This window comes from Gossypium hirsutum, chromosome A12 (assembly GCF_007990345.1).
Source record: "Gossypium hirsutum isolate 1008001.06 chromosome A12, Gossypium_hirsutum_v2.1, whole genome shotgun sequence".
NCBI lineage: Eukaryota > Viridiplantae > Streptophyta > Magnoliopsida > Malvales > Malvaceae > Gossypium > Gossypium hirsutum.
Window position 1 is genome coordinate 82,792,002 of NC_053435.1, and position 144,179 is coordinate 82,936,180.

The window sequence follows — 144,179 nt, forward strand, 5'->3', positions numbered from 1 at the left end:
TTTTCCTTCAACCAATCATAAGCATGTTAAATGGTTTTATTTAGTTCATCCATGGCATCCTCAAAATCCCTTATAGTGCTTGCGCTAGTAGCTTTCCAAAGTAAATCTTTTAATTCTTTTGTTCGAAAACCTACCCTCTTGAAATTGGCATGTAGGTGTCAAACATAGTGCCTTGTTTATGTATTAGGAAACATCATACATATTGCTTCTAAAAGTCTCTGCAGTTAGAACAAATACAATTTAATTCTTTGACAAACCCTAAACCCTAAATAGAAACAATTTAATTTACCTTTTGTTTGTCATACATGAAATATATCTTGTATGAGCTCACAATTTTCAAGTCTCTTGATAGCAACTACAAGAATCAAAGCCACGATGCTTGGTTTTCACTTTCAACAGCAGCATATGCAAGAGGTGCAAGCAAGTAACCACCATAACACCCTTTCAATAAATATCCATCTAAACCTACTATCCTCCTACAACCAGCCCTATAACTATCTTTGCATACGTACAGACAGACATACATCCTTTGAAACAACATGTTATCCAGATAACAGATTGTTGTTGTTCCCTTATTTTGGGTCTTAACCTTCAACAAATACTCATAAATCTTCTCATATTGAGTCTTATGAGTTCTCACAATTAATTCTAATGCCCTAAGTTTAGCCCTCCTACATTTGTTTAGTGAGACTATGCAACTTAAATCTCTTTTGACATCTTATTGTAACAATTTCAGAGAATAATCAAGATCAGCAATGAATTTTTCTTTATAATGTTCACCTATCCAAGCTTAGGTTACATTCTTATTTTTATAGACTTTAGAATAAGTATGGTTAGGGTTTGAACTCCTAATTTGCCAATTCTGGTCAGTAGGGTTATTAGGGTTTAGTCTAGAGGCCCATATGAACTAAGAACATTTTTTACTGCAAACTGCCTTTACCTTTTTAGATAATTTTTGGGAAACTTAATAAAATAACAATTCAACCTACCATATTGCTTGGCAGCTTCTTTTAGGTCATATTTAGACTTAAATAACATTCCAACCTTAAGTCTAGGATCACTCATGTCATTCTCTAGGTTGAACTTAGCCCAATTTTGGTCATCTGAGTCAGATTCATGTGCACTATCTAACCTCCCAGAATCATCACTATCACAGTTCACCTACTTCTATACCATCCATGTTTAAACCATCTAAATTAACTCATATCCTATTAGACACATCATTTTCAGATGCATCATGTAACATATCGAATTTCAGGGTTAAAAATTTTGAGTTTTGTGATTAGAGTCAGTGCGTAGCTCGACCAAGTATGCGTGTTTCTGCATTTTGAATTGGCTTGGTGGTGGGTTGTAACACCCCTAGCCCGAGTCTGATCACCGGTTTAGGCTATGAGGTATTACCGAGCTAAACATTTAATTTCATTCACATAATCTATCAACTAAAACAGAAATCGAGCTGAATACATATTGATCTTTGAGTTATACATATATATATGCCATTTTCACATGACCAAAATATTTACAGTTACAAAACATATTTTGTCAACAACCTAACCTATACATGCCATATCGAGACCAAAATATAACTGTACCAAAAAGATCAATAATATGATGAACTGCTGACGATCCCCGGGTCAGTGGCCAAAATCAACAATCTATAAAACAGAGAAATAAGAAACAGAGTAAGCTTTTGAGGCTTAGTAAGTTTTAAGCATTTCATACAATTAAAGCTTGTCATTTAAATCGAACATTGAGTATCACAAAACTCATATTCTAATTGTAATTCACTTGGCCGAATATACACAAGTACACTAGTTATAAAACCTATTTGCCGAATATGTATATATGAATACACAAGAAATCTCCAGCACATATTTCATACAATTAAAGTTTTAGTCACATACTTTCATATAATGACCTACATTGACCGAATAGGTCATTGTCTTATCCTCAAATACCGAATTCATCCACACACACACACACATATATATATATCGTTCTTTGATACTAATAATTCACTTTGAAATCAATTCACATATGAGTACATAATACGTACCTTAACATGTAAAATATATATATTACTTACTCAACGATGGTTACCACGGACATTCAATGTCGTGATCTTACTTATCTTACTGGCATCGGTCCTGTCCAGATATATTTCCAGCATATAGCCTGCGGACCTCATGTCCGGATATATTTCCAGCATATAGCTTGCGAACCTCATGTCCGGGTATATTCCCAGCATATAGCCTGCGGACCTCATGTCCGGATATATTCCCAATATCATGCATACTTAATCATACTTCAACACATCTCGTTCGACCTATCACTTTAGTAGTCATTTACTACATTCGGATATAAGCTCAATATGCACATCATCATTCACATTTCGGCTCAAGAGTTATACTTAATATCACCCATTCATTTCATCATTCAAGCTTAAGCCCAAAATGACCATTATATTATGAATCGTATACATGCACTATTTATTATACAACTACATTCAAGTACAACCCAAACTCGCAATTCACTAAATATATTCTTATAACGCATCATCAATTACATACTAAAGGAAACTACTAAAAAATTACCTCGGATATACTTGAACGGTTGTGAAATGGCTACTCGGTTACTTTCTCTTTTCCCTTATCCGAAATTGCCCCCTATGCTCTTGAGCTTTAATTCAACAAATTTTAAACTAGTCATTATTCGACTATTCAAGTATTACTTTTAGAATATAATACATATATATTCGACTTTCACACATTCAGATTATAGTAAGCTTATAAGAAATCAATAAGCAATTCATTAGCAAATTTTTATCAATGCTTACAATATAATCACAATTCCACTATAAGCTGACTTCCTGAGCAACAGTCACTAAATTATTTATAACTGGAGATAAGAAACTCCAAATCAATTGCCGTAAATTTTTCCCAAAAATAGACTCATTTATATTTTATCCATAAAATTTTCATAATTTTTAATTTAGCCAATCAATACCAGATTTTTCCTAAAGTTTCCCTTGTTTCACTATTTGACTAATCTGACCACTCTTCACTACGAAATAAATTTCTCATTGTAAAGAATTCAAAATATGTTCTCGTTTATTTCATTTGAAACTATACCCATTAAGGATTCTAAGCATATAAATTTTATCATATTACTATTTTTATACATTTTATAATTATTTTATAAAAACAGAACAGGGGATCAAAAAGTCATTTTGACTATGTCCCACATTACTGCAAATATCTCATTATCAGAAATTCTTTTACTTTTACAGTTTCTTTTATAAGAAACTAGACTCATCAAGATTTAATTACATAATTTATTCAGCTTCTAACTCAACTCCCACAATTTATGGTGATTTTCCAAAGTCACCTTACTGCTGCTGTCCCAAACAGATTATTACCAATTCACTCTTTCACACATTCTTTGCATAAATATTATTTAAACATGTATATCACCAATCAATTTCATCATATATATCTATAATTTCACTTAAGCATAATATCAATACAACACATTGTGCTCAAATCATTATTCATGTTCAAATTCGGCTAACACACCTATAAACACTAGCAACTAAATATTAACATTTGCATTTCACCATAATAGCCAATTTTAACTTAATTAATTTAACTTATAATAGTTCATAACACATTTAAAGCACATACATTACTAAATTTTATCCAAGTCCACAATCGGCCATAGTACACCCAACATATTAGCCGATTTCCTACTTAGCATCTAATGCACATATATGCTTACTTTGTTTAGCTCAACCTCACCTATCTAACATTATTCATCAAAAGAACATGAAACAACAACCATTTCCTTCATTTCAATCAAGAACAAATGCTCACAACACAACCAAAAACCAAAATATATTTCATGGGTTAAGGTAGATTCAAGAAAGGAACTCATAAACATCAAAATAGAAGCAAACTACCATGAATTTACCTTAGATTTTTCTTCCCAAGTGATCGAACATTCATGAGCTTCCCTTCCTCAATTTGTTTTCTTACATTCGGCTATGAATAACAAAGATGGACAAGCTTTGTTCTTTTCACCATTTTGTTATTTTACTATTTTTTTTAATATAATGTCATTACCTATTAAAATGCTTAAATAAAATATAAATTATCTACCAACCATCACTATGGCCGGCCACTAAACTAAAATTGGTCAATTTGACATACAAGTCCCCCATGTCACAATTCATGCATTATTTGGCACTTTAAAATTTACTTATGACATTTTCAAGTTTTATCACATGGGTCTTATCTTATAAATTTCACATACAAATGACAAAATTAAAGCATGAAACTTTCACACATGTATGTACACACACAATAAGCATAGAATATAACGGTTAATTATTTTTATGACTCGATTTTGTGGTCCCGAAACCACTTCCCGACTAGTGTCAAAAGAGGGCTGTCACATGGGTTGTGTGTTAGTTTAGCCTGTGGTCTCGGGTTCAAGTTCACAGGTGTGTTTTAAGGGAATTATTTTTTATTTAGCTTTGTTTTGTTTTTAATATTTATTTTTATTTATTTTATTTATTTTATTTTATTTCTATTTTTGGAAACGGGAAGTTTTCACATAGTGCTTTTATAAAGTTTCTCTGCACGTTCTTCTTTCTCTTCGTTCTCCCTCTCCTCTCACGAATTTGTTTTGCCTTGTTGCGGTTTTGTCGTCTTTAATCGTTTTGGGTTTTAGAGGGAGATACAATTGAGTATCAAGTAGAGGGCATTGTGGTTCACTAATCGTTTAGGGTTTTGTCGCGAATTAAGGTGTGGGTTTGAACCTCTTTAAATTTATTTGCAAATTGTTGATTCAATTCTGTGAAATTTGGTAATTTCGTGTAGGTGTTTGGAAACCTTTCCTTTTCGTTATCGAATTTTTGACTTGTTTCTGTGAATTTTGACTATGTATGTGCTTTTTAAAATCGACCAATTGAAAGGTCGATTATCGTGGAATGGCTTGAAATTATGTGTGTTTTTATATATTTTTGAGTTATCGTGTAATAGCTCAAATTTCAACGATGTCGAAAATAGTAGTTTGAGACCACCAAATCTAAAAAATGAACTCGTAGATTATATTATTTAATATTTATGAGTCAAATGTAGCTTTTAAAAGATTTTTGAAATAGTAAATTGCGTTTTATAAAGATTTATTTGGTCAAGAAATTAAGAAAAAATTATCGAGATCTCGGTGTTATAAACCGAGCCATAAATATTTTTATAAATATTTACGGAGTGTCAATAAGGTAGTATTAAAATTTCGTTAGAAAATTTTGACGTTTGGGTGATTAATTAAATAAAAAGGACTAAATTGAAAAAGGTGTAAAAGTTGCTAGAAGGATTAAATTGATGAAAATTGATTTTAGGACCTAATTATGAAAGAGTTTGGAATTAAGGTCTAGTGCTAAAGTTCTAATTTTCAGGGGTTATGAAGTAGTTTAAAATGATAGAATAAATTATTAATTGAGAAAAATAAGCTCAATTGAGGGGTTAATTGAGCAAGGACTGAATTGTATGAACTGTGAAATTTGGGGTAAAATGGAAATCAACATTTTTCATTAAAATTGTTTTGGACAGCAGCAGTAATCTAAATTTGAAAAATCACCAAAAATTTTAGAAATCAAATGAGAGGATGAATAAAATATGAAATTAAAACTTATTGAGTTTAGTTTCTTATAGAAGAAACAATACAAACAATGGAATTGTAAATCATGAGATATAATAAATTTTGTGGGGCAAGGTCAGAATGATTTCGGGCTCCCCTGTTCTGACTTTGGAAAATTATCAAAAATTGAAAAAAAATTAGGGGCTTAAATTTATATGTTTAGAATCCTGAATGAGTCTATTTTCAAGAGAAACAAACGGGAACATTATTCGAATCTCGTACGAAGAGATAATTAATTTTTAGTGAAGAAGGGTCGGAACTATGAGATAGCAGAGCAGGGGTGACTTTAAAGAATAAATTGTACTTATTAGCTAAACCAAAAATTCTGAAAATTTTATGGTAAGAAGATATATGTAAGTCTAGTTTCAGGGAAAATTAGCGGATCTTAATTTGGAGCTCCATAGCTCAAGTTAAAAACAATTTAATGACTATGACATGGATAGACAACTTTGGAATATAAATATAAATATAAATAAATAGTGAAATTATAGATAATGTTACTAACAAGAGTGTTATATACATTAAAGATTTGGAATGGAGAGGAGGAGGAGAAAAATATGTGAGTGACTTATGCATAAATTGATCACATGCTCGATTATATTTGGTAAATGTTAAACTTTGTTAAAATGAAAAATGTTATAAATTCATGTTTGAATTAAATGTTGTATATGTTAAAAAATAATTTGAATATTTGATATTGCCTAATAAATGAATATCCGATATTGCTTAGTAAATGTTAAGCCCAATATAATATATATATGATAAGTGGAACATGTGTGAAAGAATGTGGTAAGTATTTTCATGGTTATTATTGAGTTCATTCACATGAATCTGTCATTCAAATGAATATGTATTTATCTGAAACACAAGAAAATGATGGTTATATATTTGATTTATGGAGACATGAGACTATGATATATGAACATGGAATATATTTTATTAATGTGTTCGTTCATAATTATAGAATTGTGCAACTCAAGTGTACTATTTGTATAAAGATAGTATTTCAAATGATTTGATGAGTAAAGCTCCAATGTGAGATAGTCTGAAATCAAGACAAATTGTTATGAAAGCGTATTTAAAATACATAGATATGATTGTTATAAGTTATGTGAATAAATGATGTGTAAAAGTATATGCATATGAGAAATTTAATGAAAGTTGAGCCCATACATGTTTCTTGATATTTATATGAATTATATGACTAACAATGTGATAAGAATAGGTATTAGGGCTCATGATCAATTCGAATAATTATGCTTTGCATAATTATGTTGAATATAGAGAAGCGATAAGTTAATTACCATGTTATACGAATTTATTAAATATTACATGTTTGCTTTGTTTTACTTTATTTTACTTTTTCCCCTAATTCATAATGATTCGATAAGCTCCGATAATGCTTCGTACCCTATTTTGATGACGGATACGGGTAAGGGGTGTTACATATCGAAGGTAGGGGATCGTTTCAGCATCAAAGGCATGTTTTGCAGCCTGTTCCAGTGTGGTTTCGTGACCACACAGGTGGCCATACAAGCGTGTACCCCACATGGGTGGTTCACATGATCATGTGCTTTTGGGAATTAGATTTCCAGGCAAATTTTGGTGTCATACGGCTGTGTGGCTAATTTTGGGGATTTACGGATTTCTTTGTTGTTTTTCACACAGGCGTGTGTTCTGGATACATGACCGTGTCCCATGGACACACTGGCGTGTGAGACTTTTACACGGCCATGTTCCCACGTCACATGGGCGTGTGCCCTAGTCACACGGTCGTATGCCTCCTTTCACACGGGCGTATGTCCCTCCGCATGGGCGTGTTGACTCTCACACGGCCTAGGCAGTTCCACACGGCCGTGTGGCTCTGTTACGCAGATTTTTGTTTTGTAGCATAACTTGATCCGTGCATTTTCTTGTTTCGTCCAACGTTTGTTGGTGCCTCCATATGAGTGTTAGGGACTCCGATACGGCTTAGGGTCATGTGATTATTTGTAAACATAGTGTTAAACTTTCATTTTGATCAAGCGCATTTGTAATGTGTTTTGTGAAATGAAACCTCGTCTGATGATAAGACTTGACGAAATTTGGTATTGAGCCTATATATGTGTAAGAGCATTTCTGACTCGGTTCTCTATTTCTATATGTCTAATTCCAAATTGTCTGCATTTTGCAATCACATGGAATTCGATATTTGAACGACTATATATAAGCTTTGGTGTCTGTGTGACTGCCTGTAAGTCGTGCTCTTTGAATCTAAAAGTTTGTCTGCATACATACATTAGCATAAATTTGGGTTTGGTTGCGAAGAGAAGAAAGTCTGATCTGTTCTAATTTGGCAGTTTTTACTGCAACTCATCTGTACAGCTGTTTACCGCACTTTACTACACATATGTCAGCTTTGCTGCATATTATCATTTGAGTGGCCTAGTCTACATACGTGGTATGCAGGGTTGGATGGGCCTTTCGAGGTCCTATGTGGTGTGCATAATTGTTTGAGCTTGATTAGCTCATGTGTGGTGTGAATAGGAATTGGAGGGGTGTTTGGCAGGATGAGTGGGTTTCATATTTATGCATTTTGTTTGTCTGTCTGATTGCGAGATTAACTGTATATAGATTGATGTGTTTCAATACTGATACATTTGATTGTTTGTGATAACTATTCGTATATCGGGTTTCTATTGAGATATTATTGATTGTGACACTTGACTATCGTGTTTCTGTCGTTTTCAAACTCACACTGAGCTTTTGTAGCTCACCCTTGAATTTTCCCCTTTTCAGGTACTCTCGATATCTGTAGCTAGACTTGGCATGTCGGAGGTCTCAGAGGGACATATTTCTAAACGGGCTTATAAAGTATTTTCTTTCGTTCCGAGTTTTAAATAAATGGTTTTGAAAATTGTGGTACAAATTGTGTTACATGCACTTAAGTGTTATTTAGACTGGATATTTTGTAATTTTGGGACTTTATTTTCTGTGTATTTTTATGTAACTTAATTACTGTTTTATATTCCATTTTGTTAAACTAGAAATGTTTCAAAACACTTCGGTGACTAATGTAACCTCTAGGATTCAGTCTAAACTTCTAGGCCGGGTTTTGGGGCGTTACACATCACTACTAGACATTTCTTCTTCATTCTCATTAAAATTGTCATCAATTAAATTTGCGAAACAAATTACTCATCAATAAAGGCAACAGCATAGGCAAACACTTTAACCATTTTTGTCAGACAATAACCAATACAAAATAATTTAATATAAACACAATCATTTCTGTCATGCACATAGCAGACAATAATCAATACAAAAAATAATTTAGTACAAGCACAACCATTTCTGTCATGCACATGGCAGACAATAACCAAACATTTTAACCCTACACCTAGGTAATGACAGACAATAACCAGTACAATATAGAAGGTAAACAACAAATTTGATATTGCCACATACAATATAGCAGCTCAGATACAAACAATGGTAGATACAAACAATAAATAGCAGTTTGATAATTGCATTCATACAATGGTAGATACAAACAATAAACATCAGTTTGATACAAACAATAAACATCATGCACATGGTATACCATACACATTATATGTCATTCACTTTAACCAAACCCTAATCTGTCATGCACATTAATAACAAATAAAACCAAAAACTAAATAACCCTAAATTGAAATCAAAATCAAAATCAAAATCAAAATCAAAATTAGCATCGAAATCAAAATTGAAGTCGAAATAATCCTAAATTGAAATAACCCTAAATCCAAAAAATAAAAAAAATTACCCGTTAAAGTGGATGTAACAACATTGGTAGCTCTTCTATTGACCATTGTCGCTGAGAATCAAAAACATTGAATGGTTTTTGGTTTCTTCTTCTTTTCTCCCTAAACGAAAAAGACCAATCATTTTCTAACCCTATGCCCTATTAATCGATTATTGAATCTGAGAAAATAAAATAAAAATAAAATAAAATAAAGAACACACAGATTTTATGTGGAAACCCTTTCGAGAAAAAACCACGGGTAAAGGAGAAGAAAATTCACTATGTCGAATTTGAATAATTACAAGAGGAATAGACTATGTCTATTTATAGGCTTGTAAAGCCATATTCTAGTAAGATTGAAATACCTTATTCTAATCAATATAAAATAGATGGAGTTTAATCAGGTTTAAAAAACCTTATTCTAAAATAAAATAAAAGAAGTGTAGTTCTATATGAATTTTACTTTTATTTTATTTTACCACTGTATTTTATTTAAATAATGATTCGGGTCATTTAATTCTAACAATCTCCACCTTGACATTAATTCTCAATGAACAAGTTCTTCATTGCGAACTCTTAACGAACAAGTTCTTCACCTCTTCCATAAAACCCCTTAAGGGTTTAACTTCAACAATAAACACCAATCAAGTCTAAGCAATGCTCAAACTTGGTTATAGGAAGTGACTTAGTCATTATATCTGCAGAATTTTTATAAGTACTAATTTTGCTCACAACAATATCACCACGAGTAATAATATCACGAACAAAATGATACCGAACATCAATGAGTTTTGTTCTCTCATTAAACATTTGATATTTTGTAAGGAAGATTGCACTCTGACTGTCACAAGATACTGTACTGATTTGAATGTCTTTATTGAGTTCACTAAAGAGTCCCTTCAACCAAATAGCTTCTTTACAAGCCTTAGTAATCGCCATGTACTCAGCTTTAGTGGTAGACAAAGCGACTGTAGTTTGCAAAGTGGCTTTCCAACTGATTGCACAACCTCCAACTGTAAAGACATAACCTGTGAGAGATCTTCTTCTATCAAGGTCTCCTGCAAAATCAGCATCAACATACCCAATGACTCCATCTCTAGTTCTTCCAAACTGTAAGCAGACATCAGTAGTACCTCGTAAGTGTCTTAAAATCCACTGAACTACTTTCCAGTGATCTTTACCGGGATTCGCCATGTATCTGCTAACTGCACTGACTGCATATGATAAATTTGGACGTGAACAAACCACAGCATACATGAGAGATCCCACTGCACTAGAGTATGGAACATGTGACATGTACTCAATCTCATCATCTGATTGTGGAGACAAAGCCGATGAAAGTCTGAAATTAACTGCTAAAGGAGTACTAACAGGCTTAGCACTCTGCATATTGAACCTGCAAAGAACTTTCTCAATTTACCCCTTCTGACTTAGGTACAATTTACTTGCTTTTCTATCTTTGAGAATCCCCATACCAAGTATCTTCTTTGCTGGTCCCAAATATTTATCTCAAATTCTTCACTTAGTTGGACTTTGACATTTCTTATCTCTCATTTATCTTTTGCTGCTGTCAACATGTCATCAACATAAAGAAGTAGATACACGAAAGAACTATAACTGTTTTTCTTAAAGTAAACATGTAATACCCCCTACCCGTATTCATTGCCGGAATAGGGTATGAGGTATTACCGGAGTTTACGAATTTATTTTTTATTTTTTAACTCAATATAACCCCTTTATAGATATCTAATCTTCCCTGAAATTTTAAACCAGAAACAATCTACATCAACCAATCCAATTCAACATATTTTCAAGATAAATTCATGCATATTTATAAAATAACGTCATCACATACCCAAAACCAAGATTTGTTAGCTATACCAATGACAAACTCTACATTCATTTCACAGAATCATTTACTTTATTAGCTTATACATGCCATTGATTTCCAAAATAAAGTTTCTTTATATACCGAAGTCCTGAGGTTGATAGTGTGATGTGTCTCCGACTAAATTCGACCTCCGAGCTCTTAACACTACAAAACATGGAAAAAGGAAATGGGGTAAGCACTTTGTGCTTAGTAAGCTCATGTAACAAGAATTATACTTACCTAATATTTTCAATACAATATAATAAACATTCATATATCCATTCAATGCATTATTACCCTAATATGCACAAACTCAACATTCAAGTTAGTACAATAATTTCCATGTATCAATAATATATACTATGATTGATGAGCTCATCAATACCATGATTTCCATTTCCTTGTTATTTTTCCATATTTATCTCGTTGAATTTCTTGGAATTTTCGATGGATTTTCAGAGATACACTTTTAGTGTACATTTCCGGCTCCGTCAATTCATATTCATGTGCGCACATATCCATTTCAAAGAGCACACTCCCGTGAACCTCAACCTTGAAGCGGGATTACCAGTCCAGGCTAAATCCCCTACAATATAAACTCATAGGGTATTGTCGGGATTACCAGTCCAGGCTAAATCCCCTGTAACGACAATTACTCTAATGAGCTTGGATTTGAATTAACAGTCCAGGCTAAATTCAGACCCTAATTCGGATTACCCGTCCGGGCTAAATCCATTTTATACATATTCTTCGGGAGGGCTATATCAGGATAGGATCACCCGTCCGGGCTTGATCCTTTTTACCGTCAATTCCTTTTCAGAGATCCATCGAATTTTCCTTTCATTCAACTGGGATTTCTTCCCATTTTATCAAATATATCAATGTTTTATTAATTTTCATATAATGAACATTCAAATCATATTCACATCAATAACATACAATCTCAAGCATTTAAGAATATAATTCAAGTTATACGAACTTACCTTGATACTTGTTTGTAAACAATAAAAATCTACTAATCCCGAACTTTTTCCTTTCCTCGATCTAGCTTCGTATTTGAATCTTCTGGATCTAAATAAATAAATTTAATTATCAATTTAATACATTTGATGTTCATATGCAACATTCTCTATAATTCAACTATTATTTATAGTTTATTCAAAGCTGTCTACTTGAGTCATAGTCACTAAATTATTTTTATCTTGAGATACAGAACTCCAAATTAGGATCCAATAATTTTTCCTAGGACTAGACTCACATATCTTCTTACCATAAAATTTTTAGAATTTTTGGTTTAGCCAATCAGTACAGTTTATTCTTTAAAGTCACCCCTATTCTGCTGTCGACAGTTCTGACCCTTCTTCACTAAAAATTAGTTATCTCTTCATACAGAATTCAAATGATGTTCTTGTTCATTTCTCTTAAAAATAGACTCATTAAGGATTCTATACATATAAATTTAAGCCAATAATTATTTTTATTCATTTTTTTATGATCTTTCAAAGTCAGAACAGGGGAACCCGAATTCATTTTGACCTTGTTTCACAAATTTCATTATATCTAAAAATTTACAAATCTATTACTTACACTATTTCTTCTATGAGAAACTAGACTCAATAAGCTTTAATTACATATTTTTTTCATCTTCTAATTCGATTTATACAATTTATGGTGATTTTTGAAAGTTAGTCTACTACTGTTGTCCAAACTGTTTTTGTGCAAGCTGTTTATTACCATTTTTCCCCTAAGCTTTTAATAAATGATAATTTCATCCCTACTCAATTAGCCTCTCAATTGAGCTGACTTTTCTCAATTAACACTTTATTCTATCACCTTAAACTTGTTTACAACCTTTAGGAATCAGAATTTCAGCAATAGACTTTAATTCTAAACATTTTCATAATTAGGTCCTAAAAATCAATTTCTATTGAAATTACCTAATAAAATCATCTCATAAACAAATTAAAGCTTTAATTTCATTCTATTTCATCATAATCTTACATCACTCAACCATTTTGACTTTCAATTTCATCCATGAAATCAAAAACTAATGAATTTAATAGTAGGACCTAGTTGTAAAAGTCTTAGAAACACAAAAATTACAAGACAAAGGCAAGGATTAACTCACTTGGTGAAAAAATTATTAAATACCAGTTTATAGAACCCTACTATGGTGTTTTTAGATACTGGAATTGAAGAGAAATGAAGAGAAATCTAGATATTTCCTATTTAGTCCTAGCTTTATTTAGTTAATTTTGCAATATTTCAATTTTACCCTTAATTTATTAATTTTTCTGCTAATTTCATACCCTTGCCGTCCAGCCCAAATAATTTTTGGGTCTAATTTCCTTTTAAATCCTTTCTCATTAGACTCTTAAGCTATTTAATCATTCTAGCAACTTTTACACCTATTACAATTTAATCCTTTTCATTTAATTGACTACCCAAACATTAAAATTTCCTAACAAAATTTTAATACCACACTAATAACATTTCTTAAATATTTATAAAATTATTTTCGACTCGTTTTTACAAGATAGAGGTCTCAATATCTTGTTTTTACCCAATTTCTTCAATAATTTCTTTTTCTAACTAACCACTAAATCGGTAAAATTTTTCTATCAATATTTTCATATGATTTTCCTATCATATCAATTTTCAAGCAAAAATATTGAAATAAATTTATCTTTAAATCGGATTTATGGTTACGAAACCACTGTTCCGATAACTTTGAATTTAGGCCATTATAAAACACAATTGTCAAAACTGTTTCTTTTGAAATCATCAGAAGTCATAAAGGAATCAAACCTCTTGTACCATTGTCTTGGTGACTGTTTCAAACCGTAAAGGGACTTTTTCAACAAGCAAACATAGTCCTCTTTTTCTAATAGTGTAAAACCCTCTGGTTGTTGCATGTAAATGTCGTCCTCAAGTTCTCCATGCAAAAATGCAGTTTTTACATCTAACTGCTCAAGCTCCAAATTATGCATGGCCACAATACCAAGCATAGCTCAAATCGAACAATGTTTCATAACTGGGGAGAACACATCTGTGAAGTCCACTCCTAGAATTTGACTGTAACCCTTTGTAACAAGCCTTGCTTTATATCTGGGTTCTTCAACTCCTGGAGTCCCTTCTTTCTTTTTAAACACTCATTTACAACGAACAACCTTTTTACCTTTAGGAAGTTTTACAAGATCTCATGTTCTGTTTTTGTAAAGTGATTCCATCTCCTCTTGCATAGCAAATATCCACTTTTTTGAGTCTTCACAGCTAATTGCCTCAGAATAATTAGATGGCTCTCAGTTTGCATCTATATCTTCAGCCACATTTAAAGTATAAGAAACTAGATTAGCCTCAGCATACTTCTTTGAAAGTTTAATTTCTCTTCTAGTTTTATTTTTGGCAATAGAGTATTATGGTGTAGAAGCAACTCTATTCTCAATTTTTGTACTGGCTTGAGGAGTCGACTCTGTATTAATCTGATGCTCCACCTGCTTTTGATTTTCATTATTGGAAGAGTCTTTAAGAGATAAGTTAGGTAGCATAACAGTTTCATCAAAAATGACATCTCTACTAATCACAACTTTTCTATTTTCAGGACTCCATAACTTATACTCTTTTACACCGGCTTTATAACTAAGAAAAACACATTTAATGGATCTCGGTTCCAATTTTCCATTATCAACATGAGCATACACAGGACACCTAAAGATCTTTAAGTCAGAATAATTAGCAGGATTATCAGACCATACCTCTTGTGGAGTCTTTTTCTCAATGGCAACGGATGGAGATCGATTGAACAAAAAACATGCAGTAGAGGCTGCTTCTGCCCAAAACGAATTTGGTAAGTTGGTATTTGACAACATACATCGAACCTTCTCCATGATCGTTCTGTTCATTCGTTCTACAACGCCGTTTTGCTGTGAAGTATGATGAACTGTCAAGTGTCTCATGATCCATTCTAACTTGCACAGTCTATTAAACTCATCAAATCAGAACTCTAAGCCATTGTCTGTGCGGAGGTATTTATTTGTTTTCCTGTCTGTTTTTCAATCATAATTTTTCGAGACTTAAATGCAAAAAACACATAGCTTTTCTTCTTCAGGAAGAACGCCCAAACTTTTTTGAAAAAATCATCAATAAAAGTTAGCATATAATTAACTTCACCTCTCGAAGGCACTTTGGATAAGTTAGCATATAATTAACTTCACCTCTCGAAGGCACTTTGGATGGCCCCCACAGATCAGAATGAACATACTCCAACGTTCTCTTCGTGTTATGGATTCCTCTGGTGAATCGAACTCTCTTTTGTTTCTCAAAAACACAGTGCTCGCGGAACTTCAATTTGCAAATTCTTTGCCCATCAAGAAGTCCTCTTTTGCTCAATTCTGCCATGCCATTCTTACTCATATGCCCTAGGCGCATATGCCAAAGTTTAGTAATATCATCATCTGACAAGGAAGAGGAAGCGGCAACTGTATCACCAGTAACAGTAGAACCCTGCAAAACTTATAACTTGGTAGTCTTTCTCTGTCCTTTCATCACAACAAGGGAACCTTTGGAAATCTTTAAAACTCTATTTTCAGCTGTGTATTTGTACCCTTTTGAATCAAGAGTACTCAATGAAATTAAATTTCTCTTCAATTCAGGAACATGTCATACGTCACTAAGTGTTCTGACAACTCCATCAAACATCTTAACTTTAATTGTTCCAACACCTGCGATTTTACATAAAGCATTATTTCCCATCAAAACAACACCTTCAGACACTGTTTCGTAAATTGTAAACCAATCCCAATTGGGAGTCATGTGGAAGGTGCAGCCTGAATCAAGTATCCACTCCTCGCTCACTTTAGAATTGTTTATAGAAGCGACTAGAAGTTTACCATCGCTGTAGTCTTCTACAACATCAGCTTCACCAGAATTTTCTGGTTGTTTTCCCTTTTGATTCGCAGCCTCCCTTTTAATCTTGTTCTGTAGCTTATAGCACTCAGATTTAATGTGCCCTTTCTTCTTGCAGAAGTTACAAGTTTTACCTCTGTTTGAAGACTTCGATCTACCCTTAGATTTACCGCGAGGATTCCATTCCTGTGTCCTTCCACGATCATCATCAGTATTTCGATCTTGTCTCCCACGAACAATGAGACCCTCTCCTTGAGAGTCGAGTTTAACTGCAAGATGCTTCATCTTATCATACGAGGTCAAAGAATTATAAACCTCATCAACTGTGAAAGACTCGCGGCTATATAAAATCGTGTCTCTAAAGTTTGAATAAGACGGGGGCAACGAACAAAGTAGAATCAACCCTAGATCTTCCTTATCACACTGAACCTCCATGGCTTCCAAGTTTGAGAGAATTTCTTTAAACACTATTAAGTGTTCGTGTACAGACGCACCTTCCTCTAAACAATGAGCATAAAGACACTGCTTCATATGCAACTTGCTTGTTAGAGTTTTCGACATACATATTTGTTCCAGACTCTTCCATAATGTAGTGGCGGTCTTTTCATTCATCACACCTTGCAAAATTTCGTTGGACAAATGCAGATGTAATTGTGTTAATGCCTTTCGATCCTTACACTTCTTCTCTTCATCTGTTAATGTCGAAGGCATCTTACCTATCCCTAGCAAGGCATCCTCTAGATCATCTGCGCAAGAACTGCTTGCATCTTAATCTGCCATAATGCAAATCTGGTGTTACGATCTAATAGCGGAATTTCATACTTCAAAGACGCTATTTACCGTGATCGAGATGAACTACCCAGAAGCTCTAATACCAATTTGAGAAAATAAAATAAAATAAAGAACACACAGATTTTATGTGGAAACCTTTTCGGAAAAAAATCACGGGCAGAAAAGAAGAAAATTCACTATGTTGAATTCGGATAATTACAAGAGGAATAGACTATGTCTATTTATAGGCTTGTAAAGCCGTATTCTAGTAAGATTGAAACACCTTATTCTAATCAATATAAAATAGATGGAGTTTAATAAGGTTTAAAAAACCTTATTCTAAAATAAAATAAAAGAAGTGTAGTTCTATATTAATTTTACTTTTATTTTATTTAAATAAGAATTCAGGTCATTTAATTCTAACAGAATCGATTTCTAACCCTAAACCAACCTTCTTAATCGATTCCCAAATCAGTTTCAAACCCAAACCAACCCAAATCACAACCAAACTTTTCCCAAATCGATTTTCTTTTTTTTCCCAAATCCCTTTAATCAGAATCTATTTCTAATTTTTTACCCTAAACCAACATAACCCTTCAATTTTTCCCTAAACCTACCCCAAACGAAGACTCATCAGCTGCTTCACCAACGTGGCAAGTTAACTTGCCACATCAGCGGTCCTATTAACACACTAACAGAAACTGTTAATCAGTGACGATTTTGTCATTTTTTATAACGTTACTAATTGTTTTGTCACTTTTCAAAAGTCGAATGACTGAAATGAAATCTAGGTGACTGTTAATATAACTTACCCTTTTATTTTTATCCCAATTGAATAGAATGACATCCAATTTCAAAGAACTTTCATGCACCATTTGTAATATTGAGGTTTAATATAATTTTGGGCAAAGAAATTTTTATTTGTTTAATATAATTTTGCTTTAGTAATTTAATTATTTCATTTCAATGTGTTGAATAGAGGAAAGGGGTGAAGAACCAGTATCTCACTTTCTTTTGGAGTTTTACTTTTATTTATTTATTTTTTAATCAATGAAACATTGTTTATAAAAAGACTTATGTTGTCATTATCGTTTCATTACAAGGTCTTTAACAGTTTCTTTTTAGCTATATTCGAGGCTATGGTCTTGTCATATTTGTCATTATTAAGGTAAATGTTAATGTAAAGATTGTAAGGATTACTTCTGTTGTAAAATATTGTACATTTTTCAGGTTTTGTTCTCATACGTGTGATATTTGTTCCAATATGGTATATGTATTTAATAAAAGTTATATTAAACTTTTACTGTTTAATTCAAGTTTTAGAATTGTTTTAATAGAAATTCATAATAGCTAATAATATTAGCAATTATCTTTCATCACATTAACTCTAAAACTTAATTTAAATCATATTGTATTTAACAAATTAAATAAATTTACAATTAACACTAAATTTATTTCATTAATGTAATCATGAAAAATTCAAACATAATAATATTAGCAATTAACTTTCATCAAATCAACTCTAAAACTTGAATTAAACACTAAAAATTTAATATTTTTGGATACTTAAATCAGGATCGAAGCAGGAATTTTTTTAGGGGGTTGAGATTAAATTATATATTTTTATAATAGCTAAAATGCAAATTCACTATTTTATTGACTTATATTTTTACGACTTCCAAATGGCTAAATTGAAAGTCTAACATTTTTGGGTCAAACTATAATTTTATCATATATTTACTTAAGATTTTAAAAATTTTGGAAGCCTAAGAAGCAATTTCCCATGTTAGGGGTCAAGACCTGCCACCCCTTCTTTCATCCCTAATTAAAATATATAACTTTTTTTAATATAAATATAAAATTAAAAAAATATTACTTTAAAAAAAATTATCAAACTTCAATATCCCAAAAAACCTCTAATAAAATAACATCGTATTTGATAAGATCATGGACAAGGTTGTTGCCAATTTGTGCTTTTGTTGGATCGGCAGCCAGAGGCCCAGAGCCTGTCATAATTGGTCCATTCAGTTTGTTTTGAAGCAGATTTTTTATGGCCTTTATTTGGCCCAACCCTTACAATTTTTTTAACAAAGATCTCATAGTATCTAATAATTATATTGGACTCTGACTAAGGCTTCGTTGGGAGCGGCGGTGCGGTACGGTACGTTTAACTTACTTTTTGTCTCATATTATAGTATTGCTACAGTATCTAATCTCACCACCACTGTTTTTACATTAACCGCAAGTAAACGCACCATCCATCCAAACTCACCCTAAACTGAGGAGGAAAGGTAAAGCTCTAGCAGTATTTTTTTATTCATAAGATTCAGATACGAGGTCTTAATATTAAATTTCTTATCACTCCATGAATAAATACTTTTAGATTTAAGGTTGCCTACAAGTTCTAAGATTTAAAGGTTAAATTCTGTTTTGGTCGTGGAGACTTAATTTTTGTTCTTTAATTTGGTCTCTCTAATTTTATACTATTATTAGTTAATTTCAAATAATTTATACGGATAAAATTTTTATTAAAACATTTATATGGATTTTTTATTAAAAACACTCTTAATAAAAATTTAAAAAAAAATAAACTACCCCATAATTACTCTAAAATAAAAACTGTATTATTTTGATAACTTTTAAAAAAAGTTCTCAATTCAATATGATTGCTACCATTGTTTCTCTCGCCTGATCTTCTCATGCCATCAAAACCGTCGCCCGAAAATGCATTAACGAGCTGGATTACCCGCCGGTGAAAAAATCTGTTTCCAATCAACCTTTATATCTAATAAATCAAGTTCTCCATTAGACACACAAACTTCAAATATATATTATTAAAATCAACAACGATATACTCATAATTTATTATATCATTTTAAATTTTAATTATATATATTTTGATATAATATTTAGAACAACTTATAACTCTTCCTTATTTATAAATAAGAATATAATTTTTTTAAGAAAACAGAAAAGCAGAAAATGGGCAATCTTTGATTTACTTTCCATAAGCAGATTTTACAGAAATGTTATGCTATTATTCAGAAATCCATCAGTGAAAATATTTGTTTTTGATGTATTATAAGATTTCACTCTCACACCACACTCATAGAAATCTATCTCCAGATCAAACGACAAAGCTTGGTTTTGATTGGAAAAGCAAGCAAGCCCATTTTAGCAAGCAACATTAAAAGAGGAGGGAACTTAGCTTTAGCCTCCCAAATCAAATTGTAAAGAGGCAAAGAATAACGAAACATTATAAGCAAGCTAGTAATGTTGTACCTGAGCAATGGCGACGATGAACTGACGGAACCAAGGGGCATACGCAGATTGTTTCTTGAGCCTAGGAGACACCGGTGGTAATCGGGATCGTTGATCAATTTTCAAGCGAGGGTTTTGATGGCGAGGAATAAGAAAATGAGTAAGAGAAACAATGGCGGCAGTGATATGAGGAAGAAGATGGTAGAGAGTATAATATTTTTTTTCGTTTCTTTATTTTAGTGAATGGTGGTAGTCAACGGAAGAGATAGAAAGAAGAAATGATTGAATCAGATGGATTAAAATTTTGAAGCTAAGTTGGTAAGTTTGAATCGGATCAGAAATTATTTTAGAGAGTAACAAAAAACATGGTGCACGGATTGAATTAAAAAACTAATTGATTTGGATTTTATATTTTTTTATAATTTTATTTTATTTTCTTTAAAATTTTTAATATTTATTTGTTTCGAAAATAAACTGATCGAAACAAAAATCTATAGTATGACAATTTCACCTATAATCTAATTCCAAAAACATTGATAATATCGCCATGAAAATTTAATTACTTCCATCATTATTTTTAAATTAAACCTTTGGTTGTTTTATTATACTTAAAATTAAAATTTAATTAATTAATTTTATAATATTAATTAATTTTAAACAATTAACATCAATAATTATTTTACTTCAAATGATGATGTGGTGTTTTTCTTTTAGGATAAATTACATGGTAGATCATTTTAAAATGGTGTTATTTTTATTTTAATCACTTTAAAATATTTTTTTTAATTTAGTCACTTTAATTAAATTAATTATTCGAATTAGTCATTGTGATTAAAATTTTCGTTAATCCTTTAACAAATTGTTGACATAACAATTTTTTTTTTATTTTTAACTAAAGTTAAACATCTTTCTATAATTATTCTAAAATGTTTTTTTTTTTGTTTTTTTGTTAAATATTAAAAAAAGAAGAAGGTAGAAGTATGTTTGTTCTTAATCTAAACTGGTTTTCACCTTTCATTAAGAAAAAGACGAATATGTTGAAAAGCTATAATTATAATAATGATTTCATTTTTGACTTTCCTTAAATGGTTTCAAACTGATTTCATGATTTTTGCATTTCCCAAGTCTCACTATTTTGTGTTCTTTTTGGAGGAAATTACTGAAAATACCCTCTCTCTTTTTTTTTTAATTATTGGATTAAACTGTTTTTATTTTTTGAAAATTTACGAGATTAAGTTAAAATAACGATAACACCTCTAGCTGAAAACATTTTCCTTCTTATCTATTTTTTTAGGGTTAGAATTTTTTTAAACTAGGATTAGGATTATGGTTAGGATTTTGCGGATTTAGGTTTTAGCATTGTGTAGGTGTTTAAATTTTTTTATATTTTTTAAGTTTTTTCTTATATATTCTTTAGTTTTTTACAATTTTTTTGAGATGTAAAGTTAATAATTACTTAATTCGATATTTACAAGCATCGTATTTACACCATCGTATATTTAAATTGTAAAATTCAATTCGATTCATAATCAAAACTCGAACTACTCCATTTGAGTAAATCTTAATTTGTAATTTTTTTCGATTTTTTTGAATGCAACCAAGTTTTGATCATTTTTTTATGGGAGGTTGAGGTCAATCAAATTTTTCAATGCATTATTTTCGAACTTTCAATGCATTTTTTTACTGGAGGTTGAGGTCAACCAGATTTCTTTAATATATATATAGAGAGAGATATCTAATGAGTGACTGGGAAAAAGCGAAGAGTTGAAAGTGCTAGAGGGAAAATGTTCCACGTAGGACACGTTTTCAATGCACTGTCAGAAAAAAGAAAGCATTGATTTAATAATACTATAGAAATGACAATGATTTATTAATTTTTAACCACAATCTATTTGTTGACTTTTTCATCCATACTCAATTTTTTGTAATTTGCAAACACGCGTTTTTATTATACATATTTGCTTCATTTTTCCCGTACATACTTGATTTAATAATATGAAATGACAACGACAACCAATTTTGATGCAAAAATGATATTTGTAACACCCCTCGCCCGTATCCCTCACCGGAACAGGGTTCAAGGTGTTACCCGACTTAAACTCAGCCAATCACACAAAAACCGTGCTGAAAAATTTCAATCAATTTAAAACTTTTCTTTTCACATGCAATCTATCCCATATATGAGCTTACGAGGTCCAAAACATTAAAACCCTATACATGCCATAGACTCGAAATATTAGGATTTACTTACACTGATAACGTGAGCTCGATAGTATGATAATATCTCCGGCGAACTCCAACCCGAGCAGGTAACTGAAGTCAACAATCTATAAAACAGAGAAATGTAACAACGGAGTAAGCTTTCATAAGCTTAGTAAGTCTTAAGCAATGCAAACAAATAACCGCAATTATACTTCGATTATTTAATTTCTTAAGAGGCCAAATTCTAGGGATATTGTCATCTGGCCGAATATACACAAGCACATAATGCACGTTCAGCATTCTTATCACACTTAATCTGAATTCATATAACATATTTAAATCAAATACCCTCACATACTTTCACACTCTGACCAGGTGTATCATGATCATAGGTATAGTTTTAACATTTATTCACGTACGTATCACATTACTCACTTATGATTCACTTCAAATCAAACTCACATCTGAGTACATACTGCGTACTTGGCCCACTTTACGTATTAAATGTATTCATTTGACAATCTAGCACGAGGTACCTTAGTCATAGGCTTTTCTCAAATCACCGGCATTTCGCCTACTAGGTTCGAGGCCCAATATCATTTCACCGGCTTTATAGCCTGCTAGGCTCGAAAGCCCGAATAGTATCTTACCGACATTATAGTCTGCTAAGCTCAAAGGCCCGAATAATCAAATCAACAAGTTCTATATAACATATTCATATCAATTGAGTACTAACTTCATTCGAACGTATATAATTATACATCTCAAACAATTTTCTTTCATCTCATTTTCACACTTAACATTTGATAGCTTATGCATAACATTTCACTCACATTCATTTCAAACTTATCATTCGATTATAAAAGCACATTGCATATTTACCAACATGTTATACTTGCCATTAGGCCATATAAGCATGATACAATACACTATCATTTCATCTTTAACATTCGGTTAAACCCTTATCTTACAAGGAACACCGAATTCACATAACATATCATTTCACCGGCATTACGCCTGGTAGGCACGAAGGCCCGAATGCACATCACCGGCACGAAGCCTACTAGGCACGAAGGCCCGAATACACATCACCGGCACGAAGCCTGCTAGGCACGAAGGCCCGAATACACATCACCGGCACGAAGCCTGCTAGGCACGAAGGCCCGAATACACATCACCAGCACGAAGCCTGCTAGGCACGAAGGCCCGAATATAATACCAGCACTAGGCCTGCGGGATTTATCCCTGATATAATACCAGCACGAAGCCTGCGGGATTTAACCCAGATATTTACCAGCACGAAGCCTGCGGGTCTTTAAGCCCGGATACACATCAAATATCATGCATATTTAATCATATATTAACACATCTCATTCAACATATCACATTGCCATTTCACCGTTCAAACTTAACCCATAGTGACCATTCGACTATAAGTCATATGCATAAATTATTTATCGCGCAACTTAGTTCAAGTAGAACCAAAAGGTCACGATTCATCTAATATATACATATTGCTCACTGATTTGCACACAACCTTTCAAATTAGCAATTATAAGATGGTTCCGCACATAGCCCATCCTTATCGATAATTTACGATGGTTTTACCCTTACTCACATATATGTCATAGGCATTTTTACCTATGCTTCTCAATTCACATTCATGATTCAGTTCCAATCGATTTAACATGTAATACCCCCTAACCCTAAACCGTTACCGGAACGAGGTTATGAGGCATTACCGGACATATCAGACAACTTACTAATAATTTACAATTATTAAAAATTTTCATAGTATAATATAATAATTGAGTTCCTATCTTGAACTCTCGAAGTTCAAACACGTATTAAAAGTAGAACGGGAATTGTTCGAGTATTCTAATTTTATTTATTTATTTTTTTTATAAAAATTTCGGCAGCATTTCTGCTTATTTTTACTTAACCCTCCTGCAAATTCAAACCAAAACAACCAACACCAATATTTCACAATCATATAACTAATATTTATATCATTAACAAAATTTTAACTTAATTACTGTCATAGCATCATTCAAAATTGGTTAAAAACTTCATTCATTTAACAACTTAATGTTCATGTATCAAAATATCATGTACTTTTCTTTCCATTTCATTTAACCATCTAAATTTTATAATTCATCCTTCACTACCCAAAGTAATATACATATTCAAGTGACTAAACAACACCTATGTACATGCCACCTTTACCCAAAAGAAAAATATACATCACCAAGTTTGTGTTGGAGTCGGGATTGTTCTGGATGCTGAGTCGGGACACTTGACTTCTACTAACCTGCGCACGGAAACAACCGTACGCTGAGTATGGATATACTCAGTGGTATTACTATAAATCAAGACTATTTAATATTAATAAATTACAAACATCAACCATAAATTTTATAATTATTTAAACTAATTTTATATATAATTATTTTACTTCATAAAATCTTAAATTCATAATTCATTTTTCTCATACTAACTCAATTCATAATTTAACTCATACATTCTTTCTCGTACTTTTCAATAGTGCTAAAACAAATAATCTCATTTTCAAAATTTCATTTCAATTATTTACCCTATTAACAAAGCTCGGACTATGACAGATACACGGATTTCCACCCAAACACACCAGAATATCCAACCCAAACACACCAGAATATCCAACCCAAACACACCCAGAATATTGTAAATCCTCCATAATACACCGGTATAATATATCCTCCCAACACACTAATAAAGCATTAAATGCCTATTCGGATAAACCGAAGTATATAATAACAGAAACATCTTCTCAGCCGAACTACAATCTCTTCATCACATCACAAATCCAATGGCATGCCATTTGTATCGAATCTAGTCCGGCGACTTAATAGGGTATTATTTTACTTTTTCTAATTTCAATTTCACATACTTACCTCAAGTCTTATTTACCATACATAACAATTAAAATTTCAGCAATCAATAATAATTAAAATTCGAATTATAGTAATACACACCGTAATTCTCCCGTTTTAGTCCTTGATGACTTTCTCCTTTCCTTTCGATGCTGATGCTTCAGGTTCTTTGTTGGCTACGAAAATAATAATTTATAATCATCAATACAACATGATTCAATTTAATTCATGAGCCTAAACATGCAAATTTAACCATTTTAATGTATATATATAATTTCACCATTAAGCTGTCTACTTGAGTCATTGTTACTAAATTATTTATATATTGAGCTACGAAACTCCAAATTAATATCTGTAAATTTTCCTTAAAACTAGACTCATATATCTTCTAACCATAAAATTTCCAGAATTTTTGGTCTAGCCATTTAGTACAGTTTATTCGTTAAATACTCCCCTGTTATTTCATTTGACAGTTCTGACCTCTCTCTACTAAAAATAAATTATCTCATTGTACAGAACTCGAATAAGGTTCTTGTTTATTTATTTTGAAACTAGATTCATTAAGGAGTTTACATATATAAATTACACTCCATAATAATTTTTGTACAATTTTTAATGATTTTCCAAAGTTAAAACAGGGCATCTCAAAATCACCCCGAACCAGTATTACAAAATTTCAGATATCTCTTGATTCATCAATTAATTGCTTAGACTGTTTCTACTATAAGAAACTAGACTCAATAAGCTTTAATTCCATATTTTTTTCATCTTCTAGTTCAATTTATAAAATTTTTAGTGAATTTTCAAAGTCAAACCATTGCTACTTCCCAAAACTGTTTTGATGTAAAATGTTAATAACCAAATTTATAACACCAATTCACACCTTATTCCTATTCAAATTTCATTTAAACTCAAATTTAACTATTAAATTTTCAACATATTTTCTTAATTCCGAATTTTCCTCAATTTAGTCCCTAAAACACAAAACTTATAGCTTACTTTGCAATTCAATCCTTATATCTATTCTAACTTGAATTTCATTCAATTAAACCCCTATTTCATCATTTTATTCAACATGAACTTTGTTTAAAAACCTAAGAACTTCCAAACTAACAACTTAATTTCATCAAAAACTTGTTTTAAGACTTCTAAAATATAAAAATTATGAGAAAAGGACTTGATTGAGCTTACCAATTAACTCCAAGCTTCATAAACCCTATTTCCCCTTTTCTTTCTTTTTTCTCCCCTGTTTCTTCTCTGTTTTCGTTTTCATTTCCTTTTCTTTTAACTTATTTGTTTCTTTTATATATATAATAATATAATATAATATACTTAATTATTAAATAAATATATATTTTTTAATCAATAAAATCTTTGATATTTTCCACGTTAAACCGCCTCAGCTATAGGAAATGGTTTAATTTCCTCTTAAGTCCTTCTAATTTTTCTTTAATCTATAATTAAACTTTTACCCTTATTCAATTTAATCCTTTTTACTAATTACTCTAAATTAAGCTAAATTTACTTAATTAAAACCTAATTAAACACACTACTAGACTCATAAATATTTTTAATAATTATTTTCAAACTTATTTCACTAAGACGGAGGCCCGATAACACACTTTTCTGGTGCCCACGGATTTTGGGTCGTTACATAACATGCCTAAGTACATATCGCATACCTGAATAATTTACTTTACGGAACGAATCCACATATCGTATCAGCCCATAGTCTTATAGCACCACACTTTTAATGGTTTACCTCATCGAAGTTCACATTTAATCGCTTTAGTGCCAAGCCATATTCGGCTACCACAAATGACTAATAATAATAATTTTATACACATCATGGTTTCCTTTAAGTATTTAATAATCACAAATCGTGATATCTCCACCAACACATATACGGCATAGTTTATTCATTGTAACACTCATTTAGTGCATCAAATTTCCAAATCCAATTCAACTTAAGCATAATAGTCATAATCGGCTTATAGCCTTAAATCATTACATATTCGGCACATTAACTAAATAAAATTTACATTCCCTTTACCATATTAATTTAACTCTTGGGCATATTAAAAGGAATCAAGTTTAAACACTTAAGAACTTACCTCGAATGTTGCCGAACGATTACAACGGTTATTCGATTACTTTCTCTTTTCTCTTATCCGAATTTGCCCTTCTATGCTCTTGAGCTTAAAATTTAAAGATTTTAAGCTAGTCATTATTCGACTATTCAAGCCTCACTTTCAAAATATAATATATATATTCAACTTTCACACCTATTGATCATAGTAAGCTTATAAGAAATCAATAAGCAGCTCATTAACAAATTTTTGTCAATGTTTACCACATAATCATAATTTCACTGCAAGCTGTCTTCCTTAGCAACAGTCACTAAATCATTTATAACTGGAGCTACGAAACTCCAAATCAAGTTCCGTTAATTTTTTATGAAAATAGACCCATATATATTTTACCCATAAAATTTTTAGGATTTTTAGTTTGGCCAATCAATACCAGATTTTTCTTAAAGTTTCCCTTATTTCACTGCTTGACTAATCTGACCACTCTTCACTACGAATTAAATTTCTCATTGTACAGAATTCAAAATATGTTCTCGTTTATTTCATTTGAAACTAGACTCATTAAGGAGTCTAAGCATATAAACTTCATCTTATAACCATTTTTTTTACAATTTATAATGATTTTATAAAAACAGAACAGTGGATCTAGAAGTCATTCTGACCTTGTCCCACATCACTTCAAATATCTCATCATCGACAATTCTTTTGCTTACACGGTTTCTTTTATAACAAACTAGAATCATTAAGCTTTAATTACATTATTTATTCAGCTTCTAACTCATCTCCCACAATTTATGGTGATTTTCCAAAACCACGTTACTGCTGCTGTCCCAAGCAGATTTATTACCAATTCACTCTTTCACACATACCTTGCATGCATGTTATTTAAACATGCATATCACAAATCAATAATCACATACCTATAACTTCACTTAAGCATAATCTTCCTTTCATCATTTTAAAGCACAACATTACTCAATATTATCCAAGTTCACATTCGGCCATAATACACACAACATGTTAGCCGATTTTCCCCCCTTAGCATCTAAGGCACATGCATGCTCATTTGCTTGGCTCAACTTCATCTATTCTCCATTTTTTATCAAAAGAACATGTAACAACAACCATTTCTCTCATTTCCATTCATGACCGAATGCTCACAACACAACCAAAAATTAAAAATATGCTTCATGGGTTAAGGTAGAAACAAGAAAAACCCATGAACATCAAAATAGAAGCAAAGCACCATGAACTCACCTTGGATTTTCTTCCCCAAGTGACTGAACATTCAAGAGCTCTTTTCCTCTCCTTTCTCTTCTATTTTCGGCTACCATGAACAAGGATGGACAAACTTTTCCCTTCCATTATTTTGTTATTTTTAGTCTTTATTTTATGACATGAAATGACACATATCAATTAGTACCATAACTTCATGTCTTAAATTATTATTATCTAATGCACATGTTGCTTCCCACTAACATCATGGTCGGCCACTACACATAAAATGGGGAGTTTGATATGCAAATCCTCCCATTTTACACTACAAATTATTTGCCCACTACAATTTGGCCTATAGCATTTTCAGAAATTTTCACATAGGACCTATTTCATAATTTTACTCTCAAATGACAAAATCAAAGCATGAAATTTTCACACATGCACTTTCACATATAATAAACACAGAGTATAAGATTTAATTATTTCTGTGACTCGGTTTTGTGATCCCGAAACCACTTTCCGACTAGGGCCAAATTAGGGCTGTCACAACTCTCCCCCCTTTAGGAATTTTCGTCCCCGAAAATCTCACCAGAAGAAATAGTTTCCACTCTAAAAATGTTTTCGCCAAATTCTTGGAATCGCAATTTTCCATTCTTCACATGTATCTCTTTTTACCAAAAATCCAGAACTTTGGTCTACACCAACAGATCACATCATAGATACTTTAGTCACTTCATCAAATAAAACCTTGCACATGCAAACCCCATCTTGCCGATCTTTCCTCGTCAGATGATAAATCATAATCCAATAAGATTTCTCTCTTAGAAAATAATAACATTTTTTATTCAATTTGGATAGAAATTCTATCTCACAATCATTTCTATAATACCACTAATTTCTTTTATTCCATATACTTGTATAATCTATTACAGCTCAGATAAACAAACATTTCACAATCGGAGTTCATATAAAGATCCTTTACATAACCTTTAACCCATTTGTATACTTATTCCATATCAGAACAATAATAACATCAACAGAAATCTTATATGTTCAGATATCCAAAATCAAATAACTGTTACTCTGAACTCATTTTGAACTATCACATCTCATATACTTTTATAAGATGGAATACCATTTAATAGAAACAGAAGAATAACATCGTATGAATTTATCCTCAAATTTATTCCGATCATACTACAATGAAATCTTATAATAATAACACTGATAAGGGATGGGGTCGTTAAGCCTCGAAAGGAACCTTCATATTTGTATACATAGATAACTTTATCACTCATCACAATATTACGCACATTGATTCAAACATTTCAAATTTCCAATTCGTTACAGATACAATTTCACATATCTCAGTAATACACGCAACTTTATTTCAAGTGAATATTAGCAAAACATAAGTGAATTTATCACAATTCACACTTTCATTTCTCTTACTCAAATTACCAATAATGTCTTATCAAGTTTCCACATTTAGTATTGATCACTTGTCAATATTTATCACATCGAAAAACGTCTTACGGTTTTGAGTACATCGCTTACTTGATGCCATAGTCCAACTATGGTCTTATACTAGCTCTGCTCTGCCCGTGCTGATGCCTATTCCTGATAGGTCTTACACTAGCACTCACTGGGCTGTGCCGATGCCTATCCCAGATAGGTCTTAAGCTTAGCACAAGTCGAGCCGATGCCACGTCCCCTGACGGGTCTTACACTAGCTCATCTGTCTCATGTATTGCCATGATCCAACCATGGTCTTTTCCGTCAATTTATTAGTGAACGATCGTACTCATTTCCTGCGTTCCACCCAATTTGATCTTTCATTACCATTTACTTTATACAATCTTATACATATCTTTACACTGATGCACACATATCATAAACTTCTTTTCATACCTTTCAATTCTGTCATAGCACAAATATATTACAATCAGTTCAATAGCATTTCGGATCAATTAATAATAGCTCGGTTGGAACACATCATTACCTGAGCAAAACAATTTATAAGAGCCGGGATATTTCACACTATCACACTTTACTTACGGCATGTATAACTAGACTCTTATACTTGCTATGTTAATCTAAGAACCGACTAAACCATAGCTCTGATACCACTAAATGTAACACCCCTCACCCGTATCCCTCACCGGAATAGGGTTCGAGGTGTTACCCGACTTAAACTCAGTCAATCACACAAAAACTATGCTGAAAAATTTCAATCAATTTAAAACTTTTCTTTCCACATGCAATCTATCCCATATATGAGCTTACGAGGTCCAAAACATTAAAACCCTATACATGCCATAGACTCGAAATACTAGGATTTACTTACACCGATAACGTGAGCTCGACAGTGTGATAATATCTCCGGCAAACTCCAACCCGAGCAGGTAACTGAAGTCAACAATCTATAAAACAGAGAAATGTAACAACGGAGTAAGCTTTCATAAGCTTAGTAAGTCTTAAGCAATGCAAACAAATAAACGCAATTATACTTCGATTATTTAATTTCTTAAGAGGCCAAATTCTAGGGATATTGCTATCTGGCCGAATATACACAAGCACATAATGCACGTTCAGCATTCTTATCACACTTAATCTGAATTCATATAACATATTTAAATCAAATACCCTCACATACTTTCACACTCTGACCAGGTGTATCATGATCATAGGTATAGTTTTAACATTTATTCACGTACGTATCACATTACTCACTTATGATTCACTTCAAATCAAACTCACATCTGAGTACATACTGCGTACCTGGCCCACTTTACGTATTAAATGTATTCATTTGACAATCTAGCACGAGGTACCTTAGTCATAGGCTTTTCTCAAATCACCGGCATTTCGCCTACTAGGCTCGAGGCCCGATATCATTTCACCGGCTTTATAGCCTGCTAGGCTCGAAAGCCCGAATAGTATCTTACCGACATTATAGTCTGCTAAGCTCAAAGGCCCGAATAATCAAATCAACAAGTTCTATATAACATATTCATATCAATTGAGTACTAACATCATTCGAACGTATATAATTATACATCTCAAACACTTTTCTTTCATCTCATTTTCACACTTAACATTTGATAGCTTATGCATAACATTTCACTCACATTCATTTCAAACTTATCATTCGACTATAAAAGCACATTGCATATTTACCAACATGTTATACTTACCGTTAGGCCATATAAGCATGATACAATACACTATCATTTCATCTTTAACATTCGACTAAACCCTTATCTTACAAGGAACACCGAATTCACATAACATATCATTTCACGGGCATTACGCCTGTTAGGCACGAAGGCCCGAATACACATCACCGGCACGAAGCCTGCTAGGCACGAAGGCCCGAATACACATCACCGGCACGAAGCCTGCTAGGCACGAAGGCCCGAATACACATCACCGGCACAAAGCCTGCTAGGCACGAAGGCCCGAATATAATACCAGCACTAGGCCTGCGGGATTAATCCCTGATATAATACCAGCACGAAGCCTGCGGGATTTAACCCGGATATTTTACCAGCACGAAGCTTGCGGGTCTTTAAGCCCGGATACACATCAAATATTATGCATATTTAATCATATATTAACACATCTCATTCAAAATATCACATTTCCATTTCACCATTCAAACTTAACCCATAGTGACCATTCGACTATAAGTCATATGCATAAATTATTTATCGCGCAACTTAGTTTAAGTAGAACCAAAAGGTCACAATTCATCTAATATATACATATTGCTCGCTGATTCGCACACAACCTTTCAAATTAGCAATTATAAGATGGTTCCGTACATAGCCCATCCTTATCGATAATTTACGATGGTTTTACCCCTACTCACATATATGTCATAGGCATTTTTACCTATGCTTCTCAATTCACATTCATGATTCAATTCCAATCGATTTAACATACCTAAGTACATATCGCATACCTGAATAATTTACTTTACGGAACGAATCCACATATCGTATTAGCCCATAGTCTTATAGCACCACACTTTTAATGGTTTACCTCATCGAAGTTCACATTTAATCACTTTAGTGCCAAGCCATATTCGGCTACCACAAAGGACTAATAATAATAATTTTATACACATCATGGTTTCCTTTAAGTATTTAATAATCACAAATCGTGATATCTCCACCAGCACATATATGGCATAGTTTATTCATTGTAACACTCATTTGGTGCATCAAATTTCCAAATCTAATTCAACTTAAGCATAATAGCCATAATCGGCTTATAACCTTAAATCATGCACATTAACTAAATAAAATTTACATTCCCTTTACCATATTAATTTAACTCTTGGGCATATAAAAAGGAATCAAGCTTAAACACTTAAGAACTTACCTCGAATGTTGCCGAACGATTACAACGGCTATTCGATTACTTTCTCTTTTCTCTTATCCGAATTTGCCCCTCTATGCTCTTGAGCTTAAAATTTAAAGATTTTAAACTAGTCATTATTCGACTATTCAAGCATCACTTTCAAAATATAATATATATATATTCAACTTTCACACTTACTGATCATAGTAAGCTTATAAGAAATCAATAAGCAACTCATTAACAAATTTTTGTCAATGTTTACCACATAATCATAATTTCACTGCAAGCTGTCTTCCTGAGCAACAGGCACTAAATCATTTATAACTGGAGATACGAAACTCCAAATCAAGTGCCGTTAATTTTCTCTGAAAATAGACCCATATATCTTTTACTCATAAAATTTTCAAGATTTTTGGTTTGGCCAATCAATACCAGATTTTTCTTAAAGTTTCCCTTATTTCACTGCTTGACTAATCTGACCACTCTTCACTACGAATCAAATTTCTCATTGTACAAAATTCAAAATATGTTCTCGTTTATTTCATTTGAAACTAGACTCATTAAGGAGTCTAAGCATATAAAATTCATCTTATAACCATTTTTGTACAATTTCTAATGATTTTATAAATACATAACAGAGGATCTAGAAGTCATTCTGACCCTGTCCCACATCACTTCAAATATCTCATCATCGGAAATTTTTTTGCTTACACAGTTTCTTTTATAAGAAACTAGACTCATTAATATTTAATTACATAATTTATTCAGCTTCTAACTCATCTCCCACAATTTATGGTGATTTTCCAAAATTACGTTACTGCTGCTGTCCCAAGCAGATTTATTACCAATTCACTCTTTCACACATACCTTGCATGCATGTTATTTAAACATGCATAACACAAATCAATCATCACATACCTATAACTTTACTTAAGCATAATTTTCCTTTCATCGTTTTAAATCACAACATTACTCAATATTATCCAAGTTCACATTCGGCCATAAGACACACAACATGTTAGCCGATTTTCCCCCCTTAGCATCTAAGGCACATGCATGCTCATTTGCTTGGCTCAACTTCATCTATTCTCCATTTTTTATCAAAAGAACATGAAACAACAACCATTTCTCTCATTTCCATTCATGACCGAATGCTCACAACACAACCAAAAATCAAAAATATGCTTCATGGGTTAAGTTAGAAACAAGAAAAACCCATGAACATCAAAATAGAAGCAAAGCACCATGAACTCACCTTGGATTTTCTTCCCCAAGTGACTGAACATTCAAGAGCTCTTTTCCTCTCCTTTCTCTTCTATTTTCGGCTACCATGAACAAGGATGGACAAACTTTTCCCTTCCATCATTTTGTTATTTTTAGTCTTTATTTTATGACATAAAATGACACATATCAATTAGTACCATAACTTCATGTCTTAAATTATTATTATCTAATGCACATGTTGCTTCCCACCAACATCATGGATGGCCACTACACATAAAATGGGGAGTTTGACATGCAAATCCTCCCATTTTACACTACAAATTATTTGCCCACTACAATTTGGCCTATAGCATTTTCAGAAAATTTCACATAAGTCCTATTTCATAATTTTACTCTCAAATGACAAAATCAAAGCATGAAATTTTCACACATGCACTTTCACATATAATAAACACAGAGTATAACATTTAATTATTTCTGTGACTCGGTTTTGTGTTCCCGAAACCACTTTCTGACTTGGGCCAAATTAAGGCTGTCACAATATTTGTTTAAAACATTTCATATCCAATATCGATACACTCTTATCGATTATAACTTAGTGTAAACAATTAAAATTTACATAAGAAATACAAATAAAAAATCATTCATATCCTCGATTAGAATGTGTACCACATCTAGGTGGTCATCAATTGCAAGTTGGATTTCTTCTTGGTTCAAGTTATATACCGACCTCCTCGCTTTCATCGTTACATCTACACTTGGGTACTGGTTGTGGTTGTGGTCTCAGCCTCTCATCTTCGTTTTCGTCTGTAATTTATTGCTATCAGTTGCTCCTCGGTTGTCACCGTGTATCCTTCATTAGAGGAACAGGTGGTTGTGAAGATATCCATCTTGGTAGAACAATGATCCCATAGGTGTTTGCGAAACCATTGGTGTTGGCGTATAACTATATTGTGTCTCATACACCAATGGCAGAATAATGGACTTCTGCCAGTGCCCTAGACATAGACGACCTACACGTCCTCGTTTAAAACATCGATGACATCGGCATGTAATATGCCAAGGATGGAGGTCCAAAAATAAAACCTAGCATCGATGTAGAAACAAATATATGTTGTGCAAGATGTGGTGCTTGTGTAAAAATGATGAGGTTAGTGAAAGCACCAAAATAAGTCGAGCCATACTGACAGGATGGTGGTGCAACCATCGGTGTCAGTTCTGTCATTGGTGTAAACGATGGACCCACCTCGGTAGTTGCTTCAGACCTTGGATGTCTAGGCGTCCGTCGTGGCCTCGTATACAGTTGCCTACCTCTCTCCTCTTCCGCTAGTGGATATGGTTTGCTATGGTGTCTAAACCATGGCATGTAATTCGTATTGTAGGCTAACTCCAGAGTGATAATGACCTTGCAAGTAGGTAAAAACTCTTACCTATTATTCCAAAGGTTGATATATTCCACGTGGAAAGTACGCCAATACTCATCTGTTCTCCCCCGTAAGTCAATATGGTGTAGATCTTTGATGTCTTAGGGTGCTGACAGAATCATTTGCCTAAACCCGAACTATTACAACACTCTATCCGACTCGTGCATCTCCACCATAGCGTAACTATCAATGGCACCTTCACTTACTAGATGTTGGGATTCACCAAGAATTCAGATAGGATACATTCTTGAATTCCCAAATCGGAGTATGGCGTCCATTTAAACTATATTAAAATAATACAACTTTTAGTTATATATATACTATTAATTTTTAAATCCACTACGTTAATATTATATCATTCAAATTTAAAAAATACATACTTTTTCTTCCGATCATTAATCTAACAAAAATCGTATATGTTGAAGCTCCTTTGGTAGTCCCACATAACTCGGCCCATGGTTCCACCTATTGAAATAATATGTTAGCACAATAATTTAAAATTTAAATAATTTTATTATGATAAATATATTATCTAATGAAATTTACCTCGTTACGAGTGGGAATGTATAAGGGTAGTCCGCTTGAGGACGTAAAAATGACAGTCGGTACCACGCCCATAGTTACAATAATAGCATGCAACCATCGATTTTAATTTTCTATGGTTCCGTCCCCCAACACATCTCCTGGTACAACATTGCCAACACGGATGACCCCTAACTGAGTTCGCCTGCTTCTCTAAAGTCCACATGTTTTAGCAGCCACCTTAAATGGATAATATTTTGTGACTTATCGAGCATGAAGAAACGTCTGATGATCATAAGGATGTACGTCCGAGCGTGTTATTCTCTTTGGACTTTACTCGAATATGCATTGAGCCCACCAAAATTTCTTTTCAATCAATACATATATATCCGGGCTCCATAAATTGTTTGTGAAACCTTTCTCAAAAGTTGCTCGCATATATCTCTCCAATCGGCAACAACAACTGACCCGGTTACTACCAACCCATCCACCGGTAACTGAGCTGTAACTGCACGGCCTTGAGAGTGATAGTACACTCGCTACATGGAAGATGGAACGTGTGTCTTGGGTCTCCACCTTTCCACCAACGTGTTTTTACAAATGTGGGTTCCAATTTACACCCCTACCCATACGGGCCACGTGCAAAAATCTCACATCTCTCAAGTATGGTTCAATTAAGACGATGGAGGAGTGAGTAGATTACGAATGTATGTTTCCAAAATCTGTTCTTCAGACTACATATAAAAAAATACAAAATATTAAATTTCAGTATAACAATAAAATATTTAAATTAAATTAGATTAAATATAAAAAAAGACTTACCGTTTGCAATTAATCGATCAAAATATGCTTCCCATCCAAACTCATTAGAGATTTTGTTATTACTAATTTCGAAAAACATGAAATGAACTATAATAGAAAAAATAATTTAAAAAAATCTTAATACAATTTTAATAATAATAAAAAAGAGTTGAGAGGGAAATGAAAATTAAGAGGGGATTGAGAAAATTTTGAGAGATAGTTGAGATTGAATTGAAAAAATAAAAGAATTGTATGGGTTTATATAGAAAGAAATATAGCCCTTAGGGTAGGTTAGTCGTTGGGTTTCAATGGCTATTTAAGTAGTGGCTGGGTGGAGTAGCTATTGGGAGGGGTGACTGTTGGGTAAAACACTTTTAGTGGAAAGCGTTTTAGTTATTTTGGCTCTGTAATTTTTTGAAAGAATAACTTAATCCAATTATTTTTTAAAAAAAATTGGTATTTTTCATAAATTCACTCATATGCTTGGCCCTTTTCTCATGGATATTGAGTTAAATTACAAAATCATTTTGATTTTTTATCAGTTAAATTACATAATCATTTTGATTTTTTATCTCATTTTATGTATGAAACGTAAACTACAAATAAAGAAACAAACAAATAAATCTATTGATCTGGGGTCAAACTTAATGGTAAGCAATGAGCTGTAATTGTATTAATTATTAGTAATTAATAGAATCACAAATGATTAGCGTAAAGTCTCTGCTTTTCCTTCTTCTCATTTCAAACTAAGCGTCTGATTAATGACTTCTTATCTAAAATGGTAATTTTAAATTTTTGGATTAGTTTAAATTTATGTAATTTATGCTTAAATGAAGTATAACCCCTCATTTTTTAAAATAAAAGATGTTAAGTGTGTTGAAGCTAATTTTTTATAATATCAACTGAATCGGAGGCGAAGCAAGAGGTTGGGAGGGACGAAGTGAATTTTTTTTTATTTAAGTCTTTTATCATTTATAAAATTCTAATTTGATAATGATAAAATTGTATTTTGATCCTAAAATTAATAAAAAATTGATTTAATCTTATAAAAATATAGACTATTAAAATCGTAAAAATACATTTTTATCATCGTAAAAATACATTTTTATCATCATAAAAATATACAATTTAATTCTAACCTTCCAAATTATTTTTAACTTTACCCCTTAAAAGTTAAGTGATAAATATTATTGTAAATAGTAACTTCTAAATAAAAACTTTTTTTCCCTTATAAAAAGGGCATGGGTGGTGCCTGATATGCAAAGTTTTCTCTTTTTTCAGCAAATTCACATTGAAAACATTTGATTTATTGGGGGCATGGGTTTTGCGTATTTAAGGCATAGCATTGATTGCTCTTTATATAAAGGGCTAACCATGTAGCATTCATCCATAGAATAAGAAAAATGGGAAACTGGTTTGGGAGATCAAAGTTGAAGGTGACGCCATTGGAAGACGATATCGGGATGCCGACGAAGAGCAAAGAAGACGGCGGTGAGAGTAGTCGGAAGAGCTTGGATGCAACGACGAGCCTTGTGAGGATCAAGGTGCGTATGACTAAAGCAAAACTCGATGAACTTAAGGCACATGCAAGTATGAGCGAAGGGGATTCGAGACTTGGTCGTTTGATCGTTAAGGAATGCTTGGAAGGTAGATTGTGCCCTCGTGTTGTTGTTGGACAACCGCATTTGTTGGTGAATTCAAGATCTAGGCTTTTGAGTATGAGTATTATAGATGAAGAAAGGATCTAAAATGAGAGTGGTAAGTGAAAATGAGAAGAAAATTGGGTATGTTTTCATGTTTTATCTTATCAAACAAATTGTAAATAGGTTAAAATATGTCATCAATCCCTATATTCTTTATAAATTTAGAATTTAGTTCCTGTATTTTTATTTTTAAGAATTTAGTATTTTTACTTTTTATATTTTAAAATTCAGATCCAATTATTAATATATAATGGTATAACGAACCTAAATTTAACAAAATAATTTTAATAATGTAACTATGAACTAACCTAAATTTAATATAATAATTTTAACATGATAACAATTGGACCTGAAATTTGAAATTTGAAAAGTAGAAATATTGAATTCCTAAAAATAAAAGTATACTGATTAAATTTTAATGTTACAAAAAATACATGGACTTGTGTCCATTTTAACCTTAAAAATATGATGTATATTAGATTGAGTGGCTACTTTTATGCAGCTACTAAGACAAAAAAAAAAGATGCTCACTTAAGCTACAATGGCTAGTTGGACCCTGTCTTAGCTGAAAATTATCAAGGATTAAGTTTTAAGTGTGCTTAAATATACTAAAATTTTGAAGCTAGGTTGGTAATTAATAATAATAATTAAGGTTATTTGAATCAGATTGAATTGAACTGGTCAATCGAATTAAAAATCATTTCAAAAAATAATAACAAAGCAGTTGATTCATGAATAGTATAGATTAAACTAAAAAGTTGTTGAATTAGATTTTATATTTTTTAAATATTTTTTTTATTTTTAATAATTTATTTATTTTGAACAAACAAACCAATCAAATTAAAAATTAATGATCTAACTATTGCAACCACCAATCTAATTCTAAAAGCATTGGTAATAACACTGCTACGCGAAGAAATTATTTACTTCCATCATTATTTTTTAAATCAAATCATGGTTTTGATTCTTTTATTATACTTAAAATTACAACATAATCATTCTACTTTAATTTGATATATAAATTTTCACTTTTATAATATTATTAATTAATTTTCAAAAATTAACCTCAATTGTTATTTTACTTTAAAAGATAATGGGGTATATTTTTTAAAAAATCACTTCTAACCCAAAAAAAATCACTTCAGAGTTGAAATAAATACTTCAGAGTCTTGTCTTGGACATCGGAGTGGATAAATAGAGACATAAATGTGACTGACTAGAATGACAGTACATCAGACTGGACACAAGAAGAATAGAACTTGAATTTGTTTATAAAATTATTCACTTGTGATGTTCAAAGTGTGACATACCTTAATCCTGAGTGAATGACAAACTATATATACATGACTCATATACTTCAATATAAGTAAAATATTTAGTTCAAATATATAAGGAATCTAAAGTTGAGGCGTCGAGTATAAAACTTCTACAGTATGTAGCAGTGGAAATCATTACTTGAGGTATGATAAATGATATCCTCACATTAGCATTATATGGTAAATGAAAAGTAAACGTGATTACGGGTCGTTCGTCTTTGTGATAAGTGATTTGGTTACTATTTACTAGTAATTGATTTTTCATGAAAGAAGATATAATAATTACCATGAGATAAAATATGAACATATTGGGAGAATGAATTTATCCCAAAGAGATTAACACTACGTTTGGTTCACTATAATAGAATAGAGTTATAATCAGTAATTCAGCTATAATCAGTAATTCAATGTTTGGTTGAATGGAATGAAATATAACTATAATAATATTATTGTGTTTGGTTGAATGAAATAGATATTGTAATAGCATAAGGAAAAAAGCTAAAATGACCAAAGTACCCTTAATAGAAATTTTTTTAAGTAGATGATTATTGTTATTGTTATTAAATTTTAATAGGATTATTATTAAATATAATTTAATAATAAATAATAAATAATTTTATCATATTTTAATATAATAATTATTATATATAATAATTATTATATATAATAATATATAATTTAATAAAATTCTTAATATAATTATTATTAAAATATGAATTAATAAAAAATAATAATATATAATATTAGAAAAATAATATATTGCTCACTTTATTATTTTTAAACTGCAATGTATATTTAATGTGTTAGAATATCATTAACGAAAAAAATAATTTAATTATCCTCTAAACTAAAAAAAAAGCGATTAGAAGTAATAAATAGCTTGAAAATTATATTTTACATCCAAACATAATGTTCATACATTAACAAAAAGTTACATGATGTCATTAGCTTATATGTCATACTCTATATGTTAACTTTTATAGCATCAAAAAGTTACAATAGCCTGTGGCATTCTATCATGTCATTATACCATCCAAATTTTACATATACAAAAAGTTATAAAAATATTACCAACACAACCATGATTTTTAATGGGTAGAAAAAAAATCTTTTCACCCGTTCCAATCGCATAGAAGGACATAAACTTAAGAAAACGAGCATTTGCATTGGATAGTCTGGAATTATACTCAACGCAAGAAAACGCTTATCCTCAATTAACCCTTCTACTTCACCTAAAGCCATATAAAATTATTGGGCACTTTCTTGAATAAGCATTTCTAGCTTCTCTTGAATTAACACTTTGGAGGCAATGCTCCTACTTAATTCAAGGCCAACAGTCCGTATGTTTTCTCCTAATAACGTGGCAGCATTAATAAATGAAGTAGAAGAAATTTATTCACTTGCATCAGAAATCTTTTCTTTTTTCCTTCTTTGAAAATGTGGAATCATCTTGGTTTGGCTTCAACGATTGCAATTGTATAGCCGAGACGTCCATCTCATCCAAGGAAATATCAACTTCGCATCCATGGTAAGTGCTTCCTTTTTCAGGATTCTTTGTAGTAGCTACATCCTCAGCATCGATTTCTTCAACAATATCAGCAGCTGTTTGAGCATCTTTCCCAGTGGCTCGATTTTTTTGTATATGAAAGTAAGTTGGTCATAATAAGGGAAACTACGATGTCTAAATCGACCGGCTTCTTTATGACTCTATAAAAAAGAAGGAATCTACATTAGATATAAGTTTGGTCAAAACAAGATAATAAATATAGAAAATAATTCGTACACTTATATATGAGTTCTACACAGCATCTTCAGCAACAACCATTTGTCTATGCTCGTCCTAACATAAGCCTCTATTGTCTTTTCCTCTTAGCATGTCATAAACTATTGCTCAGTCCTTTTTCAATATCCTAATCCTCTATTCAAGATTAGGTTTAGCCTTTACCATAGCATGAAGTAAAAATTTTTCTAGCATTCTTTCCAACTCATTTAAATAACCGGCCTTGAATCCTGTATCTGTATTAAAAGTTCCAACATTGTGCAAGTCAACCATACAGGCAACCAACACAGCATCTTCTTCTAGAGCCCATTTCCTTTTGGTTCCTCGAGAATTTTCAAAAGAAGTTGTAGTTGATTGTGAAAAGTCTGACATAACCATCTTAAGAAAAAAATACAAAATAAAATTAGGTTCGATATTATGAATCAGAAGGTAGACACTTTATAAAATTATAACACATGATGAATCAGAACAAAATAAATTAAAGTTCTAATTCAACAAGTCTAGTATAATACAAACAATACCAAAGTTTCATAAACTAGATACATGAAATAGCATCAACAAATTAACCTTCTACTATGTTATATGCCAATTACCACATTTCTTATCCATTCTATTATTGCATATAAAAATGGGTATATTGGAATATACCGTTTATATTACTATATATATTCACATTTCACATGCACAACCATTAATATAAATGCAAGAAATAGGAGAACAAAGGAAGTTACGAGAGGATTTGCTGCCAAACTTTGGAATAAGGTCAAGCAAAGGCTGCTTAGGAGTAATAATATGTAGAGCAAAGAGTTGAAAGTTGCATAATCAATAATTGGAGTTAAATATCTCATCATGAAACTCAATTAATTCATGTTTTACATGATAACGCAGATCTCAAGTTTGAATCCTTGTATATGTAATATATTATCTTAGACTATGATCTCTTTTGTGAGTGTGTGTATGTATATAACTCATATTATGCAAGCAATATAGTTGAAATATGTAATACCCCTAACCTCTATCCTTCATCGAATTAGGGTTATGAAAAGTTACTATACAATCAGAACATTTAACATACATTTCATATGTGAACATACACACATTATAATCCATACATTTACATACATATCATCCCTAATCGAGCCTTTGTGGCCCTAAAAATACCATAGAAACAATTCAGGACCAATTTGAAAATAATTTCTTCAGAGAATTTTCTCTGTACAACTTTCTCTTGAATTCAAGTGTGTGTAAATAATGACCAAATACTCTCTTTATATATGGAGAGTTTAGAGAGTTCAACTATGATTAAACTTAATCATTTTAATATTAGATTAAATTAAATATTAAATCTTATTAAATTAATAGAATATTTATTTACAAGATAAACATTAAATTTAATTTAATATTAAGATAATCACTTCAATATTAAATTAATAAAATATTATTAAGATAAGTATTAAATTTAATTTAATATTAAATCTATTAAAATAATATTATTTTGGGAATAATTCATCTAAAATTAAATTTTCTAGTAGAGTTCCAGTAGATGTGTAATTCTTCCATTGCTCAACCACCGAAGAATCACTATCACTGACCATTTTTTGGTCACCGAAATGTCATTGTCGCAGCCGCCGGCACCCGAGCAGGTTCTGTTGTTGCTGCTTAAAAATACCTTCCAACCATGTTTACTTAATGGGCTTGCATCCATGGGCCAAGTCTACCTCACAATGAATTATTAAATGTTTAAGCTCTTAAAATCACTTCCTTAAAGGTTTGTTCTTACAAACTCTTGAACCAATACATTCAATCAATTGGGCTCTAATTTGTTTAGACTTGGAACAAGCAATTAGACCTTGAGGAAAACAAAGCCCATCATGTTCATGTGCCTAAAACGGGATATTGATACTCGCACCAAACATAATGATAAACAATTTAATCTAATTTTTTAATTTTAACATCTTACATATTTCATTTGTTATTATTAATTAGTTTCAAATCATATGTTTCATTAGTTATTATTATATATATATATATTTTAACACACATTTATATTCTAAATTTGTGGTTTCAACACGCATATGCATGTGATAGGATTTCTAATGTATATAATGTAATAGTTTGAGGAATATATATATTAGGTTACGAATTAATAAATGGTTTTTCTTTCAAGGAGCACTTATCTTTTTAAATAAATTATAAAATTGATTGGGTGTATCATCTACCACACATTTCAATTGTCATGGCAAAATAAAACGGATTCTGTGAAATTTTGTTTACATTGCACATAAGATAATTGATTTTTAAGGGAAAAAATAGAATATTCATAACTGATTCTTGGTTAATGTAATATTAATATTTTAATGACTTAACTAGAATAAAATTTTCTTGTATTTTATAATATTGATGCTAAAAGGGAATATACAAATTTACCCATTAAAGGTTGCTGCATTTTTTTTTGGTGAAAAGGATAAACAATACAATAATTAAATTACACTACCAATAATAAACAGGTTTTCTACAAACAACTGCGAACCCTCATCCCTGTTAAAATTCAATTTAGTGATACTATCAGCTTTTATATTCTCTTCTCGAGGGGTATGTATCATTTCCCATTGTACCATTGTCGACAATATCTGCTGAATACGCTTGATAAGTGCTAAATTAGATGATCTTGAGAAAGCTACCTGAATGGCCTGAATAACCTCCACACTATTCATCGAATCGACACTTTGTCCCGATTCCTGTTATGTAATATCGTCAAGCCGTCTAGAATCCCCTAGAGTTTAGTATTGAATATAAAACAAAGTCCTAACCTCCTATTAAACCCAATGATCCATTGACCATGATGATTCCTCAGCACTCCCCTCTCAACGGCCTCCATTGAATCCACCTTGATTGTGCCATCAGAGTATAATTGGATCCAATTATCAGTAAAAGAGGATTATTCTTGTGAAGTTGTCCTCATCCTAGTATCTACCTTATATGTATAATTACATTGCCGAGCCCAACTATAGGAATATCTAATTATTCATCAGCACTCCACGATGATCCTTGAAAGATGAAAAGGTTTCTATTCTTCCAAATGCACCAAATAATTAACCCAAAGAAACATGGTCAGTCAATATCCCTAAAGGTGAAATTGTGTCGATTGCCCAAATTAAAAGAGAACTACTCCTACGTATCTCCGGAAAAGAAATAGTCCTACTTGTCGACTGGAATAATCTGTGACCAAACTCCTTTAGCTGCTGAATAATCTCTAATGGCATGGAAAACATCCTTCGAAGTATGTTTGTATAACAAACACCACTTATTCTCCCCAATTCCATGCCTCACCCGCTCCACCTATGTGAGTAATCTTTGCTTGACAAGCCAAATAAACATTTGTACCCTTTGTGAACCCGGATATTTCCGTGCTAAGTTTCAACATTCCTTTTTTTAATTCCACGAATCCTACCTAAGCATCATATAAGCAAACTCTGAGAACCCGGATCGTATTCTAGCCCAAGAAACTCTATCCTAACCGGTAGAAGGATGTAGAGGAGGAATACTTACAATACATTTAATAATATCATTCGAAAGCCAAAATATAAGAAGATCCAAATTCCACTCACCTTCTTCTACAACCATGTCTTTAATTCAATAATCCATATAAAAAATAATCCTCTCAACTCTTTGCTCTACATATTATTACTCCTAAGCAAATTTTGCTTGACCTTATTCCAAAGTTTGGCAGCAAATCCTCTGGTAACTTCCTTTGTTCTCCTATTTCTTGCATTTATATTATGGTTGCACATGTTAGTGTGAATATATATATAGCAATATAAATGGTTTATTCCAATATACCCATTTTTATATGCAATAATGGAATGGATAAGAAATGTGGTAATCGGCATACAACATAGTAGAAGGTTAATTTGTTGATGTTATTTCATGTATCTAGTTTATGAAACTTTGGTATTGTTTGTATTGTTTTTATGTATTGTACTGGACTTGTTGAATTAGAACTTTAATTTATTTTGTTCTGATTCATCATGTGTTATAATTTTATAAAGTGTCTACCTTTAGATTCATAATATCGAACCTAATTTTAATTTGCATTTTTTTAAGATAGTTATGTCAGACTTTTCACAATCAACTACAACTTCTTCTGAAAATTCTCGAGGAACCAAAAGGAAATGGGTTCTAGAAGAAGATGCTGTGTTGGTTGCCTGTATGGTTGACTTGCACAATGTTGGAACTTTTAACTAAGATACAGGATTCAATGCCGGCTATTTAAATGAGTTGGAAAGAATGCTAGAAAAAGTTTTACCTCATGCTATGTTGAAGGCTAAACCTAATCTTGAATAGAGGATTAGAATATTGAAAAAGGATTGGGCAATAGTTTATAACATGTTAAGAGGAAAAGACAATAACGGCTTATGTTAGGACGAGCATAGACAAATGGTTATTGTTGAAGATGCTGTGTGGAACTCATATATAAGTGTAAGAATTATTTCCTGTCTTTATTATCTTGTTTTGACCAAACTTATATCTAATGTGGATTCCTTCTTTTTTATAGAGTCATAAAGAAGCCGGTCAATTTAGACATCGTAGTTTCCCTTATTATAACCAACTTACTTCCTTATACACAAAAAATCGAGCCACTAGGAAAGATGCTCGAAGAAATAGATGCTAAAGATGTAGCTACTACAATGAATCCTGAAGAAGGAAACACTTACCATAGATGTGAAGTTGATGTTTCCTTGGATGAGATGGATGTCTCGGCTACACAATTACAATCGTTGAAGCCAAGCCAAGATGATTCCACATTTTCAAAGAAGGAAAAAAGAAAAGATTTCTGATGTAAGTGAACAAATTTTATAAATAATTTTAAGTAGCAAGTGTTTAAAATATCATTCAAAACAGTCTAGTGAATATGTCATACAAATCATCTCATAAACCTTGATTCACTTGATGAAATATATACTTTGAAAGTTTGTAAAATTTCTCATAAAATGGCATTTTGGCAAAAACAATAATTAATTACAAAGGTCGTTTGCAAAGCAGTTCTACACGTCATCCTTCCAAACATCATGCATGATACAGAAATAAGCAAGTGGATCCCTATCAATAGTAACTTTGGCTTAGTCCCCTCTAACATAATTTTTTCCTTCTATCAACACACCTGAGAGTGAAAAGATAATGGAGTAAATTCATACGAACTGTAACAGCCAAAATTTTCAGTGGTGTCGGAAACAGTGATTCGAGATCACTAAATTCGACGAGTAAGTTTAGAAATTTTAACAAATAATAATTATAGGCCAAGCGCGAACTTAAAAGAATTATTTTTAATTAGTGAATTTTGCGATTTTAAAAGAATTAATCAGGTAAATTTGGTTGAAAACGAGGTATCGAGACCTCGGATTTATAAACCGAGCCATAAATATTTTTATAAATATTTATGGAGTGTTATTAAGTTAGTACTAAAGTTTCGTTAGAAAATTTTAACGTTTGGTTAGTCAATTAATTAAAAAGGACTAAATTGAAAATAGTGCAAAATTTATTAAATTGTGATTAAATAGTTTAAGTGATTAAAAAGGAGGGATTTAAAAGGCAATTGGACCCAAATTGTATGGGTTGGACGGTTGGGCAAGAAAATCAGCAAAAAAAGACAAGGAGAAACAAGGGCAAAATGGGAAATTTTGCAAACTAAACATATAAAACAAGACAAATTTGAAAAATCTAGAGATATCATCATTTTTCTTCAGCAAAAACGCCATGGGAGGTCTGAAAGCTGCTGGTTTTTCATACTTTGACATATGTGAGTTCAATTCTTACCCTTTTCTTTGAGATTTTTATGTTTTTGTGACTTTTACAATTAGGTCCAAATGTTTAATTCATTAGTTTTTGATTTTATGAACAAAATTAAAATCTATCATTGATAAGTGTTAGCTGTTTATGATGAAATAAAATGAATTTGAAGCTTTGATTTTGTTGTTTGATGATTTTATCAAGTAATTTCAATAGAAATTGATTTTAGGACCTAATTGTGAAAAAGTTGTGAATTAAGGTTTAGTGTTAAAATTCTGATTTTCAAAGATTGTGTAATAGTTTAGAATGATGGAATAAAATGTTAATTGAGAAAAATTAGCTTAATAGATGGGCTAATTGAGCAAGGACTGAATTGTATGACCTTTGAAATTTAGAGGAAAAATGGTAATAAACATCTTGAACTAAAACAATATTGGACAGCAGAAGTAGACTAACTTTGAAATATAACCATAAATTGTATAAATCGAATTAGAAGACGAATAAAATATGAAATTAAAGCCTATTGAGTCTAGTTTTTCATAGAAGAAACAGTGTAAGCAATGGATTTGTAAATTATGAGATATAATGAATTTTGTGAGACAATGTTAGAATGAATTCGGGTTCCCCTATTTTGACTTTGGAAAATCACCAAAAATTGGATAAAATTAATTAGAGTCTCAAATTTATATGCTTAGAATCCTTAATAAGTCTATTTTCAATAGAAATCAATGGGAACATTATCCGAGTTTTGTACTGTGATATAATTAATTTTTAGTGAAGAGAGGTCAGAACTGTTGGATAGTGAAACAGGGGAAACTTAAATGAATAAACTGTACTAATTGGATAAACCAAAAATTCTTAAAATTTTATGGTGGAATGATATGTGAGTCTAGTTTTAGGAAAAATTTACGGATCTTAATTTTGATCTCTGTAGCTCGAATTATAAATAATTGAGTGACAATGACTCGTGTGAACAGATTGATGTGAGCATTAATAAGTAAATTGTGAAATCATACTTACAAGAATGCTATATACATTAAGGATGTGGAATGGAGAGGAGGAGGAGGAAAAATATATATGAATATTTAGTTAGCATGGCTAATTTGCATGTTTTAAGCTCATGGACTAAATTGAATAAAAGTAAAACTTTAAGGGGCAATTTTGTAAAAATGTCAAAAATGACTAAATTGAAGGGAATAAATTGTTTTATTATCTAAATTAATAAATTGAATGAAATTATCAATTTAAGATTGGGTGAAATTTGGGAAAATGGTAAATTACCAATATGCCCCTAAATCTTGGTATTTCTGCAATTTAGTCAGGTAGGTTCGGATACCCTGAATGAGCATGTAAATATGAAAATTTAAGTATTGTATCGTATTTTATATGATATTTTGAATTGAATATATGAAAAGGATGTTACATGAAACATGAAAATGAATACTAAATAATATAAATTAATTAAAATTATTCTGAAAATTTCGGTAATGCCTCGTATCTTATCCCGGTCTCAGGTACGGGTATGGGGTATTACACGAACTTAGAAAGTTCCATAAATAAAGAAAACATAATCAATATACAGAGGTACCACTGGAAGATAAGCATTAATACTTATGATGTTACTCAACCTTTCATAGAGGTTCAGTCGTACTATTCACAATATGCCCAATATATTGGAAAATCGTGTTTGAAAACGCAATAGAAAATAAATTTAGGGAAAAACTAGAGTTTTAATTTTTTTTTCCAAAATAAGAACTTGATTGTGATATCTAAAGTAATAAACACTTAATCAAAATTGAACATTTTTTATTCGTCTAGAATGAACGCTTCTACTGAATAGTCTTTTCTGCTATCTTCAAGCTCACTTCTGCTGAGCGTAGGCTCGCTTCGAATCAAAAACAATTTCTCAAAAATTACCATTGGGGTAATTTCACAATTTTTCTTGGGCCAAGTTATAAATAAGAAAAGTATCTTTAGAAATTTTCTAAAATAATTTCTTCAGAGAATTTAGAAATTTTCTAAAATAATTTCTTCAGAGAATTTTCTCTGTACAACTTTCTCTTGAATTCAAGTGTGTGTAAATAATGACCAAATACTCTCTTTATATAGGGAGAGTTTAGAGAGTTCAACTATGATTAAACTTAATCATTTTAATATTAGATTAAATTTAATATTAAATCTTATTAAATTAATAGAATATTTATTTACAAGATAAACATTAAATTTAATTTAATATTAAGATAATCACTTCAATATTAAATTAATAAAATATTATTAAGATAAGTATTAAATTTAATTTAATATTAAATCTATTAAAATAATATTATTTTGGGAATAATTCATCTAAAATTAAATTTTCTAGTAGAGTTCCAGTAGATGTGTAATTCTTCCATTGCTCAACCACCGAAGAATCACTATCACTGACCATTTTTTGGTCACCGAAATGTCATTGTCGCAGCCGCCGGCACCCGAGCAGGTTCTGTTGTTGTTGCTTAAAAATACCTTCCAACCATGTTTACCTAATGGGCTTGCATCCATGGGCCAAGTCTACCTCACAATGAATTATTAAATGTTTAAGCTCTTAAAATCACTTCCTTAAAGGTTTGTTCTTACAAACTCTTGAACCAATACATTCAATCAATTGGGCTCTAATTTGTTTAGACTTGGAACAAGCAATTAGACCTTGAGGAAAACAAAGCCCATCATGTTCATGTGCCTAAAACGGGATATTGATACTCGCACCAAACATAATGATAAACAATTTAATCTAATTTTTTAATTTTAACATCTTACATATTTCATTTGTTATTATTAATTAGTTTCAAATCATATGTTTCATTAGTTATTATATATATATATATATTTTAACACACATTTATATTCTAAATTTGTGGTTTCAACACGCATATGCATGTGATAGGATTTCTAATATATATAATGTAATAGTTTGAGGAATATATATATTAGGTTACGAATTAATAAATGGTTTTTCTTTCAAGGAGCACTTATCTTTTTAAATAAATTATAAAATTGATTGGGTGTATCATCTACCACACATTTCAATTGTCATGGCAAAATAAAACGGATTCTGTGAAATTTTGTTTACATTGCACATAAGATAATTGATTTTTAAGGGAAAAAATAGAATATTCATAACTGATTCTTGGTTAATATAATATTAATATTTTAATGACTTAACTAGAATAAAATTTTCTTGTATTTTATAATATTGATGCTAAAAGGGAATATACAAATTTAACCATTAAAGGTTGCTGCATTTTTTTTTGGTGAAAAGGATAAACAATACAGTAATTAAATTACACTACCAATAATAAACAGGTTTTCTACAAACAACTGCGAACCCTCATCCCTGTTAAAATTCAATTTAGTGATACTATCAGCTTTTATATTCTCTTCTTGAGGGGTATGTATCATTTCCCATTGTACCATTGTCGACAATATCTGCTGAATACGCTTGATAAGTGCTAAATTAGATGATCTTGAGAAAGCTACCTGAATGGCCTGAATAACCTCCACACTATTCATCGAATCGACACTTTGTCCCGATTCCTGTTATGTAATATCGTCAAGCCGTCTAGAATCCCCTAGAGTTTAGTATTGAATATAAAACAAAGTCCTAACCTCCTATTAAACCCAATGATCCATTGACCATGATGATTCCTCAGCACTCCCCTCTCAACGGCCTCCATTGAATCCACCTTGATTGTGCCATCAGAGTATAATTGGATCCAATTATCAGTAGAAGAGGATTATTCTTGTGAAGTTGTCCTCATCCTAGTATCTACCTTATATGTATAATTACATTGCCGAGCCCAACTATAGGAATATCTAATTATTCATCAACACTCCACGATGATCCTTGAAAGATGAAAAGGTTTCTATTCTTCCAAATGCACCAAATAATTAACCCAAAGAAACATGGTCAGTCAATATCCCTAAAGGTGAAATTGTGTCGATTGCCCAAATTAAAAGAGAACTACTCCTACGTATCTCCGGAAAAGAAATAGTCCTACTTGTCGACTGGAATAATCTGTGACCAAACTCCTTTAGCTGCTGAATAATCTCTAATGGCATGGAAAACATCCTTCGAAGTATGTTTGTATAACAAACACCACTTATTCTCCCCAATTCCATGCCTCACCCGCTCCACCTATGTGAGTAATCTTTGCTTGACAAGCCAAATAAACATTTGTACCCTTTGTGAACCCGGATATTTCCGTGCTAAGTTTCAACATTCCTTTTTTTAATTCCACGAATCCTACCTAAGCATCATATAAGCAAACTCTGAGAACCCGGATCGTATTCTAGCCCAAGAAACTCTATCCTAATCGGTAGAAGGATGTAGAGGAGGAATACTTACAATACATTTAATAATATCATCCGAAAGCCAAAATATAAGAAGATCCAAATTCCACTCACCTTCTTCTACAACCATGTCTTTAATTCAATAATCCATATAAAAAATAATGTGACCAAGGATATGATTAACGAGAGAGACAAGTTCTAGAATCCAGTTATCCTTCCAACAGTGGAAAGAGTTTCAATCACCCACAAACCAAACAAAATAATTCGTCTTTGGATTCTTGATCTATAATATAAAATATTTTCACTCATTAGCATTTATTTCATTTCTATTTCACTTCACAATTTATGCTCTTCAAATTTTGAAATTACACTTTTACCCTAAAATTCATAATTTTTACAATTTAGTCCTTGCTCAATTCACCCATCAATTGAACTAATTTTCTCAATTAACACTTTATTTTATCATTATAAACTATTTTCAAAACCCTTGATATTCTGAATTTCAACACCAACCTCTAATTCACAACTATTTTACAATTAGATCCTAAATACCATTTTCTATCAAAATTACTTAATAAAACCACTTTAATATGAAATTAGAACTTCAATTTCATAATAATTCATCATAAAATTCCCTTAATAAGCCAGGGTAACTTCCAATTTCACCCACCAAATAAAAAACTAATGAATTCTATAAGTGGACCTAATTGTTAAAGTCATAAAAACATAAAAATTATCAAGAAAAAACAAGAATTAAACTCACATGATGTAAAAATATGAAAAAACAGCTTTCTCCAGACCTTATATGGCGTTTTTTTCTGAGTAAATATGAAGAGATCTCTAGATTTTTCAATTTTGTCCTTATTTTATATGTTAAAATTGTATAACTTCCAGTTTTGCCCTTATTTCCCTTATTTTTCTGCTGATTTTCTTGCCCTTGCCATCCAGCCTATTCACTTTCAGGCTTAATTTCCCTTTAAATCCTCTTTCTTTTAAAACTTGAGCTATTTAATCCTTCTAGCAAATTTTGCATTTGTTACAATTTAGTTCTTTTTATTTAATTGACTACTCAAACGTTAAAATTTCTCAACCAAACTTTAATACTAACTTAATGACACTCCACAAATATTTATAAAAATATTTATGGCTCGGTTTTTAAATTTTAGGTCTTGATACCTCATTTTTGACCCATTTGACCTAATAAATTCTTTTAATTCACCAAATTCACCAATTCACAAATTCTTCTAAATTCTTACTTGACTCATAAAGATTAAATTACTATCTTGTTCAATCTTACTTGTTGAATTTAGTGATCTCAAATCACCATTTCTGACACAATTGAAAATTAGGCCGTTACACATTGGACATTACGGAATCCAAGTATATTACACAAATAACTTTCAGCCTCTTTGTCTGCCCCTTTAGAGAAGAAAACATTAGTTTTGTGCGCATTAATGTGATGCCCTGAGTAAGCGCAAAATTTGTCTAGTAATGCCTTAATCAAGCTAGCCTGTTAATTATCAGCATGACAAAAAATAACCAAAAAGTTGCTACATTTTAACTATAAATTAAGCCATTATTTTCTTATATGTACAAAAAGAAAAAAGGTTTTTTCTTTTTTTTTTTGTATTCATTATGGATCACTAATATGAATTGATTGATAAGCCTTGTTTAGAGCATTGATTAGAATTTTTATCTAAATCTTAAATGAGAAGATTCTTATTGTCAAAATAATAAGACATTTTAGTCGATAATGTTTAGACGAAGTCAGCACAGGTTTTGATTAAGCAATGGACAACATACTCATAATTTTCTCTCATCTCTTCATGTTCCTTAATAACCTAGAAATGAAGAAAAAAGAGAAAAACTTAAGCTAGGGTGATTACTATTTTAAACGCAATTTTGGATAGTTTGGAAAGAGGATTTTTCTTGTTTATCAATGAAAAAAATGGGACCAACAAGTGCTGTGGTAATAAAGCACATTGTACTTTTAAGGGGAAAATGAGGTTCAAACCTCGAGAGCAATATTATTAGGTGGGGTAGCCACAAATCCTGAACATAAATCATAAAATAGACATGAAAAATACTAAAAAAATATTAACTGTAATTATTTTCGCTAAGAGAAATAAAAAAAACAAGATGAGAATTTAAAAAAATTATGCTAGAAAGTTTTGGTCCACCAAACATTAACCCTAAGACATGTATTTATTTGTTGGGCACTAATTGCTGTAGCTATAGAGGAATGGAGACATAAAATAGAAAGAGACATTTACAATGGGAGAAAGAAAATGTTTGCATATTCAACTCTTAACTTTTATACATTTTATTAATTTGGTTTTGATTTAACAAACTTAAATCGAAATTACCCATTTTGTTATTTGGTCCGTAAATTTAACAGATTTAACTTGCAACATTTACATATTCCGTAAACATTTACATAAAATATACAAATATCGAAAGCTATATTTATTATTTAACCACTCAAAATTATGTACAATTGATGAAAAACATTAACGACTTGATTAATTGTACTTATTTTTTCACTTTTGAAATTTATAGAGACTAAATTGCTTCAATTTTTTTGAGACGGACCAATATGCTCAACATCAAAATTGAGAGAGACTAGAGAGAAATTTTTACCTTATTTTTATAAAAACGGGCCACTTAGTTCAGTGGGCCTCAGAAATCTCAGGAGCCCCCAAATTAACACCTTTTTCCCTTTAAAACCCCAATTCTGAAACCCTAGCACGAAAAAATACCAGCTTTGAAAGCGGCGCTGCACAGCTTCCCCAAGAACCCATCATTCTCAGATTTTTTCTCAGGTAATAATTCTATTCATTATCATATCTTTTTCTTGTTACTTTTTTCGTGTGATCGTTTCCTTTAAGAATTTCCCAAGAAATTTCTTTTTCTTATATACTCTCAATTTTATTATAGAATATTTATATCGCCTTGTGTTTCAATTGTGTTTTTGTATAGTGTTTAATAGTGAAACGATGTCCACTGTTGGAGAAGCTGCTTGCTCTTACGCTGCTCTTATTCTTTATGATGATGGCATCCCCATCACCGTATCCTTTATGCAATTTAGGGTTTTATGATTTATAATTTGATATTTTTGTCGTTCCTCTGATACGATTATTGAATAAAAGGCGAAAAATTAATTACTGATGTTAAAAGAATGAGAGATTCCTGCCGATGAGGCATTGGTATAGTTGGAAAAAGCGGAGGCCTTGGGTTCTGAGTACCTAAATTTGAGACTATCATGTTTAATAATATCGTGGGGTCTTTGAGTCCCTGTTGATACGTGGGTCTTAGTCTGATATAGTCAGCATTGATCTCAATTGTTCCTTAATCCTTTGTATTGTAATAATTTATTTTACTTTGTGGTTGATTTGACATGTATTTGTATTTTTATACTTTACTTTGTGGTTGTTTTGACATGTATTTGTATTTTTATACTTTAATTTTATCGTACTTGTAACCTTAGAAAAAGAATGAGAGATTTGTCATATGGGTTACTTTTCCTTAACTATGGTTTATAGGCTGAGAAGATTTCTACACTAATTAAAGCTGCAAATGTCTCTGTTGAATCCTACTGGCCAAGCTTGTTTGCTAAGCTTTTTGAGAAGTGCAACATTGAGGATCTCATAACCAATGTTGGAGCTGCTGGTGGTGGTGCCCCAGTAGCTGCAGCTGCACCTGTTGCTGCTGGCGGAGGAGCTGGTGCTGCTGCACCACCTCCTGCTGAGGAAAAGAAGAAGGAAGAACCGGAGGAAGAGAGTGATGACGATATGGGATTCAGTTTGTTCGATTAGGTGTGTTTTGGTCAATTACTAGTTATATAACATTAAGGTAGTGACTCTTTTAGAGTTGTATTGCTATTGGTATTTGCATGTTAATTAGAAATATTACGTTTTTGTTGAATGAAGTTGACACTAAGTAGCTCTTTCTTTTGTGATCTGTTTTTCTGAATCTTCCTACATATAGTAAGTATTATAGATTCTGGACCAATCTTTTTCCCTTCTTTCCTTGTGTAATTCCATTGCTATGCATGCTTCGGTTCCAAATACTTCTCTGTATGTAGTTCAGTATGCTTGGGGACATAATATCATGATTATAGATTGTTGTATCTTCTACGTTAGTGTCATTGCTCATTGGTTCTCAGCTCTATTTTAATTTATGCTGAAAGTTGTTTATGTGTTGCTTTGTCTATATTTCCTTTATGCAAAAACTGTATTGGTCTGTGGATCATTTATCCGTAGCCTTTGTTCCAAAAAACATTAACTGAATCTCCTGTCGTATGAGGTTTTCAAAACTAGATTGATGGCTGAGCCGATTAGGTCACCAGACTGAATAATTGGACTAAATAAATCATGAAGTTCCATACTTTTTCGTCCTGTCCTAACCAGTTTTGGCATTAACTGATTAAATTTTTATCTCAAACTTTCAACCATCACTGAGCAGAATGATGAACTACCCTCCTTCATGAAATTTGATCTGAATCGATGGCGCAGACAATTTTGATTCACAAGTTATGAATTTGCGGTTACAGGAATCGAGTTTTATTTTTATTTAATTTATAATCAATTTTATTTTTTACAATGTAAAAATATTTTTCAAAAGATTTATATTAGGGTTGTTCAATTTTTTTTTATTTATTTGAAGAAAACTTCGAAAGTTTATCAAAATATTCACAAGTCATAAAATAGGGCCTATTTTATTAACTTTTAAAAACCCAAAATTAAAAAATGGTATGAAAATTTTGAAAATTAAATTACACTGAATTGAATTATTATGAATAGTACAAATAATTCAGGTCTAGCCGGTGACATTTACTTGGTACCCAAAGTAAAGATCTACTTGTACTTTTTTTTTTGGTTCAGAAAGGGATAAAGACATCCCTAGTGATATGTCACAGCAACAGCATCAGCATCAGCTTGCAGCAAAACAGACAAAATATGAAAGATGCGTGACCACCCTTCTATCCCGTTGTATCATCGACGGTAGTCATGCCATTGCATCAGCTATCTGATTCGTAGATCGCAACACATAACTGATCCTTACCTCCCATTGACGATCAAGCAATGCAACTCACCCCACTGCCACGCAGTAGCCCCACTGCCTGTAGAGAGTTCAATTCAAGTTCAATCCGTCGGCACCCTTCTTCCCAATCTATCAGCAAACCTTCAAATGCCTCCCATAGTTAAGACACCAAAACTGGGCAGACTCCTACATCCTTAGTATAACCCCAAAGGCAGCGACCGTGATGATTACGAGCAACGCCAACTACCACAGCTATTCTAGACAATGTATCAACCGAAGCATCCATATTCACCTTAACCCACTCCTATGTCGGTTTGCCCCCCGTTCCAATGATGTAAGGAAGTACGACCTAAACCAAGCTGCTGCTGTAAAGCATTGGTCTGTTGAATATTCAACAAGAGATGACTACTCCACTTAATAATTCCTTCCGGCGCAACGTGATTCTCCTTGAAAATACGGCTATTCCATGTTTACCATAAGCCTCCAACAAATTATACTAAATTGACTCTCCCAATCAGCTTGAACCTTAGGAAAACATGAGAGCTCGACATATTCATCTTTAGCCATCTCTCAGAATTTAACTCAGAGAAGTCAGTGAGCTTACCCGAGAGCACTAAATCTGTCCAAACAACAATTGCCAAACAACACTTCCAGAGCACATGGTCAATGGCTTCTACAGGGCACCCGCAACTGTTACATCCCATCTGGACTGTAAAGCGATGCCGTGCTCTTTCTACATTAGTGAGAAGCCTTTTATTCAACACCAGCCACATGAAGGATCGAACTTGTTGCGGGCACTGAAGCTTCCACACACGTTTCCACCCATCATCAGCAATGGAAATCGTAAGCGCAATCACCTTACATGATGAACGTATATTGAAAATCCTCTTGGAACCCCATCTCCAACCCAAGGAATCCTCAACATCAGCCGCAACCACTCTTGAGATCCCACGTTGAGACAATAGCTGATTAAATCTCTCCCAAGCTCAAGTTCCATACCGCTCGTCATGGATAAGACGGATGTAAAGCCAGCCAGGGCCACCTCCCTTGACCGAACATCATCAATGAGAGGATAGCCATTCGGAAGCCACCTATCAAACTAAAAATCCACCGTTTTGCCTTGCCCAAATTCCAACACAACCCTTGTTTAACTTCGTCCCATACCCGACTAATGCCCCTCCACAGAGGTGAGCATCCACTTTTAGCAATAGAGATCCGAACCATACCAATCCATTTATACCTGTCTCGTAACACCCACACAAATGATCCAGATATTGAAAAAAAAAAAATCAGATAACCAAGTTTCATTAGGAAAGAATTATTAAAATCCACCATCCGACGGATACCAAGACCACCCTTAACCACATCACGGCAAACATTATCCCATTAAACACCTCTCCCATCTTCTGTGGTACCGCAAATAAAAATTCGAATGAGTCGCTCCATCTCCATACACACTTATTGGAACCACCATGGTCTGCATCGCATAAGTGGGAATAGAAGCCCGCACCCCTTTCGCAAGAGAAAGCGACTTTGCTCTAACCAGCAAGTTTATTGCATTCGTTGCAGTATACATATCCTTGGTAACTCCCAAGTACCTACCAAGGTACTCCACTCTACAGAAGCCCAAACCGCTACTAATCTCTACCTAAACTAGCCTCGGGAAGTTTTTTGAAAAGAAGACTTGAGTCTTTTGCCGGTTCCTCTTACAAAAATCATTTAAGCATCCTGTTAATCACTGCCATCTGATTCTCATCAACCTTAGGAAATAGCACCACATCATCCACAAAGAAGAGATGACGGACCTCTCAGACTTATAAAATATTTTTAATCCATATATTTTTTTAAAGAATTCAGTCCTTCTATTTGTCATATTTCAAATTTAGGTCCAATTGGTTAAAATTATTTTATTAAATTCACGCTTATTATGATATATATATTTTTTACTTATATAACTAATAAGTGAATATTTTTTATTTCAAAATCTCATACTAATAATTAGGCTTAAATTTTAAAATCTAAAAAGTAGAAAGACTAACTTTCAAATAAAAGAAGAGTACAGGGACTGATGATAAGTTTTAACCATTGTATTAGATTGAAACTTTGAGGACTTAATTGTAACATTTTGAAATTGAAGGATCAATTTAAAATATAAGGATAATCTTAAGACTTTTGGTGGAATTAACCCCAGTTATTTTCAAAGCTTGAAAACAACAAGGAGTCTAAGATCTCCGAAAAGAAGCTGGGATCCTTCACTGCCTGAAATTCTTGGTAACAATGAACTTGTTCACGTTCACTACTGGAGATTATATAATAAAGCTGAATTTTAAAGTGTCAACGACATAGCTTTTACCCAAAATGGAAGCTGATCTCGACACGTTACTTGACTCACACTTCTCCGATTCCGACGACGATTCCAACTCAACCGTTCCTCACCGTACCATCGATGAAATCCTCAACGATTCCGATGCATCCACGTCATCTTCTTCGCCTTCATCCCCTCTCTCTTCTTATCAACGTTCCGATAACCGCCTTGCCCGGTCGAATACCGTTCCGCAAGAATTCGTGGAATTGCTAGAGGAAAGAGATGCTCTTTCAGAAGGACCGGCGGAATCGTCGAAGACTAGTCCGTTCAAGCGGATTGGTGATCCGGTTTGGAGGGTTTCGTCATCATCTTCTTCGAAACAGCTTCCGACGCTGTTTGGTGGAGTGAAATCCAATGCGAAACCAGGGGCTGCGCTCGCGGCTGCGGCTGCGGCGTCTAGGTCGGTTCCGACTCCACATGCGGCTGCTATCAAGTCGAGGAGGGCGGTAAGTGGTGGGGTTCTTCAGAGGGTTGTAGGTAGTGATGATCAGGATGTTAGCTCAGTGAATGGGGAATCGATTGGGGTTAGCTCGAAATCAAGCGTTTCAGGTGAAAAATTAGAAATTGATGATTATACTAGTGATAATAAAATGGGCGATTTTCAATCTGCTGATACCCATCAAAATAGTGAGGCTAGTGAGAGTAAAGATAAGGAAAGTGAAGCTGAGAGAGTAATTGAACGAATTGACGGCTCTTCTAAGCTTGATTTTGATGACAGCTTGAATAAAGAAGTTACAGTTTTGGGTTCGGGTGAAGTTTTAGATAATGAAATTGACCCTGTTTCTGTGTCTGAGAATTCTCTGGTTCTTGATGCCAATGATTCATATGAAAAGAGTGTTTTGTCTTTGCCTAGCGTTGATCAGGAGAGAAATATAAGTAAGGACTTGGAGAGGGTGGGTTTGGAAAGAGAGAACGTAGCAAGTGATATGCCCAGTTACGAAGATGGTGAGGAAAATGCTAGTGGTGGTGATGATAAAAGTTCAATGAGTGATATTTCAGAGCTTGTAGAGGAGAGATTGGAGCAACTAGAGAGTGAGATGATGAGTAAAAGGGTGGAAAGCAATGCACGTGCTACAATGAAGCCGCTTGAACTGGCTGAGGAGCTTGAGAAGAAACAGGCTTCTACTGGTTTGCATTGGGAGGAGGGTGCAGCTGCTCAACCCATGAGGCTTGAAGGTGTTCGGAGGGGTTCAACCACGTTGGGATACTTTGATGTTGATGCTAGCAATATAATCACTCGGACTCTTTCATCACAGGCATTCAGGCGTGATCATGGCTCCCCTCAAGTTTTGGCAGTTCATCTGAACTTCATTGCCGTAGGAATGACTAAAGGAGTCATCATCTTAGTCCCCAGTAAATATACCACTCATCATGCTGACAGCATGGATCCTAAGGTGCTTTGATTGCCCTATCTCTTTAATTTTTTATCTTTGGTTGCATTTCTGCAGAATTATTTGCCTTTTCAAAGTTGTTTAATTCTGCTCTTCTGGTAAAGACAAATTTAAGGGTAGGACAATATTCTTCTGAAAACACATTCTAATTCAAAACTATAAAATTTAGTATCACATTCAGGTTTGATGGATTGAAATTAGGAAGATGGGATCCTATAAGATATTGTGAGTGCAATAGTGCATTATGACTAAAAAGACATGATCCAGCCGCATAACAAGATTTAAAAAAGCATATGCTTGGAATCAGAGGCTTGTTAAGTTCCTTGACATATTTTACATATCTATTTTTTTATTTGCTTGCATTCACGTGGTGAACCATAGACTGCAATTATCCGTGTTGTATTCTCCAGCAATTGAGGATTGTATGATGAACTTTGAAGCTTCAATATGCATACTTTTTTCAAACTTTCTTGAATTTGAATTTCCATCTGTTATTTATTTTTGTAAGTTAACTTTGCTGTTTATGATGTCACATGTATTCTAGATGGTGATACTTGGTTTGCAAGGGGATCGGTCCCTTGCCCCTGTAACATCCATGTGCTTCAATCAGCCAGGAGACCTTCTCTTAGCTGGCTATGGTGATGGCCATGTCACAGTTTGGGATGTTCAGAGGGCATCAGCAACAAAAGTTATTGCTGGAGAACATAATGCACCAGTGATACATACATTATTTCTGGGGCAGGATTCTCAAGTTACTCGCCAGTTTAAAGCTGTTACAGGTGATAGTAAAGGCTTGGTGCTGTTACATGCTTTCTCAGTTGTTCCCTTGCTTAATAGGTTCTCAATCAAAACACAGGTAAAGGGCAAATAAGTCTGTTTGCATCGAGGATCTACTTTTTCTAAACTTATATTCAGTTGCCAACAATGTTATACTTGTCACATTGATGATGTTCTAATATTGATTGAAATAGTGTCTTCTTGATGGACAAAAAACGGGCACCGTATTGTCAGCTTCCCCACTTCTTTTTGATGGTTCATATGGGAGCACTTCAGTGACCTCTCAAGGGAATGCTACTTCTACTAGCAGTATTGGTAGCAAGATGGGAGGCGTAGTTGGGGGAGATGCAGGTTGGAAACTCTTCGCTGAAGGCTCTTCTATGGCTGAAGAAGGTGTGGTCATATTTGTCACCTATCAAACTGCTCTGGTGGTATGAAGTCCAGATGATTGCCCAAATTCCATGTATCTTTTGTGTTGAGGATTAAATTTGCATTCTTCTAGGAAGTTCACATTCAACCATTACTGAGGCCGCCATTTTTTTTTGCCTATAGGTAAGGCTTACTCCAACATTAGAAGTCTATGCGCAACTTTCTAGGCTGGATGGTGTGCGGGAGGGTTCCATGCCATACACTGCATGGACATGTATGGCGCAGCCTTGTGGATCTTCATCAGGTATAGAGTGATTAAGGTTGTTAAGTTTAAGATTAACAGCTTTCTGAGAGATGACTATGCTGCAGAAAATTCACCGACGGAAACTGGAGAGAGAACTTCACTTCTTGCACTTGCATGGGATCGGAAAGTTCAGGTTGCAAAATTGGTTAAATCAGACCTAAAAGTATATGGGAAATGGTCTCTTGACAGTTCAGCCATTGGTTTGGCTTGGTTGGATGATCAGGTATAGTTGTTTTGTTTGCTTAATCACATAGGCATTTTATCTTCTTCGGGATTTTATTTTGCATCTAATTTTGCCTTCATAAAACAATTTGCTAATGGAGGGTTTCATGCCTATGCAGATGATGGTGGTTCTTACAATGACAGGAAAACTCAACTTGTTTGCTAGGGATGGAACCCTGATTCACCAAACAAGTTTTGCTGTAGATGGCTTGGGAGGAGATGATCTCATTACATATCATACTCACTTTATTAATATCTTTGGAAACCCTGAAAAAGCTTATCATAATTGTGTATCTGTAAGAGGAGCATCTGTATATATACTAGGACCTATGCATCTTACTGTCTGCCGTCTCCTTCCATGGAAGGAACGAATTCAGGTTCTACGGAAAGCCGGTGACTGGATGGGAGCTTTGAACATGGCAATGACACTTTATGATGGTCAAGCCCATGGTGTTATTGACCTTCCTAGAAACCTGGATGCGGTGCAGGAGACCATAATGCCCTATCTTGTAGAGTTGCTTTTGTCGTATGTGGATGAAGTGTTTTCCTATATTTCTGTGGCATTAGGTAACCAAATTGGTAAGGCAGAGCAGCCAGATGACTGGGAAAGTAGAAATGGTTCTGTGCACTCAGAAATAAAAGAGCAATTCACCCGTGTTGGTGGTGTTGCTGTTGAATTTTGTGTCCATATCAGGAGGACTGACATTCTTTTTGATGAAATTTTCTCCAAATTCGTGGCTATTCAGCAAAGAGGTATTACACACAGCTCATTCATGCGTGCAATAATTACTTCAAATTTTGTATTCTCTGATCAATATCAAAATGGAGATCCATATTGCCAAGTCAGACAATTAATGATGTAGAATCACTATCTTTCTAGTGTAATTGTTATAATTGAAGCTGAGGAAAAGATGTCATGGCTGATATCTGATAAACTTGGCCCTGTTTTTGGTGTTCATTGCACATCCAATAGAGATAAGTTGGAGTGAATTCTTTTCCGTTACAATTATTGGAACTACTTTTTAAATAACATAAATACGAATAGCATTTCATAATTCCTTATTAATTGAAAATCCTGAACCCAAACCTAACAACAAATTTACTTGCATCTTTTTAGGGCAGAATTTCACTGAAAAGTCATTTAAGAGTTTTAATGGCATAGGCTGAAAACTTGGGAAGATATTGAAGAGAATGATGCTTGGCTGGTTTCAATTATTGCAGATATTATTATTTTCTGTCTTGATAGAATTTCTGAACAATTTGCTTTTTTATGTTCTAGATACATTTTTAGAGCTTCTGGAGCCATACATATTGAAGGACATGCTTGGATGTTTGCCTCCTGAGGTACCATTTGATGTTAAATATGTGTTATACTTGTCACCTTATTATACATTGTAATTATACTTTCACTTTATTGGAAAGATAATGCAAGTGCTGGTAGAACATTACAGCAGCAAAGGATGGTTGCAGCGAGTTGAACAGTGTGTTCTCCACATGGATATTTCGTCCTTGGACTTCAATCAGGTTATTATATGTATTCTACAATTCCTTTTTGGTTGCTTTCTTCTTGTGGTTGTTTTCTTATCTCAAAATTTTCATTATTTTTCCTTGTTTCTCTTGTAGGTTGTCATTTTATGTCGGGAGCATGGTTTATATGGTGCTCTGGTATATCTTTTCAACAAAGGATTAGATGATTTCAGGGCGCCTTTAGAGGAGTTGTTAGTAGTTTTACGAAATAGTCAAGGGGAAATTGCTTCTGGCCTTGGGTAAGTTAGACAGGCATGTGGGTTAAGAGGGTGCATGATTTTTTTACCCGTTTTCACTTGATTGGATTCAAGATGATACTTGCTTAGTTGCATGATGTCTATTTTCTCTGGAGAGATACAAGCTATGTAACTTAGGTACCTTTTGCTCTTTACACCTTGGATGTTGGACCATTCTTAAGTCTTACCCAGGTAAATAACCTGTCCACGTGACCTGTCCAACCCCCGAAGCATTAAGGTGCCTCTACCTTACTCAGCTTATTTTAGCAAAGGTTGAACTAAAAAAAAGGAGTTAGTGCAATGGTACATTAATTACCAGAAACTAACACTTGGGAGTACCTGTTTTAATTACTCTCTTAAGATTTCTGTTTAGTAACATGTGGAGGTGAAATGGTATGAAAGTAGTAGTGCTGACCTTGAGGTTTAGTCAGATATACTGCTGTGGCTTGCTTGTTCAATTACCTAAATAAAACAGAAGCAACGAGATATATTGGAGCAACTTCTGGCACTCTATGTCACTTTACAAGTTTATAAAATATTCTCTCTATGTTGTTTGAAAGTGAGACACTTGTACAAATTTTAGGGAAAACATATTGCATTGTTTAATGGCAATATTTCTGTTCACTTTATTTAGATTAATGGTAATTTTATAATATTGTGGCATTTTAAATTCATTATAATTTAAATTTTTATTTCTTTTGGTCTTCATATTATTAGCTTTCTATCATTACTTAAAGTAGTTCATCTTATCAGGTACAGGATGCTTGTTTACTTGAAGTACTGCTTTACAGGTCTTGCTTTTCCACCAGGTAGGAGTATTGTTTTATCTAATTAGTGAAAAGAGGCATTCTGTTAATTCAATTTCTCTTTTGACAATTAAAAACTAGTAAATAGAAACTTTCTTCCCTGGCTATATGAGGATCTAGAATTGGGTTGATCTATAAGATATCAATTGACCTGTACTTAATGTGGAATTTATTAGTCTAATTGCTGCTTCCTTCATTGGCATACATTTGAAATGCTGTTGAATGCATTAACTTATTGAAAATGGCATCTTATATTAACTTTTTATGTTACGTTTTGCATTTCTGAACTATTACACACTTGTATGTGACATATCCTTTTATGATTTCATGTTTAGTCGTCAGTTAGAAATGGTTAAGGCTGATTATTTGCACAAAGTTATTCTAAGAAACATATACACCATTGATTCTGTCAGTTATCATTGAAATATCACAATTTGCTATCCTTAGGCCAGGGGACTCTTCCACCATCACGCTTGTTGTCTCTTAGGACTGAACTTCTGCAGTTTTTGTTAGAGGTTTCTGATCGTCAGGATAAAAAATCAGCTTCAACTTCGGCTTTTGAAGGGGCATACCTTAACCTGTATTATCTCTTAGAGTTGGATACTGAGGCCACTTTAGATGTTCTCAAATGTGCTTTCATAGAAGAGATATCCCCTGAACCGGACTCCTCTTTTTCTGAATCTGGAGATGCAAATGAGGAAGCTAAAAAGGAGAAAGATTTGATGGCTGAATCTGAAACAATGTTGGTTCAGAAAACCATTGGTGCTCTGGTTCATGTTCTTGGTAAGAATACCCTTCAAACAGACGGGGTTGCAAGCTATGATGACTCTGAATTTATCGAAGCATGGCCTACAAAAAAGGACATGGGATATCTGTTTGAGTTTATCGCATGCTATGTTGCATGTGGAAGAGCTAAAATCCCAAAAACTGTTCTAAATCAGATTTTGGAATACTTGACTTCAGTAAATGACAGTTCACAAAGTGTTTCTACCATGAGTACTGAAAGGTCCAAAAGAAGAGAGAAGCAATTACTGGCACTTTTGGAGGTAGTGCCAGAAACTGATTGGGACCAATCCTATGTGTTACAGTTATGTGAGAATGCATGCTTTTATCAGGTATCTTTATGGTGTTTTGTCTTGAGTTTTCACTGTGAGCATAATGCAAGGGTTTAGATTTCTCTCTCTGTGGCTTCCTTAAGCTTGTCTTGTTATGTTTAGGTTTGCGCCTTAATTCATACCATCAGACATCAGTATCTTGCTGCTCTCGACAGCTATATGAAAGATGTGGAAGAGCCAATTCATGCCTTCGCATTTATCAACAACATGTTATTGCGGTTGAGCAATGGAGATTATACTATTTTCAGATCAGCAGTCATCTCTCGAATTCCAGAGCTGGTTAATTTAAGCAGGTTATACTGGTTATGAATTCCAAAATTGTCACCTTTTTTTTTTTTTTTGTTTTCATCTTTAAAAGATTGTTTCTGCTGTTGTAGAAATTATTCTTCCCTTCTTGAACTTGGGCTTTTATGATCTTTTGCAGAGAGTTGACATTCTTCTTAATTGTTGACCATTTTAAAGACGAAAGTTCTCATATTCTATCTGAACTTAACTCTCATCCAAAAAGCCTTTTCCTTTACTTAAAGACGGTCATTGAGGTTCACTTATCAGGCACCTTCAACTTCTCTTGTTTAAGAGAAGAAGAGAGTGTAGATGTCTTGAGTGAAAAAAGGGGGAAAGAATCAGAAAAGGTCCTTAAAGCCTTCTTGAAAAATTTGTCTAATTTTCCCAAGTATCTGCGACATAATCCTCTTCATGTAACTGATGATATGATTGAGCTTTATCTGGAGGTAAGTGCCTATTTACTGCAATACTTATTTAATAGCATACAACTGCCTGACTCTCCTTGGTGTCCAATAGAACTGCATAGCTTTAAGTCACTTGTATGGCATTTGTTATTTGTTCTACCATTTATCTTTCATTTCGTATTAGCTGTCTTCCTTAAGTTTTCAGGTTCAGGGTTTATAATAATCAGAAAGGAAATTGCTTACTGAAGTAAAATTTTTGTTCTTATAATATAGGTTGGCCACTTTTCCTGATCCTGCCTCCTGTTTTTCCTTTTACAGTTATTATGTCAGTTTGAACGGGATTCAGTTCTCAAGTTCTTGGAAACTTTTGATAGCTATCGAGTTGAACACTGTCTCCGCCTGTGCCAGGAACATGGAATTATAGATGCAGCTGCATTTTTATTAGAAAGGGTTGGTGATGTTGGTAGTGCTCTTTTGCTTACACTTTCTAGCCTTAATGATAAATTTACAGAGCTTGATACTGCCATCGGAAATGCGGTCTCTAAGGTATCTTTGAGTAGATCTGGTAGCATGGAGTATTTCAACTCTATTTTGAAAATGAAGGAGGTTTGTACCATATATCTTTAAGATCCTTTTTCTTAATGATGGAATACCTTGATGTCATTTCTGATCTTTATTGAACAGGTGAATGACATACGCAATTTATTGCAAGCCTGTATTGAATTATGCCAACGGAATACCCCTCGTTTGAATCCAGAAGAGTCTGAGATGCTTTGGTTTAGATTACTTGACTCGTAAGTCCAACGTACTCATAGATTTGCTTTTCTTCAAAATTTAGACCTCATACTTTTATGTTTTTCAATGTTCTGCTAAGTTTTGATAAATGAGGTGTGTAAAACTATGGGCTGCTTTAGATAACTAAAAATCTATGATTTATTTTTGTATCTTCCTTATTTGAATTTGAAACTCATTAATTTTGGCACAAGACATGATACCATAATTGTTTCAGTTAAAAGTTGAATGAAGATACCATTGTGTGTGATATGATGAGTACATCTGTGTTGAAATCCTCCAAATGATTAAAGAGTACATCTATAATGAAATACCTTCAAATGATTAAAGAGTACATATATGCTTATCATCCTCTGAATTTCAATGCAGATTTTGTGAACCTTTGATGGGTTCGTACTGCAATGATATGGTATCTGAGAAGGAAAATCATGCGGGACTGGTTGGGTCATTGGGCTCTCAAGAAGAAGAAGAATGCATAATCAAGTGGAGGATACCGAAATCTCACAAAGGTGGTCATATATTGAGGAAATTGTTCTCTCAATTCATCAAAGAGATTGTTGAGGGAATGATAGGATATGTTCGTCTTCCAACTATTATGTCAAAACTCCTATCTGATAATGTCGGCCAGGAATTTGGAGATTTTAAGCTTACCATATTGGGAATGCTTGGAACTTATGGCTTTGAAAGAAGAATTCTGGTATGTTCGTTCGTTTTGGATATAAAGATTAGTTTATATACTTGTAAACGTTATTCTCCTGATGTTTCCAGTTTTTTGTTAGAACTAACTCGAGAACCTTTACCCACATTGCAAACCTCAATACCTTGAGTTTTGTCCCACAGCTGATGCTATAAATCTATAATTCGGCTTTTCTAAAAGAAAAAACTATGATTCTGTAGGCATGTTGTATGTACTACACCACTATACATCACTAGGCAACAAAAATGCAATAAGGCTTTATTTCTGAAAACTGTGCTCTACCCTTCTCTTTTAAGTTACATTTGGTTTCAACTCGGGGTACTCCTCTTTCAGTTATACTTTGCCATGAATCATTTTAATATTAAAATCTTGGGTGAATCTTAGTTGTTGCTTTTTTCCTTTTTCTGTTAAATTTCAGGATACTGCAAAATCTTTGATCGAGGATGACACATTTTACACAATGAGCTTACTGAAGAAGGGAGCTTCTCATGGATATGCACCTCGAAGTTTACTATGTTGTATATGCAACAGCCTTCTTACCAAGACCACTTCTAGCTTTCGTGTTCGGGTTTTTAGTTGTGGTCACGCAACTCATATTCAATGTGAGCTTCTGGAAAACGAGTCATCAACTAGAGGCTTGTCATCTGGATGCCCTGTTTGTTTGCCCAAGAAAAACACTCACAAATCTAGAAGTAAAACCGCTCTTACAGAGAATGGTTTAGTTAGTTCGTTGCCCTCAAGATCCCAACCAGCACAAGGATCAACATTACACCCTCACGAAAACGACGCACTAGATAACTCTTACGGCCTTCAACAAATATCACGGGTAAATCTATATCTCTGCCTATCATATCTGATTACTACTTCACTCAAGCACTTACATATAACTCAATTTGGGGTTTTTTCAGTTTGAAATTTTAAGTAACCTTCAAAAAGACCAGAGATTAGCCCAGATAGAAAATTTACCACAGTTGAGGCTTGCACCGCCGGCGATTTATCACGAAAAAGTGAAGAAAGGAAGTGGAGTATTAGCAGCAGGGGAAAGCAGCAGTCAAGTAGGTGGAATCCAAAAACCAAACAAAAACAAGCAACTCAAGGATCTAAAACTAAAGGGATCATCTCTCAGATTCCCACTAAAATCTAGTATTTTTGGTGAGTTCAGTTCAGTTAAAATACTTTTCTGGTTGCTCTCTATTTCACTATCGAGCAAATTGGAGCAATTTAATCCCTCTTGAGAGAGGCCAGAAAGGTCTTTTTCACCGATACCATCCATCTTGTTTTTTAACCTTGGGAGAATTTGTTTTGCAGGCAAGGAGAAAACAAGCAAACCATAGGAGAGGATTGGCACGGTAAAGTATACTGTAGATGAGCACACACAAAAAAAGAGTTAATTTAAGATGCATGATGATTTTGAGGATTTGATTTTGCTAAATCCGTGTTGGAATAAAATTTTCATAGAAATATTCATCATGGGATCCTCTTGGCTATCAATTTTCATAGGAAATATTGGTCACAACATCCTTGGCTCTTTGGCTGCCAATAACTTCTTATTCCTTAATAGAAAATGAATTCAGTTTGCAGCGTCAAAACATAACCATATTTGAACATCAATTTAATTTGTGGAAAGGAATTTGTCTAATTCAAATTAGAATTAGTTAGACCCTAGAATTAATTCTATTTGAATTTGAATCTAACTCAAATTAAAATTGGTTGGAACTTAATTTTAACTTGAAACAATTGAAAAACAATTTGGACTAACGATGAAGTATCCCACACTTGATTCGATCCAATCGTCGTATTCCAAATGTCAGATAATAGCAATTATAGATTTAATTCAACATTCAAAAGAAGAATCATATCAACAAATTAAGTTTAATCATGTATTTAACAAAATAAATGAATTTTAAGAGCTAAATATATTATTATTTTAAATTCGGGTTCTAGTTAACTTACAAAAGTTCTCGTGAATTGTTAGTAACAAATGAGGGATCAAAATGAAAAAAAGACCTAGAACGGAATTGGGTCGTGACATTGGAGAATGTATGTCATGACACTAAGGATATCTAACTTCTAGTGTCGCAGCTTTATTAAGAAATATCGTGATTTTAAAAATAATAGTTTGATGTCACAGCTTCAATAGGGGAATGTCGCGACTTTGAGGACAGTGATTTGATATCATGACTTCAACCAGAGAATATTATGAGTTTGAGGAAAATTACTTAAAAATGGCTTATTTCTTACAAAATTACTAAACACCAATCCCATTTGGTTAAAACAAAATTACTAAACACCAATCCCATTTGGTTAAAAATGATCCCAAACAACACCTTGATTAAGACAATAACTTATGAGACTCAAAGATCATATTTAAAACATCATACATGCCTATTTCAATACATAGACCCTAATCACTTACATACTTGATAAATACTAAACTTTCCCACCATCTAGTTAATTTGACAAGTAAGAAACTAATCATCCAATTAACTTATTACCACATTTCAACTTCATAACATTTCAAATAAACCTATGCACAATAGGATCATAGGGCTTACAATAGCAAAAGGATTTAATCAATAATATATAACAAACAACTACTAGACAGTTTCTAGATCCATCATAACAAGATTAAACTTAAACCTTACATACATGAGTTTGATCAGTACTTACAAAAGACCCACAACATTTGGTAACAAAATAAGAATACTTTTGTTACCTTATGGATAGTGTGGCATCCGCTCAAAGCAGGCTTTGAGGTTCCATAAGCTGGGAATCTACGCGTAAAGAAATAATGGTAAATAAGTACTCAATGCTTAGTCAGTTCAAATAGAGTTCACGATACTTACCTTGATCCTAGGTGAACATATTAAATACCAAGTGAACTAAGCACAATCTAATTAAATAAAACACATAACATTACAAGATAAGGTAAGCATAGGTAAACATATAAATAATCAAGTGTCAAAAATCATAATCACAATCAAAAGCATCGAAGAACCATATCATTTCTTACGTGATCATATAATTCTCAACTCCTTCCAATGAACAATTCTTCTATACCATAATAATTATATTTTCAAAAGTTCATGACATATCAATTTCATTTTTCATTCCTTAATTTCATTTTCAATTTAACGTTTAGCCTATTACAACCTTAGTAAAAATAGACTCAGACACGGGGTGAATTACACCACACCAAGATAACTCAAAAGAGCATGAACTACACTACACCAAAGCATCTGAGTGCAAAGCCCGTAGGCAACAAATATATATACATATGAAAACGCATTCACCATCACACCAAGGTCTCCGTAGACGCAAGGCATATCCGATGATCTACAACAAATGCTGAATTCTACAATGATATAACATAGTCTCTGTATTGCCATCAAAACCCATAAAGAAATGTGCATACGACCATATTGACATGCCAATTGTATTCTAGTCGTTCTATCAAGTTTACGTGAGTGTTTACCATTTACGAACCTATACAAGTTTTGACAATTATGTGAATCATTCCATAATGCATAGATTACAAGCCGTAGCTTAATACAAAATACACATCTCTCATGTAACTCAATGATAACTTGAATAACTTTTAACAATTGAAAAATCTAACTTATGGATCAACTTTACTATGCTAAATAGATTAAAAATACTTAAAAATTTTAGAAGGAAAGTTTACCTTGACCAAATTTGACCGATTATAGAGGATGGACTTAAACCTTCTTTTCTTCTCTACTATGAGAAAGATGATAAAAATGCTATCATCTCACCACTTTCACATTTATTTTTTAAGATAGTGCAAAATGATGGCTTTTATTAATTCAAAACATTAGCCATAATTAAATATGGGCAAATTCCCCTTTTGATCCTTGGTTTAATCGTATCCTAAAGACTTGATGAAATTCTCAATTCCTCACTTACAACTTAGGCCTTGTATTATACTAGATATTTTGCTTAATTAATCACTAACAAAATTAAAACTTTTCTAAGTAACTCAACTTAGATATCAAAATTAAATTTTTTGATATTACTGAAAAATAAGTCGTTACAAATTATTTGACTTTAAAATGGTTGGACTTCTAAATAATTTGGAATCAAAATTTTAACTTGAAAGAATTCAAACATAAAGTTAATCAAAAATTGAAAGAATATATGTAATTGATTAAAATTAAAATTTAAAATTCGAATGATTCTATATGTCTACTTAAAAAGGGACGCAATTGGAAACATAGTAGACCAAATAAAAACCTAATTTTTACCAAGCCCAAATTTTCCCTAATTCTTCAATTTACATAGCAAACCAAATGGTTAACAGCCAAAACCTCCCTAAAACATAAGCAACAAAAATCTATTATTGAATTTTTTGGGATTTGTATTTATAATTGTTTTTAAGAAAAATGTGTTTACAATTAACGTATGTCGTTAAGTCTGGTTTGGTTGGCTTTCCACTTCATCAACTAAATACCAAAATCCTTCCAACGCTCTCTGCGACCATTCCCACGCCCTTTCCCCTTGTTTTCTCCGCCCCCATTGTTTCTTTCCTCTCTTTTATATTCTCCTCCCCACTTTCTCTTCCTTCTTCACCTCCCATTTTCTCTCCTTTTCCTTCTTCCCTCCCCATTAGGAAGAAAATGGCTACAGCTTTCTCACCTTCCAAGTTCGCTGCCCAACCATTCCCTCTCAACACCACTTCTCAAAACAACCCTCTTACAATCCCCACTATCGCCTCACCCTTCCTCGGATCCACCCGCAAACTCATCCGCCTCTGTTCTTCTTCCAATTTGAATCTCCGCCGTCGATCTGGTACCGTCGTCGCCGTCTCCGATGTCGTCAAGGAAAACAAATCCAAGTCTACCCCCAATCTGGTAACAGCCCCATTTTTACTTTCTTTATGTTCATCTGTTTCATGCCAAATCTGTGGGTTTATTTATTTATTTTATGTTTAAATTTCTTTTCTTTTTGTAAAATTTTAGTTAATTACAAAAGAGGAAGGGTTGGAATTATACGAAGATATGGTATTAGGAAGAGCGTTTGAAGATATGTGTGCTCAGATGTATTACAGAGGCAAAATGTTTGGTTTCGTTCATCTTTACAATGGCCAAGAAGCTGTTTCAACTGGTTTCATTAAGCTCTTAAAGCAGCAAGATTCCGTCGTCAGTACTTACCGTGATCACGTGCACGCCTTAAGCAAAGGCGTCTCTGCACGTGCTGTCATGAGTGAGCTCTTCGGTAAGACCACCGGCTGCTGCCGTGGCCAAGGTGGATCGATGCATATGTTCTCGAGGGAGCACAATGTGCTCGGGGGGTTTGCATTTATTGGTGAAGGGATCCCTGTTGCCACCGGTGCGGCTTTTACCTCTAAGTATAAGAGGGAGGTTTTGAAAGAAGTGGATTGCGATCACGTCACTTTGGCCTTTTTTGGGGATGGGACTTGTAACAACGGACAGTTCTTTGAGTGTTTGAATATGGCAGCGTTGTGGAAATTGCCCATCGTGTTTGTTGTTGAGAACAATTTGTGGGCTATTGGGATGTCTCATTTGAGGGCTACTTCTGATCCTCAGATTTATAAGAAAGGACCAGCGTTCGGGATGCCGGGTGTTCATGTGGATGGGATGGATGTATTGAAAGTGAGGGAAGTGGCTAAGGAAGCAATTGGCAGAGCTAGGAGAGGAGAAGGTCCAACATTGGTGGAATGTGAGACATATAGGTTTAGAGGACATTCATTGGCTGACCCTGATGAGCTGCGTGACCCTGGTAAGCCTTTCATCATCTTTGCTTATTTGTTATTGCTAGGGCTATTGTTACATTGTTAAAACAAGAACAAGTTGCATCCATGTGTGTTGTGCTAGTCCTAAAATAGTCTTAAAGTTGAACTGATTAACTCTGTATGTTCCATGGAAATATGTTTGTTATATTATGCTTGAAATTAAAGTGTGGGGACTGAAAGATAAAATGATTCAATTTCTTGGTTCTTGTTTGGCAGCTGAGAAAGCTCACTATGCTGCTAGAGATCCCATCACAGCACTGAAAAAATACCTCACTGAGAACAATCTGACCAGTGAAGCAGACTTGAAGGCTATAGATAAAAAGATAGATGAGGTGGTAGAGGAAGCCGTTGAGTTTGCAGACGAAAGCCCTGTTCCTCCTCGAAGCCAGCTGCTTGAAAATGTATTTGCGGATCCAAAAGGTTTTGGAATCGGACCTGATGGCCGATATAGATGTGAGGACCCAAAGTTCACTGAAGGCACTGCTCAGGTCTAAGCTTTCAAAATAGGAGGTTGATCAAAACTATTTATGTCAACTTATTTATTATTTCATGGTCACATATGTTTAGTTTGTGGTAACAGTCACGCGTTCACTTGATTTTAGTGTTTATTGTGTACCAAGTATTGTGTTCTTTAGGTTGCCTATCCATATGAAATTTTGGGTTCATGACATACTTTCCATTTGTTATTTTGGATAAATTGCTTTGAATGGCAAACCCCAAAGCTTGGTAGGCTCTATTTCCTGCCATGCTCATAGTTTGATGGTCTTCATATTTTTCATCATATTTTTCTTGTATACATTTTGCAAGTTGGGACCATTTTCAATTGCAACACCTGAATGAATTAGGCCCAATTTTCAATTGCAAATAGGAAATGATTTTACAAATAAAATTGCTCGAAGAAACGTTTTGCAACTGCCACCAACCACCTTGATACCCGGCAAAAAGGCCGGTGGACCATGGAAACACATCTCCAAGACTGTAATAAAGTGAACCTTTATTGAATCAAACAGCTTGCAGCCATTGAAGCTTTTCTTTATGATGGCTTTTATGTGAATCCAAATATCAGAAAGCAGATGGCATCTCTGCATCAGCAGCATCCCTTTAAAGGGTGGCGAGGCAGACACCCAATCATCCAATTTACCTGCAATCACCACACTATACCAATATCAAGCCACCAGAAGCAATAAAATGTCTTTATAATTGGTGAAAGTACATGTCAAGTCTCTCTATTATAGGATTTGGATCCAATTAGTCCTCTATTATTAAATGTATTAATCTAATCCCTTGAATAATTAAAAGAATAAAATAAAGTTAAAGTGCAACAAAGTTAACATTTAATATTTAAAAAAAATCAACCACTACTAATACAAGGATTAAATGACATTTTTTATATGGTGTTTGCTAATTCTGTCGAAATTTGGTCTTATTTGATTCTTTTTAATAATACAAGAATTAATTTGATTGATTTAATAGTAGAGGAACTAATTTGATATGATATAAAGAGAACTGCCAGGTACATTCACCCTTTTTAATTGCTATATCCAGTGTTTTTGAATTGCTTCAACAAGTTTGCTCAAAATTCTAACCAAAGATAAAACTAGGTGCTTATGTTCCCGTCCTTTGAAACAAATCATCGTAACAAGAGCTCAATCTTACTTAAACCTTGTGCTAAGAAAATACTGAAAAACAGGCAGACACATACCTGGATTAACACCATTCAACAATCCTGGACACCAGGGAACATATATAGCCAATTAAATCTGCATTATCTGTAGTAAAATACAACGTCACTTTGATCTATTTCTTATTTTCCTAATCAAGTAATCCTCCAATCCAATGCCTGCCTCTACTATTCTTGTGTCTCTTTTAATTTCTATCTTCATAACCTCTTCTAAAATCTCCTCCATTTTCTCTGTTTCATAATCTTCACAGATTGTAGGAACTATCGTTCCCCAAGTATCCGTATGCGGTACTTCCCGGTACTCAAGCATTTCCCCTAGTACTTCAGTAGCTGCATCAATCTTACCAACACTGCAAAACCCTTTGATTAAAGCATGAGAAACCGAAAAATGTGGCGAAAATCCTTTTGACAACATTTCCTCCATATACTTTTTAGCCTCATCAAACATCCCTTGATCACATAACCCTCCAACCAAAGTCCTATAAGAAACCAAATTAGGCAAACACCCATTTGAAGGCATATCCTCAAGAACCTTAACAGCATCCATAGCTCTTCCTTCTCTACAAAAACCAAATATAACAGTATTATAATGCAGAATATCAGGGTTACACCCTTTAACTTTCATTCTACAAAGAAGCTTATAAGCTTCTCTAAGCTTCTTCTTCCTACACAAACTATTCAACAAAGTAGTATAACTCAATGAATCTGGTACGAATCCTTTATTCAACATATCTTCTAACAAATCTACAGCTCTATTCACTTGACTCTTCCTGCATAGCCCTTGCATTAATATCCTAAAAGACTCGACATCAGGCATAACGTCTCTCTCAAACATTTTGTTGAACAGTTTGTACGCAATACTCAAATCCCCATTCAAACAAAACGCACCCATCAAAATGTTGTAAGATTTGGTATTGGGGAAAACACCGTATTTATGGGCAGTCTTGAAAAGGTCGAAAGCAGGCATGATCAAGTTACGATGAGAAACAAGCAGCTCGAGGATACGATTTAAGTGTCTGGGTAAAGGCTTAACGTTGAATTCAAGCATTTTGTAGAACACACTGAGAGCTTTCTCGGGTAAATCAGCTTCGGCGTAGATTTTGATGAGGTAAGAAAAGAGAGTCGGGGTTACCCGATACTGATCGGATTTGAGACGAACGAGAAGGTCGTCGACAACAGAGAAGTGTTTGGAACGGCCGAGTTTGAGAATGAGGACGAGGAAAGAGTAAGAGTGACGAAAACCAGGTTGGGTGGTGGCTACATCGAAGATTTCTTTAGCGAGGAGAGGGTCGGACTGGGCGGATATCAGTTTCAGGACTCGCGTAGGGGAAGCTATTGGCGATGGCGACGGTTGCCGTTGATTGGGCGGTGGATTCGGAGATGAGGAGTAGAACAAGAGGAATGAAGGGTTTATGGGGGAGGTGAGTGAACAAGGAACAGTTGTTACAGTTTTGGAGAAACGTAAGAAACATTGAAGCATTGTTTCGTTGTTTGGTTTTTGTTAGCGAGACCATTGATACCAGCTCAATACATATACTTGACATAAGAAAACGAAAAATAAAAAGGTTTATCTATGATTCCTGTATCTCTCTACTCTTATTATATTTGAAATTCAATTTTAAATTTTTATTCAATCCTCTAATCAAGGTTTATTTTTCCGGATTAATATTAAAAAAATTAATTATTGAAATAATATGAATTTTTTTACTTAAATAATATGAACTGTGCATAGAAACCCCAAACCAATATGATGGTTAACAATTTAAAGTAGTAACAGTTGCACTAATTGCATCAGAAACAGATATGGGGAATCCTTGGAACCCCAAATTCGACAATCGACATGTTGATTTGGGGTTCACATGGCTAGCAATCCGGTGCAGATGTAGCAAAGAATATCTGTTGCCTAAGAAGGCCAAATCGATAGTCGACATGCCAATTTGGCCTTTTGAGACAGTAAAGATTCTTTACTCCCTTTACTCCCCTACCGTCCAACATGACTAAAGGTCAAGAGTCCCGGACCTATCACAAGCAGAGATGTTTAAAAACCCCAATTCTTTGGGAAGTAAATGCTTGTTAAGCTTTGAAGTGAAAAAAAGTTGTTAGTTAAAAAAAGAAAAAAAAGTCTATTTGTTAAGAGAGTTAAAAAAAAACCATTTGTTAATAGAATTAGCAAATTTGTTTAAAGATAGTTTTGCTTAGAGGAGGAGGATTAATATTTTGAGGTGCTGAAAACCAACCAATAATATTTGGTAATAATAGAATTTTAATTATGCATGTTAAGCAATTTTCTTTGTGTCTCATTAAAAGAAATATTCGGGTATTTATACATATTTTCACTGTTTATGATTTGACTCCATTACTCATGACTCCATTGCTCATGAATTAACCTCACTATTCATAAGACTGGCACTCTAAGCAGGCCTCGGGCATGTTGGACATGTGTATCGTTCTAAGTCGCATGCTAGAGTCTGCAGTCCCCTCCATGCGAACTCCTTGGGTGTATGCGAGCTGGGACCGTGAACTCCTTTCGACTCTTGCAAGCTAATACCGCGAGTTCCCTTCAACTCCCGTGAGTCGATATCGCAAGTTCCCCTAACTGTCCTCTCGCTGCATGTCTCCTGTTCATCCATTTGGTAGGGTCTGGTCGGGTCACGGGTCGGCGACCCGAAGCTTATCTAGGTCTCGGGTCGATGACTATTACTATATGACAATCTAGTCCCCCTAGTGGGCCTAAAGAGGGTTATAAAGTGACGCTCCTTAGGGCCATCACTTCGTGTTTATTACAGCCTATAGAATATGCAATGTCTATTGTAACCTTATGTCAGCTTCGCCACGTATAGGGACAAATTGTGCTCGCGTGTATCTAACTGTTGGTGTCCCTCGTTTATTTGAACCGTCAGAACATAAACGGAAGAGACTTCTTTAAAAGGGGTTTTTTTGAAACCTTAAAACTCACGCTCTTAAATTTTTTTGTAATCGGAATCAGTCGAAGCTTTTTTCAAGGTAAATCTCAGTTACTTCTCGTTTTAGGTTTTAAATTTCCTCTATTCTTTTCTTTTTCTTTTTGCGCCGAAAACATATCAAGAATGAGAGGAACTCATAGTCAATTAGTTCCGCGTTGCCCACCACGGGAGTGCTTCCAAAACCCTTGTCAAAGCCAACTTTTTCCCCTGCACTACAAAATACGAAGATATGCATCGGGCCTTACGCGCGTTAGGAATCGAGATTCCCAAATTTGCCTACAAATTCCCTATTCTTGAGGGTTTGCATAGGTCAGTGACACCAGCGATGGCAGTTTTTTGTTCCCCCTCCACGCATTGGAAGCTGGGTTTCACTTGCCTTTGAACCTGTTCTTTTGTCATCTCATTGATGATTACCAGATTGTCCCTGGTCAACTCTGTGGATTTTCGTGGTGGATCGCGGTTGCCTACTTTATTGACTATTGTCGTTGTAATAAAGTAGCACAGTTCGCAGTTTTCCAGAGTTTGTATCTATTAAAGGCCCAGAACCGAGCGAATTTAGTGGGTTTTCATTACTTCTCTCATCGTGGAAAAGCTCCAACCATAATTGCGAACCAATGTCCCAAACTTCGGTTGAACTGGGGGAAGTATATCGTTTGAAATGCAAGCTCGCAGATGGGCTTGGCTTTCTTACTAAATGGTCTGCGTCAAGTAGGGATGTGTGCTCCTTCCAGTGAACTATTAGGACAGTGGAGGTGAGGCCCAGTTGAGAAGGCTCCACGTTGGCAGTTCCTGGGTTATTGAAGATGTCATAACTGTGAGAAACGTTTTCTTATATTGTTTAGAAGGTCATAGCCCCAATGGATATAAATGAGGTGGCAGTAGAGAAGTTGCTGAGGCATTAGGTGTGGTATCTAAGGGCTGATCATGGCCACACGTGCTCTATGGCGACGACAACCATTTGGGCCAAATTTATAAAGAAATATATTCAAATTTCATATTCAACAGATTCATAATGATTAATTAACTTTCACTTTCGAACTTCAATTATTTCTAATTAATTAAATAATAATTTAAAAATCTTAAGTTAATTCTCAAGTCATTTCTATATTTAGTGAGAAAACACATTCATTTGTGAATGCAACCCGTTTCTCTAACTTCATCATTTTCATTCATTTCTATTCATTTGGTTTTACATGCAATTCAATTTTGGTTTCAATAAACTACTGGAATGACTGATTAAACATATATAATTAGGATTCAAATAATTTATAATTAAGTTTCAATTTTTTACCTATTAATTATGAACTTATTTAGTCACAAAGTCATTCCACTATAGAATCATGATAGAACTCTCCTTAATTACATATCATTATGAAACTTACTTAATAAGTGCTCGTCTAATGACCTTGTCATAATTGTGTTACCCTTATAGGATATCCTTAAACTCTTTTAAAAACTTGGTTTTCCCAATATGATCCTATTTTATCTCATGGTAACCATTACATCTTTTTTCATGAAAAGTCAGTTACCATCAAATAATAATCAAGTTATTTGTCATAAAGACAAACGAATCGTGACCACATTTATTTTTCATCTATTATGTAATGTCGATGAGGGGATATCATTTACCTATTAATTGGGCTATGAATTTCACTGTTGTAAATTATGCTGCATATTGTAAAAGTTGTATACCCACAGCACCAATTTTCAGTTTCTTATTTATTTGAACTCGGGCTTTTACTTACATCACAGTATACAAGTCACGCATACATAGTCCATCATCCACTCAAGATTAAGATATACCACACTATGAACATTACAAGTGAATAAATTCATAAATAGATTTAGGATCTATTTTACTTGGGTTCTGTCTAATGTACTATCAATCCAGTCAGTCACATCTATGTCTCTATCTTTTGGGAGTCATCCACTCTGATGCTTGAGACAAAGCATCATCCAATTGGACTTGATAGACGGTATATTAGTCTTTCAATCAGTTTTCTTATTTTCGATTAAACTAAGGACATGTTTAAATTTATCTATTAATACAAGTTGTCTTTCTATATTATGATCCAACCACATAATATCGCTTAATATTAGTTAAACGTTAGATAACTAGTGAGTCAATATGCTCTCATTTGCTTTGCGTGCAAAAAAATTGAGGATAATATACAAAGGGTATTAATGTAATTAATGAATATTTTATTAAATTATTTTTGTTTAAAAAATATAAATATACAAAAAAATACTATACTTAATGCACTAGATCCAACATATAAAGGACAAAATGATATTTATTGGGACGGGTGACGATTGGTGTTAATTACGCACCCATCCCTAAATCGTTAGTTGCTATGACGATTTGGCATTCCCATGCGCCGCCAACAACCCCAAATCATTATGTCGACTGTCGATAGGGATTTTGAAGTGCCCTAATTGTTTATGACACAATTAGTGCAACTTTTTTAACCCCACCAAATCGATAATAACGCCATCAAAATAATATTATTAGATTAAAATGTATAACTTTTTAAAATAAAAATATCATCGCTTCTATATGCCTTTAAATTGATTTGGTATATTAATGCAATTTTAATTAAGGTTGAGTAAGAAAAATTAAAAACTTGAAAATCGACCCAAAATGAAGTATTTGGATAGTTTAGGGAATGCAAGTTTAAAAATCACGAATACCCGAAACCGAATTGAATTCTATTTTTTATTTAATAAATAATTAGTTTTAAATTTTTATAATATAAAAAATTTTCTTTTTTGATCAAATAGAGATACCCATATTACTAGAAAGAATTGAAATTTGTAATACATTAATAGTAACCTATTTTTCTTTTTCACCAATAATGGTTTAAAAAGAAAAAACCCTCAGTAGCCATCTTCTTCTTTCTTTTTTTTTTGATGGGTAGTCGCAAAAAATTATCCTCTCTTCAAATTGAGGGTCCTAATTCCCAACATTAAAACGAAATTAATGACTTGAAACACTGACAAGAAACCCTTCTCTAACACCTCTAACCCCTATCCGTCGCTGGAACAGGATTACTGAGTATTACAGGAGTTTATAGACCAAATATTCAGGCATCTCATATCATATAACATTCATGTCGGAAACCAATCAAAATCAATTATATTATCCCTTATACGAGTCCTCAAGGCTTAAAATACACATTAGAAATAAGTCGAGACTAAATCAGGTACTCAAATAATTTTTCAGAAAACATCAAAATTTTTCAAAGGTGCAAGGGACACACGCCCGTGTGGCCAGGCCGTGTGCCTCACATGGTCAAGAGACACACTCGTTTCTCAAGTCGTGTGAGCATTCAAAATAGGGGCACACAGTCATGTCCAAACTTGTGAGCTCTCTGACTTGGGTTACACGGCCAAGCAACACGCCTGTCTGCTAGGCCGTGTGAGCATTCTATTTTGTGAAAATTAAAGATACAGAGGACACACGACTATGTCACCTGGCCGTGTGTCATACACGGCTGAGACACACGTCCATGTGGACAAAAATAGGTCATTTTCCTAGACATATTTCTCACCCAATTTTGTCATCAACCTAAATCAACATTTTGGACATCAACAAGCCATAACAAGGCATTCAAATCAAGCCAAAATCAATACTTAAACATGTAATACTATCACATACCAATAATATGTCCTTAGGCTCTTTAAATGACAATATAACTCATATCAATCAAATAATCAATTTCACCTGCATGACCAAATACATATATGCATAATTTACCAAATATACCCATTCAACCCAACCATCAATATACCTATAAGATTTTCATCATTCAACCATTTCAAACACACATCAAACATGATAAGGCCATTTACATACACATCAAAATTTATCCATCACAAGCCATTTCCAACAAAACATTTATATGCCATCATTGGCCAAATTAACCTATACATGTCATTATAACCAAAACTAATTTACTAATTATACCGAAATGGCTAATGGATAATGTGAAGCTGCTCCGACCAGCTTCCAACCAAAATTAGCTTCTGAATTACTATAAAACATGGAAAATAACACAGAGTAAGCATTTAAGCTTAGTAAGTTCGTATAACAAGGAAATTAACTTACCATTTAATCACATTTAAGGTAAGCATGCTAATATAACCAAACCAATTTGGCCAAAAGCCTAAACACATATCCTCAATATGTTAGCCATGTAACACTTATTCTCAATATGTATCATCCATCTCATATTTCAATATATCATGTAATATCATTTCCATGTAATTCATGTATATACCCGTAATTGTTCATTTTGAGCTCATATTATTTCATATCAGAACTTTACCTGTTGAACCATTTAAAATATCGTTGGATACATGGGTAGTACACATGAAGTGTACAAATATATAATTTGTCAATTCATGTACTTGTATGCTTATACAAGCATGAAAACGGGAAACTCCTTCGAGCCATATAATGGGAAGCTCATGTGAGCTAAGTAACGGGAAGCTCATACAAGTTGTATATCGAGAAGCTCTTGCAAGCCAATTATCAGAAAGCTCAAGAGAGCTATGGTGTGTCTGCAACACATGCAGGATCACAACCATATCGGGAACCCTAATGACATGTCACTTGTATCCTTCGAATTTCTAACGTTCAAACGAGACTCGATAATTATCGAATATGTGATCATAATTACACATGGAAAATTGTACAAATTACACACAACAACATTCAATTTTAAAACATATAAATATACAATTTAGTTACACGAACTTACCCCGATAAGTTTTCGTAGATATGAAGGCTACTAGTTCGATAATTTTTCTTTGCCTTGATCTAACTTCGTATTAGGTCTATCTGGATCTATACGAATGAATTTAACTCAATTTAATTTAATTCATATTCAATTTAATCGAACACACATATTTGGAAATATTACTATTTTCCCCCTATACTTTTAATTAATTATAATTTAGTCCCTAGACTCGAAAAATGATATTCATACAATTTAATCCTTACTCAAGCCTAGTCGATTTTCATACTTATCAATAGCAGCCCATGTATTTCACAAAATTTAGAATTTTTCGTAAATTTTTCATCTTTTCAATTTAGTCCCTAATTGATAATTTTATCAAAATTTTCTTTACAAAAGTTGTTTATCTAACAGCAATCTTTCATTTTCAATCATAAAATTTCAAAATTCAACTATACTCGTCTATGGCAAAACCCTAATACTTTAACGGTTTTGTAAATTAATCCCCGAGATAGCTATATTGAGCTATTACAATCTCGAAAATATAAAAATAATGAAAAACGGGATAAGAATACTTACCCAAATGAGCAAAATAAGCTTGCTAAAACTCAAGCTTCCATGACTAGGGTTTCTATGTTTTTTTGATGAAAGATGATGAAAATAGATTTTTTTCTTTTATTTAATATTACTTTAAATTTTTAATTTTCAAAGTTAACCTTAATATTTTCTTCAATTTCCAATGATGAATAATCATACTTATCCACTAACTCCTCTAAATCGTTTATTTGCTATATAAAGGACCTCTAATTTTAAATCCCATAGCTATTTGATACTTTTAACTACTAGAATTCAATTTTCACTCTTTATGGAATTTAGTCCTTTTAATCAAGCTAGACATGTAAATGATAAAATTTCTTAACGAAATTTTCATACGATATTTATATCATACTATAGACCATAAAATAATATTAATATAAATTTCCTTCCAACCTCGGATTTGTGGTCCCGAAACCACTGTTCTGATTTCACTAAAAACAGGTTGTTACAACTCTCCCCCTAAAGGAATTTTCGTCCTCGAAAATCTTACCAGTAAAAAGGATTGGATATTGCTTTCCTATAGTTTCTTCAAGTTCCCAGGTAGCTTCTTCTATTCTATTTCATTGCCAGAGGACTTTCACTAAAGCTACCTTTTTATTTCTCAATTCTTTCACCTTACGTGCCAAAATTCTGATCGGTTACTCACTGTATGTCATGTCAGGCTGAATTTCAACATCCGTCGGAGAAATAACATGTGAAGGTCAGATCGGTATCTTCATAACATAGACACATGGAAGACATTGTGAATTCTTTCAAGTTTTGATGATAAAGCTAATCGGTACGCAACAGGTCTGATTCTCTCAGTAATCTTATACAATCTGATAAATCGCAGACTCAGTTTTCCTTTATGACCGAACCAGAGAATTTTCTTCCACGGTGAAACATTCAAAAATACTTTGTCGCCAACTTGAAACTTTATTTCTTTACGTTTAAGATCTATATAAGATTTCTGAAAATCAGAAGCTGCTTTCAAGCTATCTCGAATCACTTTCACTTTTTCCTCAGTCTCACGAATCAAATCAACTCTGTGTATCTTTTTCTCACTGAGCTCAGTCCAATATAATGGACTTTGGCATTTGCGACCATACAAAACCTCATATGGTTCCATTTTTATGCTTGACTGAAAACTATTATTATATGCAAATTCGACTAATGGTTAACTCTAAAACATAACACCGAAACATATCTTCAAGAATTTGAATTACACGCTCTGATTGACCATCATTCTGAGCGTAAAATGCAGTGCTAAAATGCAACTGTGTACCTAGAGCTTCCTGTAATTTTTCCAGAATCGTGATGTAAATCGCGGATCTCTATCTAAAATAATGGAGATCGGCACTCCATGTAGTCTGACAATTTCTGAAACATATAATTCTGCTAATCTGTCCAGAGAGAAATCTATACGTATTGGAATAAAATGTGTAGACTTTGTCAAACGATCGACGATAACCCAAATGACATCTTTCTTTTTCGGAGGTAACCTTGATACAAAATCCATTGTAACTCTATCCCATTTCCACTCCAGTCCTGAAGGTACCTGATGGTTAGCTTTAACTTATTGACATATCAAACATCTAGATACAAAATCTAAAATATCACGTTTCATTCCTGGCTACCAATTTATCTGTTTCAAATTATTGTACATTTTATTACTTCTCGGATGAACAGACATACTACCCCTATGAGCTTCGTGTAAAATTTTCCGTACAAGCTCTAGGTTCTTCGGAACACAAACTCTGTCTCTGAATAACAAACAATCATCAGATCCTACCTGAAATTCTGAATTAGAAGTCGAATCACGCTGTACTCGTTTAGCTTACAACTCATTATCACATTTATGAGCTATAGAGATCTGCTGTAGAAATATCGGTTTAATTTTTAAGTCAGGTAAAATCGAGCCATCATCAGTCAATGACAATCGGGTATGAATTGCTCGCAAAGCAAACAAAGATTTTCTACTCAGAGCATCCGCAACTATATTTGCTTTTCTCGGATGATAATCAATAACCAATTCATAATCTTTTAGCAGTTAGAGCCATCTATGCTGCCTCAGATTCAAATCTTTTTAGTGACATCAGATACTTTAAGCTTTTATGATCAGTAAATATATGAAACTTTTCACCGAGCAAATAATGTCGCCAAATTTTAAGCGCAAATACAATAGCTGCCAATTCTAGATCATGTGTCGGATAGTTCTTTTCATGTGGCTTTAACTGTCTAGAAATATAATCTATTACTTTACCTTCTTGCATCAAAACACAGCCTAGACCTTTCAATGACGCGTCACTGTAAATCACAAATTCCTTACCTGATTTAGGCTAAACTAGAACTGGTGCTTCAGTCAGTAGGGTTTTCAATTGGTTAGAACTTTGCTGACATTTATCAGACCATTCAAATTTCACATTTTTTTGTAATAACCGTGTCATAGGTGTAGCTATCATCGAAAACCCTTTTACAAATCTTCGATAATAAGCAGCTAATCCCAGAAAACTTCTGAATTCAGATACATTTTTCTGTGGTTTTCACATAAAAATAGCTAAAATTTTATTCGGATCAACTCTAATACCTTCAGCAGATACTATGTGTCCCAGAAAACCCACTTCCCAAAGCCAAAATTCACAATTGCTAAATTTAGCAAACAATTGTTTATTTTGTAAAGTTTGCAGAACAATTCTTAGATGTTCGACATGTTCAATTTTATCTTGGGAATATACCAGAATATCATCAATAAATATCACAACAAATCTATCCAAATACCATCTAAAAATTCTATTCATCAAATCCATAAATACTGCTGGTGCGTTGGTTAAACCAAACGGCATCACAAGAAATTCATAATGTCCGTACCTAGTTCTTAATGTTGTTTTTGGCACATCATAATCTTTCACTCCTAATTGATAATAACCAGAATGAAGATCAATCTTTGAGAACACTGTGGCACATTTCAACTGATCAAACAAATCATCAATACGAGACAGTGGATATTTATTCTTGATTGTAACTTTGTTGAGCTGACGGTAATCAATGCATAACCTCAATGACCCGTCTTTTTTCTTAACAAACAGAACCGGTGCACCCTAAGGTGGAAAACTAGGTCGAGCAAAACCCTTATCAATCAATTCTTGCTATTGTGCTTTCAACTCTTTTAACTCTGTGGGAGCCATTCTATATGGTGCTATCGATATCGATGTTGTTCCCAATACAAGGTCTATAGCAAATTCAACTTCTCTGGTTGGTGGTAATCCGGGTAACTCCTCTAGAAACACATCAGGATACTCACAAACCATTGGTATTGATTTAAGTTTCGACTCAAACACTTTAGTATCCAACACATAAGCAAGGTAAGCATTACAATCTTTTCTCACATATCTCTGTGCTGACATAGTTGATATCACATTAGACAACCTGTCCAATTTATCTGATTCAATACAGAGCATTTCACCATTCTGACATTTCAATACAATGTGCTTTTATTTACAATTTACCATAGCATCATGCAAAGTTAGCCAATCTATACCCAATATCACATCAAATTCATTGAATGGTAATAACATCAAATTAGCCAGGAAACAATAACTCCGTATCATTAACGGACAATTCTTGTAAATTTTATCTACCATCACATACTCGCCTAGAGGGTTCGATACTTTAACCACGAATTTAGTGAACTCGACAAGTAAATTTTTACTAGACACTAAATTCGTGCAAATATATGAATGAGTTAAATCGGGATCAATTAAAGCAATTACATCAGTATCAATAAGAGAAAAAGTACTAGTAATAACATCTGGTGCAGAAGCATTTTTATGTGCACAAATAACATAAGTCCTAGCTGGTGTTCGTGCTTCGGATCTTATAGTAGAGTCTTTTGTCACACCACGACTACCACTCGTATTTCCAGGATTACAAGGTGGTTTACTTCTCGTAGCTATGTTGCTCGGCCTTGAAGTTTGAATACTATCTTTTTCAGGTTTCTCCTCGAAAACTCTAAGATAGTGGTCAAAAGAACCACATCTAAAACAAGCTCCACTCTTCATTCGATATTCACTAGCTTATTACAGTGCTTGCACTTAGGTTTGGTGTTTCTAACACTATCCACACTCACTACAAATGTAGCCTGAAATCTAGGAGTAGAGCGTCGAGTACCTCTATCCCTACTAGAATATCCTGCAGAAGTAATAAAACGGTTATGATATTTCTTTGATTTCTTTAATGCTGACTGGTATGACTTTCCCATCAATCTCTTACTTGAATTTCTGACTTTCATTTCAGCTTGTCTTTTCTCTTTGGTCAGCTCTTTAGCTTTATATGCCCGATCAACCAATACAACAAATTCTTTCAACTCGAGGATCCCAACTAATAATTTTATGTCTTCATTTAAACCATCTTCAAATCGCTTACACATTACATTTTCAGTCAGGATACATTCTCTAGCATATTTGCTCAATCGAAAAAATTCTCGTTCATATTTAGACACTGTCATATGACCCTGTTTAAGCTCAAAGAATTCTTTATGTTTGTAGTCGAGAAACCTCTGACTAATGTATTTCTTTCGGAACTCGGTTTGAAAGAATTCCCAAATAATCATTTCTTTTGGCACAACAGAAATCAATGTATTCCACTACTGATAAGATGAATCTTTTAATAAAAATATTGCAAATTTAAGACATTTAGTCAGTGAACAAGATAATTCATCAAGAACTCTGATAGTATTTTCTAACCAGAACTCCACTTTTTCAGGATCATCCTCGGTTGTAGCTCAGAATTCTTCAGCACTATACTTACAAATTTTATCAACAGGAGGCTTACCAGCTCTGATAAGTTCTGTATTTTGAGGCACATCGGGAACTGGTTGAGGAATAGGAGAGGGTGGAGGTTGTTTCATAGCCGGGTTCATTCGTACAAACTCAGTAAACTATTCATTTATCAATTGGAATAAGGCTTCTTTAGCCTCTCCTCCTCAGGCCTCAGATACGGGCCTTATACTACTTGAAGCCGCTCTTTGCACAGAGGCTTGAGCATTATTTTCAGCTTCTTCAGAATCAGCTCAGTTGGATGACATTACTATATGAAAACATGTTTTAAAACAGTAAGGAGATATCACACTATCACAGATTATATAATGGCATCTATAACTAGACTCATATAGGCTATGTTAGTCCGAGAATCGACTAAATCATAGCTCTAATACCAATAAATGTAACACCCCTAACCCATATCCATTGCCAGAACAGGATTGCTGAGTATTACCAGAGTTTACAGACCAAATATTCATACATCTCATATCATATAACATTCATGTCGGAAACCAATCAAAATAAATTATATTGTCCCTTATACGAGTCATCGAGGTTCAAAATGCACATAAAAAATAAGTCGGGACTAAATTGGGTACTCAAATAATTTTTCAGAAAACATCAAAATTTTTCAAAGGTGTAAGGGACACACGTCTATGTGGTCAGGCCGTGTGGCTCACACGGTTAAGACACACCCGTGTCTCACGCCGTGTAAGCATTCAAAATAGGGGCACACGACCATGTCTCAGCCCATGTCCAAACTTGTAAGCTCTCTAACTTGGGTCACACGACCTAGCACAGTGAAAATTAAAGATATAGGGGACACGCGGCTGTGTGACCTAGCCGTGTGTCACACACGACTGAGACACACGCCCGTGTCTCTGCCCGTGTGGACAAAAATAGGCCATTTTCCCAGCCATATTTCTCACCTAATTTTCCATCAACCTAAATCAATATTTTGGACATCAACAAGCCATAACAAGGCATTCAAATCAAGCCAAAATCAATACTTAAACATGTAATACTATCACATACCAACAATATGCCCTCGGCTCTTTAAATGACAACATAACTCATATCAATCAAATAACAATTTCACCTACACGACCAAATACATATATACATAATTTACCAAATATACCTATTCAACCCAACCATTAATATGCCTATAAGATTTTCATCATTCAACCATTTCAAACACACATCAAACATGATAAAGCCATTTACATACACATTAAAATTTATCCATCACAAGCCATTCAAATGGCTAGTTCCAACAAAACATTTATATGCCATTATTGGTTAAATTAACCTATACATGTCATTATAACCAAAATTAATTTACTAATTATACCGAAAAGGCTAATGGATAGTGTGAAGTTGCTCCGACAGTTTCCAACCAAAATGAGCTTCTGAATTACTATAAAACATGGTAAATAACACAAAGTAATCATTTAAGCTTAGTAAATTCGTATAATAAGGAAATTAACTTACCTTTTAATCACATTTAAGGTAAGCATGCTAATATAACCAAACCAATTTGGCCAAAAGCCTAAACACATGTCCTCAACATGCTAGCCATGTAACACTTTCCATAACAAATTAACATGGATGTATATAACCACTAGGTAACATTTACATACATGTCTATCCATCTTATATTTCAATATATCATGTAATATCATTTCCATGTAATTCAAGTATATACCCGTAATTGGTCATTTCGAACTCATATTATTTCATATAAGAACTTTACCCATTGAACTATTTAAAATATCATTGGATACACGGGTGGTACACACGAAGTGTACAAATCTGTAATCCGTCAATGTACTTGTATGCTTATACAAGCATGTAAACGGGAAGCTCTTCCTAGCTATATAACGGGAAGCTCATGTGAGTTAAGTAACGGGAAGCTCATACGAGCTTTGTATCGGGAAGCTCTTGCAAGCCAATTATCAGGAAGCTCATGAGAGCCAAGTATCAGGAAGCGCAAGAGAACTGTGGTCTGCCCATGAAACATGCAGAATCACAACTATATCAGAAACCCTAATGACATGTCATTTGTATCCTTCGAATTTCAAACGTTCAAACGGGACTCGATAATTATCGGATGTGTGATCATAATTACACATGGCAATTTGTACAAATCACACACAACAACATTCAATTTTAAAACATATAAATATACAATTTAGTTACACGAACTTACCTCGATAAGTTTTCGTAGATACGAAGGCTACTAGTCCGATAATTTTTCTTTGCCTCGATATAACTCCGTATTAGGTTTATCCGGATCTATACAAATGATTTAACTCAATTTAATTTAATTCATATTCAATTTAATCCAACACACATATTTTTCAAAATTACTATTTTTCCTTATACTTTTAATTAATTACGATTTAGTCCTTAGGCTAAAATAATGAAATTCATACAATTTAATCCTTATTCAAGCCTAGCCGATTTTCATACATATCAATAGCAGCCATGCATTTCACAAAATTTAGAATTTTTCCATAAATTTTTCATCTTTTCAATTTAGTCCCTAATTGATAATTTTATCAAAATTCTCTTTACAAAAGTTGTTTATCTAACAAAAACCTTTGATTTTCTATCATAAAAATTTAAAATTCAACTATAGTCATCCATGGCAAAACCCTAATACTGTAACGATTTTGTAAATTAATCCCCGAGATAGTTAGATTAAGCTATTACGATCTCGAAAATATAAAAATCATGAAAAACAGGATAATAATATTTACCTAAATGAGAAAAATAAGCTTGCTAAAACTCAAGCTTACATGGCTAGGTTTTCCATGTTTTTTTGATGAAAGATGATGAAAATAGATTTTTTTTTCTTTTATTTAATATTACTTTAAATCTTTAATTTGCAAAGTTAACTTTAATATTCTCTTCAATTTCCAATGATGAATAATTATACTTATCCACTAACTCCTATAAATGGTTTATTTTCTATATAAGGACCTTCAATTTTAAATTCCATAGCTATTTGATACTTTTAACTACTAGAATTCAATTTTTAATCTTTATGCAATTTAGTTCTTTTTATCAAGCTAGGCATGTAAACGGTAAAGTTTCTTAACGAAATTTTCATACGATATTTCTACAATACTGTAGACCATAAAATAATATTAAAATAATTTTTTTTCCAACCTCGAATTTGTAGTCCCAAAATCACTGTTTCGATTTCACTAAAAACGGGTTGTTATAGCTTCACACTTTCAGCACCATGAACTAAAATTAACAACTACTTTTTTTCTAGTTTCTCGCACTTTGCATGCCTTTTTCTCCTATGCAAAATATAGTTCAGAACGGTACCATGAATGCTAATACGTATATATCGGCCTCAGGCAAGAAGCAAGCACGTGGCCAAGTTGCCGAGCTCATTTGGTTCGAGTTAAAATTTCCGTATTTGTGGGTTTTAACCTCAGTGTTGAGGTTTTGCTTCTTCTAAAATAGCCAGTCATCATCACCAGAACTGGTTAACTCGCTTTGCAGTGTAGGCATAATCCAATCCTTCACAAGGTTTTTGAATTGTAAAGCTAATTTCGGAGGGGAAGTGGTACACAAGTTTGACGACACTGGCGCATTGGCATTATGAGCAAGAGTTTCTGATGTGCGAGAAAACGAGAAAGCTTTTTCTTTGCTGAGCTTGAAATTTATCTCCGAGCATTTAATATCGGAAGTCAAACAAGGTTTTTCTTCTGGTTCCTAGGAGCATGCTCATGCACCCGTTGAACAAATGCCTCATCAATGTTTCTTGGGGTAGAGCAAGGTTGTTCCTTGCTAGGTAGCACTTTAGGATCTTTATGCCTTTGGGATAACAATCAGGTCTGGATAATGCTTTCAAGATTTTGCCCATTGTCAGGAGTCGAGTTCAACTTCTGTCTTTTACTGCTATTAAGGGTGCTATCAGAATAGTTTTGTGGTCCAACCGCCTGGCCATGTTCTTCAGTAAGTGTACTCTTCTTAAAACATTCCATTTAGTTCTCTCTTTTATTTTGACGGTATCCTCCTTTTTAATATTCTTTTCTTCTCTCGTCTATATGCCTTTCCTTATTACCATGATTTTTACTTTTAGCTTCACCACTATTGTAACACCCCAAAACCGGCCTAGACATTACGACCGAATCCTGTGTGTCACATTGAAGCGTTACTAGAAAAGTCATGTTTTATCTAAAGTCTTTCTTAGTGTTTAAAGAATATCTTCGTTAAAGATTAAAGTGAATGGAAGCTATGCACCAGGTAGGATGCCAAAAAAGAGGAGGTGAGTCAATTAGACTGCTTAAGTACCCAGCTCTTCACGGATCCAATCCTAGACATGCACACAACCTTTGCCACACTTTAACTGAGCGATTGTTCAGGGAAAACCAATTCATTTAAAACCATTTGAAAAAGTTATTAATTTTGAAAACGTTTTCGTTGCGGAAGCTTTGCTTTGTTATCGCGATATTTTGAAATCAAGTAACCTTTTTAAAATGCGCCCTAGAGCTATTCAATTTCAAACAGTTAAAACAATATCATATCTAAGCTAACAAAACATACTAAAAACAATTAAAAATAATTAAAGCGGCCTTATTACAAATTAAAAACCCGAAAACATAAAGGAAATAATCTAAAATAAAAGTGAATGTATAAACACTTATTTTAAACAGTCCACATGGCCACTCTGAATCCCTCCAGCTCCAAGTCCACCGATCTAAGGCTCACCTGCAAAGATGGGAAAAATGGGGTGAGTTTGGAAAACTCAATGTGTAAAGTATCCCAACCAGAGCCCAAATCAGTTCAAGCTTTACTGGGCCTAAGCCCTATTCAGAAATCAGAGTTAACTGGGCCTTAGCCCATATCAATATTAATCTGGGCCATAGCCCCTTACAGTATCAGAGTATACTGGGCCTAGCCCATATCAATATCAATCTTGGCAATAGCCCTATTACAAGTCGAGATATATTGGGCCTTGCCCATATCAACACAGTTGGGCTCATTTCAATATAGTTGGCCCATAACAAAACAGTCTCATATGATTAATGCATGATAACCCCATCCAACCCTGGACTTGCCTCCATCCATCCCTACACTTCCTGTGGGGAATAAATCACCCACGCCATCCCTACACTTACAGTGTTAGCACCGATTGCGGCACTAACTATATTCCGCAGCAAAGCTGCTTATATCAGAATATGTGGCACAGCCACCAGAACGGGTTCTTCCTCCATAACAAAACCCAACCCCATACAGTATGACATGTATGCAGAATATATATAATTAATAAGGCATGCTTCAGAAAGACAGTCAGATTATAGCGTAAGAATAGTTATTTACCATCGAGGGGCGTAATCGTAAACTTACCCCTTTAAGGTATTACGGTAATTCTACCTTACAGAAGTATTTCAGTAATTTTATCAATCTTTTTAGGGTTTCATGCTCATTACAGTTATTAACATATTAACAGAAACACTTATCGAACGTTTTTACCGAATTGGGCCCGTTGGCCCATTTAACCCAATTTCAGCCCATTAAGCTCAAATATACCGACGTGCATGAAATTGCGTACTCTGCAATCCTATCGTTGAAGTTACCAAAATTATCAATACAAACAATCCCACGAGCCCTCGTATGCTTGCAAGTTCTCGAAATGTCAGCTTTTCGGCATTTTGATTTTTCGGCTTTTGCCGATCTAGTCTACTAGTGGGTGTCATTTGCACATCTGATTTGTGAAAACTGCTACCGAAATCTCCCACGATATCCTACAATCGGTCACTATACATATCAGATCCAAAGTATAATGGCAAACATCATAAACTTACTTACCATAATCGGCCATCAATATATATGGCCCTTGAGATCCTATCTTTGCTAAAACTAGTGACTAGATCTCGATCTAGTCATTCCACTTGTCCAAGCCTTCGATCAGCAGCCTTTAGATCACACTAATACCAAAACAAATCAATTGTTACAACCCTTAGAGCCTTAAGCTCCATTCGACAGACTCCCTATGCCTTTAGGGATTTCGGCTTTTCTAAAACTCGAAATAAAGAATAGATCTGAATACTTACCACAGGTTCTTTCAACCAAAATGATTCCATTTCAGTTTCTACTCAGATTTGATGTAGATCCAGCCCTCAAACACTTGTAGAAATTGAATCTTAGAGATCTAAAGATTCGGCTATATGTCCCTAAAAACTATGGTATTTTCGGCTTTTGGAACTGTGAAGAGGAAGATGATTTGGTATGGTGGTTTTTGTAGTGGTATTGTCAACAGGGGTTGAGGTTTAAAGGATGTGAAAATCGACCAAAAGAGATGAAGAAAATAGGAGGATTTTGGCTAAAAGAAATCGGCACAAGAAATAACTTTTGGGATTTCGACTTTTATGGCAATCAGCTATAAAGGTTTAGAAAAGAATGGGAATGGAAGAGGAGATGAGTAGAATGATAGGAATGTTTCGGCCAACAAGAAAATAAGGGGAAAAGAAAATAAAAGAAGAGAGGAGAAGAGAAGGAAGAATTCGGCACTCAGGAGATCTAACTTTGCATTTTTCGGCTTTTTGAGATACTGAGAAGAGAATAGAATGAAAGGGAAGGGAAGGCTCTAGGTGGCTAACCCTAATTCGGCAAAACAAAAAGAAAATAAAGCTTGCCCTAATGGCCATTTAGACCCACGGCCCAACCTTCCTAAAGCCCTAACCGAATTTTCACTTAAGCTCTATCACATGTCCGGCACATGCACAAAAAAAAGTAACAATACGCTTACCTTGTGACTTGAACTCTGGCTCCCCCTAAACATCCACACGTCACTCCCCAAACACCTAGGTGGCGCCACATGCCACTTTACCACAGATCTTTTTGTGTCCTATTTTACCACCTCAACTTTAAAAGCCCATATCGCCAAAACCCTCTCTCCCAAAATTAAAATTCAAGAATTAAATTTACTCCTGGGCGTTTTTTCCCACATCATAAACCCTTCGTAATTTATTTAATTACTAAACTAAACATACGAAATAATAATAATAAATCCAAATTATTCGGGCCGTTTCCCACCCGAACCCAAACTCAAGGCCCAATACTTTCAGGCCCAAAAATCGGGGCATTACAACTATCCCGGAACTTATCTCTTTCTTTCTTCTCTCATTTTTTCTCTTTCTTCTCCTTCTTTTCTTTCTTCCTTTCCTTCTTGGCCTTCTCTTCTTCTCTCTTAATCTTAATCGATTCAATTAGTGCCTCATCATAGATTTTGTTCTTTACGTACCCCTGTGGAAGATACGGAAAACACCGAGACATCTATTGATTCACCACTAACAACAACAAACGAAAAAAGGAAACCCTACCTCGAATAAGATCGGGACCGGATCAAGAAATGAAAAAAATTAAAAAATTTCAGCCTTAAAATCTTTGGGCGATATTAAGGAAAACCCCAAATTTATCCCGCCAAAAATTGAAAAATATTTGAAAAAGAAAAATGCTAATTACAAGAGGTGCGATTCTCTAAATATTCTTTTAATTTAAAATAGTGAAAATAATTTAAAAATTGTTAAATAATTATTGATTTTTAAAATTATTTATAAAAAAAGACTTTGAATTTTTATCAAATAATATATAAAAGTCATAAAGCAAAGCCCGTTTTTATTATATAAGTCCAAATATTGAAAACAAAAAAATATATATGAAAAAACTAAAAACCAAACCGAATTATGGAAGGTTTAAAAATCTAAAAACTCTAACCAAACCAAACCAATATCACCCCTAGTTTCAATAGTGGTTTTTAAAAATGAACTAGTGGTTGAACCAATTAGGTTATCAATTTTCGTCTGACTATTGGTTCGATTGATCAGATTACTGATCTGATTTTATTTAAATAAATTATTTTAAAATTTTTAAAATTAAAAAACTTCAGTCAACTGGCTCAACCGGTTTTTACCATGGTTCACTCCCTTATTTTAGATAGGAGTACTGAACTTGTCCGATTTCAATAACTGTCGCAAAAAGTTTCTTCGAGCAATTTGTTGCAACTATCGTTACCTATTTGCAAATGCCAAAGATTCACTCATGTACAAAATATCAGTTCATGAAAGGAACCTCAATATCATAAAAGAAAAATATGAAGACCATCAAACTATGAGCATGGCAGGAAATAGAGCCTACCAAGCTTTGGGGTTTGCCATTCAAAGTATGTAACATCCCGATTTTGGGGCTAGTCGAAATAGTGGTCTCGGGACCACAAATTTGAAGTCAGAGAAATTATTTTATTATTAATATAGACTCATAGCATGTTTATATTAGTGCATGAAAAATTTTGGTGAGCTAATTTTAACGTTTGTGAGCCTAATTGCGAAAATGGACAAAATCGCATAAAGTGCAAAAGTCCTAATTGATAGCTAAACTGTTTTTTTTATTAGAGAATCAAAATTTGGGGATTTTAAAGGGAAATTAGACCCTTTTAAAAGAGCATAGCCAGCCATAGAGTCATAGAGGAGACAATTTTAAAATTTGGTGGGATAGGTGACTTATTTTGACCAAAAATAGAAATAGATAAAAGAAGGATGACGTCATCCCTTTTCATCTTCTTCCTCCACCGAAATTTTTAGCAAACAATGGGGTTTTAAGAGCTTGAAATTTCAGCAACTTTAAGCCTTCACAAGTAAGTGATCCTAAAGGCTTTTCTTAAATATTTTTGTACTTTTGATGCCCTTGAAGCATGAGCTTTCAAATGAGGGTACTATTTTGAAAAATGATTAAGAGTCTAGGGTTTTGCCATGAAAGGATTTGTGATTTTTTCTAATTTTTTATGGAAGAAAATGAGTCTTGGGTGTCTTAGAAACAACTTTTGTGAAATGTATTAGCATGAAAACACCTAAAGGACTAATGTGCATAAGTTGTAAAATAGATAATAAATGTGTGAAATAGTGGGAATTTGGAGTTGCTATAAGATTCAAAGAGGTTCAGTTAGTCTTGAGAAATAAATAAATTCGATAAAAATCGATTTTCAGGCCGAGGGGTAAATGGTCATTTTGCAAAAGTCTAGGGGCAAAATGGTCATTTATCCCAGTGGTGAATTGTTGAGTGCTCGGGTTGATAAAGTGACTTAATAAGTGTATTTTGCAATTATAGATTAAGAAATACCAAATTCAAACCTAGACCGAGGGAAAGCCAAGCAAATTGAGTAAATCGACTAGTCGCCACATTTTGTAATCCGAGGTAAGTTGTATGTAAATAATACAACTACATTAATGATATATGTGTTTGAACTGTATCGAAATTATTATAGCATGAATTGCTTGACTTGTGGAAATGAGAAAATGTGATGAGAATAAAGATAGTAAAAATTCCGTTAGAATCCTAAGGAAATAAATCGAATATTCATGTCATGACGATGGGGTCATTTGTGAGAGCTAGTGTAAGACGATGTCTAGGACAAAACATCGGCATTGAGACGAGGGCTATTGTAAGACATGTTTGGGATATGCATCGACCTCGAGATGTAAGCCAGTGTAAGACATGTCTGGGACATGCATCGGCTACAAGATGATAGCCAGTGTAAGACCATGTCTGGGACATGGCATCGACTTGAGATATGAGCCAGTTTAAGACCGTATCTAAGACATGGCATCAGCACCTTACCCTATGCTTGAGGCTTATGTAATATCTGGTAGTATTCCTAATGGTTCAACGGTGAAAGTTATGTTCTTAAGCTAATGAGGAAAGTATAACCATGTTGTGAGTGGCACAAGTACCTAATTGGTACATATGAGATATGAGCTCAATATATAATATGTGACTTGTATGGATGGTAATGAGTAAGTTATGCTTATGCCTACCTTGGTGTTATAAGCATGTTGATTATTGATAAATTGTTTTTGTATACTTACTTATATGCAACTTACTAAGCTGTTATGCTTACTCCCTTCCCTTTTCATTTCCTTACAGTGCCGCCTAACTAGCTCAAGGATCACTGGAAGTCAGATATATCGATCACACTATCAACCAAAGCATTCGATATAGTTGGATTTATATTTTTGAATATGGCATGTATATGACTTAGACTTTATTATTTTGTGTCATCGAGGTTTGGCCATATGTATTGGCTTGGGTTGGAAACCCTTCAATTTGTATTAAGCCTTGAATGATGGCTAACATTCATTTTGAATTTATAAAAGATGCATTATCATGGTTGAATGAATGTCTATTGTGGCTAATTTGGTTATAGGAATTATGCTTGTTTCGGTATTGGTTGGTATTTGTATAGAACTATATATGTAAGGGTGGCAATGGGGCTTGGTAAATAGCCTTACATTGTCCACACGGGTAGGCACACAGGCATGTGCCTAGGCCATGTCTAACACACGGTCTACCCCATTGGCGTGTGGTCCAGTCGAGTGTCCCCTGTACATAAAAATTTCAAGTCAGTATGCATGATAGTAAACACACGGACAGAGATATGGCCGTGTGTTTTAGCCGTATGAAAGGCACGACCTAGCACATGGGCGTATGACTTGGTCGTGTGGCTCTTAAGAATTGCTGATCTCAGAAACAGAATGTCCAGAATTTTGTACATGGGCTAGGACACGGGTGTGTCATGGCCGTGTGAAGGACACGGGCCAGAGACACGGGTGTGTGCCAGGCCGTGTGAAAACCCCTGTAGGTGTGCATTTAGAATTAATCCGTGGAAAAGGCCAAAGTGACGTGATCACAATCCACTTCTTTCAAAACCTCCCTCTTATACTCAGAGGTAAAAGCTGCACCCGTGGCAACAAAGATCCTTTCACTAATAAAAGCGAACCCACCGAGTACATTGTGCTCCCATGAGAACATATGCATCGATCCACCTTGGCCACGGCAGCAGCCGGTGGTCTTACTGAAGAGCTTACTCACAGCACGTGTAAAGACGCCTTTGCTTAAGGCGTGTATGGGATCACGGTAAGTACTGACGATGGAATCTTGCTGCTTTAAGAGCTTAATGAAACCAGTTGAAACAGCTTCTTGACCATTGTAAAAATGAACAAAACTAAACATTTTGTAATACATCTGAGCACACATATCTTCAAATGCTCTTCCTAATACCATATCTTCGTATAATTCCTACCCTTCCTCTTTCATAATTAACTAAAAAAATAAAAAAAAAAGAACTTTAAACATAAAATAAGAAAAAAACCCAGATTTGGTATGAAACAGATTAACATAAAGAAAGTAAAAATGGGGTTGTTACCAGATTAGGGGTAGATTTGGATTTCTTTTCCTTGACGACATCAGAAACGGTAACGATGGTCCCATTTTGACGATAGATATTCAAATTGGAAGAAGAATTGAGGCGGATGAGTTTACGGGTAGATCCGAGGAAGGGTGAGGTGGTAGTGGGGATCGTGAGAGGGTTGTTTTGAGAAATGAGGGAAACTATGTTGAAAGGGAATGGTTGGGCGACGAACTTGGTAGCTGAGAAAGCTATAGCCATTTTCTTCCCTTGTTTTGCTAATGGGGAGTAGTGTTTGGGAGGAAGGAAAATGAGAGAAAATGGGAGGTGAAGAGGGAAGAAAAAGTGGGGGTTGATTGTAAAAGAGAGGGAGGAAACGATGGAGGAGGGGGTATATTGGTGGGCGGAGGAAACAAGGGAAAGGGCGTGGGAATGGTCGCAGGATTTGGTTTTGGGATAAATCAAACTTTTAGTCTCTGAACTTAATAACTACTTTCAATTTAATCCTTAAACTTTGTTTTTGGTCCACATTAATCCGTAACTTGATAACTTTTCCTAGTTTGTTCCATATGATGAAGTGATACTTTGGTATTGTGTCATACCATCACCTAAAATTTCTAGTTTTCTATAAAAAAAAGTTTAGGTGATGACATGACACAATCTAAGAATTACTTGTCATTAGAGTGATCAAAATAGAGAAAAATTACAAAATGTTAGGATTTATAGACCAAGTTGAAAAAATTGTCATATTTAGGAACTAAATTTTGTTGTATCCCTTTAATTTTAAATTGATTTGTAAAAGATTTCTCTCAATTTATAAAAGAGATTATAAATTGATTTGTAGAAGATTTCTCTCAATTGCTCACTTAATCAAATTTAAAGGCATATGAAAGTCATATAAAAAAAAATCTGACTTTCACTATCTTATAATCTCATTTTTAGTATTTTTTTTGTCCTTGAATGAATAATTTAATAGTGTTATTAATTAGACTTCAATTATTAAATTAAGAGAATATAAGGCTTAATTTTTTTAAAATTAAAAGTAGGATACTAAAATTTAAATGTTGAATAATGTAGGGACAGTCAACAAATTAGACCAAATAAAAAAACAAAGAAACAACAATCTTTTTTAGTGTTTTGGGTTAGGTTTCTTGTTGTCGTCGCTCAGTGAAAGTACCAAGTATGGGCTAGGCATGTTTGTGAGCCGAGCTACATGTTTGGATTCTCAATCTCAACCTAACCATAAGCAGCCCAAGCTCAAGCATAGCAGAGTTTTTATTAGAAGCCTTAATGGACCGAGCCAGATTCTGGTCGAATTTAGGTATGATATTAATACATTTTACTCTTACTCATGTTTGGTTTAGCCAAAACTATAAATTTAGAATTTTTCCCAAACTTGTTCATATTTGTAAATGGTTAATCAAATCCAATTTAGACTCGTCTGTATTTTTTTAATATTTAATATTTTTATTTTTATTTTTCATTTGTTAAAATTTTATATACAAACATATTAACTTTTTGGAATAATATTTGGTACACTGTTAGTTGAGTTTTTAGACTCTACAAGCAAACTCAAGGGATTGTAAGTGTCGTATAGAGGTATAATAAAATATTTTTTTTGAAAAGACACATGGTAATTTTTTAAAGCTAGTCGTGAATAAAAAATATATACTGCTAGTGTACCAAATACTAACCCTTAATGTTAAAATTATAAATATTATATATTTCTGCATTTTTTATTATTATAAATTACATACAATAACATATTATGTTAGCCCTAATTTTTAAAATGTTTTGATATAAAAAAGACATTATTAATTCTCACTTAGTCATATTTGAAATCAATTGATATAATCTTGTAAAATAATTTTTAAGTGTTTACAAACTTATCGAATGATTAGAGTTATAAACTGCCATTGAAAAATCTTGATTCAAAACAGTTTTTACAACTTTAGAGCACTTCTACTGATACAAGTGCTGTAACAACTTCTACCCGTATCCGTTGCCGGAATAGGGTACGAGGCATTACCGGAGTTTACTGAACATTTTCAGATAATTTCGAATCATTTATTATTCATATATTTGAAAATAATCATAACGTCCTTCAATTGGGCCCTCGAAGCTCAAAACATACATTAAACATTCAATTCACATTCATGTCACATAAATATACAATTCAAACATTCAATAATTCAATTCAAGCTGCACGAACTTACTTCGTTGCTTGTTTGTGTTTATAATTTCACTAATCTGAAAATTTTTCTTTTCCATGTTCAAGTCTCATATTTGAGCCGCTCGGATCTTTATAAATAAATTTGATCATCATTTTTATTTATTTCATATTCTGATACGTTTAATTAATGCTCTAGGCAAGATTACCACTTTAGCTCTGAACTTTTGATTAATGACGACTTCATCCTTAGGCTCAGAAAAATAAAGTTCTTGTAATTTAATCATTGTTTCGAGCCTAATTATTCTTATATATTGATAATAGCCCATGAATTCTATAAAATAACAAAATTTTTCATAATTTCAACACTTTTCAATTTAATCCCTAAAACATGTTTTCACCCGATCTTGATCTAAATTAATAATTTCATTCAATTTTTGTAATTTAAATAATAAGATAATCCATTTCATGCAATTTGGTCACTTCTGACATTTTTACAAAATTGCCTATAAATTTTTACTTTTATTCAATTTAGTCTCTATGCTTAAAACATGCAAATTAGCCATGCTAGCTGAATATTCATATATATTTTCCTCCTCCTCCTCTCCATTCCACATTCTTGATGTATATACCATGCTTATAAGTAACATTGTCTATAATTCACTATTGACTTATATGTATATTCAAAGTTATCCATCCGTGTCATAGTCACTAAATTATTTTTATCTTAAGATAGAGAACTAAAAATTAAGATCTGTTAATTTTACCTGAAACTAGACTCACATATATTCTTACCATAAAATTTTCAGAATTTTTGGTTTAGCCAATAAGTACAGTTTATTCTTTAAATTTACTCCTATTCTGCTGTCTAACAATTCCGACCCTTCTTCCCTAAGAATTAATTATCTCATTGTATGAGATTCGGATGATGTTATCACTTATTTCTGTTGAAAATATACTCATTAAGGATTTTAAAAATATAAATTTAAGCCCTTTTTCTCCAATTTTTTTTATGATTTTCCAAAGTCAAAATAGGGGAACCCGAAATCATTCTGACCTTGTCTTACTAAATTTATTATATTTCACAATTATCAATTCTATTACTTACACCATATCTTCTATAAGAAACTAGACTCAATAATATTTAATTCCATATTTTGTTCATCCTCTAATTCGATTTCCACAATTTATGGTGATTTTTCAAAGTTAGCCTGTTGCTGGTGTCCAAAACTGTTTTAGTGCAAGATGTTTATTTACCATGTTTATAACACCCTTATTTTCTTTCTCTACACTATTTCTCATTACTTTCTCTTATTTTCTCTTCACTAACATATCAAGAACATAAGACCATATATAAGAAAACTCTACATTAAAATCAATTCCATGCTTTTTCAATAATATTAATCTTTAAAATATATTGAAATCTTGATGTTCTTACCTTGTCCCATTGATTTCAATCTTTAACTTGATTTTCTCTCTCCTCCAGCTTCTATTTCTTGAATCTAACTTAATATTCTAGCTCCCCATAGTGTCCTTGTGATCTTTCTCTCTTGATGGCTATGGAAATTCTTTTGATTTCTAGGTGAAAATGGTGGATTTTTGGTGTAAGGATCAAATTGTAAAAAAAACAAAACTTTCTTTCTTTCTCTCTTCTCCTCATGTTGGTTTGCATGGGAAAGATGATGAAAGCTCTTCATCTTTCCTTCCTTTTATACTTAATAAATAAATAATAAAATATCTTATTAAAATATTAATAAAATAATATTTATCTAATTAATAATTATAAAATATCATCAACATCATCATTACTTTCTAGATTTCTCTCTCTTCTAATTAACCATTTTCCCCTTTGTGATCTTTTAAAATTCCATCATTGAATCATCACAGAATTTGGTAAAATTATGATTTAGTCCCTCATAATTCTTTTCCTATTCAATTTAGTCCTAATTCATCCATTTTCTTTAGTTTCTAGATCATTCCACCCTTAAAATATTTGCACTATTAGTCCTTTAAATTTTTTATATTTACACTTTAGCCCCTCAAATTTTGATTATTTACTCTTATGCAACAAAACTTTTCTCACTTTTACAATTTAGTTCTTTCTTAATTAATATATCATAATATACTTTCCAATGTTGACATGACTCAAAATTTTCCCTTTTTTATCACTTTATTTCCTTATATTACTATATCAAGGATAATATCTTACTGTAAAAATTTTCAGGATATTACAAGTGCATACAAGTAACCATAGAAGTAAGTCAAAAAGCAACCTAAGCATTCCTCCAGACGTCAACCGATACTTGGGGGCTCTTCTACTGATACATTTACAATTGTATCTGATAAGTGTCAAAGGTAACATATTTTAATCTCATTCTTAATGAGTTTTGGGTGATTAATCAATGCGAAATGGTGAATTTTATGCTCCTAATCCTTTAAATTAATGTTTCTATACTTAGGAGAGCATTTGGGAGCAAAATAATAGAAAACAGAGCAAAAATTGGATAATTGGAGCAGATTTCAAGAGCCACATGGGTTGGGCCTTCCCACACGGGCTGGGCACATGGCTGTGTGAGCCACACAGGCTGCCACATGGCCATGTGCTACATCGTGTCGATTTCATGGGCTGTATTCTGGACACTCAGAAAAACACAATTTTTAGGTTTTTTTAGGCATTCTAAGACCTATAAATACCAAATATAAGAAGAGGAAAGGAGGTCGTCAGAGTAGATTGAAGAAAACAATTCGAAAAATGCCATTGAAGTTGACTCTGAAGTAGATTTCCATCAAGATTGAAGATCTCCTTTTAATTTCTTTGAAGTTTATTATGAGGTTTATTTCTTATGGATATACTGACTCTGAAATGTTTTTTATTCGCGATTATGAACTAATTTTCTAAATGCCTAGGGGAGATGAACCCTTTGATGAATTCTGTACTTTGATTTCTGTTTTACACAATAAATACTTGAAGCTTGTTATCAGTTATGTGTGCTTAATTCTTGATTTAATATTTTCTGATTATTAGTTCATGTTTGATGTGATTAATTCTGAGGAGGAATAAACCCTATTTAAGAGTAGATCTAGCATAATTGAGTGGAGTTGTATGCAAACCTAGAAATATGATGGCATAAATCTACCAGATTAGAGTCAAATCTAATAGGGGAATCCATAGATCGAGTTAATGCAATAATAGGGGTTTTAATTAGAAAGAAATTTCAATTAATCAACTTAGAGTCAGTTGCTCTTAGTCTTGAATAGAGATATTAGCATAATTTAGGGATTTCTACGAATCAAGATATTAAGTGAATAAATTGTTTAATTCAAATTAATAATGATAGATGCAGTTTAAGTGGATTCTTTCCTAGGTATTATTTCACTTCTTGGTTATTATTCAATTATTTTCCTGATTTGTTCTTTGTCGAGTTCTTAGTTAATTTTAGTTTAATTCAATCACTTCAAATTGTCAGTTAAATAATAGAAAGATGACAATTACTAGTACTTTTAGTCCTTGTGGGAAAGATATCTTTGCTCACCTTAGCTCTACTATTTATTGATAGGTGCACTTGCTTTTTTCGTATTTTTAGTTGGTTCGTGGACATCAATGTCAATACTTGGGAGGAGTTCTATTAAAAGAAGCAAGTCAAAGAGCACCCCAAGCATTCCTACATAATCCTACCGATACTTGAAGGCTCTTCTACCAATATAAGTCAGTGAGCATTTTTGGGTTCCCCTGCACCTTCTATCGATACAACTATCAGTAAAAGTCCAAACCCTTGAAACCCTTAAACTTCTATCGGTACAAATGCTCTTCTACTGATACATTAGGTTCCAACTGTCACATTTTTTAAAACTTTTATTAGCACAAGTCCATTCGTACCGATTCAATTGGCCTATTATCTTAATGCTCAAATTTAATGTTGTAACTGCAATGCCCCATACCCAAGACCGTCGCCGGAGTCGAACACGAGGTGTTAACAGACTTAATTCATTACTTAAACAACTCAAACAATTTATTTTTAAAATTTCCAGTCAAGCTAGCAATCTGCATCACAGTCGCTTAAAAATTCATATCTCGAGTTCCGAAACTCGAAATTCAATTCCGTAAATTTTATCTGAAAATAAACTCATATATATTTACTAATTTTTTTCTAGAATTTTTGGTCAAGCCAATTAGTACAGTTTATTAGTTAAAGTCTCCCTTGTTTCAGGGTTCGACTGCTCTGACCTCTGTATATTACGAATCATATATCTCTCTTTATAGAATTTAAATAACTATGAAGTTTGTTTCTATTAAAACTAGACTCAATAAGGAATCTGTACATATAAATAATTACTCCTAATTATTTTTTTACAATTTATGATGAATTTTTAAAGTCAGAAAAGGGGATCTAGAAATCACTCTGGACCTCTTTCACAAAAATTCAAATATATCATAAAAAATAATTTATATAACTATTTTGTTCAATATATATGAAAATAGACTCATTAAGCTTCAATTTAATAACTTACTCATTATTTAATTCCATTTATACTATTTTTAGTGATTTTTCAAATTTACATCGCTGCTCTTGTCAGATTCTGTTTTATGGCAAATTTCACTGTACTAAGGATCACTTTACTAAGGATTTTCATGGACTAAATAGCATTTTAAACATACATAACATCATATATGACTTAGATTGGCCATTCCAATGGCTAATCATTTACAAACCCTTTTCTTACCAAACCATAGCCATATCATAAGATCAATTACGCAAAGTGAGTGTTTTGCCATACATGCCACATTCAAAATACACAAGCCATTTTACCAATTTAAGCCTTCGGATAGTGTGAACGAGTCTTTGACCTATCCCGATTCTCAAGCCGGCTTGTCAAAACTACAATGAAAGAAAAGGAGGAAGTAAGCACAAATGCTTAGTAAGTTCACATGCAAATAGCAAGTAGCATAATCACACAATCTCACATAAAACATCATTTGCATAAACAACACCAAGACATTCATGTTTCATTTACATTTAATATCTTCCTACGATTTCATCATACCAAGTTTTCAACCCGAGGGTTTAAGCACATACCTGTCAAATTTTCTCATTTACCACACTTACCGACATGTCACCTTTGTTTTAAGCCTTCTTCTTATTCACTTAAGATTCACCCGTTGAACACATCGGAATATAATTCGAATACACGGATTTCATGAACGTAAGTGTCATACCCGCAGCTAGACAAACTCAATAGCCTGCGAAACTTATGTAGCCAAGCTACTATGTAAACTGCCCATAAGTGAACTCAGACTCAAATCAACGAGCTCGGGCGTTCGCATCCATAAGTGAACTCGGAGTCAACTCAACGAGCTCGGATGCCTAGTTACATCTCACGAACTCAGACTCAACTCAACGAGTTCGGAACTCAAGTATCCTAGTGACATGTCACTTGTATTCTAATCTATTCCTAAGGTTCAAACGGGCGTTTTCCTCGATCACACATCTTTGCCGTCTTCCACGGAATATCGAAATCGATACTTCAGTGATCGGTGATAGTTCATACTCATCAAGTAATTCACATAATTACATATTATTCAACAATAAACACAAAGCATAATATTTCATGATAATAATTAGCATCATATCATATAAACAACATTAAATTGCTTAAAATGACAATTATGTTACTACATTTACACATGAACTTACCTCGGTATAAAATTATTAGCAATCGAGCCTATTCTTCGTAAACTTTATTTTTCCCTCGATCGCGACTTGAATCTCGTTTCTCTTGATCTATAATACCAAATTAATCTTATTTAATACATACATTCATCAAAACAGCATTTAATACGAACTTTTTCAAAATTACATTTTTGCCCCTAAACTTTTGCATAATTACACTTTTGCCCCTAGGCTCGGGAATTAAACTTCATCCCTTATTCTTATGTTTTATGACATGCTGATCATTTTTCCCTTCTATGGAAACATCAAATTCACACTCTAACATGTACTTATGACTATTAGGTATTTTTACCGATTAAGCCCTTTTACTCGTTTTCGCTTAAAACCGAGTAGTACAAGTTGTCTAACATAATTTAAAACCTTATATTATATCATAAAACACCAAAATACACAAATTTCACCTATGGGTATTTTTCCAAATATGAACCCTAGGTTGAATTATTGCTAGCATAAGCTTAATCGAGCTACCGAGATTCAAAAAACGTAAAGAACATTAAAAACGGGGCTTGGAATCACTTACTATGGAGCTTGAAAGGTTGAAACAAACCCTAACCATGGAGAACCCTTGAAATTTCGGCCTAATGAAGAAGATGGACAAAAATTGGCTTTTAATTTTGTTTTTAATTCATTTTAATAACTAAATGACCAAAATGCCCTTGCTACTAAACTTTCCAAAAATTCCATCCATGTCCAATTTTTGTCCATGACTTAGAAATTGGTCAAATTGCTATTTAAGACCTCCTCATTAATATTCCAAAACAATTTCATACTAAAAACTCCTAGAATGCAAGTTTTGTAAATTATTCGATTTAGTCCCTAATTTCAATTTAAGCACTTTAGGCATAGGATTTCATCACGAAATTTTCACACAATCATGCAATCATATCATAAACATCAAAATAATTATAAAATAATTATTTCTATCTTGGATTTGTGGTCACGAAACCACTATTCCGATTAGGCCCTAATTCGGGATATTACAGTAACGACTCTAATTTACTCCCAACGTCTCCAAGATTATTAGAAGGCTTAATACAAGTCAATAGCTCCATATTGAAGACAAAAAATAAAATTGTGAAGTCAATTGCAGGAAAATCCAATTTTTTCATTATCCTTCTCTTTGTTCTTATTCATACACACACTTGGGTAACCATCTCTTTTATTCTTTTCAAATGTCATATTGTCATTGAGTGAACTTTATCATTGTAATATCTTCCTTTGAGAACTATCTTTAATCCTTATTTTTATTTTTTTTATCTTTGTAAGGGTTTCTTAAGTTTTTTAGGTAGAAAGCCTTAAGAGAAGTGATTTTATCTTGTCTAGTGAAAAGATAGTGTTTTGTACATGTTAAACTTTGTCATTGAAAATTTCAAATCTAGTGAACTTGGGAACTCTTAAATTGTGGTAAGTTAAGATAATGGAGGTAGGCAATTAGGATCAAACCACTACAAATTTTTAAGTCTCCATTATTTGTCATATTTTTTTTTACCCAAGGCCATATTTCGGGTCTAATATTTTTGCCCAGACACTCTTAAATTTCGAATGGACCTTCGATGTAGGAAATAACCTGATTTATGAATAGGTTTAGTTTTAATTAATTCCTTATTTTTTCCATAAGCTAACCATAAATAAGTTAAACCCGAGCTATTCAATCAATTTTTTTGAAAAAAATTAATCTATTTTGCCTATTGACATACTACATTAATATCCGCTATACCGGTGGGTATACATGAAGGTTATAGTGTTGATAATAATGAAAACAGTAGTGCACATGGAAGTATTTGGAGTAGGACCGATGCAAGTTCTGGTTGCCTCTTTATCTGCAGCAATCGAAAAGGATACAAGCACAGGGAGTTTCAATGATAGCATCCACGAAGAGGTAGTATTTTTATTATTTAGTGAGGCAGTCTTGCTTTTTTTTTTTCTTGGTAGGATCATACGTGTGGTTGTTAAAAATTTTAAATAATAATTGAATAATAAATAAGTTTTAAATGTTTAAATAAACGAATATAAACCAGTTTGTTTAGGAATATAAGTGAATTAAACAGTTTTTTTAATGTTTGATTCCTTTAATAAATAAACTTCAAAATATTGTTCATGTTTATTGATTTAATTTAATAAGAGAAAAAAAAATACATGAATCAAATTATTTACAAATTGTTTATTAAAAGTTATATTCATTTACAATTCTAATTATGCTCCTTTTTTTAATGAATTTGTTCGTGAGTCGAGTGATCTGTTTGACTTAATTATTTGATTCATTTTAAGTCTGGGTAAAAAATTTATATTTTTGTTTGATCTGACTAACTATCAACACATCTTGTTAATGCATTTTTTTGGATCAATGTAGATCTAGGCCAACTAACTAGTCCAAGAGGTGGTGAGATCTGAAAAAGGGAAAAAAAATGAGTTATGGGGGTGTTGGAGTTTGCACTTCGACCGCTTTTCCGATACTTCATTCAGTTCTTCGTTTCAAAGATAATGAATGGAGGAAGAAGATAAAGAATAGGAACGTGAAAACCCCAATACCTTTTGAGGTTCTATTATGCTTACATTATCTATGTCATGTGATAATTCTCTCAATTAAGAAGTCCAAAGTGTCTTGGGATTAGCTATTTCTTCTGTTTCATTTACTTACTCTTTTGTTCCATTCTAATCATGTCGGACTTTGTCCAGCTTTAATCTTTTGTGGCATCAAGATCCTTTTGTCCCACTCCATTAAATCTTTTTGAATGATTTTATTGTTGGGCTTATAGATATGTTAAAACACCTCTACTTTTGAGAGTTTGGGGCAAATGAAGAAGAGGAAAAACAAAAGTAATTTTGATGGAAGAAAGTGATTTTGTTAGCAACTAAAATGGTAAAGGGAGGCGAAATGCCGGAGTTTTTCACGTGGAGGATGAATACAAAGGCAATGGAACTATATGACGCGTGTATATGTGTGTACATAGACTGAGATGTGGTGGATGAATTGATGAGGCAGAGGGCATGGGGACCTTTGGCCCATGCGGGGCCAACTGCCATTCATGCACAAAGAAACAGCCACACCATTCAGATACATTATGGGATTTGGGTTTAGGTAAACAAACATATTCATTTATCGGTGCTGCTATTGCCCCTCTTTTTATAGTTTTTTTTAGTTAAAGATATCATTCCGGTCTATTTTACATTTCGTTAGAGACTTCTTTGAATTGGTACAAATCGAATTTGTTGAAGTTTTTGTGCGGCTTAATTCAATTTGCAAGATTAGGGGTGAATTAAGGAGTATCGGAATTAACGCTCTAGTCGTTCTTCAATGTTTAAATTAATCAAGGATTTATAATTACGAAGAGAGTCAAAATATATTACTTTGATGAAGAAGATGAAGAAGAGAGAGGAATAATACTTCCTTGCTATACACTTGGTCTTCAAGTTTGTTTCTTATGAGTTGTTGGTGTAAAGAGTGATCTTATGTTACACCCAGTAGAGTTGTAACTAGCATATTTGTCCTTATTCATATTATAATCGAACATGATTTATGAAAATTAATTTTTTTGAAGTTTATGATTATCTCTTTTAATAATATTATTTTTAAACTTTGAACTTATTTTTTTCTTGAAAGATTTATGTTTCTCTATCTAAGTGTTGCTAAATCTATTTTATTTTAAAATTTATATTTAATTTTTCCCAATTTTTCTCTTTTACAATTTTTTTTTAATTTTTAATTTTAATCTTTATAAGTTGATTTTTTTATCTTAATTAATATAATTTATCATTTATAAAAATTAAAAAAATAGTGTAATTACTTTAATTATGCCACCAGAGCCTTGGTTTAGTTATGAGAGAAGTGCTTATACTTTGAATACTTTAAATTTAAGATTCTGTATGAGTTTCCAAATTCTATTATATATAAGTTTTAATCAATTAGTCTAATTCATCCATTTTAGTTAAGACATTTAAGCTGAGATTTTATTGGGATTTCATATGGTTATTTTTAAATCGCTCATTAAAAGACAAAACTGAAAAAGTTGTAACCCTTGATTAAATCATGTGAAAAATTAGAAAATTGAACTGAAACTTGTTAAATCAATTATAAACTGCATTATTCTTATATAAAAATTAATTTCTCTCTTTCCTTGATGTTGAAGCTGTGGAAATGATTAAAATGCAAACTCATGTATTTTTATTTTAATGATTTTATGAATCCTAAATTCATCCAAATTTTGAGAAATTAAATTAGGAATGCGATAAATTCAAAAGAAAGAAAGAAAGAGGAAAAGAAAAAAGCATCTACATTGTTATAAAATAGAAAAACACAAAAGAAAAAAGAAGCGAACTTTAGCATCAATCGAACCATATTCTTCATCTTCTTATTTATTTTTTATATACTTTCAACATTGTGACTCTCGGCCTGCCCTCACCATCTCCTGGGAACCATCTTCCCTCCTTCACTTTCCATCCATTTTTACACTCCAACTTCAAATTTACTTTGTATTCACTTTTCCAATGAGTGACCAAGACCAACCTCCTCCTCCTCCACCACCACCCACTAATGGCGAAGGCAAACCTCCTCCTATACCCAGCCCACCACCACCACCACAAGGTGGTGCAGGCCGTTCTTGTTGCTTATGCATTTTCATCTTCCTCCTCTTAGCAGGAGCCGCAGTACTCACCGTCTGGCTCATCTACCGTCCCCACAAACCCCGTTTCGTCGTCGTCGGCGCCGCTATATACGAACTCAACGCCACTTCCCAACCCTTCATTTCAACTTCTATGCAGTTCACCATCGTGATGAGAAACCCCAACAAGAGAGTCTCTATCTATTACGACAAGTTACAAGCTTATGTTTCGTATAGGAACCAACAGATCACTCCCCCTTTGGACTTACCCCCGCTGTACCACGCGACGAAAACAACAGTGGCGTTATCCCCCGTACTCGGTAGCGGCATGGTGCCGGCGTCGGCGGAGGTGGTGAATGGACTGATGATAGACGAGACTTACGGAGTGGTGGCGTTGAGGGTAGTGTTGTTGGGGAAACTGAGATGGAAAGCTGGTGCTATCAAGACAGTCAAGTATGGGTTTTACGTACGATGTGATGTTTGGGTCGGGTTGAAAAAGGGTGGTGTTGGACCCGTCCCTTTGCTTGGAGCTCCGCCATGTAAAGTCGATATATGAAAACTCCACTGCCATGGATTTTAATGTAGCTATAGCTTTGGTACTTCACTGTTTCTTTTTATTGCTTAGTTTTTATCTGCAGAAATGCAGAAGAAAATCAAAAACCAAGTTGAGTTACAGTTGAATGTTGTCAGAAAAAAAAAAGCTTTTAATGCCAAAAAAAAAGGGGTTCTTTCGATTCTCTTACATTTATTTTTATTTACCATCTTTCATCATTTTGTTTCAGTTAAACTGGTAATTGATAAGTGTTCTGAAAATTGGTGTTTTGTCGGTTTACAAAATTAGATATAAAGGGATGCCATTGCCACACATTGCATCAAAGTTTAGACGCATGGCTCTACATTCAACAGAAGTTAAACCCATATACTTGCCTTTTTTTTTTTTTTTCAATTGCATTTCATTACCTGCCCCAAATGATGATATATTATCAAAAATTAATGTCATCATTTGATTCATTTATATTGTATGTATAGAATTATACATTATGGGTTCATAAAATATTAACCTTTTCAAATTTTAATTTTAATTTGATGCATATCATCATATGTTTTATAGAATTATACTCCATTAGTAGGTAAGTTTTCAAGATATTTTAATGGAGCTTTTAAAGTGTAAGTATAATAAGATTTTTTTTTGTCGAATACTTATTGCATAGATAATTTAAAATTGACATGTTAAAATAACAAAATAATTTTTTTAAAAAATTTATAAACATTATTCCTTTTTTTTTTATTTAAACTTGTTATATTCAAGTTGTTCCTAAGTTCACACGGGTGTGAAGCTAGAAATTTTTTCTTGTGGGTTGAGATCAAGTTATATATTTTTATGAGAGCTAAAATGAAATTTCATTGTTGTATTGACATATACCTTTATAGTTTTTAGAGAATGATTAAATTAAAATTATATCATTTGAGGGGAAATATAATTTTATCATTTATTAACTTAAAATTTTATAAAATTTGAATGACTAAAAGTATAATTTTTCATTTTTAGGAGGGTGGAGGCCCTTGTTGTTAGAATATTTTCAAAATATTTATAACATTCCAATAGTTATAAATGTCCAAAAGTTACTCATTTAGTTATTAACCAAGAGTTGTCACTATTCATAATGATGAATTATGTCTCTTGTTACCAAACGTTATGTCACATAATTAATAACAAATAATCATGATTATTCAGTTAGATATCTTCGAATAATTATGTTTATTGCTAAGAGATTTGACTATCTATTTGGATAGGTATGTATCTATGAAAAAAACATGAGAATTCCTATAAATAGGAGTCGAAATTCATTTGTTTAATATATCAAAAGTTAAGAAACAAAAGTTTATTTCTATTCCCCTCCATCTTCTAATATTCCTAGATTGTTCTATAAAAAATTATTACAGAAGCTTTTTTTATTATAAAAATCGATACTCTTGCTATGCTGAGCTTAATGTTTAGTGGATTGTTTCTATTAGTGCAAAACATTGACAATTATTGGGCTTTATTGTATTCTCGAGGTTTGTTTGTCAGTAACTCTTTGGTACACCAAAATATAAGTGGGGGTAAATAAAACGTTAAAGAAAGTGGCATCAATGCATACCTTGAAGCTTCCGTTAATTTTTTATAAATTTATTTTTATTCCCATACACCAACACTTGCTTACACCCTCTCTTTGTTTATGAGTTCACGATTGTTTAAATTTGAATCATATATTTTTAAATATGTTTGGTGTCAAATCTAAATTAACATTTTAACATCTACAATAATAAGAAAACTCACTTTAATATGATACGAATATGTTAAACTTAATTAAAATGCGTTAACACTCGAAACCAATTTAAAATTAGATAATAATTTAAGGATTTAAGATGCAATTAACTCTTTTTATTTAATCTTTTGTTTTAATTTTTATTTCGTCCCATGTGCTACACCTAGATAACCCATCTTGTTTTAATACCTTCATTGTTAGCAAAACCATATGAAATTTGTATACATTAATTCCTCACTTGGAAAATAAGCTGAAGTGTATATATATATATCACCGACGTTGGATAGGGATATCGACTCGAAGAAAGATTTTTAATTGATTGAGTAAAAAATTAGAGGTAGTTTAATATTGTTTCTCAAAAATGTTTATGGAAAAAAAAAATTGAGATAAAAATATTGTTAAGTAAAATGTTTTTAAATTTTTTAAAAGTGTTTTTTGGACAAAAAATGTTTTGCAAATTTTTTTTATTAAAATAGAAACATAAAATTTTAGCTTTTGTTTAAAAATGATTTTTGATTCAAAAGTACTTTTTAAAAGTAATACTAAACTGGCTCTTAGTATGAATTGATTCAATTAAATTAAAAAATTAATTAAATGGATTTTTAATTTTTGTTATTTTTTAATAATATTAATTAAATCAATAAATTGATAACTTAACCGAGTGGATTATTAATCCGATTATGAAACAGTGTTTGTGTATTTATTTGCTTTGGAACCTCTAATGGTGGGCATAGCATCTATGACTAATCAAATTTGCTTGGAACTGTTTAAGATTCTCTAATCTGAATGTGAAGTGGAACAGGTATCTGATTCATTATCTTTCATTAAGAAAAAAAGGTTAAACATATTCCGCGTTTTTAATGTACTATGGAATAATTTTGTTGAATAATGTTGTTGTTTGACGTATCGGTGAGTTTTTTTTTAAAATTATTTTGATTTTGTAGTATGATAAATTTTTATTCGTAAGTTTATTTTATGGGAATAATTTATATTAGGATGGCCTTAAAAATTAAGGTTTTTAGGTATTAATAAAATTTTGTCACAACATCAATTTTTAAAGATATGAAATTATTATTATACAAACATCTATAGAGAAATTATTATATGGACCCTTTCTAGTTTCCACTACATTATTCATGATTTTTTTAATTATTTAATAATATTTTAACAATTTTTTATGTCATCAACACATAATTTTGATAATTTTTTCCCTTGAACTTTCAATCTGAAATCCCAAACCCTAAACTAACAATTAAAAACCCCGAATCATAATCCTAAACCATTACACCCTAAAGTTTTTCCTGAACCCTAAATCTAAAATTTTAAACCCTAAACCTCAAACTTGTAATATATAACACTGCACCCTTTAACCCAAACTTATAACCTCGAACCCTAAACCTAAACTTGAACCCCAAACTCAAAGCCCAAAGCTCAAACCCGAACCCTAATACTTAAATCTCAAACCCAAACCCTGAACCTCGAGATTTAAGGTTCAAGGTTTAGGGTTCAAGATAAAATAATTATTAAAATTATGTGTTAACGAAATGAAAAAAAATTACAGAAAAATTACTGATTTTTTTTAAATTGGTTGCACAAAAATAAAAAAAATTAACTTATGAAAAAAGACAAAATAATTAAAATTTGTAAAACAATAAAAACATTCGTTTATAATTTAAAAAATTAATTATTTTAAGTAATTTAATTAAAGTTAAATTAAGTTGGAGAAGATATTAGATATAGATGAGTGTATAATAATACTTTGTTATCTTTAAATTTTAATGACATAACACTATTTTATTGGTGCCTAAAAACTTTGATTTTTAGGATGATTCTAATATAATTATTCCCTTATTTTATTGATTGTTTGTATTTCTTTTTATATTTCGAATTTATTTTTTTATTGATATTTTTATTTTTTAAAATATTTGGATTTGGATCTCATTGATGTGTCATGACCTGACTAAAAATTTGACTAATGCAAATGCACATATCAATTAATAGTATAGCTACGGTGAGCAGATATATCATTCCCACGAGGACTACAAGTAATAGTAATTATTGTCTTTATATTATTTAATTGAACAATTCAAGTTATCAATTAAAAACTAAAATGAACTAAATTAAATAACTAATGAACACGACAAATAACCAATTAGGAAAGTAACCGATTAACAATCAATAAGCAAAACAATACCCAAAAAAGAATTCATATAGATTTTTTTTGTCACTATCAATCTAAATTACGTAATTTCTTTACTTAGCACCTTGATCCGTAGAAATTTCTAAATTATGCTAATATCTCTTTCGAGCATAAGAGCAGCTAACTTTAAGTTGATTAATTGAAATTTCTTCCTAATTAAAACTTCTATTATCGCATTAACTCGTGCTATAGATTCTCCTATTAGATTTGACTCTAATTTGGTAGATTTGTGTAGCCCTATTCCTAAGATTGCATGCAACTCTACTCAATTCCTCAATATCTACTTTTAAATAGGGTCTATTTAACTACTGATTTAAAGATGTCGAACATGGATTAATAATCTAGAAATATCAAACCAATAATTAAGCACACATAATTGAGAACAAAAAACTATATATTTATTGCGTAAAATAAAAATCAAACGATCTAATCCATCATAGGGTTCGTCTCCCCTAAGTATTTAGAAAATTAGTTCATGCTTGAAAATGAAAATATCTAAGATACAGTATAACTGAAAGAAATAAAGAAACTCATGATAATTTCCTAAGAAATCAATTGCAAATCTTCAATCTTGACAGAAATCTGCTTCAACGTCAACTTTAATGGTGTTTTCGAGTTGTTTTCTTGAATATTCTCTAACAGCTCACTCTTATCTTTTTATTTTTGTCATATATACATCTTAGAATCCTCGAAAAACCTAAAAATCGTGATTTTTCGTTGTTTGGTGTGCAATTTCGTGAAATCGACATGATCTACCACACGACTGTTAGGAATGATTCAGCCCATGTGGCTCTTATAGCTTGCTTTGACGCTCCAATTTTCGCTTGTTTTTCTCTCCTTCAGCTCTCAAGTGTTCTATTAAGCATTAAAACATAAACTTAAAGGATTAAGAGTATATAATTCACAATTAATATTAAATAATCACCCAAAAACAAATTAAAAATAAAGTTAAAACATATTACTTTTTATCACTTATGCTTATTCATTATTTTTGTATTTATTATTATCCAGCACAACTTTAATCACCGTTTATAACTAGGACTTTCACAATTCATAAATGTATCTTACATATGAATTGAAAAATAATGGATGGAAAAGTATGCGACAAGATTATACTCATACGTTAATTATTGGTCAAAGCGTTAAAAAATGGATTAATATAAATAAATAAATAAATAAATAAATTAAGCCCTTAAAGAAGGAAAAAAAAAGCATTCAATTAAATTCTAAGTGATCAAGAAAAATCAATTCCACTTTTCCATTGATAAAAACCTTCATTCACCGGTTTAACTATTAATTGTCATTAATGTGATTGTGAAAGCAATAAGAAACTCCCCTCAACAACATGTAAAAGCAAATATACCAGTCAAACTGGTCAAATTCTCATTGCTTCTATCAACCATGTTAGCAGTTGTTAATGGTGAATGACAATTTTCGTTAATTGAGGGTCCAATCCCTTTTTTTTTTTAAATAATTAACAACTCGATTGAATGCACTTTTTAATAAAAACTTAATTGATTTTTATTTTTTACTTTTTCTATTTTTTTATCTTTCAACCTTAAATACTTTTAAAAAATATAAATAAATCCAAAGTAATATATTGAAACTAGACCTGTTCATAAATCGAGTTTAAGCATGATATTAGTATATTTTATACTTGTTTAAGCTCAATCCAGCCTAACAAAAATTATGGGTCTAAAATTCTGCCCAAGCCTGTCGGTATTATTTTTAATTTTATATTTAATAATCTTAGTTTTATTTGATTTATTAAATATATATAGGCATCTTAATAATTTTTAAATATTTGTATTATAGTATTATATATTATTAGTAGGGGTAAAATGTTGCCATGTGTCCTAAGGAAATATTAAAAAATAAAAAAACAAAAACAAATTAAAACAAACATGTGTCATGTGTTAAACTTTGCTTGTGGAATTAAAAAAATTGATTGAGAGTGAACAAAATACTAACCTTAATATATAATAGGTAGTTATTTGATATACTCTAACTTTTTGGACTCTACAAGTGGATTGAGGATGTGTCAAGTCTTACATTTATTTATGCAATTATTTTTTTATTTTTTTACTACACCCTAGAATACACTTGTCAAATCCTTAATCTGTTTGCAGAGTCTAAAAATCTCTATTGATTAGATATCAAATAATTTTTCATTAGGGTATCATAAATATAAAAAAAATGGGTTGTGCCGAGTTCGGCCTAGAATATTCAAACTCGAGCCCAATACATATTTTAAACGGGCTTAATTTTTTTTTGTTCAATCTCGTTTTTCAAGTTTAATATTATTTTCCAAATCCTCTTAAATCTTAAACAGACTTTTGGGCTTGATCAGATAACCCGACCAATGATCTAATCAAAACAAATTGATGTCAATATATACCAACTCCAAAAGAAAATTATATATTAAATATTTATATATCCATAAATAATTTTTGTAATTAATTTACAAAATTACAAATTAATAAATAAAAGCAGCGATTGAGGTTGATGAATTACGTTAGGAAGAACCTTGAGTTGGCGAGTTAGGCAGGTGGGCCAAAATATGAAAGCATGCATTTGTAGAAGATAAGGATCAGAATAATAATAATAATAACCCAGAAAATTAGGAGGATGAAAACTCATAAAAGCAGAGAAATAATTATTAAAATTATTGTGGGATACTTTTTTAGATAGCAAATTATAACAATGATACGTTTGAAAGGAAATTAATCAAAGTATTCTCATTGTTGTACATCTTATTTAATGATATAAAAATCTTGCATGTCTCCAATTTAACTCTCATGTATAACAATTGATTGTCAGGCTGGAAAAAAAGATTTAATTATAACGTTATTGAAAATTAAGAAATAATTTACAAGTTAGAAAATTTGGGGACCATCACTGTGATTAACCCATCATATTCAAAAGTCTATAACCCAATAATAATATTACTTCTTTAACATATTGGAGCAAGAGAGCATAAAACGAAAGCGGAAGGAAAATACACAAAAGAAATTTCTTGAATAATCGAGTTGGAGTCTCGTAATAGAAAAAATCTAAGAATAATTAATAATCTTCACCAAACAGATAGGCCATTCTTTCCAACCTCCATGGATCATATACACCCTTTACTTCCCCACCTTCATCAGCAGCAGCAGCAGCTTCGCATGGCAGTAGCTTAAGCCAGCACAAAGGACATGTCTCATGACCCTGATCGACCCACCCATCAATACACTCTCTATGATATAAGTGACTGCAATTGCCCAGCTCCCTTATTTCATCACTCCCCTCTACGCATGCCAAGCATATCGCACAATCAACTAACGGATCGTCGATATCGCCTCGTAATCTCCACCTGCTGAATTCGACGACAGGGAGCTTAGCCTTTATCAAATTCGACACTACATGGGCCATGAACGGCACCGGAACCTGAGACGGTAACGGTCGTAATTCATCATTGTTGTCATCGATATCGGCATAGTCTCGGTCGTGGTCTTGAAAAAGCTGGTTGAGTTTTTGGAGTCGATAAAAAATAAAATCTATTGCCATCATGGTGAATTTAAGGTCAGTTAAGAGGTAAACCAGAGGTGTTATAATCAGAAGCTCTGAAAAATCAATGGAATTGAAAATTTGAATCATGATACTATAGTTGAAAACTCTATGATCTTAGGTGCAGATACGTGAGCCTATGGGGACTGACTATATATACATATATGTATATAAATATAAAATTATAAACTGATACAAGAATAAAACTTAGATTACGTGAAGTGTCAAATGGAATTTGAAGTGGGAAATGACAAAGTTTGGTATATTTTGATCAAGAAAATGGATGTGTGTTTGCATGTTTCCCTACGCATGTTTTGGCTGGATTAATATTATAATTTTTTATTCTCCATAAAAATAATAAAAATATTTATATTTAATTTACTAACAACATATAATTCAATGCATCAATTATTAGTAATAAAATTAAGTAAATTTAAATTTTAAAATATTTTTTATCACATTTTATCATCTTATATATATAAATTCATTCGTAGTCTATATATGAAATATAAATGGTTAAAATCTGGTATTAGTCCTTATACTTTGTAAAAATTATGGATTTAGTCTCTATACTTTAATTTGATCAATTTTAATCTTTGTACTATTCAAATTTCCAAATTTTAGTCTTGACCTAAGCGGTAACATTTAAATCCGTTTGGTTAAATTCAACTATCTATCCTGTACTATGCGTACAGTTGTATATTTAATCCATATTCTACAATTGAATCATTCTAAGTCCCGATACTTTTCGAATTTTGAAACTTTAGTTTTGAAGTAAATAACAGTCATTAACCCATTAATTATAATTTTATTGAGTAGTACGTGAAAATAAAAAGCCGACATGGCAGTACACATAAGATAATATATTTGGCATATCAAATTTTGGAAATAACAATGCTTAACTTAATCAATTTAACAATTATAATTTGAAGGACTGAAATTTTTAAAATTGAATAGTACAAGACTAAAAATGATCAAATTAAAATATAATAATTAAATCAATAACTTTTACAAAATACATGAACTAATAGTAAAATTTAACCAATATAAATCTAATAAATAAATGACATGTTTATAACTCCATAAAGTTAGAAGATGTAATTTATTTGGCTTTATTTATTGTTTGGCGATTGAACTATACCTATTTTCTCATATTGGCATCGAAAATTTTTTTTGTTCCATTTTAATACCTAGACTAAAATTGTGTGACACCTTTTGGCCCCTACAATTAAAGGTGTTTAAAAAAATAGCATCCAATCAGACCACGTCACTTGTCCTTTTTGACAGTTGATGTGGCCGTTGACTAAACCAAAAAATTGAAAAAGATTTATTAAAAATAGTAAAAATATTTAAATTATTTAGAAATATTAAAAATTGTAAAAAAATATTGTAAAAAATTATTAAATATTTTTAAATTGTAAAAAAATTATTAAAATTATAAAAAATTTAAAAGTTGTAAAAATTATTAAAAATTGTAAAAATTATTTAAAAATTGAAAATAAATATTAAAAAATTGTAAAAAAATTATTTAATCAGAAATTTCACAAATTTTTAATAATTATTTACTGTTGTTACTAATTTTTAACAAATTTAAGTAATTTTTTTACAAATTTAAATTTTTTTGACAATATTTAATAATTATTTACAATTTTTAATACTTTCAATTTTTTTACAATTTTTAATATTTTTTATAACTTTTTTACAAATTTTCAATGTGGTCAATGCTCAATCAATATGGTCAACGGCCAAGTCATCATCCACATTAGCAGTGAATGGTACACGTTGCATGTTTTGATTGGTTGCTTTTTAAAAAGAAACACCGTTGAATGCAGGGCCAAAAAGTGTAATGACACTATAGTTCAGGTATCAAAATAGGAAAAAAAAAATATCAATATAGAAAAATGAATATAGTTCAGGAGCAAATAGTGAATAAACCCTAATTTTTTTTGTTCAAAAGCGTAGACAAAGATATAGTCTTTCAGGTAATAATATAGTCAGTGCAAACCTGCTTTGAGAGATTTGACCCGTCAACAAGCTATATATTTTAATCGCATCTTTATATTTAAATATAAATTCTAATACTATAAAACTTTAATGACTAGAAATTTTAAATAATAAAAATAGAATGATATAGTAATTTATTGCTGATTAAATTCCAGAGTTTAATTCAATAAAGTTTTTTGTACTATGAAAAGAGAAAAATGATAGAAAAATATTAAGAAATAAGAAAAAAAATCAAATAAATGAATGTTTTTAAAAAAGTTTGGTGGGCTACTATGTAAAGATTTATTATTATTATTTAAAAGAGCATTTCATAAAACAAAATAAAGTTGGATACAAAAAGATGCCATAGGGGTCAGCCTTCAACAGTTTCTCCATATTAGTAGGAGGTTCCATACAAATGCACCGGTTTCCTTCAAGATAGATATGGTCGAGGGAGACTTGATCGATCATTAGGGACTTGTAATCGGCAATAAGCACAACAAGCCATTTGTTAGTGTGTTGTTATCCTTAACTAAATTTACTCTAATCTTTGCATCACATTCGATCTCCGTTCGAGATATATTAAGACTTAAGGTCAATGTTAGCCCATCGTAAAGGGTCCAAAGTTTAGCCTGAATTCTTGTCACTAACGAAATGTCTATGAATCCCTCTCACCCATTGATCTTTCTCGGGAGGTGCTAATTCCCTTATAAGATCCCTGCACTACTTCAGTATTGATTTGTAAATTAAGATGTTCTATACAAAGGATAAAGATTTGCCATATGCCCTTAGAAGCTATAATGGTTACCATTAGATAAAATAGGATCATATTGAGAGAACGAGTATTATCTCAAAGAGATTAAGGATATCCAATGAGCGTAACACACTTATGACAAAATCATTGGACAAGCATTGATCAACTTGTTTTCGTAATGGTATGTCGTTGGGGAGAGCTCAATCACAATGCTATAATGACTTCGTGACTAAATGAGTTTATAATTAATAGGCGAAAAGCTGGAACTTAATTATAAATCATTTGAGCCTCAATTGCATATATCCAACCAGTCCATCCGTTAGCTCGTTGAAACTGAAAATGTATTGCATGTTGAATCAAATGAACAAAAATGGATAGAAATGATGAAAATGGAGAAAAGAGAAATATTTGGAAATGATTATGGTTTTCTTTAAAATGAAAATGGAGAAATAGAATCATTTAAAAATGAATATGGTTTTCTGCTGAAAATGAATATAAAAATGAAAATGACCTGAAAATGAATTTATTTTTTTGAATTAAATGAAGTTTGAAAATAGAAAAAAAAACATATGATCATAATGAACCGTTGAATGTGGAAATATTAAATATATTTTCTCATGGATTCTTTTATGGTAAAGTCGTTATGATTTTAATGGAATTAAAATTGAGTTGGGAAGATTATTTAATTAGAAATATATTGAGAAGTTTATTTTGGGAAATAGAAAAACAAATATTGGGTTAGATCAAATTATAAAGTGTTGGGCTAAAAACCCAAGAGCTACTTGTAATTGGACCCGATATGGGATAGGCCCAAAAACCCTTCATGTTAAAAGGGGTGGACGACAAACCCTAATAATATTAACTAGGGTTGTCGCCACTTATACTTCTAGTTAGACTAGGAGTTCATTTTCCTACTTGAAATAAACTTCTATAATTCAATAATGGTTGCCCTATAAACAAATAGCACCGGTAGGGCTATTTACACACAACTTTAAGATATTATTACTTTTCCGAAAAATAGAGAGAATTTATTCTCAACAATTAAATCCATTTTCCAAATTAACAAATTCTGTCGATTTCTATTTCAAAAGAGATTTTTGTTTTCACATTAAAGAAAAGAAAACTATTTCTTGTTCCGTGTTTGATTCGAATCATTTAAGCCTACACTCAAAGTAGTTCATGATACGAGAATAATGGAGAAGAATGTTTGATTGAAATCTAGGAACGGCAATGAGCTGTCTATCCAAAGACACAGGTGCAAATTCATTCTAGGGTTTATTGCTATAAATATCACAAACTGAGTCGGTTTTCAAAATTTTTATTTTCTGTTGTGCAAGAAAACAATTTTCGAACCGGAACTTTTCCATGTGCACCTAATGGACCACAAGAGTGAAACATTTGATAAATTCAAATAGTTTCGTACGGAAGTGGAGAAACAACTAGGTTTACCCATAAAGGCACTTCAGTCTAATCAAGGTGGGGAATATTTATTAGATGAGTTCTTAGGGTATCTCATAGAGAAAAAGATTCTATCTTAGTTAATTTTGTTGGGCACTCCACAATAGAATGGTTTGGCAAATAGAAGAAACTGAATGTTGTTAGACATGGTTCGTTTGATGTTAAGTTATTCAAAGCTATCAATATCCTTTTAGGGATATGCATTGCAAACAACTTATTATATGATGTACCAACTAAGGTAGCATCCAAAACTCCACACAACTTGTGGCATGGAAAGAAGCCAATTCTAAATCATTTAAGCACTTGGGGATGCCTGACTCACATATTGGATAAAGATGTGAGGAAATTGGATGCACGAAAAGAATTGTGAATGTTTGTGGGATATCCAAAAGGAACAAAGGGTGGTTTGTTTTCTAACCTGAAAGAGTAAACAGTGATAGTGTCAACTTATGCTATTTTCCTTAAGGAAAATTACATAAATGACTTCAAATCTCAAAATGAAAAAGTACTCAAGAAACTTTCGAAAAATACACAAATATCTTTAGAAATGGTTCCGAAACCAAATTCTAATAGTAAACCTACAAATGATCAACAATATAGGGTACTTCATCGTATTGGGAGGGTCACTCGCAAGCTTGGGTTCTTCCAATTTGGAGGAAGTGTTTTAAACACTAAGTCCACTGAACAGGAAGATGATGACCTACTCATATATAATGAAGCAATGTAGAGTGTTGATTCCAAGCTTTGGGAATTAACTATGAAAGTTGAGATGGATTCTAGGGATTCCAACTCAGTGTGGGAACTTGTAGACTTATCAGAAGGGATAAAACTTATAGGGTGTAAGTGGATCTACAAGAAGAAAAGAAATGTAATGAAAAAGTGGAAACTTATAAAGCCAGAATTGTGGCAAAAGGTTATACTCAGAAATAATGTATCGATTATGAAGAAACCTTATCTCTGGCTGACATGCTCAAGTCAATCTGTATATTGTTATCTATTGCGGCAACTCTCAATTACGAGATCTAACAAATGGATGTTAAGATAACATTTTTTAACGATTATCTTGAAGAGAGTGTAACACCCCTAACCCGTATCTGTCGTCGGAATAGGGTTACGAAGCATTACCAGTTAAATCACAACTCAAACAGACATTCGTTACATTCCATACTTCGAAATTCATCCTCATTTAAAACAAAATTTAGAAACTTTAATACTATTACAACTTTTATCATTTGATACTTAAAAAAAAATCAAACATATGTAGTTAATTAACATATACTGAGCATGTGACAAGATATTTATTTCAATAGCAAAATATCAAGCATACCATTTCTAAATCAATACACATGCACATTTTAAAACCAATGAACTATTACACAATTTAATATCCACTCACATATGCAGTATTTGCAATAATCAATATGAACAAATGTACCCATTTTCTCATTAGAAAATTTTGTACATATATAATTATCAATTGCATCATATTCAAATTCCCAAATTAAACACATAACTTTACAATTACATTATAGTTCTATTAGCCGAACTTATTATATAAATATTATGGCATTAAAACTCCTATAATAAATATCAATCATGTAATCAAACCAAATCATCTTATTCCATAACCGAATATATACCTATACACGTACATTATAATAGTTCAAATAATCAACCAATCATTCATGGCACAAATAATTTTCCTTGTCATTACAAACATAATCATATGCAAACCTGTCATATACATCATTTATAAATATGTTCAATTACTTATCTTTGGCCGAATATGAATATGTACCATTTATCATTTCATTAGTAAATAACTGATCTTATGGGACCATATTAGTACTAATTCGTTTAGTACTTTACACATAATTATAATCAAACTTTAAAAACCGAATCACAAACAAAACATATCATATATTTATTTATGCATAGTTTACCTATCATTAGCCGAATATAAACATCATATTTTACACTTTTAACTATTTCATTATAAGCTAACCAAAACATACCTAAATCATAATCCTCAATTACCATTTGAAATTATACCAAAATACTTAACCAAAACAGTCAAGTAACATATTCATTTCTTACCTTCACTAATCGAACCTAATAGCCAAATACCAACAATGACATATACATTACTTAACCAATTTAATATATACCATATATCGAACATACATTTATCCATTATCTCATTACCAAGCTAACTTATAAGCCCAAACATTACACCAAACACATCAAAGAAAAACATACTTTCTAAATTAAGCTAATTTTATGGCCTAATATGCATCATGCCTTGCATTACTCATTACCGAAACACCAAAACCAAACACATCAAACATATATATAACCGAACTTAAGCATAATGACTAAGCCATTTTCGCATGGCCTAATATATACAACTCAAAATCAAACATAATATATCAAGCCTATACATGCCATATGTTCAAAGTTTCAAACTTATAAAATACTGAAATAACGATCGATAGTGTGTGACGGACATCCTTGACGATCTCTGAGCTCGTAACTAGCTTTCCAAAATATATAAAACAATGAACGAACACATACACAATAAGCTTGAATAGCTTAGTAAGTCATAAGCAATTAAAACATTTCAATAACATACATAATTCAATTAAACTAAGCCGAATCAAACTAACCTTAATCACATATACATTTATCATACTTGCAAATTCATTTATCATCACATAAACATTAACATATTATACTAACTTGACCGAATAAAAACATATTTATAAGCATATATAAATCTCTCTTTTATTCATGCATGATTCATGTATTCATCTCAAATATATACTTACCTTACTTTCATAATCGTATATTTTAACACGTACCTGAACCTTTTAGCTCAATTTCACATTCAAACTTAACTCGATATTGCCTGTTGAACCATTCAAAATTAATAAGGATACTCGGATAGTCGAAAAGCTCATACAACACCAACGTCCCAGACGTGGTCTTACATGTAATTGCATATCGATGCTATTGTCCTAAATAGGGTCTTACACGCAAATCACAAATCGATGCCAACGTCCCATACGTGGTCTTACACAAAATCACATATCGGAATCCTATGTCATGACATATGTATCCTAATTATTCCTAAGGTTAGTACGGGACTTTCGGACGTAGTAACTCAATCGATTCAGGCTTATAAATACTTCTCCATACTTAAAAAAATTCGGCTTGAACATATATATACAAGCTATAGTTCAATTTGGCACAAATATAATATATACAATCAAATTTAGCAACACGTATTTACTTATGAACTTACCTCGTACGAAGACGAACAGACCGAGTCAACTATTAAACAACTTTAGATTTCCCCCGATCCAAATCCGATTTTCTCTTTTCTTGATCTAAATTAATATAAATTAAACTTATTTAATCAAATATTCAATCAAATTCATCCAAAAACACTTAAATGGGCAAGTTAAACTATTGCCCCTGACATTTCACATTTTTTACAATTAGTCCATATTTCACAAAACACAAAATATTCAAAATTTGAATACACCCATGTTAGGCCGAATTTACCCCTAGTCCATATAAGCCCATATTTTTCATTTATTTCATATTTTGACCCCTCAATTTACAAAATTCACAATTTAGTCCTAAATAGACATTTTTATTAAAAATCACTTAATTAAACTTGACAATCTAACAACATATTTTTATTTTTCATCATCAAACACAAAAATCATTAAGCTATCAACAATGGCAATTCATGAATACATCATCAAATTCAAAAGTTCAAGCATGGGCTAGCTAGTACTCGAAGCAACTGTCGTAACCATTTTTTTGTAAAACGGGGATCGACTTGGATTTGAAAACGAAAATGAAAAATGGGAGTCGCCACCAATCCTTTTTGATGAGGTGTGATCGGGTCACCTTTAAATTAACCATTTTAATAAAAGTTAAGATTTACTAAAATGATAATTTTTGGTCTACGAAAATCAGAAAATGAGTTCAGGAGTCGGTTACGTACGAGGAAGGATTAGCACCCTCGATACGCCCAAAATTGGTACCTAGTTGATTAATTAATGTCTTAAGATCGAAGATTGAAAACTTTGAAGACTTTTGAAATATGATCCTTCTTTATGAAAATGCTCTAGTGTTAAAGACCTTCTCGTCTCAAAATATAAAATGTCACATCTAGTGAGTTAGGACACAACATCTTGAATTTTCGAGAGCGAGCTTGCCTTTTATTTAAAATTAACGCGTTTTAAAGGATATTCGGTTAGTTAGGGTGAACGAGGAAAATCGAAACCCAGTAAGTTAGGGCACGCTTCTTCGGATTTTCGAACACCGAATATTGCCTTTATTTGCGAAAAATCTTATTTCGAGGTAACAAAATGTCATACCCGGTAAGTTAGGGCACAACATCTCGTATCTCCGGGAATAAGCATTTTTCAAAACTCGTATTGCGATTTAAAAGAGTATTCCGTATTTAGGTTAAATAAGAAAAATCGAAACTCAGTAAGTTAGGGCACGATTGTCTCGAATTACCAAATACAGGATATTTACTTTTATGAAAGAATTATCATTGGGTTGGATAAAACCTAAATTCATGATGGAACGAGATAATAAAGAATGCATAACAAATAAAAATCGATAACCATAACAGGATAAACATAAACACAAATGTGAATGATAACGATAAAAACAAAAATAAAATGAATGCGTCAAACGAAAAATAAGAAAGGGAAATAATAAATAAGCTAAATGTTTGAAAATAAAAACTTAGTCGAAAATAATGAAGATTATGAGAGTCTATTTAATAAAGTAGTAATAGTGATGATAATGATAAGAAAAATATAACGATAGTAAAATATAATATTAGTACCTAAATATTAATATAGACATAATGCCTAAAGCGTAATAATAGCGAAAATATGTATGAATAAGAAATATAAATAACTAAGTAATGAGAAAATAAATAAATAGAATAATAATAATGACAGTAAGAAAGAAAAAATTAGTGATAACAATAATATGTCAAATAATAAAAATTAATAATAATAATAATAATAATAATAATAATAATAATAATAATAGTAGTAGCAATAATTTTGAAAAACAGTAAGGTAATAAGATGGTAATAATAAAAAAGGAATAACAATATGTTAGATAGTAAGTAATAAAAAATAATAACAATAATAAAAAATGATAATAGTGAAATACCTATAACAATATATACTAATAATAGCAATAATATGAAGAATGAGAAATAACAGTACACGAACAGTAAGGGATTGCTATGATAATGGTAAATATTGATAATAATAATAATAATAATAATAATAATAATAATAATAATAATAAAAGTAGAGCAACAAATAATAATAATACGTTAATAAAAATAATAAGAATATGTTAGTAATAATAAATTAATGGACTAATAATAAAATGAATAAATAAATAAACACAAAAATAAAGTATAATTATAATAGCAATATTAACAAAAAAGAGTCATAATAATAATAACAATAACAATAATGATAACAATAATAATAATAATAATAATAATAATAATAATAATAATAATAATAATAGTGATAACAACCATATAAACAATATATATATATGAAAAATACTGATAATAGTACAAATGATAACAAGAATCATAAAATTAACTAATTTAACAGTAAAATAGCTAAACAATTAAAAAGGGATTAAATTGAATTTAAAGCAAAAATTTTGGGGCGAATTCAAAATAAAAAAGACAAGGGAGGACCAAATTGTAACACACGCGCGATATGAAGGGACGAAAAAAGAAAATATCCCCGTCCCCCTAAACACAACGTTTTACGCAGGACCAAAATGAAACAAGAATCGAATTACCGGGCGAAATTAAAAACAATGAAAAACTTAATTACAAAGTGGTGAAAAACAGAAGGACTTGCAGAGCAATTACCCCCAAAGACAAAAACACGCGGATCCTCCTAGCGGGTCGGGTCAACACGCAGATCCCAGGCTTAAAACGACGTCGTTTTGACGTCTGAACCTCAAACCCAAAACTACGTCGTTTTAAAAGGGTATAAAAGCTAATTTTTTTTTAAAATTTTCATTCCTCCTCATTCTTCAAAATAAAACAAAAGGGAGAGCTCCCTTTTTCTCTGCAGCAGGGCATCATCGGCCTAGATTTTCGGCCACCGGCCGTCGCGTCGACCGCCATTCGCCGGCGTCGGCGTCGCCGTATGCGGCGGCGGGAAGGCCAAAAGTCGCGTTTTCTGGGCAAAAAAAGATAAGTTTTCTTCTTCTCTCCCTTTTTAATATATTTTTATATAGATAAATAGTTTTAAAAAGAGAAATATAGATATATATTTAGTTTTGAAAAGAAAGAAAAAATAATAAAAAGGGAAGAAAAGAAATAAAAAAACAATAAACCTTAAGTTGTTTAGGACTTGTTTTTCTTTTTCTCTTCAACTGCTCGTTGTTTCTTTATTATTTGAATGCTAAAATCGATCTCTTTGTATTCAATCCAATCCCCCTTTTCAAGAATACAATCGGTTCCCCCCATTACATTGAGATTGTGACTTCATATATCCTTTCACAACTTGTTCTTTTTTAATTTATTTGTCTTTTCCGTTGCAGGCAAGTGGGGCAAGTGGAGGTGCTGCCATGGCAGCTAATGGCAGAGGTTAGGGGCGGCACTAGGGTCATGGGGCTAGGGTTTTTTTGTTTAGATTTGTTTGGGCTTGATTTTTGGTTGTTGGGCCTAGACTGGTTTGGCCCATTACAGCAACGATCTAAAAAAACGTAAAAATTATCAAAAATCGAACAAAAACTAACCTTGAATCAAGCTTGTCAAGGCTAAATGTTTGAAAGCTTAAAATCCTTTTTTCTTTCTCAAGTTTCGGCCAACAAGATGAACAAAATGCATGGCTTTTAATTTATGTTTAATTATATTTCATATTATTTCATTATTTACAATATTAACCTTTATAATTTAATAAATAAACCATATATTATAAACCCAAAATTGTCCATGCTACCCTTTAATGACCTAATTTCCTTTTAAGGACCCCAATTATGAAAAAAAATAACAATTCCACGCTTACACAATTAGCTAGCCACTTTTACAATTTACGCGATTAAGTCCTTTTAATTCAATCGAGCACGCAAACAATAAAATTTTCACACATATCAATTCACATATTATAAACATAAAAAATAATATTAAAATATTTTTCTGACTCAAATTTGTGGTCCTAAAACCACTGTTCCGATTAGGGTCTAAACCGGGCTGTTACAGAGAGTATCTATATGATGCAACCCACCAGATATATACCTAAAGGAAATGATCATAAAGTGTGCAAACTGTTTAGATCCATATAGGAACTAGAGCAAGCATCCTGCTCATGGAATCAGCAATTTGATCAAGCAATCAAAACTTTTGGATATGAGGAAAACGTAGATGAACCTTGTGTTTATAAACGTATTGAGAATGAAAATGTGGTCTTTCTCGTTTTAAATGTACGACATTGTCATTGGTTAAATTGTGGTTAACCCAATAATTTAGCATGAAAGACTTGGGAGAAGCTGTTGGAAAATTGGGTTTGTAAACGAAGTGGAAAATAGGTTTAAGGGAAAACTAGAGTTTTAATTTTTTTTTCCAAAAACAAGAACTTGGTTGTTATCTAAAGTAATAAATACTTAATCAAAATCGTACATTTATCATTCATTTAGGATGAATGCTTCGACTGAGTAGTCTTCTCCGTTATCCTCAAAATCATGTCTGCCGAGTGTAGTATCGCTTCGAATCAGAAAATTGTTTACAAAATTCTCAGTGAGACAATCTAGTAATTTTTCTAAACTTCAGGGGTTAAGTTGTAAATAATAAGAATATCTCTATAAATTTTTTGAAATAATTTTTCAGAGAATTTTCTTTCTACAACTTTTCTTGAATTCAAGTGTATGAGAATAATGACTCATGCTATCTTTATATAGCGAGAGTTTAAGAGATTTCAATTATGATTAAAATTAATTACATTAAGTTAAATTAATAAAATATTATCCAGATAAATATTAAAAGTTAATTTGAAATCAAGTTACCCATTAAAGTCTCATTAGGAGTCTAATTTTTTCACTGCTCTACCACCGAAGAACCGCCGCCACCAACCATCTGTTGGTCACCGGTAGCTATTGTTGTGCCCAATGGTGCCATCGTCAGTGCGACCCCTCTGACACCCCAAACCGTCTTCATTTTGCCTAAATTGGCTTGGCTTGTAACACCTCTAACCTATCTTTGTCACTGAATTAGGGTTACAGAGCATTACAGTAAAAATCAGGACATTTATCATCAAACAGAAACAAAAATATAAAATAAATAATAACATTCAATAGCTTATAAAAATTAGGGTAAAATACACTTACCGGCTTTATATCAAGCTTACAGGGCCCTAAAAATAGTTTGGGAAAAATCTGGGACTAATTTGAATCAAAACAGAAAAATATGCAAAAACTTAAAAATCTTGGAAATAGGGGTCACATGGTCGTATGGCTCACACATGGCCGTTTGGCTTTCCCACACGCCCGTGTGGCTAGATAGTGTGACTAATTGTGACCGTGTGGAAAATCCTACACCTAAAAATTAATAAGACACATGGCCGTGTGTGTCACAACGCCATATGGAACAACCAAGGCTGTGTGCAACTTAAAAAAGCTTTTGAAACAATGCAAACTTTCATCCAACACTTAGGTTCCAAGCCAAAACAAAATTGACCATTCCCATACTTTAAAAACACATTTAAACAAGCCTAAAACATGCTAAAACAATCAACCTTTAGGTTCTAACCAATATGCCATTCAAAGGCACCTAAACTTAACAATTTACTATCATTCCATAGCCTAAGCTTACTTCCTTGCAACCATAAACATTTCAACCATTTGAACCACACATATAAACATGTTTAATGTAACACCCCTAACACTTATCCGTTCGCCGGAATAGGGTTACGGAGTATTACCAGCCATTTCAATTCAAATATAAACATTACGCAATTAAATAACATACATTTCATAAATTAATCAATCTAATGACCTAACCTATTTATTTATATAAATACTTTAACCATAATATCCAAATTAATTCAAAAACCACCATTTGAACCAAGTATAAGATTATACTAATTTCAACCAAAATATACCATGTAATAGCTATAACCAAAAACATATTTATATAAGTACCAATATTAACTTATACTTCATTCACATACATTATCCAAAATGACAAGTACAACATCCTAGGTACATGCCATTTACCAAAAAGAAATGTACATCACCACTTTGAGTTCGGGATCGACTATGGATGCTGATTTAACTATCTGACTTTACCTAACCTGCGCACGGAAACAAACAATACCTGAGTATAAACTCAGTGGTATTTCTATAATCTGAATACATATTAAGCAAAGATTTATATTGTTTATATATATTCACACAAACATAATCATTCAAAAAATTAATCAATGTCTTATACATATCATTCATAACACTTTTAATTATCTTCCCTTCTATATCAATCTCATAATTGCTATTCAATAACTTTTCACAATAAGATACTCAATTCAATTTCAATATCAATATCATTTTCATGAATCAATGATTCATGCAATTTCATGCATTTCAATTGCATATTTCATTTCATTGTTCATTCCAATCCATATTCAATATCATTGAATACCATTCAATAACAATCAATTGTTAAAGACAATTGTACACCCCTATTAACATGACTCGGACTCAGACGGATACGCGGATCCAACCAAAACACACCAGTACGGCACTCAGTACCTCATCGGCTTTGCCGAAGTAAAATAGTAATAGTACGGTACTCGGTACCTCATTGGATTTAATTCGAAGAAATAATACGACACATAGTGCCTCATCGAAATTATCCGACGCAATATTACGACACATATAGTGCCTCATCGACTCGAGGTCAAAGTATCCCTGAACACTTCCAATCCTATGGCATGCCAACTATATCCAATTCAGCCCGATACAGCTAATAGGGTATTCGATTCATTTCTCAATTCACAGTAATTATACATTTCAATATTAATTTCACAACAGTCACAAATCATCATAACCTCAATTCAATATCAATATAATAACAAATATTACTCAATTCAATTCCATTTTATTCAATTCAACACCACAATTATCCAATATTCAGATATCATATTAATCACAAATTCACATACATTCAATTCAATATCAAAACACTAGTACTTACCTTAATATCTTTTCATACACATATAATCAAAATTCATCAATTAATAATTAAATTCGAATTATAGAAATACAAATCGTATTTTTCTGAGTCACTTGTTGTGACTTTCTCTCCACCTTTTTTAGCCGATGTCACCGGTTCAACGTTAGCTATGGATATTTAAAACAATTAAAATTTATCAATACAACATAATTCACACAAATTATTTCAATTTCTATTCAACTTTTGAAAAAATTCTAATTTAATCCCTAACCAAAACTAATTTAATTTTCTTTACAATTTATTCTCTATTTTTCATTCAACTATCATTTAAAACAAATTTCAACTGTCTAATTTCACCATCAATCCCTAATTTTGAATTTCTTTCAATTTAGTCGCTACTACATAAAACTTATGATTTGTTTTACAATTCAATCCTTTTTCTCAATTCTAACTTGAAATTCTATCAATTTAACCCCTAATTCTTCAATTATTTCAACATGAATAATATCTAAAAATCAACTAACTTTCAAAATTTCAAATAAATCAAGTAGTATTTTATTCTAGAATTCTAAAAACATCAAAATCATAAGAAAATGGACTGAATTGACCTACCAATTAAATCTTGAACCTTTAAACCCTAGTTTCTCCCTTTCTTTTTCTTTCCCTATCCTTCTCCCCTGTTTCGTTTTCCAACTCTGTTTCTTTTTTTTTCTTTTGTTTCTTTATTTCTATTATATAATTTATGTTATATTATATTATATTATATTATATTATATTATATTATATTATATTATATTAATTCTTAAATTATAAGTAAATACATGTATATATTACAAATGTATGTATAATATTTAATACACATGTATTTTATTTTTACCACACACTCGGCATTCATAGTTTAATTTCTAATTTAGTCCTTCAACTTTTCTTTAAACTTTCACACTTTATTCAATTTAATCCTTATATCTAATTAAACTTAATTTAAACTAGTTCGCCCATCCAAAACCTAATAAACCTCACAACAAACTTTGTAAATATTTCTAATAAATATTTACGAATCTGTTTTATGAAAATGAAGACTCAAAAATATACTTTTCCGACAACCATAAATTTCGAGTTATTACATTTAAAATATAAATTTACATGGTACTCAAAGTGACCAAAAGAAACTTATTTACAAAGCTTTACAAGTCCACCACAAAACATAATCTCCAAAAGATATGACCAAACCAAGTGGACCAAGTAACATATTCATGACACCTTTATATACGAGCCTTATACACGTTAAACACACATCACACACGCACCATTTAGTTACTTCATTCTTAAATTATACCACTTAGTCACATTCCTTCACAAGACACATATAAGAGACTAAACTCACATATTAACACAAGAATATACCACTTATTTCAAAACATATATATATATACGCAAGTATGTTAGGTATAAGCTCGAAACATAACAAACTAACATACAACCCTATACATGCCATCTATAACCATTAGCCCAATTTATTCAAAAGCTACCAAAATAGTCAATGGATAGTGTGATTGTGCTCCAACAAAGATTCCAATTGCTCGAGCCTTCCGATGATCTATAAAACAAGGAAAGTAACTATATAAGCAACTAGTGCTTAGTAAGCTCGTATAAAGGAAACTTAAACATACCAAACATATTAAATTAAACAACCATCACACTTTTATCATGTCGTATGCCAAACTTCCTTTCCTATACACACCATCGCATAAGGTTAGTAAGTATAACATTACATATAAGTTTCAAGTAAATCATGACATATACATAATAAACATTTATGCTTTATATATCATCCATCACATATATACATCCATTACACATTCTTCTTATTTGAATCCACATAGTTAGTAGATAATGAGTAACATAGCATCTATGAAACATAACATAAATTAAGATGTAACACCCCTAACACGTATTTGTAGTCGGAACAGGGTTACGAAGCATTAATAAAATTTACAGATCAGATAAATAGATAAATTCACGCCTTATATTATTCATATCAGAAATCAATCATAGTGTCCCTTATATGAGCCCTCGAGGCCCAAAATATACTTTAGAATCAAATTGGGACTAAACCGAGTACTCAGAAAATTTTCAGAATATATAAAAAAATTTTGCCTAGGTGCAAGGGACACACACCCGTATGGTCAGGCCATGTGGCTCAACGACCAAGGGACACACCCGTATCTTAGGTCGTGTAACTCTCTGATTTGGGTCACACGACCAAGTCACATGCCCTTGTGCTAGGCCGTGTGTAAATACCTGGGCATTCGGTTTTGAAATTTTACAGATGCAGGGGACACACGGCTAGGTCACACGCCCATATGCTAGGCCGTGTGTCACACACAGCTAATACACACGCCCGTGTCTCTACCCGTGTGGACGAAAATAGGCTATTTTCCAAGCCACATTTCTCACCCAATTTGTTTTCCACCTACACCAACAGTTTTACATATTCATAATACAATACAAACATTCAACCAATGTGCCTTTAAGCACCTTAAATGATAATTTATTATCATGTCAATATTATACTCATACTTACCTAGATATCAAGTTCACCTTTATGCATATTTTATCAAATACACTAGCTTAAATGAATCATTTCAAACACATATCAAACATGAAATAATTTCTTATATAAATCAAAACATGTTCATTACAAGCCATACCAATGGCTAATTATAACCAAAATATATACATGCCAATATTGACCAATTAACCTATACATGCCATTATAACCATATATATACCGAAATAGGCTGATGGATGGTGTGAGTGATCTCTGCCAAGCTTCCAATCCAACGAGCCTCCGAATTACTATAGAATAGGGGAAAATAAAATGGAGTAAGCATGTAATGCTTAGTAAGTTCATATAACATGATAATTAACTTACCATTCATTTAAATTCAATATAAACATACAAGACACATTCACTCAACTTGATCACGAGCCCTAACACATATCCTCATCACCCTTGTTAGTAATATATTTCATATAAATATCAAGAAACATGTATGGGCTCAACAATAATTAGATTTTCATGTACATATGCTTTCCACATCATATATTCATATAACATATACAAATCATATCCTTGTATTTCAAGTACATTTTCATAATAATTCGTCTCGAGTTTAGATTATTTCATGTCAGAGCTTTACCCATTAAATCATTTGAAATGTCAGTGTCACACGGGTAATACATTCAAGGTGTACAAATCTATAATCATGGATGAACATATTCATCATACAAATTCCATGTTCATATATTATCATATCGTATTTCCATATATCATGTATCATCATTTTCATGTATTTCAGGCAGATACGTGTATTAATTCATTTCATGTTCATATTTTCTCATGTCAGGATTTTGCCCGTTGAATTTTATTTGAAATATCGATGGATACTCAGGTAGTACACTTGAAGTGTAAAAATTAGCAGTCCATCAATTCATATTCGAGAGTGCTCATTAAAGCACATAATCAGGAAATCCTTTCTCGAGCCATGTACCAGGAAACACATAAAGAGCCGTTAATCAGGAAGCGCATAAAGAGCCTATCGGGAAGCTTATCCGGGCTATATAACGGGAAGCTCATAAGAGTTATAATCAGGAAGTTCATAAAGAAATTTTAATCAGGAAGCTCACGAAGCTCATGAAAAGCCATTAATCAGGAGCTCCGGATAGCCATATATCTGGAAGTTGAAGCGAGCCATATTAGGACTTTGTGTCTGTAATATATGCAGGATCACAACCAATCATATAACAGGACGCTTACAAAGAGCTACGTTTGTGTCTACAATATATGCAGGATCACAACCGATCATATAACAGGACACTCACAAAGAACTATGATAGTCCACAACACATGCAAGATCACTACCGATCAGGATGCTCGTAGAAACCTTATAATGAGAAGCTTGAGAGGGCTTATAACAGGATGCTTGTAGGAGCTTGGTGTGTCCAAAACATATGCAAGACCACAACCAATTCAAGAAACTTGTATTCATCGAATTTCATCTATTCATATAAAACTTAATATTTATTGAGCATGTCCGATATATAAATATTGTCATATACATAATAAATTCATAATTCACATATAAAACATTCAATTCAAGCATTTAAATATGCACAATTTAGTTACATGTACTTACCTAGACAAATGTTCGTGTACGTAAAATCTACTAATCTGACATTTTCTCTTTTCCTCGTTCTAACTCTGAATTTGGTTTATCCGAATCTAATTGACCAAAGTAAGCTTGCTTGAGATACTTTCTCTTAGCTAGGGTTTCCATGGAAATAATTTGGGAAAGATGATGAAAAAGATGTTTTTTTATTATTTAATTAATTATCATCTTTTATTTTTTTCACTTTCCAATTTCATCCTTTTCTTTATTTTATTTTCCATGGATGAATCATCATCCTTAACCACTAAGCATTTTTAAATGGTCTATTTACCATAAAAGGACCTCCACTTTAAAGTTCTATAGCTATTAGAACTCAACTTTTGCACTTTGTGCAATTTGGTCCTTTATCAAATTAAACATGTAATCGGTAAAATTTCTGTACGAAATTTTTATACAACATTACTATCATACTATAGAACATAATATAATATGAAAATAATTTTTCTTTTTAAATCAGGTTTGTGGTCCCGAAACCACATTCTGATTTTACCGAAAATAGGCTATTACAACTTTCCCCCTTAAGAATTTTCATCTTTGAAAATCTTACCAGTAAAGAGGTTTGGATATTGCTTTTTCATAGTTTCCTCTGGTTTTTAGGTAGCTTCTTCTATATCATGTCGTTTCCCAAAAAATTTTACTAAAACTACCTTTTTATTTCTCAGTTCTTTCACTTCAAGTGCCAGAATTTTGATCGGTTCTTCATTATCAGTCATGTCAAATTGAATTTTAATATCTATTGGAGAAATAATATGTGATGAATCTGATCAATATCATCGTATCATAGCATATGAAAAACATTATGAATTCTGTCAAATTCTGGCAGTAATGCTAATTGATACGAAACAGGTCCGATCCTTTCAATAATTTCATACTGCCCAATATATCGAGGACTCAATTTGCCTTTACGACCAAACCAGAAAATTTTTGTCCAAGGTGAAACTTTCAAGAATACATTATCGTTAATTTGAAACTCTATTTCTTTTCATTTTAAATCCATATAGAATTTCTGACGATCAGACATTGCTTTTAAACTGTCTCGGATCACTTTCACCTTTCTTCAATTTTACGAATCAGATCAACTCCATGTATCTTTTTTCACTGAGTTTCGTCTAATACAATGGAGTTATACATTTATGACCATACAGATCCTCGTACGGTGCCATTTTATAATTGACTGATAATTGTTACTATATGCGAATTCGACTAAAGAAAATGATTTCTTTTTCAATTGCCTTCGAATTCTAAACCATGGCATCGACTTATATCTTCAAAAATCTGAATCATACGTTTAGATTGATAATCCATCTGAGAATAAAATGTGGTACTAAAATGTAACCGCATAACTAGAGCTTTTTGTATCTTGTTCTAAAATTGGAATATAAACCGTAGATCTCTATCAAAAATAATAAAAACTAGCACACCATGTGATCTAACAATCTTAGAAACATATAATTTAGACAACCTATTAAGTGAGAAATCCATTCATACTAGGAATAAATTTGTAGACTCTGTTAAACGATTGACGATTACCCAATAGCATCTTTGTTTTTCAGAGACAGGGGTAATCCCTAAACAAAATCCATAGTAACTTTATCCCATTTCCATTTTAGTATCTGATGGTTGCTAAACTAACTAAAAATTCGACTAAGGATAGCGCACCTATCGAGCAGTAGTATAGTTATGGTGAGACCGAAAATATCGTATCCACGAGGACTAAAAGTACTAGTAATTACTATCTTTTTATTATCTAGCCTAACAATTAATAGAATTTTTAATATAAAACTAATTATCTAATTAACTAAGATTGCAACAGAGATTAAAGTTGGAAAATACTTTTGGAAAACCGATGGAGAAGACAATGCCCAAAGAAGAATTCACCTAGACTTCACTTATTACCTCTGAATTAAACGATTTATTCACTTGACTTAATCCATAGAAATCCTTGATTTATGTTAATATCTCTCTCGGGACTAAAAAAAACTGACTCTAGGTTGATTAATCGAAATATCTTTCTAATTAAAACCCCTATTGTCGCATTAACTCTATCTATGGATTCCCTTATTAGATTTGACTCTAATTTGGTAGATTTTTGTCGTTTTATCTTTAGGATTGCATGCAACTCCACTTAATTATGAACGATTTACTCTTAAACAGGGACTTTTGCTCCATTGAATAAGTACATCAAAAACCTGAATTAATATCCTGGAATATTAAAGTAAGGGTTAAATCTCACAATTAAGAATAAGAACATATATTTATCATATAATTCAAAGAGTAATAAGATTCGTCTTAGGTTTCATCTCCTTTAGGTATTTAGGGAGTTTAGTTCATAATAATGGAAAACATCTCAAAAATTGGAAAAAAAACATAAAGAAACCCAAAGAACTTCTAGGAAATTGGATGGGAATCTTCAGTCTTGATGTAGATCCTCCTTTTGAGTTGATCCTGATGGCTATTCTTGAGTGTTTTCTGCCTTCTATTCTCTGTTTTCCCCTTCAATCCTCTTCTAGGATGTTTATATAGACTTTAGAATGCCTCAAAACTCTCAAAATTAGCCTTTTCCGAGTAGAATTAGACTTGGGCTTGACAGGGACACGGCCGTGTGCCACGCCCGTGTGAAGGTGCTCAGGCTGTGTGTAATTCTTACTTGGTTTAGTGTCGACATGACCATGACACACGACCATGTGGTCTACTTGTGTGTCACATACGGAAATGTGGATCACCCGTGTGGAAGTGCCTAGGCCGTGTGAAACACTGAATTAGGCCCAATTTGTCCTTTTTTTGGCCCGTTTCTTTCACTTTTTGCTATCCTAAGCTCTCTTGAGTATAAAACATGAAATTAAAGGATTGGGAGCATCAAATTCACTAAAACCAAGGAAAAATCATTCATAAATATGCAAAGCATGGGGTAAAAATATGTGTATATTACGGTTTATCAGTATCGTCACTGACTGCAACAGTCTCGAAAGTATCAGTAGCTAATGTTCAGCTTTGACTTACTGACATATCAAACATTTAAATAAAATTTTAGAACATTTCATCCCAGGCTCAGCTAAAATTGAGCCATTATCAGACAATTACAATCGGATATCCATAGCTCACAAGGCAAATAGAGACTTTTTACTCAGAGTATTTACAACCACATTCGCTTTTCCTGACTGATATTCCATTGTCAAATCATAATCTTTCAATAGTTCAAGTCATCTACGCTATCTTAAATTCAAATCTTTTTGCGACATTAGATAATTTAAACTTTTATGATAAATAAATATATGGTATTTCTCACCAAACAGATAATGTCGGCAAATTTTCAGTGCAAATACAATAGTTGTCAAATCTAAATCTTGTATCAGATAATTCTTTTCATACATTTTTTAACTATCTGGAAGTATAGGTTGTTACTTTGCTTTACTGCATCAAAACACAATCTAACCCATGCAATAATGCATTACTGTAAATCAGAAATTGCTTACCCGATTCAGGCTGAACCAGAACTGGTGCTTCAATTAACAGAGTTTTCATCTGGTCAAAACTTTGCTGACATTTATCAAACAATTCAAATCTTACATCTTTCTATAATTACTGTATCATTGACGTGGCTATCATAGAAAACCCTTTCACGAAATTTTAAAAAGGGATCATATAATAAAAAGCTATTTTAATTATTATCACCGAAGCTTTGACTTATTCTGAAACCACAATCATCAATGTAACGCCCCAAAAATGTTATATTTTGGTTTGTGAATTGTGCCACAATTGTGTATCTACTTCAGTGGTTAAGTGTTGTGTGTGTGTAAGGTCCCAAGTTCAAGCCCTGTTTTGGGCAAATTTTGGTATTTTTCTGAGTAAAGACTTCACCTTGTTTAGTAGGCTTATGTTTAATTGTATGTAAGTTCATATTAGAATGGGTCGGCTGGTTTGGTGGTTAAGTAGAGTGTTAATATATTGGTGGTCTTGAGTTCAAACCCCTACGTGAGCAAAGGCGTTTTATTTTCGGGCATGGTTCGGAGAGAGTTTGGGTGGAAGTTGAATTCTGAGTTGTGGTGTTAGTAGGAGAGAAATTAGGGATGTGTGTCATATCTCCTGTTGTTGTTCAAATTTTCTTCTCTCCTCTTTTTCCCCAAAAAAATTTTTGACGTGAAAATTCCCTCTCCACACTAACTGCCGAAATTCTGCCCTCTTTTTCTTTTTGCACTTGTTCGTTTACCTTTCAACTCATCTCTTTCTCTTGTGCTACGTTGTTTACGTCTTGATTCGGTAAGTTTTGTTAGGATGGTTTGCTTTCTATTCATTAATTTTTTCATTGGTGAGTATTGTTGATACCGATTAGCTGAAGAGTCAGAGGCTCATAGTCGCTAGTTGGGAACTTAGATTCGTGGGTGTTGTCGTTGTTCGATCGAAGGTAAGGGGTTGTTACTTGAAGGGTGAATAAATCGTTATGGAGTCAATTTTAGTTAATTTTTAAAAGTCTAATTTGGTGTTTTTGATGACCAATTTTAGGTACTGGAGTGCTCGAGAGTGATTAGGCATAAAAAACGATACAGGTTTGTACCCGAAAACACAAAAAGCGAGAATCAGCGAAAGCCAAAAAATGAAACTGTAGACGCCACACAGGCGTGTGGCAGCACACGGGCATGTGATCGACAAACCAGGCCGTGCGTGCTTGACACGGGCATATGACATGGCCATGTGTAAGACACGAGCTTGAACAATTGGGCCGTGTGGGCCACACGAGCATGTAGGCCCACACGGGTGAACCATAAGGGCAGGTGAGATTCTGGGCCAGGTTGTGTGGGCCAAATGAGTGAGCGGGCCCATACGGGCAAGCCACATGGGCGTGTGAGCCTGATTTTCTAAAATACTCTGTAAGGTTGCTTGGGTCGCCCAAGTCGATTGGGAGCTACTGTATGGTCG

General features: G+C 32.7%; 7 protein-coding genes across 8 annotated transcripts; 5 read left to right on the top strand and 2 right to left on the bottom strand.

Annotated features, from left to right (window-relative positions):
* Positions 1-38,351: 38,351 nt before the first annotated feature.
* Positions 38,352-38,921, top strand: LOC107938546 (uncharacterized). The gene has a single exon (XM_016871741.2). The coding sequence runs from the start codon at positions 38,438-38,440 to the stop codon at positions 38,780-38,782; it is 345 nt and encodes a 114-aa protein (XP_016727230.2). The 5' UTR covers positions 38,352-38,437; the 3' UTR covers positions 38,783-38,921.
* Positions 38,922-54,620: 15,699 nt separating this feature from the next.
* On the top strand, positions 54,621-55,904 carry LOC107923369 (60S acidic ribosomal protein P1). Its single transcript, XM_016853570.2, has 3 exons — positions 54,621-54,768; positions 54,926-55,014; positions 55,489-55,904. Exons 2-3 carry the CDS (start codon positions 54,943-54,945, stop codon positions 55,759-55,761), a joined length of 345 nt encoding a protein of 114 aa, XP_016709059.1. The 5' UTR covers positions 54,621-54,768; positions 54,926-54,942; the 3' UTR covers positions 55,762-55,904.
* Positions 55,905-59,063: 3,159 nt separating this feature from the next.
* LOC107923378 (vacuolar protein sorting-associated protein 8 homolog) lies at positions 59,064-69,749 on the top strand. Its single transcript, XM_016853580.2, has 19 exons — positions 59,064-60,748; positions 61,290-61,601; positions 61,717-61,953; positions 62,075-62,195; positions 62,261-62,418; positions 62,537-63,170; positions 63,697-63,761; positions 63,840-63,941; positions 64,041-64,183; positions 64,934-64,989; positions 65,434-66,101; positions 66,204-66,394; positions 66,526-66,832; positions 67,109-67,396; positions 67,475-67,584; positions 67,952-68,279; positions 68,698-69,105; positions 69,188-69,431; positions 69,588-69,749. The coding sequence occupies exons 1-19, from the start codon at positions 59,348-59,350 to the stop codon at positions 69,611-69,613; spliced, it is 5,799 nt and encodes a 1,932-aa protein (XP_016709069.2). The 5' UTR covers positions 59,064-59,347; the 3' UTR covers positions 69,614-69,749.
* A 2,770-nt stretch (positions 69,750-72,519) lies between these two features.
* On the top strand, positions 72,520-74,821 carry LOC107923382 (pyruvate dehydrogenase E1 component subunit alpha-3, chloroplastic). The gene is made up of 3 exons (XM_016853594.2): positions 72,520-73,150; positions 73,259-74,039; positions 74,269-74,821. The coding sequence occupies exons 1-3, from the start codon at positions 72,683-72,685 to the stop codon at positions 74,544-74,546; spliced, it is 1,527 nt and encodes a 508-aa protein (XP_016709083.2). The 5' UTR covers positions 72,520-72,682; the 3' UTR covers positions 74,547-74,821.
* LOC107923393 (pentatricopeptide repeat-containing protein At4g01400, mitochondrial) lies at positions 74,750-77,301 on the bottom strand. Of its 2 annotated transcripts, none has more exons than XM_016853611.2 (2): positions 75,755-77,301; positions 74,750-75,193 (listed from the first exon to the last, which is right to left on the bottom strand). In XM_016853611.2, the coding sequence occupies exon 1, from the start codon at positions 77,211-77,213 to the stop codon at positions 75,840-75,842; it is 1,374 nt and encodes a 457-aa protein (XP_016709100.2). In that variant the 5' UTR covers positions 77,214-77,301; the 3' UTR covers positions 74,750-75,193; positions 75,755-75,839. The 2 variants fall into 2 exon arrangements, with proteins under 2 accessions (XP_016709100.2, XP_016709092.2); XM_016853603.2 differs by having other exon boundaries at positions 74,750-75,207.
* Positions 77,302-112,246: 34,945 nt separating this feature from the next.
* LOC107923407 (NDR1/HIN1-like protein 12) lies at positions 112,247-113,268 on the top strand. Its single transcript, XM_016853622.2, has one exon. It carries the CDS (start codon positions 112,419-112,421, stop codon positions 113,085-113,087), a length of 669 nt encoding a protein of 222 aa, XP_016709111.1. The 5' UTR covers positions 112,247-112,418; the 3' UTR covers positions 113,088-113,268.
* Positions 113,269-119,874: 6,606 nt separating this feature from the next.
* LOC107938557 (brassinosteroid-responsive RING protein 1) lies at positions 119,875-120,736 on the bottom strand. Its single transcript, XM_016871760.2, has one exon. It carries the CDS (start codon positions 120,674-120,676, stop codon positions 120,104-120,106), a length of 573 nt encoding a protein of 190 aa, XP_016727249.2. The 5' UTR covers positions 120,677-120,736; the 3' UTR covers positions 119,875-120,103.
* Positions 120,737-144,179: the final 23,443 nt, after the last annotated feature.

Coding starts and splice junctions, on each gene's coding strand:
- LOC107938546 (XM_016871741.2), top strand. CDS start 38,438: ATGGGAAACTGGTTTGGGAGATCAAAGTTGAAGGTGACGCCATTGGAA.
- LOC107923369 (XM_016853570.2), top strand. CDS start 54,943: ATGTCCACTGTTGGAGAAGCTGCTTGCTCTTACGCTGCTCTTATTCTT. Junction 55,015..55,488: donor ATGATGGCATCCCCATCACC/GTATCCTTTATG, acceptor TATGGTTTATAG/GCTGAGAAGATTTCTACACT.
- LOC107923378 (XM_016853580.2), top strand. CDS start 59,348: ATGGAAGCTGATCTCGACACGTTACTTGACTCACACTTCTCCGATTCC. Junction 61,954..62,074: donor CCTATCAAACTGCTCTGGTG/GTATGAAGTCCA, acceptor TTTTGCCTATAG/GTAAGGCTTACTCCAACATT. Junction 63,762..63,839: donor TTGGATGTTTGCCTCCTGAG/GTACCATTTGAT, acceptor TTTATTGGAAAG/ATAATGCAAGTGCTGGTAGA.
- LOC107923382 (XM_016853594.2), top strand. CDS start 72,683: ATGTGTTTACAATTAACGTATGTCGTTAAGTCTGGTTTGGTTGGCTTT. Junction 73,151..73,258: donor CCAAGTCTACCCCCAATCTG/GTAACAGCCCCA, acceptor GTAAAATTTTAG/TTAATTACAAAAGAGGAAGG. Junction 74,040..74,268: donor TGATGAGCTGCGTGACCCTG/GTAAGCCTTTCA, acceptor CTTGTTTGGCAG/CTGAGAAAGCTCACTATGCT.
- LOC107923393 (XM_016853611.2), bottom strand. CDS start 77,213: ATGCTTCAATGTTTCTTACGTTTCTCCAAAACTGTAACAACTGTTCCT.
- LOC107923407 (XM_016853622.2), top strand. CDS start 112,419: ATGAGTGACCAAGACCAACCTCCTCCTCCTCCACCACCACCCACTAAT.
- LOC107938557 (XM_016871760.2), bottom strand. CDS start 120,676: ATGATTCAAATTTTCAATTCCATTGATTTTTCAGAGCTTCTGATTATA.